Source organism: Embiotoca jacksoni, unplaced genomic scaffold, assembly GCF_022577435.1.
Source record: "Embiotoca jacksoni isolate LCO1_2020_lvr unplaced genomic scaffold, fEmbJac1.0.p SCAF_21, whole genome shotgun sequence".
Lineage (NCBI taxonomy): Eukaryota > Metazoa > Chordata > Actinopteri > Embiotocidae > Embiotoca > Embiotoca jacksoni.
The window spans coordinates 4,340,695-4,484,157 of NW_027185352.1; the positions used below are offsets into that span (position 1 = coordinate 4,340,695).

A 143,463-nucleotide genomic window follows, 5' to 3' on the forward strand; every position below is an offset into this window, starting at 1 on the left:
AGTGGCGATGATAAAGCTTTGATAGCTCCATGTTTATGTCTTCTGACAGATGGCGTGTGCGTGTGTTTTAATTGTGACTCAGTCAGCCTGATCTGACCCTGAGATCTCACTCGGCGTGTTGTTCCATTCGTCAAATAAGAACCTCACGGTCGCCGTTTTTACTTCGTGTGCGTGAACTTGAATTTCAACGAGCTCGCTGCCGTTTCAGTCTCGCACGTGAATCTTTTTTTTTAAATTTTTTTATGAAGCTCGTTAGCCGTGCTTTCACCCTGACCATCAGCTCCATCATATGTTCTGTTTGGAGTGTAAAACAGTGTGTTGCAGATGAGGTGGTTTAGCAGAAGTTGTTTCCATCTGCGGGACCAGACAGTTATTGGAGGCATCTGTACGTTTGTAAATTGGTAAACTGAGGCCAACTGAGGACATCTGTCAACATTTTTTTCTTTTCTGCTGTAGAGTAAAATACAACATTTTTAATTCATATATTTGTATTTAATTTCTACTCAAAAAAAAAAAAAAAAAAAGGTAGCCATCTTTAAAAATACAGGATTACACAAGTTCACATTTGCTGGTGAAACTATCGTCACAAATTCCTCAAAATTTAAAACCCACACAAAATCCGGCGGCGTCATAACATTTTTGTGATGAAAGTTTTGAGTGTCGTGCAGAAATGAAGCCGACTACCGAGAACGGAGCGAGAGGAGAAACAGCAGACGCAACCACAAACACTTACAGTGCAATCATCATTATTTTAAAAACAGGAAAGCAGCGTTTATAACATTCTGCATGTGAAAGCTGTAAATGACACAAAAAAAAAAACAAAGAGAGAGAGACTGACATAAGACTACATTTAATGACTACACATCCACCGGTCGGAGTGGATTGTCTGTACACACTTTGGCGTGACGCAGCTCTCCTGAACGATTCCTGTACGAAGCACCGATGTTTCAGCTGGGATGTCTGGAAGCAGGATGGAGGGTCGTTCATGCAAATTCCAGGACAACCCGAGAACGTGTGTCCCGAGGCAGCAGCGCTCTCGTCCCAGCGAGGCACTCCTCTCCTAAACGTTGCCCGACTGTACAAGTGCTTTAAAAAAAAAAAAAAAACTAAACGAAAACAAGCATATAAGCGCAGTGTACTTTCCCTGGATACGTGAAGAAAATAAAAACTTTACAGTACTCTGATATTTCTCCAAAATCCAATTCTAGCAGGGACACTGGTCTTCAAGTACCTGAGAGTGTTGTCACACGTCGCCGTGTCCTTCAGTCATACCAGGATTTGATGTTTAACCATGAAACGCACATCTGTCTTCCAGATGAGTGAATTAGTACATCGGTAATGCATCTGGAAGAACCTGTTCCTTCAGATGCTGTCTGTAAACATTTAAGGCTTTAGTGATTTATTTGTCCCCTCAGTAATGTTTTTGAGCCACGGGAGGATTGTCCAGCTCGTCTTTGTAAACTGGTGATCAGCAGCCAACAGATTTCCTACGAGACCTTGATAATGTAACCAAATGTGAAGGGGCCAACTAAACACAATCACATCAACATTAGACGACGTCAAACACTTAGTGCTAAAAAAACACACAAAAAAACAACAAAAAAACCAGTTCATGTTCCATTACAGTCCCTGTAACCAACATATATTAGCTAAAATATAAATAGCAATGGGGCTATAATACATAAATGAAGGGGGATTAGGTAGCTTGATCATGAGTGGGAGGGGAGGGAGAATTAAGGCTGAAGTACAGGAGACAGCAGTGACCGACTCCCACCACAGGAGGGCACTGTTACATTGGCAATACTGCTCCACTCATTTACTCGACCTCACCCTGGGTGCGCTGTAATTGAACCACGAGGCACATCTGAACTGTTAACGTTGACAAACAGTAACGGACACTCACGTTTCACTCACGAGCAAAACGAGAGACGCTTTCAGAGCTCTGCTTTCCACAAGAATGATGGAAAATGAAGAGTTCATTTTGCTCAAATTTATATTTTTGGAGGAAACTCTTACTTTATCAAGTAAAAGGGAAAAAATAAAAAGAATAAAAAAAAAGAACCAAAGGTTTGAAACCATCTTTTTCTATTTTAAGATGAAGACCTGAGTGTTCAGTCGGCGCGGTGAACCCCGAGTGGCCGCCGGTTCTCTTCAGATGGTCGGAGGGTGGCCGATGTCCAGTCTCCTCTGCGCCGAGCCTCTCTTCCGAGCGGCTGGCGCGGCGCTGACTACATTTCCCAGAGTGCCCGGGGTCTGGAAGAAGGCCTTCGAAGACGACGCAGGAGTTTCGTTCAGAGTATCTGGAGTCTGAGGAGGAAGAGGAATGTAAGTGTGGAGCTTTAACGTCCACAAACGAGAAGCTGGAACGACTTCATGTGTCATTTTGCTTTCTTTTTTTTCTTCTCAGTCCACGAATCACAGAAAGGTAGAAGTGTCACCTCTGATTAATGCCTCATTACAACATGGCCGTTGACTCCTATTGCGGCATTAATTTGCCATCCAGCGCCAAGACAAGAACATTAATCCCGACTTAACGAGTTTCGGCTGAATCGTCTTGAACCTCAGCGTGGAGGTGACTAAATGAGGGGAAACCTTCTGGCGCTGCACTCTCGCATGTCAAGCTGCGCTGAGGCGTTTTGAAGGTGAATGATAGCACAGAGGTCATGTTTCATTATGAAGGTCAATTATGCTGAAGTCTTTATTTATTTAATTTCCTCCAGCAGACGTGTGTGTGTTCCTGTGTGTGTGTGTGTTCCTGTCTGTGTGTGTGTGTGTTCCCGTGTGTGTGTGTGTTCCTGTGTGTGTGATCCTGTCTGTGTGTGTGTGTGTGTGTGTTCCTGTGTGTGTGATCCTGTCTGTGTGTGTGTGTGTTCCCGTGTGTGTTCCCGTGTGTGTGTGTGTTCCTGTGTGTGTGTGTGTGTGTTCCCGTGTGTGTTCCTGTGTGTGTGTGTGTTCCTGTGTGTGTGTGATCCTGTGTGTGTGATCCTGTGTGTGTGTGTGTGTTCCTGTGTGTGTGTGTGTGTGTGTGTTCCCGTGTGTGTGTGTTCCTGTGTGTGTGTGTGTGTATGTATGTGTGTGTGTTCCCGTGTGTGTTCCTGTGTGTGTGTGTATGTGTGTGTTCCTGTGTGTGTTCCCGTGTGTGTGTTCCCGTGTGTGTGTTCCCGTGTGTGTGTGTGTGTGTGTGTGTGTGTGTGTGTGTGTTCCTACCAGTGATTCCGGTGTGTTGATGCTGACGGTTTGTGGCGGTCCCGAGGGAGAGCGTGGCGTGCCGGCCGCTGACCCGTAGCGCCGGCTCTGCTCTGGCGTGGACGGCGATGGAAGCGGCGACCCGCTGACGTCCGCCGCCGCCACGCTGTAGGGCGACGCCCCCACGCTGTAGGGCGACGCCCCCACCATGAAGTGGGCCGGCGACATCACAGCGGGCACGCTGAAGCTCACTTTACCGTGACTATCGGAGACCTGCTGTTGTGGAGCGCCGGCCACCAGCGGGTAGTGGGACAGGGCGGCGGAGGGGAGGAGGACGTAGGGCAGCGCCAGGGCGGGAACGCCGCTGGGAGGAAGAGGCAGACCGGCCGGAGGCTGTCCGGCCGAGAGGAGGAAGTTGAGGCTGTTTAGTCCTGGAGAAGAAAGAACAGGAGAGCTGGTGAGCGGCGCTGTGGATTGAAGTCTCGCTGGCTGTTGCATCGTATCAAGGAGTAAAAGTTCAAATACAAACATTTATTTCATGCAGTAATCTCCATTTCCAACATCTACAGTCCTCACTGGGGATGAGCATTTCAAGGAAAAAGTACTGTTCGAAATTCGCACGCAAGTATTAGAATACGAATGTAACATTACGTTTTGAAGGAGTTTGACTCGGCTGCAGTCTTCTTGGAGTGTTTCTGCTGTTCGAGCCGTGAAATCTAACCAGAGACGCTTTAAACCTTCACAGAGTTAAACCTGCTGAACTCTGAACTCTGGAAGCAACATGCTCTTCTCCTCCTTATGTTGTTTAATGGCGGCTGGCAGCTTTTACGCCGACTATCGCCACCTTCTGACAGGAGGAGCGTATTACAACCAGGTGCCGGTAAAAACCGGAAATAAGGAAGAACGATAGTTGCATATACTAATTGATTTGGTTTTTTTTTTATATGTCATGACGACTATTCAAAATTCATACCCCATCTCTAGTCCTGTCATGATTTTCAGTAAACTTGTTGCAGCAGACGTTCTTTGTAATAATGTTCTGATCACTTAAATCTGCAGAAACACAAAATGAATCTGTACTTTGTCGTTGGAGATTTACATCTGATAAACACACACATGTCGTGTTCTGGGTTTAAGAGGGTTGGACAGGAGACTACCTGCCCTGTTGGGTACATAGAGGTAGTGGGACGGCTGGGCCGGCTCACTGCTGCCGTTTCCACCGCGACTCTCGCTGAACTCCGACTCTCTGGAGAGGCCGGCCGGCCGACCGGGTGAAGTCCTGCCGTTTCCCGTCTGCGAGCCCTGTGCTGCTCCTCCGTGAGGTTCAGCTCTCAGCTGCAGAGGAAAAACAAAACGGGGAATGAATTGACCTGAAATTGCTGATGGAACTAGAAATAAATGGAAAGGAACTACTTTACTGCGACGCAATCAATTTATTGTGATCGATACGTCCCGAGACGGATCCCGATGTGTGCGAATGATTGGCAGCACTGTAACGCGCACAACGCAGGAGGATTATCTAATGAGTTATGTAATAGCGGAGTTACAAATTCCGGCGCTTGATCGAAGTCGGCACCCGAGTTGGGACGACGCCGATTTGTGTGAAACCGCCACGACACGATCGCCGCCCCCAACCGCCCCCCCCAGCTGCCCCCCGCCACTCCCCACCACTCCCCCCCCCCCCCACGCACTCCCCCCCACTCCTGCTTGCAGGGTTTTAGCTCCCTGCTGCTTCTCTGTTCCCCAATAATTTGCCACAAACTTTGATCGGCGCGCTCTGCTCAAGTTCCAGCTGTGGAACATCGCGGACGCACCCAGATCACGAGCTTCTCCGTGCTCCCCTCGGCGCTGTGCGTTGGTCCCGTGCAACCGGAGCCGTCCTGGAACTCAATGATCCGCCGTCGTACACGTTACTTTCTACTTGAAAATGTCTGATTCTGCATTATTTATCGCTCCAAAACCCGGATTACTGCGCAGATGAGCACTCTCTCCTACTAATCCGACTGAAGCTGATTTCGGCCGGTCGTCTTCCTGATGTGAAAGTGCAGTGCTTCTAGTCTACTTATTAAATCTACCTTCCGAACTGAATTTTACAGGATTACACAGCCTGATTAACTGCATGAGGTTTTCCAATTATCCTGTTCGGTGCATAATTCGACCAATTATCCTGATCACCGAGTGTTTCCTATTTAACCGCGTGCTGTTCAGACTTGATAACGGGATCTTTGATTGTGGATGAAAAACTACCGAGACAAAGAGACGCCGTGCTGCTGCACTCGGACAAATAATGAGGTCGTTCCCAGTCAATTTAAACTGGAACAAGAACCGTGATGAATAAAAACATTCAGACGTGTCATCATACCATCACACACCACCAGCTCACCTTGTTACATTCCTCTAACCCAGAATGTCCCTTCTTTTTCACCACCGTCCCCTCCTCCTCCTCCTCCTCCCGCCTCCTCCTCTTCCTCCCCTCCACAGACTCCGGCCGGGATGATGATGATCCCTGGCCGTCAGGCGTCCGGTCGGGCTCGTCGGGCGCCCTGAACAGCATGACCACAGAGGGCTGGGACAGGCTGGGCAGGTAGGCCAAGCAGTGGTGGGACGGGGAGGCGGTGAAGAGGTGCTCGGGGGGGCGGTGAGGTGCCAGAGGGGTGGGGTGGGTGGAGGATGGGAGCAGGGGACGGCTGTGGGTCTGCAGGGGCGCGTTGGGACGGGGGCTGAAGGGAGACAATAAATACAAGTTTTCAGTTTTGAGCTTTACCTCCGAGCTTGAATCCGATCGGTTCCTGCAGCTTTAGTTTTAGCCAAATCGCTTCAACAAACTTTTCCTTTTTAAGATGACGTGCATCAAACATTGCAGCGGTCCCTCGGACGGCAGGTTCCGTTCACACGTTTACCACAGAGACTAAATCAGGAACTCGGCGTACATTTCCCGCACACCCGTTTGTTTCCACATCTACAGTGAAAGTTGGGAAATGATTCTGATAATGGATCAGAGAGTTAAAATGACAGCAGCGTGTGTGCGAGACCCAATTTTCCGGACAGTCTGTGTATTCTTTGTTTGAGTGAACGTAAAGAATCAAACTTCCAGGAGAGATGCAGAAAAGGAGACCGACACTCAATTTGTAGATAAATACGGTTTTATGAATATTTCATGAGATGAAACGATCAAAGTTTTTCTTCCGCTACTCCTTTGTGGCCACATTGCTCTTCTTTTAGTGGTAAATCATGAGCAGCCATGTCTGGCCCCGACGTTGACGGCTCTCGTCGAGTGAATGAAGCTGTCGACCAAACCTAACGGCTGTCGGTTGGTACATGATCACGTTTTAATGGCCGCACTCCTCAGATCCGGCAACGCCCATCCTCATATAAACTCTGTGTTGTAGTCACAGTAAACCTGAAGCTGTGAGCCTGACGCAGACGGAGCAGCTACGAGGGGACGTCCGTCCCGACAGTCTCTCCAGCTGACGTGCAGATTTCAAACCGGCCTCCCGCTTCACGGCTCAAATATTCCTTTTCAACACGCACTTCCACGTCCTGTTGTCTTGCTCCCTCCCAAAACACTTAACAGCCGGAGCCTTGAGGCAGCTCTGGTTTGGCCACAACAGACCAACCACATAATGGGGAGAACCATGAAGTACTGTTGGCTCCATATATGGAGCCAACACACGCAGACCTTTCAACTCGACAATAGTTCACTTTTAAGGTCTAAAAGATGAAAAGTGTTTGGCTGTAAAATAGTTCAGAATGAGATGAAGAATAATCTTGACTTCCTTTTCAAACAGCTGCAGGACCCTTTAACCGTGTTACAGGCAGCTCGTGGATTCTCTTCATCAATAATACTGATAGTTTGTGGTGGCAAAGGTCAACAAAAAGAGCAACGGTGTGCTGGAAATCTGTAGCTGAAGACGAGATAAATCTGAAACAAGTGAAGGTGAAGCGAGAGAGCGAGAGAGAGAGAATTAACTCACTTAGCACTATTTCCAAACTGCAGGCGACACACTGCGCTGTTGGTTGTTGTCTTTCTGGAGTAATCCACAGGATAGTTTGTCAGACCTGCAGTGAGACGCAAAATCAGGAAACATTGAACTTCTTCTGGAAGTGACGTGTGAATTTGAAAATTGAGCGTCTCTCACCCGTCAGTTCCCGTCGTGGGCTGCTGGGGGCGGAGCTGACCTGCCGCTGGACGGCAGCAGACGTGGGTGTGATGTTGAACGAGGCGTGACGCGCCATCTTGGCCTTTCGGAGGTCCTGGCTCGTCGCTGCCTGCGCGGCGTCGGGCCGACCGACGGCCGCTACATTCAAAGTGCTTCCTGTAGTCGATGATAGACGGACAGACGGACGGAAAACAAGAACTCTGACGTTGAATGGACTCTTTTACACCCTAAAGAAGGACGATGCACCGGAAGTCTCAGAGAACTCGGCTGCGGAGTAACTGTAGTATCGCCGACGAAGCGCGTCTTTAATTCTCACCTGCATTTCCAGAGTTGCCGAAGTCGACGGGGCCGAGCCACTTGAAGGCCGGCTTCCTGCCTCTCTCCTCTCTCACGTGGACCTTCTTTATGAGGTCCAAGCTGGTCAGCACGTTGGCGATGTCGTAGAGACGCCGCACCTTCGCTGCAGACGCGGGGAGGGAACGTTAAACACAGGAAAGAGACGTACCGTCTTTAAACCGAACCGGCAGCTGCACCGCGTGGTGTCTTAGTTCTGCTGCGCGTCTTACTTTTGTACTTGCTGTGACTCGATGAGTCCTGACTCTCCTCGATGAGGATCTTCGCCGCTGCGTCCAGAGTCACAGTCTGAGTTTTGGACACCAGGAACAGCATGACGAACTTCTGGCTCATGATGCGCAGAGATTTGTCTTTCCTGTTGTTACCAGCTGCAAAAACACACAGAAGTAATGTTTATTGTACATAGATGTGGTGTAAATGAGCTCTCTTTGTAGTTAGGATTCAAACCCAGACTTAAAAGTTTCATAGTCGTTTTACTTCGATCTTAAATTTCAAACATTTCAGAGACGTGGAATGAAACCTGAAACATAAACATGTGTGGACTACATCACAGAAAGCATCCTGTGTGCTTCATCAGACATTTTCATTTGCATACTCAGGCTGCAGTGCAACAAACGTTTAGTCATTAACTGCAGTCACGTCTGAATGAAGTTTAAAGTGTGTTTAACAAATAGTAGAAACGCTTTCTGGCTGCTCAGCACTTTACTGACCTGACGTTTCAATCTGGAAGACTTTTGCCCTGGAGTTTATACATAAACACGTCAAATCTAAAAGACACTGAATTTCCTCTGGTGAGATCATTTGCAGCTGAAGAAAAGTAATCGTAACATATATCTCAACACTAAAACATATAAAAAGTTTCAAATCGTAGTAATGTAGCACTGAGACTTTAGTATTGTGGTGTTTCCTGCCCCGGACACACAATGCACATCAAAGCCTGTCACCAGGCGTCACCTTTGTAAACGACACCTCTTATTATTCTCTCCAGTCAACAAACACACTCCTTCGTTGGGTGATGAGAGAAAGAGTCACTATGGAAACGAGGCTTGAATCCCTTTCCCGTATGTTTGAGGCTCTGTTCACTTGTAGACAAAAACCTCGAGACTAAACCATCACTTAAATTTGTGATATATATTTATATATATATATATATATTTATATATAGTGCCACAAATTATATATATATCTCATGTCAAATAATTTGAGCGCCTTCGTCGCCACCATTAACACGGTCAGCGATGAAGGAAACCGTTTTTCGAGGTGCGTTACCGTTGCCGGCGTCTCCTTCCCCTCCGTCGTCCTCGCGGCCCGGTCCGGCCTCCCCGGCCAGCTCCATCTGGAGGTGGTAGCCCTGCTGCCGGCCCCTCCGCTGCAGGTCCTCCAGCGTGGCGTCCAGCCGCTGGCGACCGTACCAGGTGTAGCTGTTCTTGGCGATCCGGCCCACGATCGTGAGCGACTCCAGCACGTTGACGATGTCGTAGATACGCCGCCGCTCCACCCCTGACGGAGAGAGAGAGAGAGAGATGACGCAGACATTCCTCTAAAACACGCTCACGATCAGGGAATCCACCAAACGATCAGCGCTTTGATTCAAATAAATCTCGACAATAAAACTAGAGATGCTCTCAAGAAGCCCCTTTCTCATAAATACGGAGGAATATATTTGGACGAAATAAGGTCTCCGTAGCAACCACCCCTAAATCCAACATGATACTTCGTAACGCTCATGAAAGGAAGATCGGTGAGCCAAGACTAATTAGGCATCACTTTCCCCCGTCGAGCCTCTTTTGCTGCCACATCACTTCTTACCCAGACTGGCTGCCACTTCGTCCAGTGAGATCCAGATGGGGTTGTGAGGGGGGGGGTAGTCCGGGTAAAGGGCCAGGAACTTCTGGCACAGCAGACCCAGACTCTTCTGCTTCCTGCTCGGCTTCTTCTCTGCATCCTCCTCTTCGTCCACAGCTTCAGACTGGACAGGCAGATAAATGCACGTCAAACATTCAGCCTGATGTTTTACGGCTAATTTTGCTGCTCACGGGGGATTTGGGCGTTCACCATCGACCCGTATTATAAACACACCTCTGGATTACTCAACGCTGCATGAAAACATCTGAAACTTCTATTCTGTAACATTTAATCAAGTATATATATATATATATATATATATTTTAGAGCATAAAACCGTAAACTTCCCAAAAAGATACGGTTTGATAAAGTTAGAAAAGTTTTCACTTGACAGATTGAACACACAAGATCCGACTCCAGCTGATATTTGATATCCTCCAAAAACGAAGCGATTGTATTTATGCTTTTAAAAGCTATCTTGAAAATGCAGCCGCTAATGTGAGTGTTTACTCCCTGGACTTTTAAGATTGCGTTCATCCTCCGAGAGCATTCACCCAATTACACCGAGAAACAACAACAGCAATCCAACGAGTTTTCTCTCCAGTGGACTAAAGAAAAATAAAACCTCCTGTCGGTCTGAACGCCACCTTTTTCATCTCTCTGTCCCGGATGTCTGGGCTCGCCGCGCTGATCAGCATCTTCAGGTTGGCCGTGGGCGTCCAGGGCTCGGTCAGCGCCGTGCGTTTGATGGGGGTGACGTGGGCCGGGTCGGGGGTGGCACCGTTTCTGTTGATCAGCAGAGCCGGGACAGTGGACTCTCCAGACTTCAGCGGGGTGGATCTCCTCCTCTCTGTGCAAATATTTTCCTGCGTACAGACAGTTATCATGCGGTCGTATCGGGGGGAGGCTGGACATCACTAACGTTTGAATAAGCTCTTTAAGCATTTACTTTTTTTTTTTTTTTAATCATACTGTGTGTGTGGGGGGGGGGGGGGGGGGGTGGGGGGCACATTTCAAGCACTCAAAACTGTCATTGTAATCATCTTGGAAATATTCCCTTTACATATGAACCCAGGTTTTCACCAGTTCACTAAGTCAAACAGCTGGAGACCAGAGGCAGGCGGATCAGTGGCGTGAAGTATTTAAATGAGCCTCGCGTGCCTTCAGTCTCCAGATGTGACCACATCACTGAACATCTCTCCCTCTCATCGGCCTGATCCCGCAGCTCTCCTTCAGCTGCCCCACCTGACATGCAGCTCCTCCATCCTGAGCCTACCTTTTGTTCACTTCGGCCCCCGTCCTCCTCCTCTTCCTCCTCCACAGTCAAACTTTTCCTTGGACTGGTGAGGTCTGTCAGCGCGAGGCATTCAAGCTCCATCTGTGAAAGCCGCAGTCCAAACATAAAGAGCATCAGATCCTGAACATGGGACCCGACTCGTGTCTTTGAGGGGCCGACCGGTGGATCTGAAGATCTTCCTCCAGCTCTCTGAACTGAAGATCTTCCTACAGCTCTCTGAACTGAAGATCTTCCTACAGCTCTCTGAACTGAAGATCTTCCTCCAGCTCTCTGAACTGAAGATCTTCCTACAGCTCTCTGAACTGAAGATCTTCCTACAGCTCTCTGATCTGAAGATCTTCCTCCAGCTCTCTGAACTGAAGATCTTCCTCCAGCTCTCTGATCTGAAGATCTTCCTCCAGCTCTCTGAACTGAAGATCTTCCTCCAGCTCTCTGATCTGAAGATCTTCCTCCAGCTCTCTGAACTGAAGATCTTCCTCCAGCTCTCTGAACCTCCAGCTCTCTGAACTGAAGATCTTCCTCCAGCTCTCTGAACTGAAGATCTTCCTCCAGCTCTCTGATCTGAAGATCTTCCTCCAGCTCTCTGAACTGAAGATCTTCCTCCAGCTCTCTGATCTGAAGATCTTCCTCCAGCTCTCTGAACTGAAGATCTTCCTCCAGCTCTCTGATCTGAAGATCTTCCTCCAGCTCTCTGATCTGAAGATCTTCCTCCAGCTCTCTGAACTGAAGATCTTCCTCCAGCTCTCTGAACTGAAGATCTTCCTCCAGCTCTCTGATCTGAAGATCTTCCTCCAGCTCTCTGATCTGAAGATCTTCCTCCAGCTCTCTGAACTGAAGATCTTCCTCCAGCTCTCTGATCTGAAGATCTTCCTCCAGCTCTCTGATCTGAAGATCTTCCTCCAGCTCTCTGAACTGAAGATCAGCGGTCAGCTGGATTTGGCGCAAAGAAACAGGAGCTAACTAGCTGTTAGCAGGCTAACTGCGCTGCTGCACCTCAACTCTCAGATTCACAATATAGTTTACGATACCGTGACGTCACCTGCTGAACCCCCGTCTGACGTCATGACTCCAGACGTCATGGTATTAATACATGGCGGTCATAGATTACGCAAATTAGTTGTACTTTGTAACTCAAGATGTCCCCTAAACTTCTGACTCGGTAAAGGACCAGTTCGCCTGAATTACGACATTGAGTCGCGGCCGAGTCCGTAAAAAGGAATAAATATGTAACTGTGGCGGATTTAGAGTCAATAAGGCTCATTTAGCTTTAATTAGCTGCTCGGCTAAAGTTACGAGCACAGCTGATCAGCATATGACGATCTAACAGAAAGCAGGAAACCACCGGAGGGAAAGCTCGTTCTTCACCTTCAGTTCTCCACCTTCGGTTCTTCACCTTCGGTTCTCCACCTTCGGTTCTCCACCTTCGGTTCTTCACCTTCGGTTCTCCACCTTCGGTTCTCCACCTTCGGTTCTTCACCTTCGGTTCTTCACCTTCGGTTCTCCACCTTCAGTTCTCCACCTTCAGTTCTTCACCTTCAGTTCTCCACCTTCAGTTCTCCACCTTTCTCGCGTTTCACAGACGCGTCAGCGCGAAACTTTGTTCAGACCAACATAGCAGCTTCTTTCCGTCTCCAAACAAAAGAAGCGGGCCGTCCTCCTCCGCCTGCAGCTCCGGTGCTCTCGAAACTCCTGCCCGGCTAGCGGACACCCTGAATTGTCCCTCGGAGACTCCAGCATCACCCGCTCAAGCTTGTTTTCTGGCGCTCTCCGGCAGCTGGCTCGCTCCAGCCAATCAGCGCCTTGGTGACTCGTTGCGTCACGCAGCTCCAGCCAGTCAGAGTTATTGTACTCCGGCACGCGCCTCAGCTTCGACCAATGGACAGACGGACGCCCACGCCTCCAGGAGCAGTGTTGGCGGGGCAACCGGCGCGCTCCGTCCATGCTCGAGGAGGGTGTGAAAGGAACGAGGTCTCACTCTGCACATATTTACGAGGACAGGACTAGAAATCGCGGCGGGGAAAGTTGTGATTGTGAAAATTGAGACAAATGCAATAATTCCTGGCATTTGATTTGCTAAAATGTTTTTAAATAACATAAATGAGAAAAACCTATTTACAGTATAAGCACACTACAACGTTATATTTGGCAGCGATTGAGCTTAATACAAAATGTTCACTCAACACACTTTACCCAAGTCCAGTAATGTGTAACATCAGTTCCTTGTACACGCTTTTGCTTTTGGGGTTAATTTGCAAGCTAGGGATACTTACTAATATTTTACAAATCAATAACTTTGTACATATTTATTGATTAATTTAAATCACGTGTTAACTGCAGGTAGGCAGGCCAGTGCTCCTTTCTGACAAGGAAAAACGACTGCAGGCGTCGAGTCCCCCGAAAAGCAAACAATTGAGAGTTCATCTTTTGCAACAGTCTTTTAAATGAGTGATTGGTCGTCTTCATAGACGATCTTTGACTATCAGCTGAGGAGTTTGGTCCCCTGCTTTTTCTCCCGCAGAGACACCAAGCGTCTGTGAGAAAAGCCTTGCGCCTGGAAACCCGCTATGAATACCTTTAACCTCATCACCCAGGCTTTTGTCTGTAATTAGCTCCGCGGCTGAAGCAGACAGATGGAGGCCAGAAAGAGAAGGTGGGGAAATAACGAGTGGCGCTAACAGTACCTGGGCCGCAGCGCGAAAAGAGAGGGCTCACTTTTTAGCAGACAGGGTCCCGCCCTGGATGCAAACTGCATGAAGACTGGCCTCGAGTGCTTGCGTAATAGTCCTCAATACACGAAATGTGCCGCCAAAGCACTATTAACATCTGAGCCGGTGCAGCAGGGTGGAAACACGGATTTGAGATGTCGTAAATCGTATAAATGATGTAGGCTAAATCTATTACAACTGAAAATGAACATATAGAAATGAACATTTCATGTTATAACAATGCTTTGCAACCACTGGAAATACGACCCCCCCCCCCCCCCGGCCCATCCTCCACACACACACACACACACACACACACACACACACACACACATGTACACACACCTCATCCCAAGAACGATATAGGCTGAGATGTGTTCTTTTTTTTGTTTGTTTTTTTGTCTCATTAGTTGAATTGTTAAAGGGAACTCCCTGTGTACAGTTTGTTTTATGCCTGGAGCATTTTGTATTTTGTATTTTGTATTTTGTATAGCTAAAACATAAAAAAAAGAAGTATAACATCAGTAATATAAAAAAAAGTATAACCAGTAACATAACATCAGTCAGAGGGACCAAACCAGGACGTTTACTTTAATACTTTCACTATATTTAGCTGCTAATAGCTAACTGTTCAGCTGTGCTGGGAGGTAACTTTCCTGTAACTAGTTTGTAGTTAAATTACAACATTTAAATACAAAAAGAATTAATTTAAAGTTACAAATCCAAATTTTGGTAATTACAAAGGAGTTTCATCACAATATATTATTTTTGGTAAAAAACAAACGTCTTTGTAGAATATAACACTTATTCTGTTGCTTTGCATCTTTTCACTGCACAGGAACGATTCTGTTCACATCAAGACGGGCTCCATTCATTTGGCAGGAGGAGCTCAGATTTTCAGTCTCGCCTTTAATCGGTTGTCTTGTTCAAATTCACAACGCCTCTTATCTGCCAATCAAACCATTGTGCATTTCTCCAAGCAACCACATAAAGCGGTTGGCCATGCTGTCAGATAAGATGAAGAGACGTGTAAAAAGAGTCATTCAAGGTGATTCAGGCCAGAGTGAAAAAAGTGTAAACAGTACCAGCTTTGTTGATTGTTCTGTCATCACTCGGCATGGAGACGACCTGAATGTAGACTTGGTTTGAGGTTCTGGGAACATGTTTCCTTCCTTGCAGTCAGTTGCTATCTACACACTAGTGATTTGTTTTGGTGGTTGTGCTGTAATAGTCAAACATTTTTAATTTTAATTCAAGTTAAATTCAAAAACTTTGAATAACAGTTTGGCAGTAATCAGTGTTGGGAGCTTTACAGTGTTTCAATTGAAGTAGTTCAGCTTGTAAAGTTCAGCTTCATTGCCTAGTTTCATTCATTGCCAGTATCAAATGTAATAAGTTACTTTATAAATATTGACATTATTCATTACATTTTAGCATGGTATCCATCTGTAAGCTCATACATTTCAAGTTACCTTCCAAACACTGCTGTTTAGATCACGCACCAAGTTTCCCAATATCACTTCCTGCTGCACAGACAACAGTGTGTTCCATAAAATAAAATTCACTGATTTCACGTTGCAAAAAGCTGAAACAAAACCAAACAATACATCAGCAAAAGATAAGAGGTGCACTACAATAAAACTGGACATATATTATAGGCCAACTAAATATCATGCATCAACTACATACCAATACAAAAAAATTGAACAAAAGAAGAAAAAGAAATGACAAATTGTCTATTCAACCAAAAATGTCACAACCGCCGCAGTACCGCTGCGGATCCCCTAGGGGTCACGGACCCCCTGTTGAAGACCTCTGCTCTCATGCATTGATCCTCCTCAGGGGATTCAGACATGAGAAACATCATAATCGGTGGAGGGAGACGGATTGGGAAGTCGTTATAGACTCAAACAGTCATGCTGTGATTGTAGGAGGTGTAAAAAGACAGTTTGGTGGCAGCTGGACGAAAGAATAAGGAGGAGTGTCTGTTTTAAACATTGCAAGGTGAGTTTTCCAGTATTATAGTATAACTGTAGCTTACTGCATTGTAGATAAAAACACTTTTAAAAGATCTGAATATATATATTTTTAATAAAACAAACTTTGTGCTCAATACAGAGAAGAAACATTAAACTGATAAGTCAAATAAAAGTTGCTCTCTGTCATTTTAAATACTGACTTCTGCATTAAATCATCTTCTTGAGGAAACGATCAACTGTTTTGATGAAAATTTGTCACTGTGACACCATTGTTTGATTAAGACCATTTTATCTTCAAATGCAACAATTCACGTCTTTTGTTCTGTATTCATTTTGCACTGTTGATGTTTAGCTTGATTTCAGGGCAACACATTCAGGCATGTTCTGTCAGGGTTGCTGATGCAAGGCATTATGGGAAATGTTGAGAACCTCTAACTTAAACATTCAAGGCATAACCTATTCAGAGTATACACAAAGGAACCAGCAATACACTGATCATCAGACTGGGAGTGCAGAGCAGTTCAGGAGAGGATAGAGATTTCCTTTCATGCGAAGAAGTTGTTCTGTTTATGATGACACTTTAAAGTAGGAAACTCCTGTGGGCATACATGCCAACATTTAGGTTTTTCAAAATACAGGAAGTTTGTTCTTGGCAGGGGGTAGTGGAGGGTATCGTACAGTATTTGTATTTTTCTTAGTGTCAGATGTTGTCAACCATTTACATCTGGTTGCTTCTCGCCAACTGTGCTCACGTGGCATTTTAATACAATTGAATTCCGAATAAACTGCTGTCATTGACCTATTTTTTGAGCGCAAAGAGATCAAACCAAAAAGTCATGGAGCAAATATAAAAATGCAGTGAAAAGGACGAGTTGTAACTTTTAGTTATCTCTTTGAGGTGCAGCAGGTTGAGAGCTCCTCTGTCATCATTAACATTCTCCCAACTTATTGTGCCCTCTGTTTATCACCACCCAGATGGTGTTCAACCTTTATGAGGGGTTTTGTAAAAACAGACCAAGTGTCTGCAGGTCTGCTGAGGACCAGGATGTAGCAGCATCTGTCATCCGTATGGTAATAGAAGTAACCGACATGGGACAGATGGTGTTGTAATAGTAAAGCTGCCTTATAGAATTCTGCATGATGGTCCCTGCAAAAAGGGCTGTAAATATTATGTGAATGTACCATATATTTTATATGACCAAAATATGCTTCAACAAAAGGAATATGTAGATAGAAATAATCTCAAGTTGTTTTTTAATATCATATCAAATATTTATTGGAGCGACATAGGAGCAGGGGACCACTTCGTTGTCACTCATGGAAAACAAAGTTGACCTGACCCATCAAATGTCATTTCATGTCAGCCACATTGGCTAAAAGCCCAGCAGCCTCTCGACGAAGTAAATCAATTATAGCCGGGAGAGGAGATGCGTGAGTGCAACGCTAATTGCACCCTTCTGTATTTTGGGCTTCTGGCCGAGTCCTTATCCAGATCCACTTATCCAATGAGTGCAGAGGTAAAACAAACTTTAATTTGTAGATCGCAAACATGATAAGGAAAAAAGGACAGAAAAGCAATTAGATGTTATAGTAACCTGACCAATTTGCTGCTCCTCAAAAATAAAGGAGAAAATAGGAAATAGAAGCAAAATAAAGGAGGGAGATGAGGAGCTGAAACCAAACAAGATGGGACTTGATTGAGGATTACTACTGTAGGCTCCTCTGAAATGTTGCCACCTAAATAAAAGATCATTTATGTTATTAAAGATGAGAAAAGTGTGAAATCTAAATAGAAAGGTGGAATTATTGTGGACTTAAAGAGAAGACACAGACAAAGATCTTTATATTTTACAATCTAGAAAGTAACTTAAGTGACATTTGTGGCTCATCAAAAACATAAAATGAATTTTGATGATCCGGCCCTCGTGTGAACTAATCAGATTGAGGAGAACAGAAACAAACATGGTTAGCAAAGTATAAAATAGGCACCAAAATGTGTGCGACCTTTTCCTGTCAAAATATCTTTATAGTATAAACCACTATAAAGATGACTAAAGATGGCGCCGCGCTAGCGGCAGCCTGTTGCGGCAGCTCCCCTCCCCTTGTTATTAGTATTATTAGTATTTTTTAAGCCTTTCTCCTCTCTTCGGAGTTGTTGTTTTTTTCTTTCTCTCGTGTTAAGTTAATGGTCCGTAATGGACTGTAATTTTTCCACGTTTCTAGATGGGGCCATTGTTATTGTTTACTCGCGTGATCAGCTGATCGCGCTGAGCAGCCCTCTACTGCTGCTGCCCGGAGCGAGGCCTGAGATCCCCGTTGAACTTCGGAGAAGACGGCGGGGTTGCAGAGCCGGAGCTAAGCTAAAGGCGGAAAGGAGGAAATACAAACCAGCGGTACCGGTGATCTTAATGGGGAACGTAAGGTCGTTGGCTAACAAGACGGACGAGCTCGGCGCGCTGGTAAAGACCCAGAGAGAGTACCGGGAGTGCAGCATCATGTGTTTCACCGAGACGTGGCTGCACTCACATCTCCCGGACCACAGCGCGGCCGTACCCGGCTTCAGGACTGTTCGGGCGGACAGAGACGTTGTTCGGAGCGGCAAGAAGAAAGGTGGAGGGATTGAAGTCTATGTGAACGAGAGGTGGTGCAATCCCGACCACGTGTGTGTGAAGGAACGTTTCTGCAGCCCGGACATTGAACTTCTAGCCGTGGGGATGCGTCCTTATTATTTGCCGAGGGAGTTCTCGTCCACCATTGTTATCGCTGTGTACGTTCCTCCATCAGCTGACGTAGAGGCAGCAGTGGACACCATCCACTCCACTGTGGCTAAACTACAGACTAAGCATCCCGGTGCATTTTTGGCAGTTACTGGAGACTTTAACCAGTCTGGATAAAGTACTGCCAACTTTGCACCAGTATGTGAACTGCCCCACATGGAACAATAAAACTCTGGACTTACTGTATGCTAATGCCATGGTGCATACAGTGCTACTGCCCTTCCCCCCCTTGGTAGATCAGACCACAACCTGGTCCTGCTGACTCCAAAGTATGTTCCCCTGGTGCAGAGGCAGCCTGTGACCACCAGGACTGTGAGGAGGTGGACACAGGAGGCTAAAGATGCCCTGCAGGACTGCTTTGGGTCCACGGACTGGAATGTGCTGTGTGGACCACATGGGGAGGACATCAACAGCAGGACGGACTGTATCACAGAATACATCAAATTCTGTGAACACACCACCGTACCATCCCGGACTGTAACATGCTTCCCCAACAACAAGCCGTGGATCACCAGTGACCTGAAAGTTCTTCTTCATAAGAAGAAAGCAGCCTTCAGGTCTGGGGACAGGGAGGAGCTCAGGAGAGTGCAGCGCCACCTGAAGGAGAAGCTCAAGGAGTGCAAGGACTCCTACAGGAGGAAGCTGGAGGCCAAACTCCAGCAGAACAACGTGAGGGAGGTGTGGACCGGTTTGAAGGAGATTACTGGGTTCAAGGGGCGAGAGAGAGACAACCAGGGGGAACCTGGAGAGGAACAACCAGGGGGAACCAAGAGAGGAACAACCAGGGGGAACCAAGAGAGGAACAACCAGGGTGCTCCCTGGAGAGGTCAAATGAACTAAACTGTTTCTTCAACAGGTTTAGTTCACCACCCTCATCTGTCTCCTCCACACCTCACACCTCCAAAACACCTCTGCTGCCTCCCCCCTCCCCCCTCTGCGCCCCCTGGTGAACTGCATAGAGCCCTCAATCTCAAAGGGCTCTTCCTCCATCGACACCTTGACCCCCCCCCCCCCCCTCTCTGTGACTACTGGCCAGGTTAGGAGACAGCTGGAGAGAATCCACCAGCGCAAGGCTGCAGGACCTGACGGCATCAGCCCCGTGGTCCTGAAGACCTGCGCCGTCCAGCTGGCTGAGGTCCTACAACACCTCTTCAACCTGAGCCTGAAGCAGGAGGAAGTCCCGGTGCTGTGGAAGATGTCCTGCCTGGTTCCAGTCCCCAAGAAGACGACTCCATCCGGCCTCAACGACTACCGACCGGTTGCCCTCACATCTCATGTGATGAAGGTGCTGGAGAGGCTGGTCTTGGCCCACCTCAGGCCGCTGGTGAAATCTTCTCTGGACCCTCTGCAATTTGCGTACCAGCCTCGTGTGGGAGTGGACGACGCCATCATCTACCTGCTGCAACGAGCTCAGTCTCACCTGGATGGAAACGGTGAATCTGTGAGAATCACCTTCTTTGATTTCTCCAGTGCATTCAACACCATCCAACCACTGCTGCTGAGTGAGAAGCTGTGGGTGGACGCGTCCACCGTCTCCTGGATCACTGACTACCTGACAGGCAGACCACAGTTTGTCCGTCTGGGCAGTGTGCTGTCTGATACGGTGGTCAGTGGTATTGGAGCTCCTCAGGGAACTGTTCTGTCCCCCTTTCTGTTCACCTTGTACACAACTGACTTCCAGTACAACTCAGAGTCCTGCCATCTGCAGAAGTTCTCTGATGACTCTGCAGTGGTAGTGGTATAAGGGATGGACGGGAGGACGAGTACAGGGCAGTAGTGGAGGACTTTGTGGAGTGGGCGGGAAGAAATCACCTGCTCCTGAACGTGGCCAAGACCAGAGAGATGGTGGTCGACTTCAGGAGGAAGACGACGGCTCCACAACCGCTGAGAGTTCTGGGAGAGGAGGTGGACATGGTTGAGGAGTACAAGTACCTGGGTGTGTCCATCGGCAACAGAATGAACTGGAAGACCAACATCAATGCTGTCTACAAGAAGGTGATGAGTCGACTCTTTTTCTTGAGGAAACTTCGATCCTTCAATGTGTGCAGCGAGATGTTGGAGATGTTCTACCAGTCTGTTGTGGCCAGTGCATTGTACTTCGCTGTGGTCTGCTGGGGGAGCAGCATTGGAGCCGGTGACACCAACAGACTTAACAAACTGGTTAAGAAGGCCGGCTCCATCATCGGCTACAAACTAGATAGTCTGGAAAAGGTGGTGGAGAGGAGGACGCTGAACAAACTATTGTCCATCTTGGATAATCCTGTCCACCCTCTCAACCACCTGCTGCAGGGACAGCGGAGCACTTTCTCTAAAAGATTCCTCCAGCTCCGCTGTCACAAGGACAGATACAGGAGATCATTCCTGCCCACTGCCATAAGACTTTACGATAACTCACCTCTGGCAAAATCCATCACAGTACAATAACACTGTTGACTGTGTTTCTTGGTTGCTTGTATATTATATATATAGATATATACTGTACTGTATGTATATATATATATATACATGTATATATATATATATACATATATATATTTTGACTGTGTTTATTGGTTTGTTGTATATAATATATATAGATATACAATGTACTGTATATATACTGTATATACTGTGCATTTTATATTTTATATTTATATTTTTTACTGCTATTTACTGCGATTTTATTTTATTGCTTTTTCTATTATATTATTCTATTCTATTATTTTATTCTATTGTTTCTATTATTGCTTCTGTATGTATGCTGCTGTGGCGAAAAAATTTCCCCTCGGGGATTAATAAAGTATATACCTACCTACCTACCTACCTATAACACTCGCAAAAATGGTAAAACTGTAAATGAACCCATGAGATTAAAATATCATGTCATGTTATTTAATATAGAATTGTAATTCTAATGCTTAAAACCTTTCACCCCCAATTAAACATTTTTATTATCCAAAATCTTTCCAGTTTCCGACATAGTTTTGTTTTTAAAGTCAACCGACTATCTTGTAACTGGCATAGGGAGTGGGATCAATAAATGGGGCGGTGCATCGTGAGTGACAGCATATCAAAGAACTAGGAATTTCTGAAAACACTTTCTATATATACCAGAAGTCTCCAACAGTAGGTCACAATCTACCCGGTAGATCGAAGGAGCTCTCGGAGCCAAAGGTTGGAGACCCCTGGTATATACTGTATCTAAGTGATTAGCAGGAACAAAACAAAAGCCAGGGAGCTTTGCAAGCTCTTTTTGACCACAGTTATGGTGAAGGAGCGATCAATCATTCTGATGAAAAATAAAAAAAAAAATATAAACATTGTTGGGAATAACTGCATTGTGAAATAAATCCAGACCTTATAAATTACAAACTGCTGGTATTAAAGGGGTCTGAACACTTATTGTGAAAATTTACAGTATGAAATATTTCATGAGCTGTACGTGTTTATTTCACACATTTGTGGTAATCTATTTGGCTTATTCATTATTTATTCATATGATTATTTATTTCATGCTGTCTGTTTAATTAAGAACTTCAGAGTTCAGTAAAAAGAAAGCAAAAGGCATAAAAATAGGATACACGAAAGACAAAGAAAAGTCTGTGAGGCACGACGTGAATAAGTTACAGCTGATGATGAATAAAGAAACTCTCTGGACAACCTCTTGTATTGATATATTTATTATAGATCTGGTACCAAAGGAACTAAATCCTTAATGATTCCCCGACTCAGCACGAGTCTATTATACCACAGCTGCAATGAATACAAGTTTATGAAGAAGGCTGTTTGTCTCTTTTTAACTCTTCTGTTTTTGTCTTTGAATCATACATTTGAGATCCCACAGTGACCCTTAATCTTCTTGAACATGCAGTCGTTACATCAAAAGTTGCAATGTTCTTTTTGAGTTATACACAGGTGATTTAAATGATTTACAGTTAGCCTACGTGTTACGTCTAATTTCTATAACATGCACCATTTTCATCATTACAGTAAACAAAATATAAAATACATGTAATGTCTTACAAATATTGATTAATAACCAAAAGCACAGAAGTATAACCCAGTTGTTTGTTGTTTGTATTATTTATAGATATATTTCCAAGATTTGTTGACTACAGAAATTAAGAAAAAAAAATCTGTCTATTAAAGATCTTGATAAATAAAATACTTTGGTTATTGCATGGAATTTAATGTAATTACTTAAGCATATATGTTATTTTCTGCAGTTGGGCAACATTTCCCAGGTGCCTCAGGTGTTTGTAGGTTGGATGTCATTCAGGAAGTCTTCTCCATAGTCAATCATCTTTTTCAGTGCGTTCAGTATCAGTGAATCAGTGTCGTCATCTGTCTCGATTTCTGAGTGGTAGTTCTTCATCAGAAAGATGCAGTTCAGCGGAATACCCAGCAGAACACTCACAGCTTCCATCTAAGTTTAAACAATATAACATTAAAGAAAAACTAAAATTGGATTCTAGTTCTAAAATAGTATTGTACAAATCTAAATTAATTATATGAACACACTTTTACAGATACCAAATGAGGTTTTTGTCTATTAAATTAAGATGTAAAGCTGAATTACAGTCGAACTGATGCTACTTTGATGAGCAAATTCTCCACAAGCTCATAAAATCACTTAAAAACATACCTGTTCCTTCAGGTACTTGCTCTTGTACACATTTCTTATATCTTTTTTGACCTCTGGACAGGCCTCATCAATTTTAGTAAGAACAGCAACTTGGGGAATCCCTGCCAAAACAGAACAGAAACTAGTCAGATAATATTAATACTTTTCTGGTAATTAAAATTTGAAATGGTGACACAACGATTGCTCTTAAAACATCTATATTTGCTTTCACCCATGTCACTGGCTGCTGCTCCAACATCCTTTATCTTCTTCAAAGACTCATCCTTCAATATGTCGACTGTGTTGGCAGGAACAACACAAACCAGAATGTGAACTTTGTCATCCAGAGTGGGGGATTTCTCATAGTGGGAATCACTCTCAGACAAGGGAGACCTGCCATTGAACTGGAAAAAAGTCAAACTGGTTAAATGATGGTTCACGTATGTTGTATGTATGTATTAAAACGGAGAAATATTTATTGTTTTATGAAAAATATATAAATTTACAACACTGAAAACATTTGGGAACTGAGGAGACCAGTTTCTGGAGTTTAGAAAGTGAACTGTTGTCCCATTATTGCCTGATGTAGGATTTCCTCTGCTCAACAGTTCGGTGTCTCCTTTGTCATATTTTTCATGACATGATGTGCCAACTAGAGAGCCATGCTGTTGTAATACGTGCAGAATGTGGTTTTTGCTTTGTTTTGCTGTAATAAGCAAGTTCCTCCCTATTAGAGACGTTGTCTGAATGACAACTTATGCTGCTCTAAAACCTGTAAATGTTGTTCAGCATTAATGGTTCCTTCCCTGATATGCAAGCTAACCATGCCATGTCCACTAATGCATCCCTGTACCGTCACAGATGCTGGCTTTTGAACTGAGCAATTTCCCCTCGGGGATTAATAAAGTGTATAAAATCAAAAATCAAAAAATCAAATTAAATAACCAGCTGGATGGTCCCTCTCCTCTTTAACCTGGAGGATGCAACGTCAATAATTTACGAAAAGAATCACAAATATTAATTTGTCAGACCGCAGGACAGTTTTCCACTTAGTCCATCTTAAATGAGCTGAAGCCCAGAGAAAGTAGCGGCACTTCTAGATCACGTTTATATCTGGTTTCTTCTTTGCATGGTAGTTTTAATCTGCATTTGTGGATGCAGAGATTTGTCCAATGTACGTACATGGTGCCATCAAATTAAAAAAGAAAATATATTTTTCATAAAACGATACATTTTCTCCATTTCAACATTTAATGTTATCTTCGGTCTATTTTCAATTAAATATTGGTTTGTGATTTACAAATCATTGCCATCTGTTTTTATTTACATTTTACGAAGCGTCCCAAATTTTGGGGAAATGGGGTTGAAGTCAACAGCTGAACAAGGACATAAGTCTTAGTCAACTAAGTTTTGATTTGTTGTTTCGGCTATGTTCAGACTTGCAGCCCACATCTGATTTTTTTTTTTTTTTTTCTTTTTAATATATCCTGATTTTATCCAGAATTATTTTTGAAAGCTGAAAAGCAAAAAAACACATGAAATGCGATTTTTGCAATCTGGATCCAAACCACATTTGGAGATGGTTTGAAATGCGTTTCTAATCAGATTTCTGGCTCAGATCGGCTTTCTTGAGTCACTCACAACTCGACACACAGTGACGAGTTGATTTGTGGGGAGACAAGAGGGAGCAGAATCTATTCCTGTGTTCCAATATCCATGCTACCATACTATTTAGTATGTTCAAGTTAAATTCATATAATTTATTTAAGCAACATCAAGTTGGGCTTGAACTAATCACTATTAATTGAAGAGGATAATTGTTTGTCAGGTACAGCCCTACACTGCACACTGTATATGCTTAATAATGTGAGGTGTTAACGAATGCAGTGATCCTACCTTGTAGCCTTCTTTCACGTGTCCCTTCATGGCCAGTTTGATGTCCTCCACACAAACTCCTCTATTTGTGTCCTTCTCAAGACCCATGGTGTCAGTGAAGACAAAAGGGTAAAAGTTTTCTGGTCCTCTTCTCTGGATTTGATAACTTCTGTACTGTAAATTTAAAAAGTAGTGCCTGTTACAAAGGGCCACATATTACACATTCTACTAACATCCTGAAACTCACTAGTTTACTCACGTTTTATCACTGCTATTGTAATTACAATGTATTACTACTAAAAAAAGGTTTTTGAAAACACCTGGAAAAAGTTATGAAAAGTTTTGTATTTTTATGAAAGCTTTTAACAGTGTCATCACATTAAAAATGTTGCATTGTTCTAAATTTATAAATACAGTCAAAATGATTCATACTTTTTTGGTGAACCTGTTAGCAGTGTTAGTTTCTGCCAAAGCTCGAGTTGCAATTTTCTCCCGTAAAGTACCGTCAACAGAGTTGAAGAAGCTGGACTTGCCAGCACCTGGTGGTCCATGAAGCAGAATTCTCAGATGTTTGACCTCTTTATGAGGCTGATAATCTCTCACAAGCTGAAGGTCTTTCTCTCTGTCACTGTTCATAAAGAAAAATTTGGTTTTAGTGTGAACTTACAGCCTTTAAATATATGATGCAAATTCTGTACATATTATAGATACTTTAGCTTACACAACAGACAAACACACACAAAACACAACAAAAAGTAGTCTCAAAATGACAGTTTGGCACCACACCCTTAAAACTCACCCCCATGGTACTTTCCTCCATGGTTCCTTTAAAGCTGGAAAGCCAAACGCAAATGTTGGCATCATGTAAAAGTCACATTTAAAGTAAACAAAGTGTTATCTGTTATTTTACCTCCAGATTTAAACAATTTTCAGTAATATTTTATGTATCTTACTAGGAGGAGGAGGAGGGTCATCTTTGGATTCGGAACCTTTCACGAATTCCATCACAGCTGAAGTGAAATTTTTAAGCAACATGTAAACAGCAAACACCTTTTCATACAGTATGAATCATATTGAGCAAAAACAAATATCAACAGAATCTTTAATACTTCATATTAAATGTAACATAACACTTATTTGAAAATTTTAATTAACATCATTCCAGATGTTCCATTAAAAGCATGACGTAGACAGACTATATCACTCTAAACCAAGGTGACTGTAGTCTGAAGAATTTACTTTCATTTTGTTTACTGTCTCATCCAATAGATATAATTTTGAGAAATATTAAACATTATTTTTAGAAAAAAGAACAAAATAAGGAAACATTTTAAATAATAATTGAAAATCGAGGCCGAACAGGAAGTACTGTATGAAAAATGTCTTGAATCCTGAAAATTCATAACATTTCACTTCCTGATGGTAAATTATTCATAAATCACTTTTATTATAATTCATGAGGAAAATTCTTACCTCAGCGGTTGTGTGTGTAGAAAGAAGAGATGGTTTTACTTCAGGTAATGGTTCTGAAATTGAAAAATTATGCTTTTTAGATTCCACCAAGTTTGTTATGAACACTTTGACAAATATGATTGGTATGACAGGAGCATGTAACCATCATGAGTTGGTATTCCTAAAGTAGTAAAGTGCAAACTCCAGGTTAACGTACCTAAGAGTGTCCCGTAATGCTGGAAAGCTGTTGGTCTGTTTGCTGCCGTTTCCACTGATGTACACTGTGTGCGATCACACTTATATAAACATTTTCACTTTGGTTTATGATTACTTTTGGTCATGTGACCAGTCTAGTTCTGGTATGCGGTAACTCAGGGTGTGGTTGAGTGCATCACACTTTTAATCACAGCTTTTTACTTTGTACACTTCATATATATTTATTCATAAAAAAAGATTCATGCTGAAAATGTCTTCATGTCTTAATTGTTGGGTTATGTGAATAATATATCTGCGACGTATTACTTTTGCTGAGCTGTAACACTGAGTACCTGTTTCTAAAGGTTCAGCTTGCATGATTGTAAAGGGAAAGTACGACTATCTCGAAGCACGATTCTGTCACGATTCAGAGCCGACAAACCGGTAACTGAACCTACATGCTGCACAGGTTTTTACAACCTTTTCAGTAAAATAGTTCAGTATGAGATGAAGAATAATCTTTACTTCCTTTTCAAACAGCTGCAGGAACCTTTAACCGTGTTACAGGCAGCTCGTGGATTCTCTTTATCAATAATACTGATAGTTTGTGGTGGCAAAGGTCAACAAAAAGAGCAACGGTGTGCTGGAAATCTGTAGCTGAAGACGAGATAAATCTGAAACAAGTGAAGGTGAAGCTGATAAGAGAGAGAGAGAGAGAGAGAGAGAGAGAGAGAGAAAGAAAGAGAGAGAGAGAGAGAGAGAGAGAGAGAGAGAGAGAGAGAGAGAGAGGAAGAAAGAAAGAAAGAAAGAAAGAAAGAAAGAAAGAAAGAAAGAGAATTAACTCACTCAGCACTATTTCCAAACTGCAGGCGACACACTGCGCTGTTGGTTGTTGTCTTTCTGGAGTAATCCACAGGATAGTTTGTCAGACCTGCAGTGAGACGCAAAATCAGGAAACATTGAACTTCTTCTGGAAGTGACGTGTGAATTTGAAAATTGAGCGTCTCTCACCCGTCAGTTCCCGTCGTGGGCTGCTGGGGGCGGAGCTGACCTGCCGCTGGACGGCAGCAGACGTGGGTGTGATGTTGAACGAGGCGTGACGCGCCATCTTGGCCTTTCGGAGGTCCTGGCTCGTCGCTGCCTGCGCGGCGTCGGGCCGACCGACGGCCGCTACATTCAAAGTGCTTCCTGTAGTCGATGATAGACGGACAGACGGACGGAAAACAAGAACTCTGACGTTGAATGGACTCTTTTACACCCTAAAGAAGGACGATGCACCGGAAGTCTCAGAGAACTCGGCTGCGGAGTAACTGTAGTATCGCCGACGAAGCGCGTCTTTAATTCTCACCTGCATTTCCAGAGTTGCCGAAGTCGACGGGGCCGAGCCACTTGAAGGCCGGCTTCCTGCCTCTCTCCTCTCTCACGTGGACCTTCTTTATGAGGTCCAAGCTGGTCAGCACGTTGGCGATGTCATAGAGACGCCGCACCTTCGCTGCAGACGCAGGGAGGGAACGTTAAACACAGGAAAGAGACGTACCGTCTTTAAACCGAACCGGCAGCTGCACCGCGTGGTGTCTTAGTTCTGCTGCGCGTCTTACTTTTGTACTTGCTGTGACTCGATGAGTCCTGACTCTCCTCGATGAGGATCTTCGCCGCTGCGTCCAGAGTCACAGTCTGAGTTTTGGACACCAGGAACAGCATGACGAACTTCTGGCTCATGATGCGCAGAGATTTGTCTTTCCTGTTGTTACCAGCTGCAAAAACACACAGAAGTAATGTTTATTGTACATAGATGTGGTGTAAATGAGCTCTCTTTGTAGTTAGGATTCAAACCCAGACTTAAAAGTTTCATAGTAGTTTTACCTTGATCTTAAATTTCAAACATTTCAGAGATGTGGAATGAAACCTGAAACATAAATGTGGTGGCGGGGTGTGGTTAGCTCAGCTGCAGGGGGTGGAGAGTGAGAGGAGTGGCTCAGGGAACGGTGCTGGGAAGGGATAATGAGCACAGCTGAGCCGAATACAAACTGATGAGCACAGCTGAGCTGGATGTGGACTGATGAGCTCTCCCCTATAAAGGGAGCAGGGAGAAGGAGGCTGAGGAGGAAGCGGTTGCATGAGGATGTTGGTGTATGGGCCGGGCAAATAAAAGCATTTTACACCTGAACGTACGACTGAGCATGTCATCTGTGTCCAGGAGAGACCCCGGTAGCGCCAATCTTGCTACAGTGGCACCCAGCGTGGGGGCATGGACACAGGTGAACAGCAGAGCAGAATGCCGACGCAGCCGATCGTCGTGTTAGGGCAGATGCTGGGCGGGATCGCAGCGATGCAGCGCGATCAGGCGGAGGTGAACCGCCAGCTCCTGGGCGCGTTGCAGGCCCAAGCCGAGCGACAGACCCGCACCTGGGAACAGCAAGTGGCCCGGCCAGCGGCAGCCCCACCGGCGCCAGGACTGGCGTCCTTCACAGGGGTGGCCATGCACAAGATGACGCCGGCGGATGACATACAGGACTTTATGGACATGTTCGAGTTGATGGCGGAGGCGTGTGCCTGGCCGGCGGTGGAGTGGGTGGTGCGACTCCTGCCTCTCCTGACAGGGGAGACGCAGACAGCGGCTCTGGGGCTGCCTCCCGGGTCCAGACGACGGTACACAGACGTGAAAAGAGTCATTATGGACCGGTTGGGCCTGTCCCCGGAGGACCACAGGAGGAGCTTCTGGGAGGCTAGGCTGGGGCCCGGGGACCGGCCATTCGCCTTCGCTCAGTGACTGAGGGACTCGGCGACCAGATGGCTGCAGCCGGAGAGCGCCGGAGGAGCGCCGGCAATGGTGGACAAGATCGTGGGGGAGCAGTTCACGGAGGGATTGCCGGCCAGGACAGCGGCATGGGTCTGCTGCCACTTTCATCCCAGTGGGCAGGGGGATGGCGGTCGGCCGCAAGCTGCAGCCCGACCGATTCCTGCGCAGCAGAGGAGGATCCAACAACCGGGCCTGGCTTGGGCCCTGCCAGCTCCGCAGGCACTAACAACCCCCAGGTTCACCGATCCCACGTGTCCGGCCGGCCCCGGCACCCTTCCCAACCTGCAGGGGATTCCTCAACCACCAGGGCAAGAGTGTTGAAGGTGTGGGCAGCCCGGACACTGCCGGAGGGAGTGTCCATTAATGGAGGCGGGACAGACGGTTCGGGTTGCCGGCCCTCCAACACCCTCCCCCGGTCCAGGAGCAATGTATCGCGTTCCGGTAAGGATCCAGGGGGTACACATCAGGCGACAGTGGATTCGGGCTGTATGCAGTCGCTGATCCACCAGAGCCTGGTTCGGCCCAGGGCATTGATGGAGGCATCGTGGGTAATAATTAAGTGTGTGCATGGGGATGTTCACGATTATCTGGTGGTGGCTGTAGAAATTAGATATGGGGGAAAAAAAACATAAAGTGAAGGCTGCGGTTAGCTCCCGCCTTACGCACCCCCTAATCTTGGGGACAGATTGGCCCGGGTTTCATAAATTAATGGGGCAGTGTACGGGGGTGCGTTCATGACTGGCAGGGACATGCGGGATGTGTGCTGTGCTCAGCGGTGACGCGAGGTTGTCCGACGCTGCAGAGAGGGAGGGGGAACCAGCGGAGACTCCTGTGGAAACTCCACTGGTTCCCGAATTACACTCCATGGAGGATTTTCCACTTGAGCAGTCTCGGGACGATACTCTACGCTTTGCCTTTGACCAAGTGATAAGAATTGATGGTCAGCTGGTGCGCCCTGACGCAGCACCGTCATACCCGCACTTCTCATTGATTAGGGACAGACTGTATAGAGTGAGTCGTGACACTCAAACAGGTCAAGAAAACACCCAGTTGTTGGTGCCGAAAAGCCGTCGGGAAATGATTTTCCAGGCGGCTCACTCTAACCCGATGGCTAGCCACATGGGATATGAGAAAACTCTGGACCGTATAATGGCCCGGTTTTAATGGCCGGGCATCAGGGGGGATGTGTGCCGTTGGTGTGCATCTTGCCCGGCGTGTCAGCTGGTGAACCAGCCGGCCATTCCGAGGGCGCCTTTACGTCCTCTACCCTTGATGGAGGTCCCATTTGATCGTATTGGCATGGACCTCATCGGGCCATTTCACCGGAGTGCACACGGATATCACTTTGTGTTAATTCTGGTGGATTACGCAACACGATATCCCGAGGCAGTGCCATTGCGCAGCATTTCGGCAAAGAGTGTTGCGCAGGCTCTGTTTCAGGTCATCTCCCGAGTGGGAATCCCGAAAGAGATTCTGACTGACCAGGGCACCCAGTTCATGTCACGAACACTGAGAGAACTTCATGGATTACTGGGGGTTAAGTCTATTCGGACCAGTGTTTATCACCCACAGACTGACGGGCTTGTGGAGCGTCTGAATAAGACTTTAAAATCCATGATTCGTAAATTTATACACGACGATGAACATAATTGGGATAAATGGCTTGATCCTCTGTTGTTTGCAGTGCGGGAGGTCCCCCAGGCCTCGACGGGATTTTCTCCCTTTGAACTGCTGTTTGGCAGGAAACCACGAGGGGTGCTCGACCTGCTTAAGGAAAACTGGGAGGAGGGTCTGAGCTCCAGCAAAAGTGAAATTCAATACGTCCTGGACCTGAGAGCAAAACTCCATATACTGGGTCGGATGTCACGTGAGAATTTGCTCCAGGCCCAGGAGCGTCAACAACGGCTGTACAACAGAGGGGCCAAGCTGAGGCAATTCACACTGGGAGAAAAGGTACTTGTATTGCTTCCTTCTTCCAGCTCGAAACTCCTCGCCAAGTGGCAAGGGCCCTTTGTGGTCACATGGCGAGTAGGGGACGTTGACTATGAGGTGGTGCGGTCTGACAGGGGCAGAGATACACAGCTCTACCACCTCAACCTCTTAAAAGCATGGAGAGAGGCGGAGTCTGTTTCTCTGGTGTCTGCGGTATCTGAGAGAGGAGCTGGGGCCAGAGGTTCCAAAGTCCACCAATCCTGCCTCGCTCCCTTTCAACGCCCATCTCTCTGGGACTCAGAGAACAGACCTTGCCAAGTTGCAGAAGCAGTTTGCTGATGTGTTCTCCCTCCTGCCAGGACGCACGAACCTCATAGTGCACAACATTGAGACGTCTCAGGCGTGACGGTGCAGTCGCGACCCTACAGGCTACCTGAACACAAGAGAAAAATTGTTCAGAGAGAATTGGCGGCTATGCTGGAGATGGGAGTAATAGAAGAGTCCAACAGTGCCTGGTGCAGCCCCATTGTTCTTGTTGTCAAGAAGGATGGATCTATTCGATTCTGTGTGGACTATCGCAGGGTGAATGATGTGTCACGATTTGATGCGTACCCGATGCCCCGGGTCGACGAACTCCTGGACCGACTGGGCACTGCGCGTTTCTTCACGACACTGGATTTAACCAAGGGCTACTGGCAGATTCCTCGCTCGCCAGAGTCCAAGGAAAAAACGGCCTTCTCCACTCAGTTTGGATTATACCAATTCACCACACTTCCTGTGGGCATACATGCCAACATTTAGGTTTTTCAAAATACAGGAAGTTTGTTCTTGGCAGGGGGTAGTGGAGGGTGTGACGGGTATCGTACAGTATTTGTATTTTTCTTAGTGTCAGATGTTGTCAACCATTTACATCTGGTTGCTTCTCGTCTACTGTGCTCACGTGGCATTTTAATACAATTGAATTCCGAATAAACTGCTGTCATTGACCTATTTTTTGAGCGCAAAGAGATCAAACCAAAAAGTCATGGAGCAAATATAAAAATGCAGTGAAAAGGACGACTTGTAACTTTTAGGGATCTCTTTGAGGTGCAGCAGGTTGAGAGCTCCTCTGTCATCATTAACATTCTCCCAACTTATTGTGCCCTCTGTTTATCACCACCCAGATGGTGTTCAACCTTTATGAGGGGTTTTGTAAAAACAGATCAAGTGTCTGCAGGTCTGCTGAGGACCAGGATGTAGAAGCATCTGTCATCCGTATGGTAATAGAAGTAACCGACATGGGACAGATGGTGTTGTAATAGTAAAGCTGCCTTATAGAATTCTGCATGATGGTCCCTGCAAAAAGGGCTGTAAATATTATGTGAATGTACCATATATTTTATAGGACCAAAATATGCTTCAACAAAAGGAATATGTAGATAGAAATAATCTCAAGTTGTTTTTTAATATCATATCAAATATTTATTGGAGCGACATAGGAGCAGGGGACCACTTCGTTGTCACTCATGGAAAACAAAGTTGACCTGACCCATCAAATGTCATTTCATGTCAGCCATATTGGCTAAAAGCCCAGCAGCCTCTCGACGAAGTATATCAATTATAGCCGGGAGAGGAGGTGCGTAAGTGCAACACTAATTGCACCCTTCTGTATTTTGGGCTTCTGAACGAGTCCTTATCCAGATCCACTTATCCAATGAGTGCAGAGGTAAAATAAACTTTCATTTGTAGATCGCAAACATGATAAGGAAAAAAGGACAGAAAAGCAATTAGATGTTATAGTAACCCGACCAATTTGCTGCTCCTCCAAAAATAAAGGAGAAAATAGGAAATAGAAGCAAAATAAAGGAGGGAGATGAGGAGCTGCAACCAAACAAGATGGGACTTGATTGAGGATTACTACTGTAGGCTCCTCTGAAATGTTGCCACCTAAATAAAAGATCATTTATGTTATTAAAGATGAGAAAAGTGTGAAATCTTTGAGCGAAAAAAATATATCTTTTTTACGATCTAGAAAGTAACTTAAGTGACATTCGTGGCTCCTCAAAAACATAAAACAAATTTTGATGATCCAGCCCTCGTGTGAACTAATCAGATTGAGGAGAACAGAAACAAACATGTTTAGCAAAGTATAAAATAGGCACCAAAATGTGTGCGACCTTTTCCTGTAAAAATATCTTTATAGCATAAACCACTATAACACCAGCAAAAATGGTAAAACTGTAAATGAACCCATGAAATTAAAATATCATGTGTCATGTTATTTAATATAGAATTGTAATTCTAATGCTTAAAATCTTTCACCCCAATTAAACATTTTTATTATCCAAAATCTTTCCAGTTTCCGACATAGTTTTGTTTTTAAAGTCAACCGACTATCTTGTAACTGGCATAGGGAGTGGGATCAATAAATGGGGCGGTGCATCGTGAGTGACAACATATCAAAGAACTAGGAATTTCTGAAAACACTTTCTATATGTACCAGAAGTCTCCAACAGTAGGTCACGATCTACCCGGTAGATCGAAGGAGCTCTCAGAGCCAAAGGTTGGAGACCCCTGGTATATACTGTATCTAAGTGATTAGCAGGAACAAAACAAAAGCCAGGGAGCTTTGCAGGCTCTTTTTGACCACAGTTATGGTGAAGGAGCGATCAATCATTCTGATGAAAAATAACAAAAAATATAAACATTGTTGGGAATAACTGCATTGTGAAATAAATCCAGACCTTATAAATTACAAACTGCTGGTATTAAAGGGGTCTGAACACTTATTGTGAAAATTTACAGTATGAAATATTTCATGAGCTGTACGTGTTTATTTCACACATTTGTGGTAATCTATTTGGCTTATTCATTATTTATTCATATGATTATTTATTTCATGCTGTCTGTTTAATTAAGAACTTCAGAGTTCAGTAAATAGAAAGTAAAAGGCATAAAAATAGGATACACGAAAGACAAAGAAAAGTCTGTGAGGCACGACGTGAACAAGTTACAGCTGATGATGAATAAAGAAACACTCTCTGGACAACCTCTTATATTGATATATTTATTATAGATCTGGTACCAAAGGAACTAAATCCTTAATGATTCCCCGACTCAGCACGAGTCTGTTATACCACAGCTGCAATGAATACAAGTTTATGAAGAAGGCTGTTTGTCTCTTTTTAACTCTTCTGTTTTTGTCTTTGAATCATACATTTGAGATCCCACAGTGACCCTTAATCTTCTTGAACATGCAGTCGTTACATCAAAGGTTGCAATGTTCTTTTTGAGTTATACACAGGTGATTTAAGTGATTTACAGTTAGCCTACGTGTTATGTCTAATTTCTATAACATGCACCATTTTCATCGTTACAGTAAACAAAATATAAAATACATGTAATGTCTTACAAATATTGATTAATAACCAAAAGCACAGAAGTATAACCCAGTTGTTTGTTGTTTGTATTATATATAGATATATTTCTAAGATTTGTTGAATACAGACAACAAGAAAAAAAAAATCTGTCTATTAAAGATCTTGATGAATAAAATACTTTGGTTATTGCATGGAATTTACTATAATTACTTAAGCGTATATATTATTTGCCACAGTTGGGCAACATTTCCCAGGTGCCTCAGGTGTTTGTAGGTTGGATGTCATTCAGGAAGTCTTCTCCATAGTCAATCATCTTTTTCAGTGCGCTCAGTATCAGTGAATCAGTTTTGTCATCTGTTTCGATTTCTGAGTGGTAGTTCTTCACCAGAAAGATGCAGTTCAGCGGAATACCCAGCAGAACACTCACAGCTTCCATCTAAGTTTAAACAATATAACATTAAAGAAAAACTAAAATTGGATTCTAGTTCTAAAATAGTATTGTACAAATCTAAATTAATTATATGAACACACTTTTACAGATACCAAATGAGGTTTTTGTCTATTAAATTTAGATGTAAAGCTGAATTACAGTCGAACTGATGCTACTTTGATGAGCAAATTCTCCATAAGCTCATAAAATGACTTAAAAACATACCTGTTCCTTCAGGTACTTGCTCTTGTACACATTTATTATATCTTTTTTGACCTCTGGACAGGCCTCATCAATTTTAGTAAGAACAGCAACTTGGGGAATCCCTGCCAAAACAGAACAGAAACTAGTCAGATAATATTAATACTTTTCTGGGATTTAAAATTTGAAATGGTGACACCACGATTGCTCTTAAAACATCTGTATTTGCTTTCACCCATGTCACTGGCTGCTGCTCTGACATCCCTTATCTTCTTCACAGACTCATCAGCCAATATGTTGACTGTGGTGGCAGGAACAACACAAACCAGAATGTGAACTTTGTCATCCAGAGTGGGGGATTTCTTATTGTGGGAATCACTCTCAGACAAGGGAGAGCTGGCATTGAACTGGAAAAAAGTCAAATTGGTTAAATGATGGCTCACGTATGTGAACCGTTTCTCAAATGTTTTTCTGTCAGTAAAAATATTTTATGGAAATTGATCACATAGTGCACTTAGCATCATGATGGCCCCCAAACACAACCCTGTTTCAAATAAGTTGGAACGCTGTTTAAAATGTAAATAAAAACAGAATGCAATGATTCACAATTCATGTAAACACATATTTAAATGCATATAGACTGAAGAAAACATATCAAATATTAAAACTGAGAAATGTTATTGTTTTATGAAAAATAGATAAATTTACAACACAGAAAACATTTGGGAACTGAGGAGACCAGTTTCTGGAGTTTAGAAAGTGAACTGTTGTCCCATTATTGCCTGATGTAGGATTTCCTCTGCTCAACAGTTCGGTGTCTCCTTTGTCATATTTTTCATTACATGATGTGCCAACTAGAGAGCCATGCTGTTGTAATACGTGCAGAATGTGGTTTTTGCTTTGCTTTGCTGTCATAAACAAGTTCCTCCCTAAAAGAGACGTTGTCTGAACGGCAGCTTATGCTGCTCTAAAACCTGTAAATGTTGTTCAGCATTAATGGTTCTTTCCCTGATATGCAAGCTAACCAGGCCATGTCCACTAATGCATCCCTGTACCGTCACAGATGCTGGCTTTTGAACTGAGCACTGATAACCAGCTGGATGGTCCCTCTCCTCTTTAACCTGGGGGATGCAACGTCCATAATTTTCTAAAAGAATCACAAATATTAATTTGTCAGACCGCAGGACAGTTTTCCACTTAGTCCATCTTAAATGAGCTGAAGCCCAGAGAAAGTAGCGGCACTTCTCGATCACGTTTATATCTGGTTTCTGCTTTGCATGGTAGAGTTTTAATCTGCATTTGTGGATGCAGAGATTTGACCAATGTACGTACATGGTGCCATCAAATTCAAAAAGAACATATTTTTCGCAAAACAATAAAATTTCTCCATTTCAACATTCCATCCAAGATGGCAGCATGTCAGTCCATGTCACTGCCCAGTGTTGTCTGTTTTTACTAATGAGTCTTTTTATTTGTAACTTTTCATACTGAACTAAAGCAAAGTATACACATAGTGCCTTTGTACACTTTATTTCTTGAGGACTATGGGGTCATCTGTTTCCTGGCCCATCTAATCGGGATACACTGCTCCAATCCTCGGAAAATCTCTCTCTTTACCGGTCTGGAGGGCTTACTGCACCGTCACCTGCCTGGCGTCTCCACCTGGCCACGCCACCACATCTCCTCCTCACCTCTCACCGCTCCAACTCCTGCGCACACGCACGCACACACACACACACACACACACACACACACACACACACACACACACACACACGCACACACGCACACGTCCTCTCTGGACACAGACAATGTGCGTTGTTTGTGTGGGACTTGGGAGCAAGCGATCGTACCGGGGTGAGTACATCTAACAATGCGTATTGCCCGTCGGACATTGCTGATGGAGGCACTTGCTTCATGGCTGCAGTACAATCCGTGCAAACCTCGAAGCAGTCGGCACAGGACATGAACTTTTCAAGGAGTATGCTCAGAGACCTACCCCGCCTCCAAAGCCTTCTGGCTTTAAATAACTACTTTGCGTGCTGTGAGAGGACTAGTTCGGACTTCAGATATGAAATGTCAAAGGAACTGCCATGTAATGTTTCTAAACAGAGATGGTTGATTGTTTTATTCTTGCTTATATCTGGTAATGTGCAGCCTAACCCTGGTGGCCCTGAGCTGCAGTGTATTCAGACACCAGCTGATTTGATATCTTTGCCTGGTCTACATATTATTCATTTTAATATGCGCAGCTTGTTACCAAAAATGGATATGATTAGAATATGGGTCAAATCAATAGATGCCGACATCATTGTCATATCTGAAACTTGGCTGACAAAATCAGTTATTGATGATGACATGAACATGGATGGTTACAATGTTTATCGTGCTGACAGGGCAAAGAAAGGTGGCGGAGTTGCCTGTTATGTGAAATCAAAATTTCTTGTGAAGGTGCTTCTGTCTGAATCGATTTGCAAGCAATTGGAATTTCTGGCAGTGGATGTTGAAATTTCTAAGAGCCTTTGTATGACCGTTGTTGGGTGTTATAGGCCTCCATCTGCTTCAAACGAGGCATTACAGTCACTGATACACCTTTTATCCAGACTACATTATGGTGAAATTGTTTTAGCTGGAGATCTTAACTGGAACCGGCTTAAGCCTGTGTCTAATGATTTGAAATCTTTTTGTGATTCTGTCAATCTTACCCAGTTAATTAATTCAGCCACTGGTCCAAATCTTAAGTGCTCTGAGAAGTCCACATTAATTGACTTGATTTGAACTAATGTTCCTCATTAATTCTCAGCTGTTGCTGTTTTCTGCAATGACATAAGTGATCATTGTGTTGTTGCTGCTAACAGGAACACTAAGGTCCTTAAATTAAAACCATGTATCATTTACAAGAGGAATCTTAAACATGTTAATGAACAAGGGTTTTATCATGATTTGTTTAATTTTAATTGGAGGATTTGCATGTGTATTTAATCATAAATACACATGCCCTTTTCAGGAGATACAGAGTACAGGGATGTGATAACCTCTGGTTCTCCTCTGATCTAGCAGACAGTATTCATGAGTGAAACCTGGCTTGAGCTAAGGCAAGAACAGCAGGTTCTGCCACTGACTGGCTTGTGTTTAGGCAACTAAGAAACAAATGTTCCTCTTTTATTAAGAAAGCAAAATCTGAATATTATTTTTCTGTTACTGCTGAAAATGTAAATGATCCGAGAAGTTTTTGGAAAATATAAAATCCTGCTCTGTGAGCAAGAACTCACAAGCTTTACCTGCTTTTATTATGAAGGGTTTTGTTGCTGTTCATGACAAAACGGAGATGTTGAATTGTTTTAACAAACACTTCATATCTTCTGGCTCTCTGTTTGACTCCTGTTGTCTAAGATCTGTGAAACCCTGTACTGGTGTTCCAGTTTATACTGGTCAGCCTTTTCATTTTATCCCATTTTCTGTGCAGGAAGTTCATAAAGCCCTCTTGTGCAGGCAATTGATCTCTTGCAAAATGCTTTTAATGTTGTTCAAAATAGCCTTTTTCAACTGAATCTTGTTCTAACTGCAGATAAGACAAAACTTAAGTTGTTTTCAAACTCTCGGAGTAGGCCACGGAATATCCCTTCGGTGGTCACTCTTGAAGGAAGTGAAATAGAGGTTGTTGACTCTTATAAATATCTGGGTATTTTGATTGATGACTCCCTCACTTTTCAGCCACATGTGCAATATCTTGTGAAAAAGTTGAGGTTAAAACTGGGTTTTTATTTTCGAAATAAGCTGTGTTTGTCAATTAATGTAAAAAAGTGACTAGTTGCTGCTACTTTTTTTTGCCTGTGTTGGACTATGGTGATCTTCTATATATGCATGCCTCTGCTAACTGTCTTCGTATGGTGGACACAGCTTACCATGCTTCACTGCGGTTCATTACCAATTGTAAAGCTCTGACTCACCACTGTGAGTTATACTCTCGGGTAGGATGGCCTGCTTTGGCCACCCATAGGCTCTGTCACTGGTACACCTTCATTTATAAGGCAATCTTTGGTCTGCTCCCAAACTACCTGTGTGTCTTCATCATGCAGGAAAGTGCCAGACAATACTCCTTGTGTTCTCGGGACTTCTTTATGCCCGCTGTCCCAAATGCCAGAACGGAAATGGGAAAAAGAGATTTTTAATCTCAATGGGACTCTCCTGGTTAAATAAAGGTTAAATAAAAAATTTAAAAAAAATTTAAAAATGTGACATGTCTTTGGTATATTTTCAATTAAATATTGGTTTGTGATTTACAAATCATTGCCATCTGTTTTTATTTACATTTTACGAAGCGTCCCAAATTTTGGGGAAATGGGGTTGAAGTCAACAGCTGAACAAGGACATAAGTCTGAGTCAACTAAGTTTTGATTTGTTGTTTAGGCTATGTTCAGACTTGCAGCCCACGTTTTTTTTTTTTTTTAAATTTTTTATATATATCCTGAATTTATCCAGAATGATTTTTGAAAGCTGAACAGCAAAAAAACACATGAAATGCAATTTTTGCAATCTGGATCCAAACCACATTTGGAGATGGTTTGAAATGCATTTCCAATCAGATTTCTGGCTCAGATCGGCTTTCTTGCGTCACTCGCAACTCGACACAGTGACGAGTTGATTTGTGGGGAGACAGAGGGAGCAGAATCTATTCCTGTGTTCCAATATCCATGCTACCATACTATTTAGTATGTTCAAGTTCAATTAATACAATTAATTTAAGTAACATCAAGTTGGGCTTGAACTAATCATTATTAATTGAAGAGGATAATTGTTTGTCAGGTACAGCCCGACACTGCACACTGTATATTCTTAATAATGTCGGGTGTTAACGAATGCAGTGATCCTACCTTGTAGCCTTCTTTCACATGTCCCTTCATGGCCAGTTTGATGTCCTCCACACAAACTCCTCTATTTGTGTCCTTCTCAAGACCCATGGTGTCAGTGAAGACAAAAGGGTAAAAGTTTTCTGGTCCTCCTCTCTGGATTTGATAACTTCTGTACTGTAAATTTAAAAAGTAGTGCCTGTTACAAAGGGCCACATATTACACATACTACTAACATCCTGAAACTCATTAGTTTACTCACGTTTTATCACTACTATTGTAATTACAATGTACAACTACTAAAAAAAGGTTTTGAAAACACCTGGAAAAAGTTATATAATGTTTTGTATTTTCATGAAAGATTTTAACAGTGTGATCACGTTAAAAATGTTGCATTGTTCTAAATTTATAAATGCAGTTAAAATGATTCATACTTTTTTGGTGAAGCTGTTAGTAGAGTTAGCTTCTGCCAAAGCTCGAGTTGCAATTGTCCCCCGTAAAGTACTGTCAACAGAGTTGAAGAAGCTGGACTTGCCAGCACCTGGTGGTCCATGAAGCAGAATTCTCAGATGTTTGACCTCTTTATGAGGCTGATAATCTCTCACAAGCTGAAGGTCTTTCTCTCTGTCACTGTTCATAAAGAAAAAAATGGCTTTAATGTGAACTTACAGCCTATAAATATATGATGCAAATTCTGTACATATTATATATACTTAAGCTTACGCAACAGACAAACACACACAAAAACACAACAAAAAGTAGTCTCAAAATGACAGTTTGGCACCACACCCTTAAAACTCACCCCCATGGTACTTTCCTCCATGGTTCCTCTGAAGCTGGAAAGCCAAATGCACATGTTGGCATCATGTTAAAGTCACATTTAAAGTAAACAAAGTGTTATCTGTTATTATACCTCCAGGTTTAAACAATTTTCAGTAATATTTTATGTATCTTACTAGGAGGAGGAGGATCATCTTTGGGTTCGGAACCTTTCAGAAATCTCCAAATGTATGCCATCACAGCTGAAATGAAATTTTTAAGCAACATGTAAACAGCAAACACCTTTTTACACAGTATGAATCATATTGAGCCGAAACAAATATCACCAGAATATTTAATACTTAATATTTAAATGTAACATAACACTTATTTGAAAATTTTAATTAACATCATTTCCAACTTTCCATTAAAAGCATGACGTAAACAGACTGTATCACTCTAAACCAAGGTGACTGTCGTCTGAAGAAATTACTTTCATTTTGTTTAGTTTCTCCATCTAACGTAAGTTTTATATATATATATATATATATTTATATATCATTTTGAGAACTATTAAATATTAATTTGAGAAAAAAGAACGAAATAAGGAAGAATTGAAATAATGATTGAAAATCTAGGTAGAACCGGAAGTACTGAAAAATGTCTTGAATCCTGAAAATGCATAACAGTTTACTTCCTGATGGTAAATTATTCATAAACCACATTTATTATAATTCATGAGGAAAATTCTTACCTCAGCGGTTGTGCGTGCAGAAAGAAGAGATGGTTTTACTTCAGGTAATGGTTCTGAAATTGAAAAATTATGCTTTTTAGATTCCATCAAGTTCGTTATGAACACTTTGACAAATATGATTGGTATGACAGGAGCATGAAACCATCATGAGTTGGTATTCCTGAAGTAGTAAAGTGCAAACTCCAGGTTAGCGTACCTAAGAGTGTCCCGTCATGCTGGAAAGCTGTTGGTCTGTTTGCTGCTGTTTCCACTGATGTACACTGTGTGCCATCACACTTATATAAACATTTTCACTTTGGTTTCTGATTCCTTTTGGTCATGTGATTTCAAATAATTTCCTTCTCTGCTGACAGTCTAGTTCAGGTGTGCGGTAACTCAGAGTGTGGATGGGTGCATCACACCATTAAACACAGCTTTTCTCCATGTAGATGTAATGTACGTGAATTTTTATCAAATGGAAATAATACTAAAAATGTCTACATTTCATATTTATGTGTTAATTGTTGAGTAATGTGAGCATAGCCTGCATTATACAAATACAATACCTGTTTTTAAAGGTGCAGCTTGAATGATTGTAAAGTGAAACAAAAAACATCTACAAATTAAAATTTGTTTATGATTCAGAGCTGACAAACTGGTTACTCTACCAACATGTTTTGAAGGCAGAAATGTGTTTTTCTTCAAGTGACACATTTGAAATCATGTGAAAACATATTTAATTGAAAATATACCAAAGACAAACATATTAAATGTTGAAATTAAAAGATTTTATTGTCTTATGAAAAATATATGCTCATTTCGAATTTGTTGCCAGCAACACATTTAAAAAAAGTTGGGTCAACAAAATACTGGAAAAGTTGTGTAATGCTAAAACAACAAATCATAGAAAATCTCAACTAATTAGGCTAATTGACAACAGATCAGTAACATTATTGAGTATAAAAAAAGCATTTCAGAGAGGCAGAGTCTCTCAGCAGGGAAGATGGGGAGAGGTTCATCTCTCTGTGAAAGACTGCGTGGGAAAATAGTGCAAAAATTTAAGAATATTGTTGCTAGACCTAGAAGGAATTTGTGGATTTCATCATCTACGGTCCATATTGTCATAAAAAAAGAGAATCTGAACAAGTCTCTGCACACAAGGGAGAAGGAAGGAAACCAATATTGGATGACCGAGATTTTCGGGCCCTCAAGCCGCACTGCATTAAAAACAGACACAATTCTGTGGTGGAAATCATAGTCTGGGCTCAGAAACACTTCAGAAAACATCGTCTGTGAAGACAGTTCATCGCTGCATCCACAAATGCAGGTTAAAACTCTACCATGCAAAGAAAAAAAAAATCAGATATAAACATGATACAGAAGCTTCTCTAGGCCAACACTCATTTAAGATGTACCAAGGCAAAGTTGAAAACTGTCCTGTGGTCTGATGAATCAAAATTTGAAATTCATTTGTAAATCATGGACGTTGCATCCTCCGGACAAAAGAGGAGAGGGACCATCCAGCTACTTATCAGCGCACACTTCAAAAGGTAGCATCAGTGACGGTACAGGGATGCATTAGTGCACATGGCATGGGTAGCTTTCACATCTGGGAAGGAACCATTAATGTTGAACGATATATATAGAAGCTTTGTAGCCACATATGCTGCGATAAACCGCATTCTGCACATATTACAGCAGCATAGCTCCGTAGCAGAAGAGTCTGGGTCCTAAACTGTCTCATCTGCAGTCCAGACCTGTCACCCATTGAAAACTAAATTTGACAAAGGAGACCCTGAATTGTCGAGCAGCTGTAATCCTATATTAGGCAAGAATGGGACAACACTTTCAAAACTCCAACAATGGGTCTCCTCTGTCCCCAAATGTTTACAGTGTTGTGAAGAAGAGGTGATGCAAAACAGTGGTAAACATGTCCCTGTCCCAACTTTTTGGAGACCTGTTGCTGACATCAAATTTCAAATAAAGACATGTTTCTCATACAAAAATTACCTTTCAGATTCAACATTTGATACGTTTGTCTTTGGTTAATTGTCGATTAAATATGAGTTTCCATGATTTGAAATCTAGACAAACTGTTTTTATTGACATTTTACGTAGCTTTCAAACTCCTTTCGAAACTGATCTATACATTGTGTAAAAATACCTGCAAAAACATGAAGAGAGAACACAGAGCACTTTTCAGTCTAAAAGTGTCTTGTTCCAACCTTTGGGGCTGATTCTCAAAATCATAAAATAATGTTTCATAATCCAGCCCTCAAGTAAATGAATCAGACTGAGAAGAAAAGATACAAACATGTGGAGCAAAGTACAGAGTAGGTACCAAATATGCTGACACGCAACTTTTTTGTGCAAGTGTGCAAGTTGAACAATGTATGTGTGCAACCTTGTCCTGTAAAAATAGATTTACAGTACCAACCAATGTACATTAGACCAATTGCAAAATGCATAATTGCTATCGAGAGTTTCCGCAGTGGCAAGTATATATCTATCACTGCAACAGTTAGTTTAAAAATATGAATAGATGCAAATTATGTTGGTGACATTTGGGTTTACCAGTGTGACAATGATTACTTGTACTTAAGTGACTTTTAACAACAGTTTTATAATGCAAAATGCTTTGTTTGTTTGAATTTGTAAATGAAAACATGACATTAGAAACGTCATATTATTTTTAATTTATACAAAAATGTTAGGCTAATGAAAAAAAAACTTTTATCCCAATTCTTTATGAATGGTTTTAATTGCTAAAATGTTTTTTAAATACACTGATCTTCGTCTTTTTTCTAGTCAACTGACTATATTTTGTTTCTGGCATAGGAAGTGGGATCAATAAATGGGGCGGCACGTCGTGAGTGACAGCATATCAAAGATGGTTGAGACCCTTGTTGAGCAACAACCTTTAAATCCTGTTGACTACAAGAAATGATGGAAATAGGAACACTATGACTTTAAAATTCTTAAAACACATACTGTATATACTGTGTCTAAGAAAGTGAATGGCATGAATAAAACAAGCCAGGGAGCTTTGCAGGCTGCTTTTGACCCCAGTTATGGTGCAGTAGCGATCAGTAATATCAATATTGTATTATGGTAAAGATTAATGGTCACATTTTGTTGATTAACATTTCCAATCCTCAATCATGCCTGAGTGTCACACAGCTGTTTACTATGGTGATCACCATGGTGTGCAGATAAACAAGTAACAAATCTTAACAAGCTAATATTTAAATAGACACTTTAATGTCTTAAGTACGATGACAGTAATGCAGTTAAAATGTATGTCAAATATAAAACATATCCAAGGTGGGAAACTAAAAAGGGTGGAATTCAAGCATGGGGCTGACATTTGCTAGCTCCAGTCTCCCTGTGCATAAATGTATTTAAATGATTTAGTTTGTTTTTTGTTTTTTAACATTCATTCTTTAAAGAAAATGGATAACATTAGAATCTGTCCTTAAGGTTTGGCTGCATCCCCTCACTAACGTTATGGTCCAAAAAGGCTAATCAGAGTTTTATGGTGGTGTTGTGTCGGTAGGTTTTGTGCAAAACAACATGAATTAATCTTTTGCTTGCTCACTTGCTCGCTTAGTAGACGTATGTGCTGCGGAGTAACACAAATATGACTAACATCAGTGCATAAATTTGTCTCTTCCCCTTGTATTCTTTTTTAGCAGGCCTTCTTAATTTGCAAAATGAAAAGTAACACAAATTAAGCTGCGATTCAAAACTACCAGTGCACAAATATCGAAGTATAAGAAGCAATATTAAACAGACATTGTGCAAATGTATTGGTTTGTACATGTAAAAGCCTTTGCTGAAATCTCTCATGAGCCACTGAACACAATTGCTCTGCTTGCACTGGTGATAGTCTGGCACCCGATTGGCCGAGATAACCTAGACGTTAAAGTTAATCGACCAGAGGGAGGGCAGTTGTTGGGCGAACCAGGAAACATAATCCTGCCACTGGATAGCTTACCTGGTTTTAGCCAGTTAACTTAATTAAATTGGTACTTTTATTACAGCTTGGTAAAAAAAAAGGTTGAGTATTTGAGTCTCTGGAACGACGTGACTGTATGCAGAACTCAGTCCGTGTTTAGTGTCCGCTGTCTGCTGTTCAAACAAATCCTGTGGAATCCTTGTGTATTCTTCTTCTTGTTTCTCTTTACTGTCTGTGAGGAACTGTATTCACACACAATGTGCTTTAAAACTGTATAACTGTAGAATACATGTAATCTGTATTCTAGTTTACAGGATGCAACTATCTGTAATCATCGCAGAACAGTGCTGTATAAAAGGCTAACACTTGTATTACTTTTGACCCGTTGGATTTATTAGAGAAAAGATCAGCTAAATGGTACAAACATCCCACTGGCACTGATTAACAGTCATTTTGATGAAAAGTGGCATCAAATACAAAAGTCGTTGGGAAAAAACTGCATCAGGAAATTAAAGCAGACCTTGTAAATGTAAAACTGCAGGTAACATATTTGTCTGTGTTTATTTATATGATTATTTATTTCATGCTGTCTTATTTAATCACAAACTTTGGAGCTCAATAAATAGAAAGTAAAAGGCATAAAATAAAATCCAAGACAGACAAAGAAATGCCATACTTACCAGCATTTTCATGGTTTTAAACAACAGATAAGACAGTGAGGCACGACATGAACTGATATTGCTAATGATAAATAAAGAAACAACTGTCTGGTCAATCTTTTAGATGGATGTATTTATTACAAATCAGGAACCAAAGTCACCAACTTCTCACGTCAGAATGAGCCTGGACTCAGTTTAATGATTCCCAGACACACCATTAGTCAAATACACCAAATCTGCAATTTGAACAAGTTAACAAAGAGGTGGTATATTTGTCTCTTCTTAGCTCTTTGGTTTTCTGTATGAATCATAAATTGAAGACACCACAGTGAACTTTAATCTTCAATAATAGACAGTCTGAACCTTGACTCACATCAAAGGTTCCAATGGTCTTTTTAGGGCGCAGTTGGGCAAAATTTCTCAGGTGCCTCAGGTGTTTGTAGGTTGGATGTCATTCAGGAAGTCTTCTCCATAGTCAATCATCTTTTTCAGTGCGCTCAGTATCAGTGAATCAGTGTCGTCATCTGTCTCCGTTTCTGAGTGGTAGTTCTTCACCAGAAAGATGCAGTTCAGCGGAATACCCAGCAGCACACTCACATCTTCCATCTAAGTTTAAACAATATCACATTAAAGAAGAACTGAAATTGGATTTTTGTGCTAAAAAAGTGACAAACAATTCAAAATTACATAATTATATTATCACAACGCCAGTACAGATGCCAAGAGATTGTTGTGCTATTATACAGAGATGTAGAGCTGAATTACATTTAAAGCTACTTTGATGACCAAACTCAATTATGCTCATAATATGACTTAAAAACATACCTGCTTCTTCAGGTACTTGCTCTTGTACACATTTTTTATATCTTTTTTGACCTTTGGACAGGCCTCATCAATTTTAGTAAGAACAGCAACTTGGGGAATCCCTGCCAAAACAGAACAGAAACCAAGGCAGCCTGTTAATTTAGTTTTCTGTTGTTTGAAATTTGAAGTTGTGACACCATGATTACTTTTCAAACATTCACCTCTCTCACTGGCTGCTGCTCTGACATCCCTTATCTTCCTCAAAGACTCATCATCCAATATGTTCACGGTGTCGGAAGCAACAATACAAACCAGAACGTGAACTTTGTCATCCAGAGTGGGGGATTTCTCATAGTGGGGATCGCTCTCAGACAAGGGAGATCTGGCATTGAACTGGAAAAAAGTCAAATTGGTTAAATGATGGCTCACGTATGTGAACCGTTTCTGAAATGTTTTTCTATCAGTAAAAATATTTTATGGAAATTGATCACTTAGCATCAGGATGGCCCCCAAATACAACCCTGTTTCAAAAAAGTTGGAACGCTGTTTAAAATGTAAATAAAAACAGAATGTGATGATTCACAATTCATGTAAACACATATTTAAATGCATATAGACTGAAGAAAACATATCAAATGTTAAAACTGAGAAATGTTATTGTTTTATGAAAAATATATAAATTTACAACACAGAAAACATTTGGGAATTGAGGAGACCAGTTTCTGGAGTCTAGAAAGTGAACTATTGTCCCATTCTTGCCTGATGTAGGATTTCATCTGCTCAACAGTTCGGTGTCTCCTTTGTCATATTTTTCATTACATGATGTGCCAACTAGAGAGCCATGCTGTTGTAACACGTGCAGAATGTGGTTTTTGCTTTGTTTTGCTGTGATAAGCAAGTTCCTCCCTAATAGAGACGTTGTCTGAACGGCAACTTATGCTGCTCTAAAACCTATACATGTTGTTCAGCATTAATGGTTCCTTCCCTGATATGCAAGCTAACCATGCCGTGTCCACTAATGCATCCCTGTACCGTCACAGATGCTGTTTTTTGAACTGAGCACTGATAACCAGCTGGATGGTCCCTCTTCTCTTTAATCTGGAGGATGCAATGTCCATAATTTACGAAAATAATCACAACTTTTAATTTGTCAGACCGCAGGACAGTTTTCCACTTAGTCCATCTTAAATGAGCTGAAGCCAAGAGAAAGTAGCGGCACTTCTAGATCACGTTTATATCTGGTTTCTGCTTTGCAATGTAGAGTTTTAATCTGCATTTGTGGATGCAAAGATTTGTCCAATGTACGTACATGGTGCGATCAAATTCAAAAAGAACATATATTTTCCATAAAACAATACAATTTATCCATTTCGACATTTGATATGTTATCCTTGGTCTATTTTCAATTAAATATTGGTTTGTGATTTTCAAATCATTGTCATCTGTTTTTATTGACATTTTACAAAGTGTCCCAAATTTTGGGGAAATGGGGTTGAAGTCAACAGCTGAACAAGGACATTAGTCTTAGTCAACTAAGTTTTGATTTGTTGTTTAGGCTATGTTCAGACTTGCAGCCCACATCTGATTTCTTTTATGTCCTGATTTTATCCAGAATGATTTTTGAAAGTCTAAAAGGCAAAAAAAACAAAAAACACATGAACTGCGATTTTTGCAATCTGGATCCAAACCACATTTGGAGATGGTTTGAAATGTGTTTCCAATCGGATTTCTGGCTCAGATCGGCTTTCTTGAGTCACTCACAACTCGACACAGTGACGAGTTGATTTGTGGGGAGACAGAGGGAGCAGAATCTATTCCTGTGTTCCAATATCCATGCTACCATACTATTTAGTATGTTCAAGTTAAATTCATATAATTTATTTAAGTAACATCAAGTTGGGCTTGAACTAATCACTATTAATTGAAGAGGATAATTGTTTGTCAGGTACAGCCCTACACTGCACACTGTATATTCTTAATAATGTCAGGTGTTAACGAATGCAGTGATCCTACCTTGTAGCCTTCTTTCACGTGTCCCTTCATGGCCAGTTTGATGTCCTCCACACAAACTCCTCTATCTGTGTCCTTCTCAAGACCCATGGTGTCAGTGAAGACAAAAGGGTAAAAGTTTTCTGGTCCTCCTCTCTGGATTTGGTAACTTCTGTACTGTAAATTTAAAAAGTAGTGCCTGTTACAAAGGGCCACATATTACACATACTACTAACATCCTGAAACTCACTAGTTTACTCACGTTTTATCACTACTATTGTAATTACAATGTACAACTACCTAAAAAAAGGTTTTGAAAACACCTGGAAAAAGTTATGAAAAGTTTTGTATTTTCATGAAACGTCATCACGTGTCATCACATTAAAAAAAATGTTGCATTGTTCTAAATTCACAAATACAGTTAAAATTATTCATACTTTTTTGGTGAAGCTGTCAGCAGCGTTAGTTTCTGCCAAAGCTCGAGTTGCAATTGTCCCCCGTAAAGTACCGTCAACAGAGTTGATGAAGCTGGACTTGCCAGCACCTGGTGGTCCATGAAGCAGAATTCTCAGATGTTTGACCTCTTTATGAGGCTGATAATCTCTCACAAACTGAAGGTCTTTCTCTCTGTCACTGTTCATAAAGAAAAATTGGTTTTAGTGTGAACTTACAGCCTATAAATATATGATGCAAATTCTGTACATATTATATATACTTAAGCTTACGCAACAGACAAACACACAAAAAACACAACAAAAAGTAGTCTCAAAATGACAGTTTGGCACCACATCCTTAAAACTCACCCCCATGGTACTTTCCTCCATGGTTCCTCTGAAGCTGGAAAGCCAAATGCAAATGTTGGCATCATGTTAAAGTCACATTTAAAGTAAACAATGTGTTATCTGTTATTTTACCTCCAGGTTTAATCAATTTTCAGTAATATTTTACGTATCTTACTAGGAGGAGGAGGAGGAAGAGGGTCACCTTTGGATTCGGAACCTTTCAGAGTACTCCCAACGGATCCCATCACAGCTGAAATGAAATTTTTAAGCAACATGTAAACAGCAAACACCTTTTTACACAGTATGAATCATATTGAGCCGAAACAAATATCACCAGAATCTTTAATACTTAATATTTAAATGCAACATAACACTTATTTGAAAGTTTAAATTAACATCATTCCAGATGTTCCATTAAAAGCATGATGTAAACAGACTGTATCACTTTAAACCAAGGTGACTGTAGTCTGAAGAATTTACTTTCATTTTGTTTACTGTCTCCATCCAATAGATATAATTTTGAGAACAATTGAACATTATTTTGAGAAAAAAGAACAAAATAAGGAAACATTTTAAATAATAATTGAAAATCTAGGCAGAACAGGAAGTACTGTATGAAAAATGTCTTGAATCCTGAAAATTCATAACATTTCACTTCCTGATGGTAAATTATTCATAAACCACATTTATTATAATTCATGAGGAAAATTCTTACCTCAGCGGTTGTGCGTGTAGAAAGAAGAGATGGTTTTACTTCAGGTAATTGTTCGGAAATTGAAAAATTATGCTTTTTAGATTCCACCAAGTTTGTTATGAACACTTTGACAAATATGATTGGTATGACAGGAGCATGTAACCATCATGTGTTGGTATTCCTGAAGTGGTAAAGTGCAAACTCCAGGTTAGCGTACCTAAGAGTGTCCCGTAATGCTGGAAAGCTGTTGGTCTGTTTGCTGCCGTTTCCACTGATGTACACTGTGTGCCATCACACTTATATAAACATTTTCACTTTGGTTTATGATTACTTTTGGTCACGTGATTTCCAATAATTTCCTTCTCTGCTGGCAGTAGCTCAGGTACATGGTAACTCAGGGTGTGGTTGAGTGCATCACACTTTTAATCACAGCTTTTTACTTTGTACACTTCATATATATTTATTCATAAAAAAAGATTCACGCTGAAAATGTCTTCATGTCTTAATTGTTGGGTTATGTGAATAATATATCTGCGACATACGACGTTTGCTGAGCTGTAACACTGAGTACCTGTTTCTAAAGGTTCAGCTTGCATGATTGTAAAGGGAAAGCACGACTATCTCGAAGTACGATTCTGTCACGATTCAGAGCCGACAAACCGGTAACTGAACCTACATGCTGCACAGGTTTTTACAACCTTTGCTGTAAAATAGTTCAGTATGAGATGAAGAATAATCTTGACTTCCTTTTCAAACAGCTGCAGGAACCTTTAACCGTGTTACAGGCAGCTCGTGGATTCTCTTTATCAATAATACTGATAGTTTGTGGTGGCAAAGGTCAACAAAAAGAGCAACGGTGTGCTGGAAATCTGTAGCTGAAGACGAGATAAATCTGAAACAAGTGAAGGTGAAGCTGATAAGAGAGAGAGAGAGAGAGAGAGAGAGAGAGAGAGAGAAAGAAAGAGAGAGAGAGAGAGAGAGAGAGAGAGAGAGAGAGAGAGAGAGAGAGAGAGAGGAAGAAAGAAAGAAAGAAAGAAAGAAAGAAAGAAAGAAAGAAAGAGAATTAACTCACTCAGCACTATTTCCAAACTGCAGGCGACACACTGCGCTGTTGGTTGTTGTCTTTCTGGAGTAATCCACAGGATAGTTTGTCAGACCTGCAGTGAGACGCAAAATCAGGAAACATTGAACTTCTTCTGGAAGTGACGTGTGAATTTGAAAATTGAGCGTCTCTCACCCGTCAGTTCCCGTCGTGGGCTGCTGGGGGCGGAGCTGACCTGCCGCTGGACGGCAGCAGACGTGGGTGTGATGTTGAACGAGGCGTGACGCGCCATCTTGGCCTTTCGGAGGTCCTGGCTCGTCGCTGCCTGCGCGGCGTCGGGCCGACCGACGGCCGCTACATTCAAAGTGCTTCCTGTAGTCGATGATAGACGGACAGACGGACGGAAAACAAGAACTCTGACGTTGAATGGACTCTTTTACACCCTAAAGAAGGACGATGCACCGGAAGTCTCAGAGAACTCGGCTGCGGAGTAACTGTAGTATCGCCGACGAAGCGCGTCTTTAATTCTCACCTGCATTTCCAGAGTTGCCGAAGTCGACGGGGCCGAGCCACTTGAAGGCCGGCTTCCTGCCTCTCTCCTCTCTCACGTGGACCTTCTTTATGAGGTCCAAGCTGGTCAGCACGTTGGCGATGTCATAGAGACGCCGCACCTTCGCTGCAGACGCAGGGAGGGAACGTTAAACACAGGAAAGAGACGTACCGTCTTTAAACCGAACCGGCAGCTGCACCGCGTGGTGTCTTAGTTCTGCTGCGCGTCTTACTTTTGTACTTGCTGTGACTCGATGAGTCCTGACTCTCCTCGATGAGGATCTTCGCCGCTGCGTCCAGAGTCACAGTCTGAGTTTTGGACACCAGGAACAGCATGACGAACTTCTGGCTCATGATGCGCAGAGATTTGTCTTTCCTGTTGTTACCAGCTGCAAAAACACACAGAAGTAATGTTTATTGTACATAGATGTGGTGTAAATGAGCTCTCTTTGTAGTTAGGATTCAAACCCAGACTTAAAAGTTTCATAGTAGTTTTACCTTGATCTTAAATTTCAAACATTTCAGAGATGTGGAATGAAACCTGAAACATAAATGTGGTGGCGGGGTGTGGTTAGCTCAGCTGCAGGGGGTGGAGAGTGAGAGGAGTGGCTCAGGGAACGGTGCTGGGAAGGGATAATGAGCACAGCTGAGCCGAATACAAACTGATGAGCACAGCTGAGCTGGATGTGGACTGATGAGCTCTCCCCTATAAAGGGAGCAGGGAGAAGGAGGCTGAGGAGGAAGCGGTTGCATGAGGATGTTGGTGTATGGGCCGGGCAAATAAAAGCATTTTACACCTGAACGTACGACTGAGCATGTCATCTGTGTCCAGGAGAGACCCCGGTAGCGCCAATCTTGCTACAGTGGCACCCAGCGTGGGGGCATGGACACAGGTGAACAGCAGAGCAGAATGCCGACGCAGCCGATCGTCGTGTTAGGGCAGATGCTGGGCGGGATCGCAGCGATGCAGCGCGATCAGGCGGAGGTGAACCGCCAGCTCCTGGGCGCGTTGCAGGCCCAAGCCGAGCGACAGACCCGCACCTGGGAACAGCAAGTGGCCCGGCCAGCGGCAGCCCCACCGGCGCCAGGACTGGCGTCCTTCACAGGGGTGGCCATGCACAAGATGACGCCGGCGGATGACATACAGGACTTTATGGACATGTTCGAGTTGATGGCGGAGGCGTGTGCCTGGCCGGCGGTGGAGTGGGTGGTGCGACTCCTGCCTCTCCTGACAGGGGAGACGCAGACAGCGGCTCTGGGGCTGCCTCCCGGGTCCAGACGACGGTACACAGACGTGAAAAGAGTCATTATGGACCGGTTGGGCCTGTCCCCGGAGGACCACAGGAGGAGCTTCTGGGAGGCTAGGCTGGGGCCCGGGGACCGGCCATTCGCCTTCGCTCAGTGACTGAGGGACTCGGCGACCAGATGGCTGCAGCCGGAGAGCGCCGGAGGAGCGCCGGCAATGGTGGACAAGATCGTGGGGGAGCAGTTCACGGAGGGATTGCCGGCCAGGACAGCGGCATGGGTCTGCTGCCACTTTCATCCCAGTGGGCAGGGGGATGGCGGTCGGCCGCAAGCTGCAGCCCGACCGATTCCTGCGCAGCAGAGGAGGATCCAACAACCGGGCCTGGCTTGGGCCCTGCCAGCTCCGCAGGCACTAACAACCCCCAGGTTCACCGATCCCACGTGTCCGGCCGGCCCCGGCACCCTTCCCAACCTGCAGGGGATTCCTCAACCACCAGGGCAAGAGTGTTGAAGGTGTGGGCAGCCCGGACACTGCCGGAGGGAGTGTCCATTAATGGAGGCGGGACAGACGGTTCGGGTTGCCGGCCCTCCAACACCCTCCCCCGGTCCAGGAGCAATGTATCGCGTTCCGGTAAGGATCCAGGGGGTACACATCAGGCGACAGTGGATTCGGGCTGTATGCAGTCGCTGATCCACCAGAGCCTGGTTCGGCCCAGGGCATTGATGGAGGCATCGTGGGTAATAATTAAGTGTGTGCATGGGGATGTTCACGATTATCTGGTGGTGGCTGTAGAAATTAGATATGGGGGAAAAAAAACATAAAGTGAAGGCTGCGGTTAGCTCCCGCCTTACGCACCCCCTAATCTTGGGGACAGATTGGCCCGGGTTTCATAAATTAATGGGGCAGTGTACGGGGGTGCGTTCATGACTGGCAGGGACATGCGGGATGTGTGCTGTGCTCAGCGGTGACGCGAGGTTGTCCGACGCTGCAGAGAGGGAGGGGGAACCAGCGGAGACTCCTGTGGAAACTCCACTGGTTCCCGAATTACACTCCATGGAGGATTTTCCACTTGAGCAGTCTCGGGACGATACTCTACGCTTTGCCTTTGACCAAGTGATAAGAATTGATGGTCAGCTGGTGCGCCCTGACGCAGCACCGTCATACCCGCACTTCTCATTGATTAGGGACAGACTGTATAGAGTGAGTCGTGACACTCAAACAGGTCAAGAAAACACCCAGTTGTTGGTGCCGAAAAGCCGTCGGGAAATGATTTTCCAGGCGGCTCACTCTAACCCGATGGCTAGCCACATGGGATATGAGAAAACTCTGGACCGTATAATGGCCCGGTTTTAATGGCCGGGCATCAGGGGGGATGTGTGCCGTTGGTGTGCATCTTGCCCGGCGTGTCAGCTGGTGAACCAGCCGGCCATTCCGAGGGCGCCTTTACGTCCTCTACCCTTGATGGAGGTCCCATTTGATCGTATTGGCATGGACCTCATCGGGCCATTTCACCGGAGTGCACACGGATATCACTTTGTGTTAATTCTGGTGGATTACGCAACACGATATCCCGAGGCAGTGCCATTGCGCAGCATTTCGGCAAAGAGTGTTGCGCAGGCTCTGTTTCAGGTCATCTCCCGAGTGGGAATCCCGAAAGAGATTCTGACTGACCAGGGCACCCAGTTCATGTCACGAACACTGAGAGAACTTCATGGATTACTGGGGGTTAAGTCTATTCGGACCAGTGTTTATCACCCACAGACTGACGGGCTTGTGGAGCGTCTGAATAAGACTTTAAAATCCATGATTCGTAAATTTATACACGACGATGAACATAATTGGGATAAATGGCTTGATCCTCTGTTGTTTGCAGTGCGGGAGGTCCCCCAGGCCTCGACGGGATTTTCTCCCTTTGAACTGCTGTTTGGCAGGAAACCACGAGGGGTGCTCGACCTGCTTAAGGAAAACTGGGAGGAGGGTCTGAGCTCCAGCAAAAGTGAAATTCAATACGTCCTGGACCTGAGAGCAAAACTCCATATACTGGGTCGGATGTCACGTGAGAATTTGCTCCAGGCCCAGGAGCGTCAACAACGGCTGTACAACAGAGGGGCCAAGCTGAGGCAATTCACACTGGGAGAAAAGGTACTTGTATTGCTTCCTTCTTCCAGCTCGAAACTCCTCGCCAAGTGGCAAGGGCCCTTTGTGGTCACATGGCGAGTAGGGGACGTTGACTATGAGGTGGTGCGGTCTGACAGGGGCAGAGATACACAGCTCTACCACCTCAACCTCTTAAAAGCATGGAGAGAGGCGGAGTCTGTTTCTCTGGTGTCTGCGGTATCTGAGAGAGGAGCTGGGGCCAGAGGTTCCAAAGTCCACCAATCCTGCCTCGCTCCCTTTCAACGCCCATCTCTCTGGGACTCAGAGAACAGACCTTGCCAAGTTGCAGAAGCAGTTTGCTGATGTGTTCTCCCTCCTGCCAGGACGCACGAACCTCATAGTGCACAACATTGAGACGTCTCAGGCGTGACGGTGCAGTCGCGACCCTACAGGCTACCTGAACACAAGAGAAAAATTGTTCAGAGAGAATTGGCGGCTATGCTGGAGATGGGAGTAATAGAAGAGTCCAACAGTGCCTGGTGCAGCCCCATTGTTCTTGTTGTCAAGAAGGATGGATCTATTCGATTCTGTGTGGACTATCGCAGGGTGAATGATGTGTCACGATTTGATGCGTACCCGATGCCCCGGGTCGACGAACTCCTGGACCGACTGGGCACTGCGCGTTTCTTCACGACACTGGATTTAACCAAGGGCTACTGGCAGATTCCTCGCTCGCCAGAGTCCAAGGAAAAAACGGCCTTCTCCACTCAGTTTGGATTATACCAATTCACCACACTTCCTGTGGGCATACATGCCAACATTTAGGTTTTTCAAAATACAGGAAGTTTGTTCTTGGCAGGGGGTAGTGGAGGGTGTGACGGGTATCGTACAGTATTTGTATTTTTCTTAGTGTCAGATGTTGTCAACCATTTACATCTGGTTGCTTCTCGTCTACTGTGCTCACGTGGCATTTTAATACAATTGAATTCCGAATAAACTGCTGTCATTGACCTATTTTTTGAGCGCAAAGAGATCAAACCAAAAAGTCATGGAGCAAATATAAAAATGCAGTGAAAAGGACGACTTGTAACTTTTAGGGATCTCTTTGAGGTGCAGCAGGTTGAGAGCTCCTCTGTCATCATTAACATTCTCCCAACTTATTGTGCCCTCTGTTTATCACCACCCAGATGGTGTTCAACCTTTATGAGGGGTTTTGTAAAAACAGATCAAGTGTCTGCAGGTCTGCTGAGGACCAGGATGTAGAAGCATCTGTCATCCGTATGGTAATAGAAGTAACCGACATGGGACAGATGGTGTTGTAATAGTAAAGCTGCCTTATAGAATTCTGCATGATGGTCCCTGCAAAAAGGGCTGTAAATATTATGTGAATGTACCATATATTTTATAGGACCAAAATATGCTTCAACAAAAGGAATATGTAGATAGAAATAATCTCAAGTTGTTTTTTAATATCATATCAAATATTTATTGGAGCGACATAGGAGCAGGGGACCACTTCGTTGTCACTCATGGAAAACAAAGTTGACCTGACCCATCAAATGTCATTTCATGTCAGCCATATTGGCTAAAAGCCCAGCAGCCTCTCGACGAAGTATATCAATTATAGCCGGGAGAGGAGGTGCGTAAGTGCAACACTAATTGCACCCTTCTGTATTTTGGGCTTCTGAACGAGTCCTTATCCAGATCCACTTATCCAATGAGTGCAGAGGTAAAATAAACTTTCATTTGTAGATCGCAAACATGATAAGGAAAAAAGGACAGAAAAGCAATTAGATGTTATAGTAACCCGACCAATTTGCTGCTCCTCCAAAAATAAAGGAGAAAATAGGAAATAGAAGCAAAATAAAGGAGGGAGATGAGGAGCTGCAACCAAACAAGATGGGACTTGATTGAGGATTACTACTGTAGGCTCCTCTGAAATGTTGCCACCTAAATAAAAGATCATTTATGTTATTAAAGATGAGAAAAGTGTGAAATCTTTGAGCGAAAAAAATATATCTTTTTTACGATCTAGAAAGTAACTTAAGTGACATTCGTGGCTCCTCAAAAACATAAAACAAATTTTGATGATCCAGCCCTCGTGTGAACTAATCAGATTGAGGAGAACAGAAACAAACATGTTTAGCAAAGTATAAAATAGGCACCAAAATGTGTGCGACCTTTTCCTGTAAAAATATCTTTATAGCATAAACCACTATAACACCAGCAAAAATGGTAAAACTGTAAATGAACCCATGAAATTAAAATATCATGTGTCATGTTATTTAATATAGAATTGTAATTCTAATGCTTAAAATCTTTCACCCCAATTAAACATTTTTATTATCCAAAATCTTTCCAGTTTCCGACATAGTTTTGTTTTTAAAGTCAACCGACTATCTTGTAACTGGCATAGGGAGTGGGATCAATAAATGGGGCGGTGCATCGTGAGTGACAACATATCAAAGAACTAGGAATTTCTGAAAACACTTTCTATATGTACCAGAAGTCTCCAACAGTAGGTCACGATCTACCCGGTAGATCGAAGGAGCTCTCAGAGCCAAAGGTTGGAGACCCCTGGTATATACTGTATCTAAGTGATTAGCAGGAACAAAACAAAAGCCAGGGAGCTTTGCAGGCTCTTTTTGACCACAGTTATGGTGAAGGAGCGATCAATCATTCTGATGAAAAATAACAAAAAATATAAACATTGTTGGGAATAACTGCATTGTGAAATAAATCCAGACCTTATAAATTACAAACTGCTGGTATTAAAGGGGTCTGAACACTTATTGTGAAAATTTACAGTATGAAATATTTCATGAGCTGTACGTGTTTATTTCACACATTTGTGGTAATCTATTTGGCTTATTCATTATTTATTCATATGATTATTTATTTCATGCTGTCTGTTTAATTAAGAACTTCAGAGTTCAGTAAATAGAAAGTAAAAGGCATAAAAATAGGATACACGAAAGACAAAGAAAAGTCTGTGAGGCACGACGTGAACAAGTTACAGCTGATGATGAATAAAGAAACACTCTCTGGACAACCTCTTATATTGATATATTTATTATAGATCTGGTACCAAAGGAACTAAATCCTTAATGATTCCCCGACTCAGCACGAGTCTGTTATACCACAGCTGCAATGAATACAAGTTTATGAAGAAGGCTGTTTGTCTCTTTTTAACTCTTCTGTTTTTGTCTTTGAATCATACATTTGAGATCCCACAGTGACCCTTAATCTTCTTGAACATGCAGTCGTTACATCAAAGGTTGCAATGTTCTTTTTGAGTTATACACAGGTGATTTAAGTGATTTACAGTTAGCCTACGTGTTATGTCTAATTTCTATAACATGCACCATTTTCATCGTTACAGTAAACAAAATATAAAATACATGTAATGTCTTACAAATATTGATTAATAACCAAAAGCACAGAAGTATAACCCAGTTGTTTGTTGTTTGTATTATATATAGATATATTTCTAAGATTTGTTGAATACAGACAACAAGAAAAAAAAAATCTGTCTATTAAAGATCTTGATGAATAAAATACTTTGGTTATTGCATGGAATTTACTATAATTACTTAAGCGTATATATTATTTGCCACAGTTGGGCAACATTTCCCAGGTGCCTCAGGTGTTTGTAGGTTGGATGTCATTCAGGAAGTCTTCTCCATAGTCAATCATCTTTTTCAGTGCGCTCAGTATCAGTGAATCAGTTTTGTCATCTGTTTCGATTTCTGAGTGGTAGTTCTTCACCAGAAAGATGCAGTTCAGCGGAATACCCAGCAGAACACTCACAGCTTCCATCTAAGTTTAAACAATATAACATTAAAGAAAAACTAAAATTGGATTCTAGTTCTAAAATAGTATTGTACAAATCTAAATTAATTATATGAACACACTTTTACAGATACCAAATGAGGTTTTTGTCTATTAAATTTAGATGTAAAGCTGAATTACAGTCGAACTGATGCTACTTTGATGAGCAAATTCTCCATAAGCTCATAAAATGACTTAAAAACATACCTGTTCCTTCAGGTACTTGCTCTTGTACACATTTATTATATCTTTTTTGACCTCTGGACAGGCCTCATCAATTTTAGTAAGAACAGCAACTTGGGGAATCCCTGCCAAAACAGAACAGAAACTAGTCAGATAATATTAATACTTTTCTGGGATTTAAAATTTGAAATGGTGACACCACGATTGCTCTTAAAACATCTGTATTTGCTTTCACCCATGTCACTGGCTGCTGCTCTGACATCCCTTATCTTCTTCACAGACTCATCAGCCAATATGTTGACTGTGGTGGCAGGAACAACACAAACCAGAATGTGAACTTTGTCATCCAGAGTGGGGGATTTCTTATTGTGGGAATCACTCTCAGACAAGGGAGAGCTGGCATTGAACTGGAAAAAAGTCAAATTGGTTAAATGATGGCTCACGTATGTGAACCGTTTCTCAAATGTTTTTCTGTCAGTAAAAATATTTTATGGAAATTGATCACATAGTGCACTTAGCATCATGATGGCCCCCAAACACAACCCTGTTTCAAATAAGTTGGAACGCTGTTTAAAATGTAAATAAAAACAGAATGCAATGATTCACAATTCATGTAAACACATATTTAAATGCATATAGACTGAAGAAAACATATCAAATATTAAAACTGAGAAATGTTATTGTTTTATGAAAAATAGATAAATTTACAACACAGAAAACATTTGGGAACTGAGGAGACCAGTTTCTGGAGTTTAGAAAGTGAACTGTTGTCCCATTATTGCCTGATGTAGGATTTCCTCTGCTCAACAGTTCGGTGTCTCCTTTGTCATATTTTTCATTACATGATGTGCCAACTAGAGAGCCATGCTGTTGTAATACGTGCAGAATGTGGTTTTTGCTTTGCTTTGCTGTCATAAACAAGTTCCTCCCTAAAAGAGACGTTGTCTGAACGGCAGCTTATGCTGCTCTAAAACCTGTAAATGTTGTTCAGCATTAATGGTTCTTTCCCTGATATGCAAGCTAACCAGGCCATGTCCACTAATGCATCCCTGTACCGTCACAGATGCTGGCTTTTGAACTGAGCACTGATAACCAGCTGGATGGTCCCTCTCCTCTTTAACCTGGGGGATGCAACGTCCATAATTTTCTAAAAGAATCACAAATATTAATTTGTCAGACCGCAGGACAGTTTTCCACTTAGTCCATCTTAAATGAGCTGAAGCCCAGAGAAAGTAGCGGCACTTCTCGATCACGTTTATATCTGGTTTCTGCTTTGCATGGTAGAGTTTTAATCTGCATTTGTGGATGCAGAGATTTGACCAATGTACGTACATGGTGCCATCAAATTCAAAAAGAACATATTTTTCGCAAAACAATAAAATTTCTCCATTTCAACATTCCATCCAAGATGGCAGCATGTCAGTCCATGTCACTGCCCAGTGTTGTCTGTTTTTACTAATGAGTCTTTTTATTTGTAACTTTTCATACTGAACTAAAGCAAAGTATACACATAGTGCCTTTGTACACTTTATTTCTTGAGGACTATGGGGTCATCTGTTTCCTGGCCCATCTAATCGGGATACACTGCTCCAATCCTCGGAAAATCTCTCTCTTTACCGGTCTGGAGGGCTTACTGCACCGTCACCTGCCTGGCGTCTCCACCTGGCCACGCCACCACATCTCCTCCTCACCTCTCACCGCTCCAACTCCTGCGCACACGCACGCACACACACACACACACACACACACACACACACACACACACACACACACACACGCACACACGCACACGTCCTCTCTGGACACAGACAATGTGCGTTGTTTGTGTGGGACTTGGGAGCAAGCGATCGTACCGGGGTGAGTACATCTAACAATGCGTATTGCCCGTCGGACATTGCTGATGGAGGCACTTGCTTCATGGCTGCAGTACAATCCGTGCAAACCTCGAAGCAGTCGGCACAGGACATGAACTTTTCAAGGAGTATGCTCAGAGACCTACCCCGCCTCCAAAGCCTTCTGGCTTTAAATAACTACTTTGCGTGCTGTGAGAGGACTAGTTCGGACTTCAGATATGAAATGTCAAAGGAACTGCCATGTAATGTTTCTAAACAGAGATGGTTGATTGTTTTATTCTTGCTTATATCTGGTAATGTGCAGCCTAACCCTGGTGGCCCTGAGCTGCAGTGTATTCAGACACCAGCTGATTTGATATCTTTGCCTGGTCTACATATTATTCATTTTAATATGCGCAGCTTGTTACCAAAAATGGATATGATTAGAATATGGGTCAAATCAATAGATGCCGACATCATTGTCATATCTGAAACTTGGCTGACAAAATCAGTTATTGATGATGACATGAACATGGATGGTTACAATGTTTATCGTGCTGACAGGGCAAAGAAAGGTGGCGGAGTTGCCTGTTATGTGAAATCAAAATTTCTTGTGAAGGTGCTTCTGTCTGAATCGATTTGCAAGCAATTGGAATTTCTGGCAGTGGATGTTGAAATTTCTAAGAGCCTTTGTATGACCGTTGTTGGGTGTTATAGGCCTCCATCTGCTTCAAACGAGGCATTACAGTCACTGATACACCTTTTATCCAGACTACATTATGGTGAAATTGTTTTAGCTGGAGATCTTAACTGGAACCGGCTTAAGCCTGTGTCTAATGATTTGAAATCTTTTTGTGATTCTGTCAATCTTACCCAGTTAATTAATTCAGCCACTGGTCCAAATCTTAAGTGCTCTGAGAAGTCCACATTAATTGACTTGATTTGAACTAATGTTCCTCATTAATTCTCAGCTGTTGCTGTTTTCTGCAATGACATAAGTGATCATTGTGTTGTTGCTGCTAACAGGAACACTAAGGTCCTTAAATTAAAACCATGTATCATTTACAAGAGGAATCTTAAACATGTTAATGAACAAGGGTTTTATCATGATTTGTTTAATTTTAATTGGAGGATTTGCATGTGTATTTAATCATAAATACACATGCCCTTTTCAGGAGATACAGAGTACAGGGATGTGATAACCTCTGGTTCTCCTCTGATCTAGCAGACAGTATTCATGAGTGAAACCTGGCTTGAGCTAAGGCAAGAACAGCAGGTTCTGCCACTGACTGGCTTGTGTTTAGGCAACTAAGAAACAAATGTTCCTCTTTTATTAAGAAAGCAAAATCTGAATATTATTTTTCTGTTACTGCTGAAAATGTAAATGATCCGAGAAGTTTTTGGAAAATATAAAATCCTGCTCTGTGAGCAAGAACTCACAAGCTTTACCTGCTTTTATTATGAAGGGTTTTGTTGCTGTTCATGACAAAACGGAGATGTTGAATTGTTTTAACAAACACTTCATATCTTCTGGCTCTCTGTTTGACTCCTGTTGTCTAAGATCTGTGAAACCCTGTACTGGTGTTCCAGTTTATACTGGTCAGCCTTTTCATTTTATCCCATTTTCTGTGCAGGAAGTTCATAAAGCCCTCTTGTGCAGGCAATTGATCTCTTGCAAAATGCTTTTAATGTTGTTCAAAATAGCCTTTTTCAACTGAATCTTGTTCTAACTGCAGATAAGACAAAACTTAAGTTGTTTTCAAACTCTCGGAGTAGGCCACGGAATATCCCTTCGGTGGTCACTCTTGAAGGAAGTGAAATAGAGGTTGTTGACTCTTATAAATATCTGGGTATTTTGATTGATGACTCCCTCACTTTTCAGCCACATGTGCAATATCTTGTGAAAAAGTTGAGGTTAAAACTGGGTTTTTATTTTCGAAATAAGCTGTGTTTGTCAATTAATGTAAAAAAGTGACTAGTTGCTGCTACTTTTTTTTGCCTGTGTTGGACTATGGTGATCTTCTATATATGCATGCCTCTGCTAACTGTCTTCGTATGGTGGACACAGCTTACCATGCTTCACTGCGGTTCATTACCAATTGTAAAGCTCTGACTCACCACTGTGAGTTATACTCTCGGGTAGGATGGCCTGCTTTGGCCACCCATAGGCTCTGTCACTGGTACACCTTCATTTATAAGGCAATCTTTGGTCTGCTCCCAAACTACCTGTGTGTCTTCATCATGCAGGAAAGTGCCAGACAATACTCCTTGTGTTCTCGGGACTTCTTTATGCCCGCTGTCCCAAATGCCAGAACGGAAATGGGAAAAAGAGATTTTTAATCTCAATGGGACTCTCCTGGTTAAATAAAGGTTAAATAAAAAATTTAAAAAAAATTTAAAAATGTGACATGTCTTTGGTATATTTTCAATTAAATATTGGTTTGTGATTTACAAATCATTGCCATCTGTTTTTATTTACATTTTACGAAGCGTCCCAAATTTTGGGGAAATGGGGTTGAAGTCAACAGCTGAACAAGGACATAAGTCTGAGTCAACTAAGTTTTGATTTGTTGTTTAGGCTATGTTCAGACTTGCAGCCCACGTTTTTTTTTTTTTTTAAATTTTTTATATATATCCTGAATTTATCCAGAATGATTTTTGAAAGCTGAACAGCAAAAAAACACATGAAATGCAATTTTTGCAATCTGGATCCAAACCACATTTGGAGATGGTTTGAAATGCATTTCCAATCAGATTTCTGGCTCAGATCGGCTTTCTTGCGTCACTCGCAACTCGACACAGTGACGAGTTGATTTGTGGGGAGACAGAGGGAGCAGAATCTATTCCTGTGTTCCAATATCCATGCTACCATACTATTTAGTATGTTCAAGTTCAATTAATACAATTAATTTAAGTAACATCAAGTTGGGCTTGAACTAATCATTATTAATTGAAGAGGATAATTGTTTGTCAGGTACAGCCCGACACTGCACACTGTATATTCTTAATAATGTCGGGTGTTAACGAATGCAGTGATCCTACCTTGTAGCCTTCTTTCACATGTCCCTTCATGGCCAGTTTGATGTCCTCCACACAAACTCCTCTATTTGTGTCCTTCTCAAGACCCATGGTGTCAGTGAAGACAAAAGGGTAAAAGTTTTCTGGTCCTCCTCTCTGGATTTGATAACTTCTGTACTGTAAATTTAAAAAGTAGTGCCTGTTACAAAGGGCCACATATTACACATACTACTAACATCCTGAAACTCATTAGTTTACTCACGTTTTATCACTACTATTGTAATTACAATGTACAACTACTAAAAAAAGGTTTTGAAAACACCTGGAAAAAGTTATATAATGTTTTGTATTTTCATGAAAGATTTTAACAGTGTGATCACGTTAAAAATGTTGCATTGTTCTAAATTTATAAATGCAGTTAAAATGATTCATACTTTTTTGGTGAAGCTGTTAGTAGAGTTAGCTTCTGCCAAAGCTCGAGTTGCAATTGTCCCCCGTAAAGTACTGTCAACAGAGTTGAAGAAGCTGGACTTGCCAGCACCTGGTGGTCCATGAAGCAGAATTCTCAGATGTTTGACCTCTTTATGAGGCTGATAATCTCTCACAAGCTGAAGGTCTTTCTCTCTGTCACTGTTCATAAAGAAAAAAATGGCTTTAATGTGAACTTACAGCCTATAAATATATGATGCAAATTCTGTACATATTATATATACTTAAGCTTACGCAACAGACAAACACACACAAAAACACAACAAAAAGTAGTCTCAAAATGACAGTTTGGCACCACACCCTTAAAACTCACCCCCATGGTACTTTCCTCCATGGTTCCTCTGAAGCTGGAAAGCCAAATGCACATGTTGGCATCATGTTAAAGTCACATTTAAAGTAAACAAAGTGTTATCTGTTATTATACCTCCAGGTTTAAACAATTTTCAGTAATATTTTATGTATCTTACTAGGAGGAGGAGGATCATCTTTGGGTTCGGAACCTTTCAGAAATCTCCAAATGTATGCCATCACAGCTGAAATGAAATTTTTAAGCAACATGTAAACAGCAAACACCTTTTTACACAGTATGAATCATATTGAGCCGAAACAAATATCACCAGAATATTTAATACTTAATATTTAAATGTAACATAACACTTATTTGAAAATTTTAATTAACATCATTTCCAACTTTCCATTAAAAGCATGACGTAAACAGACTGTATCACTCTAAACCAAGGTGACTGTCGTCTGAAGAAATTACTTTCATTTTGTTTAGTTTCTCCATCTAACGTAAGTTTTATATATATATATATATATATTTATATATCATTTTGAGAACTATTAAATATTAATTTGAGAAAAAAGAACGAAATAAGGAAGAATTGAAATAATGATTGAAAATCTAGGTAGAACCGGAAGTACTGAAAAATGTCTTGAATCCTGAAAATGCATAACAGTTTACTTCCTGATGGTAAATTATTCATAAACCACATTTATTATAATTCATGAGGAAAATTCTTACCTCAGCGGTTGTGCGTGCAGAAAGAAGAGATGGTTTTACTTCAGGTAATGGTTCTGAAATTGAAAAATTATGCTTTTTAGATTCCATCAAGTTCGTTATGAACACTTTGACAAATATGATTGGTATGACAGGAGCATGAAACCATCATGAGTTGGTATTCCTGAAGTAGTAAAGTGCAAACTCCAGGTTAGCGTACCTAAGAGTGTCCCGTCATGCTGGAAAGCTGTTGGTCTGTTTGCTGCTGTTTCCACTGATGTACACTGTGTGCCATCACACTTATATAAACATTTTCACTTTGGTTTCTGATTCCTTTTGGTCATGTGATTTCAAATAATTTCCTTCTCTGCTGACAGTCTAGTTCAGGTGTGCGGTAACTCAGAGTGTGGATGGGTGCATCACACCATTAAACACAGCTTTTCTCCATGTAGATGTAATGTACGTGAATTTTTATCAAATGGAAATAATACTAAAAATGTCTACATTTCATATTTATGTGTTAATTGTTGAGTAATGTGAGCATAGCCTGCATTATACAAATACAATACCTGTTTTTAAAGGTGCAGCTTGAATGATTGTAAAGTGAAACAAAAAACATCTACAAATTAAAATTTGTTTATGATTCAGAGCTGACAAACTGGTTACTCTACCAACATGTTTTGAAGGCAGAAATGTGTTTTTCTTCAAGTGACACATTTGAAATCATGTGAAAACATATTTAATTGAAAATATACCAAAGACAAACATATTAAATGTTGAAATTAAAAGATTTTATTGTCTTATGAAAAATATATGCTCATTTCGAATTTGTTGCCAGCAACACATTTAAAAAAAGTTGGGTCAACAAAATACTGGAAAAGTTGTGTAATGCTAAAACAACAAATCATAGAAAATCTCAACTAATTAGGCTAATTGACAACAGATCAGTAACATTATTGAGTATAAAAAAAGCATTTCAGAGAGGCAGAGTCTCTCAGCAGGGAAGATGGGGAGAGGTTCATCTCTCTGTGAAAGACTGCGTGGGAAAATAGTGCAAAAATTTAAGAATATTGTTGCTAGACCTAGAAGGAATTTGTGGATTTCATCATCTACGGTCCATATTGTCATAAAAAAAGAGAATCTGAACAAGTCTCTGCACACAAGGGAGAAGGAAGGAAACCAATATTGGATGACCGAGATTTTCGGGCCCTCAAGCCGCACTGCATTAAAAACAGACACAATTCTGTGGTGGAAATCATAGTCTGGGCTCAGAAACACTTCAGAAAACATCGTCTGTGAAGACAGTTCATCGCTGCATCCACAAATGCAGGTTAAAACTCTACCATGCAAAGAAAAAAAAAATCAGATATAAACATGATACAGAAGCTTCTCTAGGCCAACACTCATTTAAGATGTACCAAGGCAAAGTTGAAAACTGTCCTGTGGTCTGATGAATCAAAATTTGAAATTCATTTGTAAATCATGGACGTTGCATCCTCCGGACAAAAGAGGAGAGGGACCATCCAGCTACTTATCAGCGCACACTTCAAAAGGTAGCATCAGTGACGGTACAGGGATGCATTAGTGCACATGGCATGGGTAGCTTTCACATCTGGGAAGGAACCATTAATGTTGAACGATATATATAGAAGCTTTGTAGCCACATATGCTGCGATAAACCGCATTCTGCACATATTACAGCAGCATAGCTCCGTAGCAGAAGAGTCTGGGTCCTAAACTGTCTCATCTGCAGTCCAGACCTGTCACCCATTGAAAACTAAATTTGACAAAGGAGACCCTGAATTGTCGAGCAGCTGTAATCCTATATTAGGCAAGAATGGGACAACACTTTCAAAACTCCAACAATGGGTCTCCTCTGTCCCCAAATGTTTACAGTGTTGTGAAGAAGAGGTGATGCAAAACAGTGGTAAACATGTCCCTGTCCCAACTTTTTGGAGACCTGTTGCTGACATCAAATTTCAAATAAAGACATGTTTCTCATACAAAAATTACCTTTCAGATTCAACATTTGATACGTTTGTCTTTGGTTAATTGTCGATTAAATATGAGTTTCCATGATTTGAAATCTAGACAAACTGTTTTTATTGACATTTTACGTAGCTTTCAAACTCCTTTCGAAACTGATCTATACATTGTGTAAAAATACCTGCAAAAACATGAAGAGAGAACACAGAGCACTTTTCAGTCTAAAAGTGTCTTGTTCCAACCTTTGGGGCTGATTCTCAAAATCATAAAATAATGTTTCATAATCCAGCCCTCAAGTAAATGAATCAGACTGAGAAGAAAAGATACAAACATGTGGAGCAAAGTACAGAGTAGGTACCAAATATGCTGACACGCAACTTTTTTGTGCAAGTGTGCAAGTTGAACAATGTATGTGTGCAACCTTGTCCTGTAAAAATAGATTTACAGTACCAACCAATGTACATTAGACCAATTGCAAAATGCATAATTGCTATCGAGAGTTTCCGCAGTGGCAAGTATATATCTATCACTGCAACAGTTAGTTTAAAAATATGAATAGATGCAAATTATGTTGGTGACATTTGGGTTTACCAGTGTGACAATGATTACTTGTACTTAAGTGACTTTTAACAACAGTTTTATAATGCAAAATGCTTTGTTTGTTTGAATTTGTAAATGAAAACATGACATTAGAAACGTCATATTATTTTTAATTTATACAAAAATGTTAGGCTAATGAAAAAAAAACTTTTATCCCAATTCTTTATGAATGGTTTTAATTGCTAAAATGTTTTTTAAATACACTGATCTTCGTCTTTTTTCTAGTCAACTGACTATATTTTGTTTCTGGCATAGGAAGTGGGATCAATAAATGGGGCGGCACGTCGTGAGTGACAGCATATCAAAGATGGTTGAGACCCTTGTTGAGCAACAACCTTTAAATCCTGTTGACTACAAGAAATGATGGAAATAGGAACACTATGACTTTAAAATTCTTAAAACACATACTGTATATACTGTGTCTAAGAAAGTGAATGGCATGAATAAAACAAGCCAGGGAGCTTTGCAGGCTGCTTTTGACCCCAGTTATGGTGCAGTAGCGATCAGTAATATCAATATTGTATTATGGTAAAGATTAATGGTCACATTTTGTTGATTAACATTTCCAATCCTCAATCATGCCTGAGTGTCACACAGCTGTTTACTATGGTGATCACCATGGTGTGCAGATAAACAAGTAACAAATCTTAACAAGCTAATATTTAAATAGACACTTTAATGTCTTAAGTACGATGACAGTAATGCAGTTAAAATGTATGTCAAATATAAAACATATCCAAGGTGGGAAACTAAAAAGGGTGGAATTCAAGCATGGGGCTGACATTTGCTAGCTCCAGTCTCCCTGTGCATAAATGTATTTAAATGATTTAGTTTGTTTTTTGTTTTTTAACATTCATTCTTTAAAGAAAATGGATAACATTAGAATCTGTCCTTAAGGTTTGGCTGCATCCCCTCACTAACGTTATGGTCCAAAAAGGCTAATCAGAGTTTTATGGTGGTGTTGTGTCGGTAGGTTTTGTGCAAAACAACATGAATTAATCTTTTGCTTGCTCACTTGCTCGCTTAGTAGACGTATGTGCTGCGGAGTAACACAAATATGACTAACATCAGTGCATAAATTTGTCTCTTCCCCTTGTATTCTTTTTTAGCAGGCCTTCTTAATTTGCAAAATGAAAAGTAACACAAATTAAGCTGCGATTCAAAACTACCAGTGCACAAATATCGAAGTATAAGAAGCAATATTAAACAGACATTGTGCAAATGTATTGGTTTGTACATGTAAAAGCCTTTGCTGAAATCTCTCATGAGCCACTGAACACAATTGCTCTGCTTGCACTGGTGATAGTCTGGCACCCGATTGGCCGAGATAACCTAGACGTTAAAGTTAATCGACCAGAGGGAGGGCAGTTGTTGGGCGAACCAGGAAACATAATCCTGCCACTGGATAGCTTACCTGGTTTTAGCCAGTTAACTTAATTAAATTGGTACTTTTATTACAGCTTGGTAAAAAAAAAGGTTGAGTATTTGAGTCTCTGGAACGACGTGACTGTATGCAGAACTCAGTCCGTGTTTAGTGTCCGCTGTCTGCTGTTCAAACAAATCCTGTGGAATCCTTGTGTATTCTTCTTCTTGTTTCTCTTTACTGTCTGTGAGGAACTGTATTCACACACAATGTGCTTTAAAACTGTATAACTGTAGAATACATGTAATCTGTATTCTAGTTTACAGGATGCAACTATCTGTAATCATCGCAGAACAGTGCTGTATAAAAGGCTAACACTTGTATTACTTTTGACCCGTTGGATTTATTAGAGAAAAGATCAGCTAAATGGTACAAACATCCCACTGGCACTGATTAACAGTCATTTTGATGAAAAGTGGCATCAAATACAAAAGTCGTTGGGAAAAAACTGCATCAGGAAATTAAAGCAGACCTTGTAAATGTAAAACTGCAGGTAACATATTTGTCTGTGTTTATTTATATGATTATTTATTTCATGCTGTCTTATTTAATCACAAACTTTGGAGCTCAATAAATAGAAAGTAAAAGGCATAAAATAAAATCCAAGACAGACAAAGAAATGCCATACTTACCAGCATTTTCATGGTTTTAAACAACAGATAAGACAGTGAGGCACGACATGAACTGATATTGCTAATGATAAATAAAGAAACAACTGTCTGGTCAATCTTTTAGATGGATGTATTTATTACAAATCAGGAACCAAAGTCACCAACTTCTCACGTCAGAATGAGCCTGGACTCAGTTTAATGATTCCCAGACACACCATTAGTCAAATACACCAAATCTGCAATTTGAACAAGTTAACAAAGAGGTGGTATATTTGTCTCTTCTTAGCTCTTTGGTTTTCTGTATGAATCATAAATTGAAGACACCACAGTGAACTTTAATCTTCAATAATAGACAGTCTGAACCTTGACTCACATCAAAGGTTCCAATGGTCTTTTTAGGGCGCAGTTGGGCAAAATTTCTCAGGTGCCTCAGGTGTTTGTAGGTTGGATGTCATTCAGGAAGTCTTCTCCATAGTCAATCATCTTTTTCAGTGCGCTCAGTATCAGTGAATCAGTGTCGTCATCTGTCTCCGTTTCTGAGTGGTAGTTCTTCACCAGAAAGATGCAGTTCAGCGGAATACCCAGCAGCACACTCACATCTTCCATCTAAGTTTAAACAATATCACATTAAAGAAGAACTGAAATTGGATTTTTGTGCTAAAAAAGTGACAAACAATTCAAAATTACATAATTATATTATCACAACGCCAGTACAGATGCCAAGAGATTGTTGTGCTATTATACAGAGATGTAGAGCTGAATTACATTTAAAGCTACTTTGATGACCAAACTCAATTATGCTCATAATATGACTTAAAAACATACCTGCTTCTTCAGGTACTTGCTCTTGTACACATTTTTTATATCTTTTTTGACCTTTGGACAGGCCTCATCAATTTTAGTAAGAACAGCAACTTGGGGAATCCCTGCCAAAACAGAACAGAAACCAAGGCAGCCTGTTAATTTAGTTTTCTGTTGTTTGAAATTTGAAGTTGTGACACCATGATTACTTTTCAAACATTCACCTCTCTCACTGGCTGCTGCTCTGACATCCCTTATCTTCCTCAAAGACTCATCATCCAATATGTTCACGGTGTCGGAAGCAACAATACAAACCAGAACGTGAACTTTGTCATCCAGAGTGGGGGATTTCTCATAGTGGGGATCGCTCTCAGACAAGGGAGAGCTGGCATTGAACTGGAAAAAAGTAAAATTGGCTAAATGATGGTTCACGTTTGTGAGAAGTTTCTGAAATGGTTTTCTGTCAATACAAATATTTTATGGAAATTGATCACATAGTGCACTTAGCATCAGGATGGCCCCCAAATACAACCCTGTTTCAAATAAGTTGGAACGCTGTTTAAAATGTAAATAAAAACAGAATGCAATGATTCACAATTCATGTAAACACATATTTAAATGCATATAGACCGAAGAAAACATATCAAATGTTAAAATGGAGAAATATTTATTGTTTTATGAAAAATAGATAAATTTTCAACACTGAAAACATTTGGGAACTGAGGAGACCAGTTTCTGGAGTTTAGAAAGTGAACTCTTGTCCCATTCTTCCCTGATGTAGGATTTCATCTGGTCAACAGTTCGGTGTCTCCTTTGTCATATTTTTCATTCCATGATGTGCCAACTAGAGAGTCATGCTGTTGTAATACGTGCAGAATGTGGTTTTTGCTTTGTTTTGCTGTAATAAGCAAGTTCCTCCCTAATAGAGACGTTGTCTGAATGGCAACTTATGCTGCTCTAAAACCTGTAAATGTTGTTCAGCATTAATGGCTGATATGCAAGCTAACCATGCCATGTCCACTAATGCATCCCTGTACCATCACATATGCTGGCTTTTGAACTGAGCACTGATAACTAGCTGGATGGTCCCTCTCCTCTTTAACCTGGAGGATACAATGTCCATAATTTACGAAAAGAATCACAAATATTAATTTGTCAGACCACAGGACAGTTTTCCACTTTGTCCATCTTAAATGAACTGAAGCCCAGAGAAAGTAGCGGCACTTCTAAATCACGTTCATGTATGATTTATTCTTTTCATGGTGGAGTTTTAATCTACATTTGTGGATGCTGCGATGAACTGTATTCACAGACAATAATTTCTGAAGTGTTTCTGAGGCCAGACGATGATTTTCACTCTGAAATGCTCTTTTTATACTCAACCATGTTACTGATCTGTTGCCAATTAACCTAATTAGTTGAGATTTTCCACCATTTTTTTTTTTTTTTTTTTTGATTTAGTAACTTTTCCAGTCTTTTGTTGCCCCTGTCCCAACCTTTTGGATAGGTGTTGCTGGTATCAAATTCAAAAAGAGCACATATTTTTCTTAAAATAATACAATTTCTTTATCTTTGGTCTATTTTCAATTAAATATGGGTTTGTGATTTGCAAATCATTGCCATCTGTTTTTATTTACATTTTACGAAGCGTCCCAAAATGTTTTGGAAACGAGATTGTAGTCAACAGCTTTAAACAACTCAATCAACTAAGTTTTGATTTGTTGTTTAGGCTATGTTCAGACTTGCATCCCACATCTGATTTTTTTTTTTATATATCCTGAATTCATCTAGAATGATTTTTGAAAGCTGAAAAGCAAAAAAACACATGAACTGCGATTTTTGCAATCTGGATCCAAACCACATTTGGAGATGGTTTGAAATGCGTTTCTAATCAGATTTCTGGCTCAGATCGGCTTTCTTGAGCCACTCGCAACTCGACACAGTGACGAGTTGATTTGTGGGGAGACAAGAGGGAGCAGAATCTATTCCTGTGGTCCAATATCCATGCTACCATACTATTTAGTATGTTCAAGTTAAATTCATATAATTTATTTAAGCAACATCAAGTTGGGCTCGAACTAATCACTATTAATTGAAGAGGATAATTATTTGTCAGGTACAGCCCTACACTGCACACTGTATATGCTTAATAATGTCGGGTGTTAACGAATGCAGTGATCCTACCGTGTAGCCTTCTTTCACGTGTCCCTTCATGGCCAGTATGATGTCCTCCACACAAACTCCTCTATTTGTGTCCTTCTCCAGACCCATGGTGTCAGTGAAGACAAAAGGGTAAAAGTTTTCTGGTCCTCCTCTCTGGATTTGATAACGTCTGTACTGTAAATTTAAAAAGTAGTGCCTGTTACAAAGGGCCACATATTACACATACTACTAACATCCTGAAACTCACTAGTTTACTCACGTTTTATCACTACTATTGTAATTACAATGTACAACTAAAAAAAAAAGGTTTTGAAAACACCTGGAAAAAGTTATGAAAAGTTTTGTATTTTCATGAAACGTCATCACGTGTCATCACGTTAAAAAAATGTTGCATTGTTCTAAATTCATAAATACAGTTAAAATTATTCATACTTTTTTGGTGAAGCTGTTAGCAGCGTTAGTTTCTGCCAAAGCTCGAGTTGCAATTGTCCCCCGTAAAGTACTGTCAACAGAGTTGATGAAGCTGGACTTGCCAGCACCTTGTGGTCCATGAAGCAGAATTCTCAGATGTTTGACCTCTTTATGAGGCTGATAATCTGTCACAAACTGAAGGTCTTTCTCTCTGTCACTGTTCATAAAGAAAAATTTGTTTTAGTGTGAACTTACAGCCTATAAATATATGATGCAAATTCTGTACATATTATATATACTTAAGCTTACGCAACAGACAAACACACACACAAAACACAACAAAAAGTAGTCTCAAAATGACAGTTTGGCACCACACCCTTAAAACTCACCCCCATGGTACTTCCCTCCATGGTTCCTCTAAAGCTGGAAAGCCAAATGCAAATGTTGGCATCATGTTAAAGTCACATTTAAAGTAAACAATGTGTTATCTGTTATTTTACCTCCAGGTTTAAACAAGTTTTTGTAATATTTTACGTATCTTACTAGGAGGAGGAGGAGGGTCATCTTTGGGTTTGGAACTGAACAGAAATCTCCAAAGGAATGCCATCACAGCTGAAATGAAATTTTTAAGCAACATGTAAACAGTAAACACCTTTTTACACAGTATGAATCATATTCGGCCAAAACAAATATCACCAGAATCTTTAATACTTAATATCTAAATATAACATAAAACTTATTTGAAAGTTTAAATTAAAATAATTTCCGACGTGCCATTAAAAGCATGACGTAAACAGACTGTATGACTCTAAACCAAGGTGACTGTAGTCTGAAGAATTTACTTTCAGTTCGTTTACTGTTTCATACAATAGATATAATTTTGAGAACTATTAAATATTATTTTGAGAAAAAACAAAGTAAGGAAGAATTTTAAATAATAATTGAATATCTAGGCAGAACAGGAAGTACTGTATGAAAAATGTCTTGAATCCTGAAAATACAAAACATTTTACTTCCTGATGGTAAATTATTCACAAACCACATTTATTATAATTCATGAGGAAAATTCTTACCTCAGCGGTTGTGTGTGTAGAAAGAAGAGATGGTTTTACTTCAGGTAATGATTCTGAAATTGAAAAATTATGCTTTTTAGATTCCACCAAGTTCGTTATGAACACTTTGACAAATATGATTGGTATGACAGGAGCATGTAACCATCATGAGTTGGTATTCCTGAAGTAGTAAAGTACAAACTCCAGGTTAGCGTACCTAAGAGTGTCCCGTAATGCTGGAAAGCTGTTGGTCTGTTTGCTGCCGTTTCCACTGATGTACACTGTTTGCCATCACACGTATGTAAACATTTTCACTTTGGTTTCGGATTACTTTTGATCATGTGATTTTCAATAATTTCCTTCTCTACCGGCTCAGGTACACAGTAACTCAGGGTGTGGTTGAGTGCATCACACTTTTAATCACAGCTTTTTACTTTGTAAACTTAAGATATATTTATTCATAAAAACAATTCATGCTGAAAATGTCTTCATGTCTTAATTGTTGCAGCTTGCATGATTGTAAAGGGAAAGTACGACTATCTCGAAGTACGAGTCTGTCACGATTCAGAGCTGACAGACCGGTAACTGAACCCACATGCTGCACAGGTTTTTCAGGTTGCACACAGTCCTCTTGAGGCAATTTTGTCTGCAGATTCAGGAGATGTTTTATTAGAAATTACAATTTCACTGCTTTCCTTTTGTATTCTTTAACTCAATGTTCATCTACTTTTCAGTGATTAGATTCAACTCACATCTCAGCTTCCTTTAATAACGTCTTCCACTGTTTTGGTGCTTCTGCCATTTCAAATGTTTAAACTGCAGTTTTAAAGCAAAAATGTTTTTGCATAATTTAGCTTTTTGTGGTTTTAATGAGAATTTAAGGAGAAAATAGGAAATAAAATCAAAATAAAGGAGGGAGATGAGGAGCTGCAAACAAACAAGATGGGACTTGATTGAGGATTACTACTGTAGGCTCCTCTGAAATGTTGCCGCCTAAATAAAAGATCATTTATGTTATTAAAGATGAGAAAAGCGTGAAATCTAAATAGAAAGGTAGAATTATTGTGGACTTAAAGAGAAGACACCGACAAAGATCTTTATATTTTACAATTTAGAAAGTAACTTAAGTGACATTTGTGGCTCCTCAAAAACATAAAATGAATTTTGATGATCCGGCCCTCGTGTGAACTAATCAGATTGAGGAGAACAGAAACAAACATGGTTAGCAAAGTATAAAATAGGCACCAAAATGTGTGTGCGACCTTTTCCTGCCAAAATATCTTCACAGTATAAACCACTATAACATTCGCAAAAATGGTAAAACTGTAAATGAATACAGTTTGTACTATATATAAATATATATATATATATGCGCCTCTTATTATTCTGCCCAGTCAACAAACACACTCCCTCGTTGGGTGATGAGAGAAAAAGTCACTATGGAAACGAGGCTTGAATCCCTTTCCCGTATGTTTGAGACTCTGTTCACTTGTAGACAAAAACCTCGAGACTAAACCATCACTTAAATTTGTGATATATATATTTATATATTTATATATAGTGCCACAAATTATATATATATCTCATGTCAAATAATTTGAGCGCCTTCATCGCCACCATTAACACGGTCAGCGATGAAGGAAACCGTTTTTCGAGGTGCGTTACCGTTGCCGGCGTCTCCTTCCCCTCCGTCGTCCTCGCGGCCCGGTCCGGCCTCCCCGGCCAGCTCCATCTGGAGGTGGTAGCCCTGCTGCCGGCCCCTCCGCTGCAGGTCCTCCAGCGTGGCGTCCAGCCGCTGGCGACCGTACCAGGTGTAGCTGTTCTTGGCGATCCGGCCCACGATCGTGAGCGACTCCAGCACGTTGACGATGTCGTAGATACGCCGCCGCTCCACCCCTGACGGAGAGAGAGAGAGAGAGATGACGCAGACATTCCTCTAAAACACGCTCACGATCAGGGAATCCACCAAACGATCAGCGCTTTGATTCAAATAAATCTCGACAATAAAACTAGAGATGCTCTCAAGAAGCCCCTTTCTCATAAATACGGAGGAATATATTTGGACGAAATAAGGTCTCCGTAGCAACCACCCCTAAATCCAACATGATACTTCGTAACGCTCATGAAAGGAAGATCGGTGAGCCAAGACTAATTAGGCATCACTTTCCCCCGTCGAGCCTCTTTTGCTGCCACATCACTTCTTACCCAGACTGGCTGCCACTTCGTCCAGTGAGATCCAGATGGGGTTGTGAGGGGGGGGGGTAGTCCGGGTAAAGGGCCAGGAACTTCTGGCACAGCAGACCCAGACTCTTCTGCTTCCTGCTCGGCTTCTTCTCTGCATCCTCCTCTTCGTCCACAGCTTCAGACTGGACAGGCAGATAAATGCACGTCAAACATTCAGCCTGATGTTTTACGGCTAATTTTGCTGCTCACGGGGGATTTGGGCGTTCACCATCGACCCGTATTATAAACACACCTCTGGATTACTCAACGCTGCATGAAAACATCTGAAACTTCTATTCTGTAACATTTAATCAAGTATATATATATATATATATATATATATATATATATATATATATATATATATTTTAGAGCATAAAACCGTAAACTTCCCAAAAAGATACGGTTTGATAAAGTTAGAAAAGTTTTCACTTGACAGATTGAACACACAAGATCCGACTCCAGCTGATATTTGATATCCTCCAAAAACGAAGCGATTGTATTTATGCTTTTAAAAGCTATCTTGAAAATGCAGCCGCTAATGTGAGTGTTTACTCCCTGGACTTTTAAGATTGCGTTCATCCTCCGAGAGCATTCACCCAATTGCACCGAGAAACAACAACAGCAATCCAACGAGTTTTCTCTCCAGTGGACTAAAGAAAAATAAAACCTCCTGTCGGTCTGAACGCCACCTTTTTCATCTCTCTGTCCCGGATGTCTGGGCTCGCCGCGCTGATCAGCATCTTCAGGTTGGCCGTGGGCGTCCAGGGCTCGGTCAGCGCCGTGCGTTTGATGGGGGTGACGTGGGCCGGGTCGGGGGTGGCACCGTTTCTGTTGATCAGCAGAGCCGGGACGGTGGACTCTCCAGACTTCAGCGGGGTGGATCTCCTCCTCTCTGTGCAAATATTTTCCTGCGTACAGACAGTTATCATGCGGTCGTATCGGGGGGAGGCTGGACATCACTAACGTTTGAATAAGCTCTTTAAGCATTTACATTTAAAAAAAAAAAATCATACTGTGTGTGTGTGTGTGTGTGTGGGGGGGGGGGGGCACATTTCAAGCACTCAAAACTGTCATTGTAATCATCTTGGAAATATTCCCTTTACATATGAACCCAGGTTTTCACCAGTTCACTAAGTCAAACAGCTGGAGACCAGAGGCAGGCGGATCAGTGGCGTGAAGTATTTAAATGAGCCTCGCGTGCCTTCAGTCTCCAGATGTGACCACATCACTGAACATCTCTCCCTCTCATCGGCCTGATCCCGCAGCTCTCCTTCAGCTGCCCCACCTGACATGCAGCTCCTCCATCCTGAGCCTACCTTTTGTTCACTTCGGCCCCCGTCCTCCTCCTCTTCCTCCTCCACAGTCAAACTTTTCCTTGGACTGGTGAGGTCTTTCAGCGCGAGGCATTCACGCTCCATCTGTGAAAGCCGCAGTCCAAACATAAAGAGCATCAGATCCTGAACATGGGACCCGACTCGTGTCTTTGAGGGGCCGACCGGTGGATCTGAAGATCTTCCTCCAGCTCTCTGAACTGAAGATCTTCCTACAGCTCTCTGAACTGAAGATCTTCCTCCAGCTCTCTGATCTGAAGATCTTCCTCCAGCTCCCTGATCTGAAGATCTTCCTCCAGCTCTCTGAACTGAAGATCTTCCTCCAGCTCCCTGATCTGAAGATCTTCCTCCAGCTCTCTGAACCTCCAGCTCTCTGATCTGAAGATCTTCCTCCAGCTCTCTGAACTGAAGATCTTCCTCCAGCTCTCTGATCTGAAGATCTTCCTCCAGCTCTCTGAACTGAAGATCTTCCTCCAGCTCTCTGAACTGAAGATCAGCGGTCAGCTGGATTTGGCGCAAAGAAACAGGAGCTAACTAGCTGTTAGCAGGCTAACTGCGCTGCTGCACCTCAACTCTCAGATTCACAATATAGTTTACGATACCGTGACGTCACCTGCTGAACCCCCGTCTGACGTCATGACTCCAGACGTCATGGTATTAATACATGGCGGTCATAGATTACGCAAATTAGTTGTACTTTGTAACTCAAGATGTCCCCTAAACTTCTGACTCGGTAAAGGACCAGTTCGCCTGAATTACGACATTGAGTCGCGGCCGAGTCCGTAAAAAGGAATAAATATGTAACTGTGGCGGATTTAGAGTCAATAAGGCTCATTTAGCTTTAATTAGCTGCTCGGCTAAAGTTACGAGCACAGCTGATCAGCATATGACGATCTAACAGAAAGCAGGAAACCACCGGAGGGAAAGCTCGTTCTTCACCTTCAGTTCTCCACCTTCGGTTCTTCACCTTCAGTTCTCCACCTTCGGTTCTCCACCTTCGGTTCTTCACCTTCGGTTCTTCACCTTCAGTTCTCCACCTTCGGTTCTCCACCTTCGGTTCTCCACCTTCGGTTCTTCACCTTCGGTTCTTCACCTTCGGTTCTCCACCTTCGGTTCTCCACCTTCGGTTCTTCACCTTCAGTTCTCCACCTTCAGTTCTCCACCTTCAGTTCTTCACCTTCAGTTCTCCACCTTCAGTTCTTCACCTTCAGTTCTCCACCTTCAGTTCTCCACCTTTCTCGCGTTTCACAGACGCGTCAGCGCGAAACTTTGTTCAGACCAACATAGCAGCTTCTTTCCGTCTCCAAACAAAAGAAGCGGGCCGTCCTCCTCCGCCTGCAGCTCCGGTGCTCTCGAAACTCCTGCCCGGCTAGCGGACACCCTGAATTGTCCCTCGGAGACTCCAGCATCACCCGCTCAAGCTTGTTTTCTGGCGCTCTCCGGCAGCTGGCTCGCTCCAGCCAATCAGCGCCTTGGTGACTCGTTGCGTCACGCAGCTCCAGCCAGTCAGAGTTATTGTACTCCGGCACGCGCCTCAGCTTCGACCAATGGACAGACGGACGCCCACGCCTCCAGGAGCAGTGTTGGCGGGGCAACCGGCGCGCTCCGTCCATGCTCGAGGAGGGTGTGAAAGGAACGAGGTCTCACTCTGCACATATTTACGAGGACAGGACTAGAAATCGCGGCGGGGAAAGTTGTGATTGTGAAAATTGAGACAAATGCAATAATTCCTGGCATTTGATTTGCTAAAATGTTTTTAAATAACATAAATGAGAAAAACCTATTTACAGTATAAGCACACTACAACGTTATATTTGGCAGCGATTGAGCTTAATACAAAATGTTCACTCAACACACTTTACCCAAGTCCAGTAATGTGTAATATCAGTTCCTTGTACACGCTTTTGCTTTTGGGGTTAATTTGCAAGCTAGGGATACTTACTAATATTTTACAAATCAATAACTTTGTACATATTTATTGATTAATTTAAATCACGTGTTAACTGCAGGTAGGCAGGTCAGTGCTCCTTTCTGACAAGGAAAAACGACTGCAGGCGTCGAGTCCCCCGAAAAGCAAACAATTGAGAGTTCATCTTTTGCAACAGTCTTTTAAATGAGTGATTGGTCGTCTTCATAGACGATCTTTGACTATCAGCTGAGGAGTTTGGTCCCCTGCTTTTTCTCCCGCAGAGACACCAAGCGTCTGTGAGAAAAGCCTTGCGCCTGGAAACCCGCTATGAATACCTTTAACCTCATCACCCAGGCTTTTGTCTGTAATTAGCTCCGCGGCTGAAGCAGACAGATGGAGGCCAGAAAGAGAAGGTGGGGAAATAACGAGTGGCGCTAACAGTACCTGGGCCGCAGCGCGAAAAGAGAGGGCTCACTTTTTAGCAGACAGGGTCCCGCCCTGGATGCAAACTGCATGAAGACTGGCCTCGAGTGCTTGCGTAATAGTCCTCAATACACGAAATGTGCCGCCAAAGCACTATTAACATCTGAGCCGGTGCAGCAGGGTGGAAACACGGATTTGAGATGTCGTAAATCGTATAAATGATGTAGGCTAAATCTATTACAACTGAAAATGAACATATAGAAATGAACATTTCATGTTATAACAATGCTTTGCAACCACTGGAAATACGACCCCCCCCCCCGGCCCATCCTCCACACACACACACACACACACACACACACACACACACACACACACACACATGTACACACACCTCATCCCAAGAATGATATAGGCTGAGATGATTGATAGCTAAAACATAAAAAAAAAGAAGTATAACATCAGTAATATAAAAAAAAGTATAACCAGTAACATAACATCAGTCAGAGGGACCAAACCAGGACGTTTACTTTAATACTTTCACTATATTTAGCTGCTAATAGCTACTTGTGTACTTTTACTTAAGCAGACTTTTCCATGCAGAACTTTTACTTGTAATGGAGTATTTTTACATGCTTTAATGGTACTTTTATTCTAGTAAAGAATCTGGATACTTCTTCTACGGCTGAATACTAAAACCCTATGATACACATACAGCTGTATGTTGCCATTAAACTGCTACCGTATGGGGATCCCTGTTTGTCAAACCAATTGAGTATCTTGTGCCAGTTATGTTACAGTCAGGGTGGATTTAGAAAAAAAAAATATTACTTTGTGAAGTTGAAACTAAAGTCATCTAATTTTCATGCTTAAGTTCAAGCTGTGACAAAGACATGATTTCACCGAGCAGAAGGCTGATTTGACACACTGGGATTCCCGATTAGTGCCTAATTGATGATAAATAACACGTCAGAAGTGGCCTGCATCCAGCCGTGGACCCTGGCTCAGGCTAACTCACAGCCCAAACACATCTGGCTGTTGCAGAAGAAGCTGTGACTCCTCAAAGGTCAACCAAGTGTGCCATATTTGACCAGAGGAAAGACGGTTTAAACAAGTTCTGGCAGTGTCATTGATGCCTTTTTGACTGGATCATTTATTGTTGTCAGTCAGTGCAAATGTGTTATTTTCAGTGTCCTCTGAATAGAATTTGTCGGTGTAATTAATAACAATCAATCAGGTGTAACTGGCATTTTTTAGACATGTTTAATTCAAGGTGGCAGCTCGTTCTGTAACACATGAGCTTTGTGGTGGAAAGGGTCATACAGCTGGAGTCCATGTTTGCTGAAGCCTTGCTGTTTTATCAAAAAATACTTTTCTTCTTTGGTTTCCTGCATTTCAGTTCACAAACTCTTAATGAACTCTTAATTACCCACTTACGTTACATTCTTTGTTTGGGTCTGAGAACTGTGTCCCGTACGAGCCACATGAAGAGGTCTCGGCTAAAAACCGAAAGAGAAGTGGTCACTGGATGAAGCGTTAACCGCCTTGTTTTGTTCAGTGATAGGCTTTGCATGGAGCCTCGTTTGAAGGGTATTCTGTTTTACATTTCAAGCAATATTGCACTTAAATGTTTTCGGCATGGTAAAGCTATTATTGCTCTACAACAAGAGCCCTGTGATCCTTCACAGCTCAGTTTGATGATGTTTGGAGAAGACCATCAGAATATTCTTTGATGGGTTCATGTGCTCCTCTTTGCCAGCAAGCAGCAGCCTGCTGAAGTTGGAGAGAAAGTCAAAACATTACATCGGTTCAAAAGATCCCGAACTGTTCAGCTGTGCTGGGAGGTAACTTTCCTGTAACTAGTTTGTAGTTAAATTACAACATTTAAATACAAAAAGAATTAATTTAAAGTTACAAATCCAAATTTTGGTAATTACAAAGGAGTTTCATCACAATATATTATTTTTGGTAAAAAACAAACGTCTTTGTAGAATATAACACTTATTCTGTTGCTTTGCATCTTTTCACTGCACAGGAACGATTCTGTTCACATCAAGACGGGCTCCATTCATTTGGCAGGAGGAGCTCAGATTTTCAGTCTCGCCTTTAATCGGTTGTCTTGTTCAAATTCACAACGCCTCTTATCTGCCAATCAAACCATTGTGCATTTCTCCAAGCAACCACATAAAGCGGTTGGCCATGCTGTCAGATAAGATGAAGAGACGTGTAAAAAGAGTCATTCAAGGTGATTCAGGCCAGAGTGAAAAAAGTGTAAACAGTACCAGCTTTGTTGATTGTTCTGTCATCACTCGGCATGGAGACAACCTGAATGTAGACTTGGTTTGAGGTTCTGGGAACATGTTTCCTTCCTTGCAGTCAGTTGCGATCTACACACTAGTGATTTGTTTTGGTGGTTGTGCTGTAATAATCAAACATTTTTAATTTTAATTCAAGTTAAATTCAAAAACTTTGAATAACAGTTTGGCAGTAATCAGTGTTGGGAGCTTTACAGTGTTTCAATTGAAGTAGTTCAGCTTGTAAAGTTCAGCTTCATTGCCTAGTTTCATTCATTGCCAGTATCAAATGTAATAAGTTACTTTATAAATATTGACATTATTCATTACATTTTAGCATGGTATCCATCTGTAAGCTCATACATTTCAAGTTACCTTCCAAACACTGCTGTTTAGATCACGCACCAAATTTCCCAATATCACTTCCTGCTGCAGAGACAACAGTGTGTTCCATAAAATAAAATTCACTGATTTCACGTTGCAAAAAGCTGAAACAAAACCAAACAATACATCAGCAAAAGATAAGAGGTGCACTACAATAAAACTGGACATATATTATAGGCCAACTAAATATCATGCATCAACTACATACCAATACAAAAAATTGAACAAAAGAAGAAAAAGAAATGACAAATTGTCACAACCCCCTGCAGTACCGCCGCGGATCCCCTAGGGGTCACGGACCCCCTGTTGAAGACCTCTGCTCTAATGCATTGATCCTCCTAAGGCATATATGTCAAGCTCAAGGCCCGCGGGCCACATCCGGCCCAGCGTGCAATTATATCCGGCCCGCGAGATCATTTTATATAGATCTATTATTATGGCCCGGCGATATGAAGCGCTGATAATACACGAACTACAGATCCCATAATGCAGTGCTTCAGTTGCCTTTACAGACGCTGGGATACCCGGGAACTTTCCCACGTCAATCAAGTCAGCTTCTGTTGCGCTCCAACTGGCTACAACCCTGTTGAAAAGTTATTGCGATGCCCCTCACAATGGAGAAGAGAAAAGTTGATTCTGAAAACAGAGCTTTTCAAAACCGATGGGAGGCTGAGTACATGTTTACTGACACTGCCGGTAAACCTGTGGAGCTAATGTGGCTGTAATGAAGGAATTTAATCTACGACGGCACTACGAGACAAAACATCAGGAGCTGCAAAACCTGAATGCAGAGGAGAAGATACAGAGATTAGAAGAGTTAAAGAAGACTCTGAGATTTCAGCAGACATTTTTCACCAGAGCAAAATCCCAAAGTGAAGCTGCTGTGAAAGCAAGTTTTATTGTGGCAGAGGAGATAGCCAAATCAGCCCGTCCATTTACTGAGGGAGAGTTTCTGAAGGGATGCATGATGAAGGTGTGCGATGTCTTGTGTCCAGAACAAAAGCAGATGTTTGCAAATGTAAGCCTGAGTAGAAATACGGTTGCTGATCGGATTTGTGAGATGGCCACTGATTTAAAAACACAGTTGAGTGAGAGAAGCAAAGACTTTACTGCATTTTCTCTTGCTGTTGATGAAAGTACCGAAAGGGACGTGACCGCATAATCACTGACATGTACGATGCGGTGAAGACATTTAAAGTGAAGCTGCTCTTATGGGAGACACAAATGCACCAGTCCAACTTGCCTCACTTCCCCTGTTGCCAAGTAATGTTGAACCAAGTCGGCGCAACGGTGTTCCCAAATACGCACTTTGCTGACAAACTGAGCGCACTACGCACTGAATTCGCACGGCGCTTTGGTGACTTTGAAGCACGAAAAAAGAATTTCGAGCTGCTTCGCAACCCGTTTGCCGTCGACGTGGAAACTGCTCCTGTACAGATTCAGATGGAGCTGATTGAGCTGCAGTGTAATGAGACACTAAAGGCAAAGTACGACACCGCAGGGCCCGCACAGTTTATTCGCTCCATTCCTGAAACAATGCCCCAGCTCCGTCTGCATGCTGCTCAAACCTTGTGCATGTTTGGTAGCACATATCTGTGTGAGAAGCTGTTCTCAGTGATGAAGATGAACAAAACAGCACACAGGAGTCGTTTCACCGACGAACACCTGCAGTCCATCCTGAGGATTTCCACAACACAGGAACTCACACCAAACCTAAACCATCTTATTGCCAAAAAAAGATGCCAAACATCCTGCTCTGACAAAATGGCATGAGAGCAAAGAAAAATGTTTTGATTTATTTTACTTAAAAGCACTATTTTTATTTATTTTTTTTCAGGTTTTTTGCAGCATGTTCATATTTCTAACTTGTAAAATTTTGACAGGATATATTTTTATGGAGAGCAAAATACTTTATTTTATTTAAAGTTTAAGTTTATTTATTCTGAAATAATATTCCTGTCTGTTTTATTCATATTTATGTTCAAACATGTAGTTTCAGTGTGTTCAATAAATGTTTACCCTGTTCGGCCCGCCACCTGAAGTTTGCTTCGAGTTTTGGCCCCTTGTGCAATTGAGTTTGACACCCCTGTTCTACGGGGTCTTACCGCCCTGAGTGAGGAACTTGCTGTAAATGCTGGGATTGATGATCATTTTTCCAGGATGATGGAATCTTGGTTTGGTAAATGGACAGACCTGTTCCTCGCCTGTTTCACTAGTGTTTCAATTATAGCAGCCATACTTATTATTTGTGGTTGTTGTTGTATTCCCTGTATCCGAGGGTTGATCCAAAGGCTAATCAATGTAGCATTGACTGAACAGGACATCCTTTATATGAAATTCTACAACTAACCAAACATACGAGACCACTAACACGACACCGATTCCACCTACGACTGAACCACCCCCTTATGACAACGTATTTGTTCTTCTTTTTTTTCATGTACATGTTATACTTTGTATAAAAAGGAGGGATATGATGGAAAGAAAAAGATTGTCTCTTCTTGTTTGCATGTGGTTCCGGAAAGTTTCTTTTGTTTCTCTCTTATTTGCAAGTGATTCTTTTTGTTTTACTTTCCACATCTAATTGACGACTCCCTTTGTGTCCTTATCTTGTGACCAACAACCAACTCAGTATTACCATACGAAAGCAGATACAAAGGGAATGGGGGTGACTGTCAATTGTTTGTCAACTGTATAAAGCTGCCCTACAGAGGAGTGACATGGAGCACTGCTGCACACCTCTCTTTGAGTGTACATGTATTTGCTCATTCTTGTAAGAATAAATGTCCGATATTTTGATTTTGAACCAAGCCTCTGAGTAATTTTTCTAACACCCGTAATGCTAGAAAGCTGGTGGTCTGTTTGGTGCCGTTCCCAATGATGCACATGTTGGCATCATGTAAAAGTCACATTTAAAGTAAACAATGTGTTATCTGTTATTTTACCTCCAGGTTTAAACAATTTTCAGTAATATTTTACGTATCTTACCAGGAGGAGGAGGAGGAGGATCATCTTTGGGTTCGGAACCTTTCAGAGATCTCCAACTGGATGCCATCACAGCTGAAGTGAAATATTTAAGCAACATGTAAACAGTAAACACCTTTTCATACAGTATGAATCATATTGATCCAAAACAAATATCGCCAGAATCTTTAATACTTCATATTAAATGTAACATAACACTTATTTGAAAGTTTAAATTAACATCATTTCCGACGTTCCATTAAAAGCATGACGTAAACATACTGTATCACTTTAAACCAAGGTGACTGTAGTCTGAAGAATTTACTTTCATTTTGTTTACTGTTTCATACAATAGATATAATTTTGAGAACTATTAAATATTATTTTGAGAAAAAAGAATTTTAGATTCCACCAAGTTCGTTATGAACACTTTGACAAATATGATTGGTATGACAGGAGCATGTAACCATCATGAGTTGGTATTCCTGAAGTAGTAAAGTACAAACTCCAGGTTAGCGTACCTAAGAGTGTCCCATAATGCTGGAAAGCTGTTGGTCTGTTTGCTGCCGTTTCCACTGACGTACACTGTGTGCCATCACACTTATACAAACATTTTCACTTTGGTTTCAGATGACTTTTGGTCATGTGATTTTCAATCATTTCCTTCTCTGCTGGCAGTAGCTGAGGTATGCAATAACTCAGGTTGTGGTTGAAGTACGACTATCTCGAAGCACGATTGAGACTCCAGCCCTCGTGTGAACTAATCAGATTGAGGAGAACAGAAACAAACATGTTTAGCAAAGTATAAAATAGACACCAAAATGTGTGTGCGACCTGTTCCTGTAAAAATATCTTTATAGTATAAACCACTATAACTCTTGCAAAAATGGTAAAACTGTAAATGAACCAATGAAATTAAAATATCATGTGTCATGTTATTTAATATAGAATTGTAATTCTAATGCTTAAAATCTTTCACCCCAATTAAACATTTTTATTATCCAAAACCTTTCCAGTTTCCGAAATAGTTTTGTTTTTAAAGTCAACCGACTATCTTGTAACTGGCATAGGGAGTGGGATCAATAAATGGGGCGGTGCATCGTGAGTGACAGCATATCAAAGAACTAGGAATTTCTGAAAACACGTTCTATATGTACCAGAAGTCTCCAACAGTAGGTCACGATCTACCCGGTAGATCGAAGGAGCTCTCAGAGCCAAAGGTTGGAGACCCCTGGTATATACTGTATCTAAGTGATTAGCAGGAACAAAACAAAAGCCAGGGAGCTTTGCAGGCTCTTTTTGACCACAGTTATGGTGAAGGAGCGATCAATCATTCTGATGAAAAATAACAAAAAATATAAACATTGTTGGGAATAACTGCATTGTGAAATAAATCCAGACCTTATAAATTACAAACTGCTGGTATTAAAGGGGTCTGAACACTTATGGTGAAAATTTGCAGCATGAAATATTTCATGAGCTGTACGTGTTTATTTCACACATTTGTGGTAATCTATTTGGCTTATTCATTATTTATTCATATGATTATTTATTTCATGCTGTCTGTTTAATTAAGAACTTCAGAGTTCAGTAAATAGAAAGTAAAAGGCATAAAAATAGGATACACGAAAGACAAAGAAAAGTCTGTGAGGCACGACGTGTTCAAGTTACAGCTGATGATGAATAAAGAAACTCTCTGGACAACCTCTTGTATTGATATATTTATTATAGATCTGGTACCAAAGGAACTAAATCCTGAACGATTCCCCGACTCAGCACGAGTCTGTTACACCACAGCTGCAATGAATACAAGTTTATGAAGAAGGCTGTTTGTCTCTTTTTAACTCTTCTGTTTTTGTCTTTGAATCATACATTTGAGATCCCACAGTGACCCTTAATCTTCTTGAACATGCAGTCGTTACATCAAAGGTTGCAATGTTCTTTTTGAGTTCTACACAGGTGATTTAAATGATTTACAGTTAGCCTACGTATTACGTCTAATTTCTATAACATGAACCATTTTCATCATTACAGTAAACAAATTATAAAATACATGTAATGTCTTACAAATATTGATTAATAACCAAAAGCACAGAAGTATAACCCAGTTGTTTGTTGTTTGTATTATATATAGATATATTTCTAAGATTTGTTGAATACAGACAATAAGAAAAAAATCTGTCTATTAAAGGTCTTGATGAAGAAAATACTTTGGTTATGGCATGGAATTTAATGTAATTACTTAGGGAAATGCTTTCAACAGTTGGGCAAATATTCCCAGTGGTTTGTTTGTTGGTTCATTCAGGAAGTCGTCTCCATAGTCAATCATCTTTTTCAGTGCGCTCAGTATCAGTGAATCAGTGTCGTCATCTGTCTCGATTTCTGAGTGGTAGTTCTTCACCAGAAAGATGCAGTTCAGCGGAATACCCAGCAGCACACTCACAACTTCCACCTAAGTTTAAACAATATAACATTAAAGAAAAACTAAAATTGGATTCTAGTTCTAAAATAGTATTGTACAAATCTAAATTAATTATATTATTAACACACTTTTACAGATACCAAATGAGGTTTTTGTCTATTAAATTAAGATGTAAAGCTGAATTACAGTCGAACTGATGCTACTTTGATGAGCAAATTCTCCACAAGCTCATAAAATGACTTAAAAACATACCTGTTCCTTCAGGTACTTGCTCTTGTACACATTTCTTATATCTTTTTTGACCTCTGGACAGGCCTCATCAATTTTAGTAAGAACAGCAACTTGGGGAATCCCTGCCAAAACAGAACAGAAACTAATCAGATAATATTAATACTTTTCTGGTAATTAAAATTTGAAATGGTGACACAACGATTGCTCTTAAAACATCTATATTTGCTTTCACCCATGTCACTGGCTGCTGCTCCAACATCCTTTATCTTCTTCAAAGACTCATCCTTCAATATGTCGACTGTGTTGGCAGGAACAACACAAACCAGAATGTGAACTTTGTCATCCAGAGTGGGGGATTTCTCATAGTGGGAATCACTCTCAGACAAGGGAGACCTGCCATTGAACTGGAAAAAAGTCAAACTGGTTAAATGATGGTTCACGTATGTTGTATGTATGTATTAAAACGGAGAAATATTTATTGTTTTATGAAAAATATATAAATTTACAACACTGAAAACATTTGGGAACTGAGGAGACCAGTTTCTGGAGTTTAGAAAGTGAACTGTTGTCCCATTATTGCCTGATGTAGGATTTCCTCTGCTCAACAGTTCGGTGTCTCCTTTGTCATATTTTTCATGACATGATGTGCCAACTAGAGAGCCATGCTGTTGTAATACGTGCAGAATGTGGTTTTTGCTTTGTTTTGCTGTAATAAGCAAGTTCCTCCCTATTAGAGACGTTGTCTGAATGACAACTTATGCTGCTCTAAAACCTGTAAATGTTGTTCAGCATTAATGGTTCCTTCCCTGATATGCAAGCTAACCATGCCATGTCCACTAATGCATCCCTGTACCGTCACAGATGCTGGCTTTTGAACTGAGCAATTTCCCCTCGGGGATTAATAAAGTGTATAAAATCAAAAATCAAAAAATCAAATTAAATAACCAGCTGGATGGTCCCTCTCCTCTTTAACCTGGAGGATGCAACGTCAATAATTTACGAAAAGAATCACAAATATTAATTTGTCAGACCGCAGGACAGTTTTCCACTTAGTCCATCTTAAATGAGCTGAAGCCCAGAGAAAGTAGCGGCACTTCTAGATCACGTTTATATCTGGTTTCTTCTTTGCATGGTAGTTTTAATCTGCATTTGTGGATGCAGAGATTTGTCCAATGTACGTACATGGTGCCATCAAATTAAAAAAGAAAATATATTTTTCATAAAACGATACATTTTCTCCATTTCAACATTTAATGTTATCTTCGGTCTATTTTCAATTAAATATTGGTTTGTGATTTACAAATCATTGCCATCTGTTTTTATTTACATTTTACGAAGCGTCCCAAATTTTGGGGAAATGGGGTTGAAGTCAACAGCTGAACAAGGACATAAGTCTTAGTCAACTAAGTTTTGATTTGTTGTTTCGGCTATGTTCAGACTTGCAGCCCACATCTGATTTTTTTTTTTTTTTTTCTTTTTAATATATCCTGATTTTATCCAGAATTATTTTTGAAAGCTGAAAAGCAAAAAAACACATGAAATGCGATTTTTGCAATCTGGATCCAAACCACATTTGGAGATGGTTTGAAATGCGTTTCTAATCAGATTTCTGGCTCAGATCGGCTTTCTTGAGTCACTCACAACTCGACACACAGTGACGAGTTGATTTGTGGGGAGACAAGAGGGAGCAGAATCTATTCCTGTGTTCCAATATCCATGCTACCATACTATTTAGTATGTTCAAGTTAAATTCATATAATTTATTTAAGCAACATCAAGTTGGGCTTGAACTAATCACTATTAATTGAAGAGGATAATTGTTTGTCAGGTACAGCCCTACACTGCACACTGTATATGCTTAATAATGTGAGGTGTTAACGAATGCAGTGATCCTACCTTGTAGCCTTCTTTCACGTGTCCCTTCATGGCCAGTTTGATGTCCTCCACACAAACTCCTCTATTTGTGTCCTTCTCAAGACCCATGGTGTCAGTGAAGACAAAAGGGTAAAAGTTTTCTGGTCCTCTTCTCTGGATTTGATAACTTCTGTACTGTAAATTTAAAAAGTAGTGCCTGTTACAAAGGGCCACATATTACACATTCTACTAACATCCTGAAACTCACTAGTTTACTCACGTTTTATCACTGCTATTGTAATTACAATGTATTACTACTAAAAAAAGGTTTTTGAAAACACCTGGAAAAAGTTATGAAAAGTTTTGTATTTTTATGAAAGCTTTTAACAGTGTCATCACATTAAAAATGTTGCATTGTTCTAAATTTATAAATACAGTCAAAATGATTCATACTTTTTTGGTGAACCTGTTAGCAGTGTTAGTTTCTGCCAAAGCTCGAGTTGCAATTTTCTCCCGTAAAGTACCGTCAACAGAGTTGAAGAAGCTGGACTTGCCAGCACCTGGTGGTCCATGAAGCAGAATTCTCAGATGTTTGACCTCTTTATGAGGCTGATAATCTCTCACAAGCTGAAGGTCTTTCTCTCTGTCACTGTTCATAAAGAAAAATTTGGTTTTAGTGTGAACTTACAGCCTTTAAATATATGATGCAAATTCTGTACATATTATAGATACTTTAGCTTACACAACAGACAAACACACACAAAACACAACAAAAAGTAGTCTCAAAATGACAGTTTGGCACCACACCCTTAAAACTCACCCCCATGGTACTTTCCTCCATGGTTCCTTTAAAGCTGGAAAGCCAAACGCAAATGTTGGCATCATGTAAAAGTCACATTTAAAGTAAACAAAGTGTTATCTGTTATTTTACCTCCAGATTTAAACAATTTTCAGTAATATTTTATGTATCTTACTAGGAGGAGGAGGAGGGTCATCTTTGGATTCGGAACCTTTCACGAATTCCATCACAGCTGAAGTGAAATTTTTAAGCAACATGTAAACAGCAAACACCTTTTCATACAGTATGAATCATATTGAGCAAAAACAAATATCAACAGAATCTTTAATACTTCATATTAAATGTAACATAACACTTATTTGAAAATTTTAATTAACATCATTCCAGATGTTCCATTAAAAGCATGACGTAGACAGACTATATCACTCTAAACCAAGGTGACTGTAGTCTGAAGAATTTACTTTCATTTTGTTTACTGTCTCATCCAATAGATATAATTTTGAGAAATATTAAACATTATTTTTAGAAAAAAGAACAAAATAAGGAAACATTTTAAATAATAATTGAAAATCGAGGCCGAACAGGAAGTACTGTATGAAAAATGTCTTGAATCCTGAAAATTCATAACATTTCACTTCCTGATGGTAAATTATTCATAAATCACTTTTATTATAATTCATGAGGAAAATTCTTACCTCAGCGGTTGTGTGTGTAGAAAGAAGAGATGGTTTTACTTCAGGTAATGGTTCTGAAATTGAAAAATTATGCTTTTTAGATTCCACCAAGTTTGTTATGAACACTTTGACAAATATGATTGGTATGACAGGAGCATGTAACCATCATGAGTTGGTATTCCTAAAGTAGTAAAGTGCAAACTCCAGGTTAACGTACCTAAGAGTGTCCCGTAATGCTGGAAAGCTGTTGGTCTGTTTGCTGCCGTTTCCACTGATGTACACTGTGTGCGATCACACTTATATAAACATTTTCACTTTGGTTTATGATTACTTTTGGTCATGTGACCAGTCTAGTTCTGGTATGCGGTAACTCAGGGTGTGGTTGAGTGCATCACACTTTTAATCACAGCTTTTTACTTTGTACACTTCATATATATTTATTCATAAAAAAAGATTCATGCTGAAAATGTCTTCATGTCTTAATTGTTGGGTTATGTGAATAATATATCTGCGACGTATTACTTTTGCTGAGCTGTAACACTGAGTACCTGTTTCTAAAGGTTCAGCTTGCATGATTGTAAAGGGAAAGTACGACTATCTCGAAGCACGATTCTGTCACGATTCAGAGCCGACAAACCGGTAACTGAACCTACATGCTGCACAGGTTTTTACAACCTTTTCAGTAAAATAGTTCAGTATGAGATGAAGAATAATCTTTACTTCCTTTTCAAACAGCTGCAGGAACCTTTAACCGTGTTACAGGCAGCTCGTGGATTCTCTTTATCAATAATACTGATAGTTTGTGGTGGCAAAGGTCAACAAAAAGAGCAACGGTGTGCTGGAAATCTGTAGCTGAAGACGAGATAAATCTGAAACAAGTGAAGGTGAAGCTGATAAGAGAGAGAGAGAGAGAGAGAGAGAGAGAGAGAGAAAGAAGAGAGAGAGAGAGAGAGAGAGAGAGAGAGAGAGAGAGAGAGAGAGAGAGGAAGAAAGAAAGAAAGAAAGAAAGAAAGAAAGAAAGAAAGAAAGAGAATTAACTCACTCAGCACTATTTCCAAACTGCAGGCGACACACTGCGCTGTTGGTTGTTGTCTTTCTGGAGTAATCCACAGGATAGTTTGTCAGACCTGCAGTGAGACGCAAAATCAGGAAACATTGAACTTCTTCTGGAAGTGACGTGTGAATTTGAAAATTGAGCGTCTCTCACCCGTCAGTTCCCGTCGTGGGCTGCTGGGGGCGGAGCTGACCTGCCGCTGGACGGCAGCAGACGTGGGTGTGATGTTGAACGAGGCGTGACGCGCCATCTTGGCCTTTCGGAGGTCCTGGCTCGTCGCTGCCTGCGCGGCGTCGGGCCGACCGACGGCCGCTACATTCAAAGTGCTTCCTGTAGTCGATGATAGACGGACAGACGGACGGAAAACAAGAACTCTGACGTTGAATGGACTCTTTTACACCCTAAAGAAGGACGATGCACCGGAAGTCTCAGAGAACTCGGCTGCGGAGTAACTGTAGTATCGCCGACGAAGCGCGTCTTTAATTCTCACCTGCATTTCCAGAGTTGCCGAAGTCGACGGGGCCGAGCCACTTGAAGGCCGGCTTCCTGCCTCTCTCCTCTCTCACGTGGACCTTCTTTATGAGGTCCAAGCTGGTCAGCACGTTGGCGATGTCGTAGAGACGCCGCACCTTCGCTGCAGACGCGGGGAGGGAACGTTAAACACAGGAAAGAGACGTACCGTCTTTAAACCGAACCGGCAGCTGCACCGCGTGGTGTCTTAGTTCTGCTGCGCGTCTTACTTTTGTACTTGCTGTGACTCGATGAGTCCTGACTCTCCTCGATGAGGATCTTCGCCGCTGCGTCCAGAGTCACAGTCTGAGTTTTGGACACCAGGAACAGCATGACGAACTTCTGGCTCATGATGCGCAGAGATTTGTCTTTCCTGTTGTTACCAGCTGCAAAAACACACAGAAGTAATGTTTATTGTACATAGATGTGGTGTAAATGAGCTCTCTTTGTAGTTAGGATTCAAACCCAGACTTAAAAGTTTCATAGTCATTTTACTTCGATCTTAAATTTCAAACATTTCAGAGATGTGGAATGAAACCTGAAACATAAATGTGGTGGCGGGGTGTGGTTAGCTCAGCTGCAGGGGGTGGAGAGTGAGAGGAGTGGCTCAGGGAACGGTGCTGGGAAGGGATAATGAGCACAGCTGAGCCGAATACAAACTGATGAGCACAGCTGAGCTGGATGTGGACTGATGAGCTCTCCCCTATAAAGGGAGCAGGGAGAAGGAGGCTGAGGAGGAAGCGGTTGCATGAGGACGTTGGTGTATGGGCCGGGCAAATAAAAGCATTTTACACCTGAACGTACGACTGAGCATGTCATCTGTGTCCAGGAGAGACCCCGGTAACTCCAATCTTGCTACAGTGGCACCCAGCGTGGGGGCATGGACACAGGTGAACAGCAGAGCAGAATGCCGACGCAGCCGATCGTCGTGTTAGGGCAGATGCTGGGCGGGATCGCGGCGATGCAGCGCGATCAGGCGGAGGTGAACCACCAGCTCCTGGGCGCGTTGCAGGCCCAAGCCGAGCGACAGACCCGCACCTGGGAACAGCAAGCGGCCCGGCCAGCAGCAGCCCCACCGGCGCCAGGACTGGCGTCCTTCACAGGGGTGGCCATGCACAAGATGACGCCGGCGGATGACATACAGGACTTTATGGACATGTTCGAGTCGATGGCGGAGGCGTGTGCCTGGCCGGCGGCGGAGTGGGCGGTGCGACTCCTGCCTCTCCTGACAGGGGAGGCGCAGACAGCGGCTCTGGGGCTACCTCCCGGGTCCAGACGACAGTACACAGATGTGAAAAGAGTCATAATGGACCGGTTGGGCCTGTCCCCGGAGGACCACAGGAGGAGCTTCCGGGAGGCTAGGCTGGGGCCCGGGGACCGGCCATTCGCGACTGAGGGACTCGGCGACCAGATGGCTGCAGCCGGAGAGCGCTGGAGGAGCGCCGGCAATGGTGGACAAGATCGTGGGGGAGCAGTTCACGGAGGGATTGCCGGCCAGGACAGCGGCATGGGTCCGCTGCCACTGTCCGGCGACGCTAGAGGCCGCCATCACCCTTGCTGAGGACCACCTCGCGGTTCATCCCAGTGGGCAGGGGGATGGCGGTTGGCCGCTAGCTGCAGCCCGACCGATTCCTGCGCCGCGGAGGAGGATCCAACAACCGGGGCTGGCTCGGGCCCTGCCAGCTCTGCGGGCACTAACAACCCCCAGGTTCACCGATCCCACGTGTCCGGCCGGCCCCGGCACCCTTCCCAACCTGCAGGGGATTCCTCAACCGCCAGGGCAGGAGTGTTGGAGGTGTGGGCAGCCTGGACACTGCCGGAGGGAGTGTCCATTAATGGAGGCGGGACAGACGGTTCGGGTTACCGGCCCTCCAACACCCTCCCCCGGTCCAGGAGCGATGTATCGCGGTCCGGTAAGGATCCAGGGGGGTGCACATCAGGCGACAGTGGATTCGGGCTGTATGCAGTCGCTGATCCACCAGAGCCTGGTTCGGCCTGGTTCATTGATGGAGGCATCGTGGGTAATAATTAAGTGTGTGCATGGGGATGTTCACCATTATCCGGTGGTGGCTGTAGAAATTAGATATGGGGGAAAAAAACAGAAAGTGAAGGCTGCAGTTAGCTCCCGCCTTACGCACCCCCTAATCTTGGGGACAGATTGGCCCGGGTTTCATAAATTAATGGGGCAGTGTACGGGGGTGCGTTCACGACTGGCAGGGACATGCGGGATGTGTGCTGTGCTCAGCGGTGACGCGAGGTAGTCCGATGCTGCAGAGAGGGAGGGGGAACCAGCGGAGACTCCTGTGGAAACTCCACTGGTTCCCGAATTACACTCCATGGAGGATTTTCCACTTGAGCAGTCTCGGGACGATACTCTACGCTTTGCCTTTGACCAAGTGATAAGAATTGATGGTCAGCTGGTGCGCCCTGACGCAGCACCGTCATACCCGCACTTCTCAATGATTAGGGACAGACTGTATAGAGTGAGTCGTGACACTCAAACAGGTCAAGAAAACACCCAGTTGTTGGTGCCGAAAAGCCGTCGAGAAATGATTTTCCAGGTGGCTCACTCTAACCCGATGGCTAGCCACATGGGATATGAGAAAACTCTGGACCGTATAATGGCCCGGTTTTAATGGCCGGGCATCAGGGGGGATGTGTGCCGTTGGTGTGCATCTTGCCCGGCGTGTCAGCTGGTGAACCAGCCGGCCATTCCGAGGGCGCCTTTACGTCCTCTACCCTTGATGGAGGTCCCATTTGATCGTATTGGCATGGACCTCATCGGGCCATTTCACCGGAGTGCACACGGATATCACTTTGTGTTAATTCTGGTGGATTACGCAACACGATATCCCGAGGCAGTGCCATTGCGCAGCATTTCGGCAAAGAGTGTTGCGCAGGCTCTGTTTCAGGTCATCTCCCGAGTGGGAATCCCGAAAGAGATTCTGACTGACCAGGGCACCCAGTTCATGTCACGAACACTGAGAGAACTTCATGGATTACTGGGGGTTAAGTCTATTCGGACCAGTGTTTATCACCCACAGACTGACGGGCTTGTGGAGCGTCTGAATAAGACTTTAAAATCCATGATTCGTAAATTTATACACGACGATGAACATAATTGGGATAAATGGCTTGATCCTCTGTTGTTTGCAGTGCGGGAGGTCCCCCAGGCCTCGACGGGATTTTCTCCCTTTGAACTGCTGTTTGGCAGGAAACCACGAGGGGTGCTCGACCTGCTTAAGGAAAACTGGGAGGAGGGTCTGAGCTCCAGCAAAAGTGAAATTCAATACGTCCTGGACCTGCGAGCAAAACTCCATATACTGGGTCGGATGTCACGTGAGAATTTGCTCCAGGCCCAGGAGCGTCAACAACGGCTGTACAACAGAGGGGCCAAGCTGAGGCAATTCACACTGGGAGAAAAGGTACTTGTATTGCTTCCTTCTTCCAGCTCGAAACTCCTCGCCAGGTGGCAAGGGCCCTTTGTGGTCACATGGCGAGTAGGGGACGTTGACTATGAGGTGGTGCGGTCTGACAGGGGCAGAGATACACAGCTCTACCACCTCAACCTCTTAAAAGCATGGAGAGAGGCGGAGTCTGTTTCTCTGGTGTCTGCGGTATCTGAGAGAGGAGCTGGGGCCAGAGGTTCCAAAGTCCACCAATCCTGCCTCGCTCCCTTTCAACGCCCATCTCTCTGGGACTCAGAGAACAGACCTTGCCAAGTTGCAGAAGCAGTTTGCTGATGTGTTCTCCCTCCTGCCAGGACGCACGAACCTCATAGTGCACAACATTGAGACGTCTCAGGCGTGACGGTGCAGTCGCGACCCGACAGGCTACCTGAACACAAGAGAAAAATTGTTCAGAGAGAATTGGCGGCTATGCTGGAGATGGGAGTAATAGAAGAGTCCAACAGTGCCTGGTGCAGCCCCATTGTTCTTGTTGTCAAGAAGGATGGATCTATTCGATTCTGTGTGGACTATCGCAGGGTGAATGATGTGTCACGATTTGATGCGTACCCGATGCCCCGGGTCGACGAACTCCTGGACCGACTGGGCACTACGCGTTTCTTCACGACACTGGATTTAACCAAGGGCTACTGGCAGATTCCTCGCTCGCCAGAGTCCAAGGAAAAAACGGCCTTCTCCACTCAGTTTGGATTATACCAATTCACCACACTTCCTGTGGGCATACATGCCAACATTTAGGTTTTTCAAAATACAGGAAGTTTGTTCTTGGCAGGGGGTAGTGGAGGGTGTGACGGGTATCGTACAGTATTTGTATTTTTCTTAGTGTCAGATGTTGTCAACCATTTACATCTGGTTGCTTCTCGTCTACTGTGCTCACGTGGCATTTTAATACAATTGAATTCCGAATAAACTGCTGTCATTGACCTATTTTTTGAGCGCAAAGAGATCAAACCAAAAAGTCATGGAGCAAATATAAAAATGCAGTGAAAAGGACGACTTGTAACTTTTAGGGATCTCTTTGAGGTGCAGCAGGTTGAGAGCTCCTCTGTCATCATTAACATTCTCCCAACTTATTGTGCCCTCTGTTTATCACCACCCAGATGGTGTTCAACCTTTATGAGGGGTTTTGTAAAAACAGATCAAGTGTCTGCAGGTCTGCTGAGGACCAGGATGTAGAAGCATCTGTCATCCGTATGGTAATAGAAGTAACCGACATGGGACAGATGGTGTTGTAATAGTAAAGCTGCCTTATAGAATTCTGCATGATGGTCCCTGCAAAAAGGGCTGTAAATATTATGTGAATGTACCATATATTTTATATGACCAAAATATGCTTCAACAAAAGGAATATGTAGATAGAAATAATCTCAAGTTGTTTTTTAATATCATATCAAATATTTATTGGAGCGACATAGGAGCAGGGGACCACTTCGTTGTCACTCATGGAAAACAAAGTTGACCTGACCCATCAAATGTCATTTCATGTCAGCCATATTGGCTAAAAGCCCAGCAGCCTCTCGACGAAGTATATCAATTATAGCCGGGAGAGGAGGTGCGTAAGTGCAACACTAATTGCACCCTTCTGTATTTTGGGCTTCTGAACGAGTCCTTATCCAGATCCACTTATCCAATGAGTGCAGAGGTAAAATAAACTTTCATTTGTAGATCGCAAACATGATAAGGAAAAAAGGACAGAAAAGCAATTAGATGTTATAGTAACCCGACCAATTTGCTGCTCCTCCAAAAATAAAGGAGAAAATAGGAAATAGAAGCAAAATAAAGGAGGGAGATGAGGAGCTGCAACCAAACAAGATGGGACTTGATTGAGGATTACTACTGTAGGCTCCTCTGAAATGTTGCCACCTAAATAAAAGATCATTTATGTTATTAAAGATGAGAAAAGTGTGAAATCTTTGAGCGAAAAAAATATATCTTTTTTACGATCTAGAAAGTAACTTAAGTGACATTCGTGGCTCCTCAAAAACATAAAACAAATTTTGATGATCCAGCCCTCGTGTGAACTAATCAGATTGAGGAGAACAGAAACAAACATGTTTAGCAAAGTATAAAATAGGCACCAAAATGTGTGCGACCTTTTCCTGTAAAAATATCTTTATAGCATAAACCACTATAACACTAGCAAAAATGGTAAAACTGTAAATGAACCCATGAAATTAAAATATCATGTGTCATGTTATTTAATATAGAATTGTAATTCTAATGCTTAAAACCTTTCACCCCAATTAAACATTTTTATTATCCAAAATCTTTCCAGTTTCCGACATAGTTTTGTTTTTAAAGTCAACCGACTATCTTGTAACTGGCATAGGGAGTGGGATCAATAAATGGGGCGGTGCATCGTGAGTGACAACATATCAAAGAACTAGGAATTTCTGAAAACACTTTCTATATGTACCAGAAGTCTCCAACAGTAGGTCACGATCTACCCGGTAGATCGAAGGATCTCTCGGAGCCAAAGGTTGGAGACCCCTGGTATATACTGTATCTAAGTGATTAGCAGGAACAAAACAAAAGCCAGGGAGCTTTGCAGGCTCTTTTTGACCACAGTTATGGTGAAGGAGCGATCAATCATTCTGATGAAAAATAACAAAAAATATAAACATTGTTGGGAATAACTGCATTGTGAAATAAATCCAGACCTTATAAATTACAAACTGCTGGTATTAAAGGGGTCTGAACACTTATTGTGAAAATTTACAGTATGAAATATTTCATTACCTGTACGTGTTTATTTCACACATTTGTGGTAATCTATTTGGCTTATTCATTATTTATTCATATGATTATTTATTTCATGCTGTCTGTTTAATTAAGAACTTCAGAGTTCAGTAAATAGAAAGTAAAAGGCATAAAAATAGGATACACGAAAGACAAAGAAAAGTCTGTGAGGCACGACGTGAACAAGTTACAGCTGATGATGAATAAAGAAACACTCTCTGGACAACCTCTTATATTGATATATTTATTATAGATCTGGTACCAAAGGAACTAAATCCTTAATGATTCCCCGACTCAGCACGAGTCTGTTATACCACAGCTGCAATGAATACAAGTTTATGAAGAAGGCTGTTTGTCTCTTTTTAACTCTTCTGTTTTTGTCTTTGAATCATACATTTGAGATCCCACAGTGACCCTTAATCTTCTTGAACATGCAGTCGTTACATCAAAGGTTGCAATGTTCTTTTTGAGTTATACACAGGTGATTGAAGTGATTTACTTCCTACGTGTTACGTCTAATTTCTATAACATGCACCATTTTCATCATTACAGTAAACAAAATATAAAATACATGTAATGTCTTACAAATATTGATTAATAACCAAAAGCACAGAAGTATAACCCAGTTGTTTGTTGTTTGTATTATATATAGATATATTTCTAAGATTTGTTGAATACAGACAACAAGAAAAAAAAAAATCTGTCTATTAAAGATCTTGATGAATAAAATACTTTGGTTATTGCATGGAATTTACTATAATTACTTAAGCGTATATATTATTTGCCACAGTTGGGCAACATTTCCCAGGTGCCTCAGGTGTTTGTAGGTTGGATGTCATTCAGGAAGTCTTCTCCATAGTCAATCATCTTTTTCAGTGCGCTCAGTATCAGTGAATCAGTTTTGTCATCTGTCTCGATTTCTGAGTGGTAGTTCTTCACCAGAAAGATGCAGTTCAGCGGAATACCCAGCAGAACACTCACAGCTTCCATCTAAGTTTAAACAATATAACATTAAAGAAAAACTAAAATTGGATTCTAGTTCTAAAATAGTATTGTACAAATCTAAATTAATTATATGAACACACTTTTACAGATACCAAATGAGGTTTTTGTCTATTAAATTTAGATGTAAAGCTGAATTACAGTCGAACTGATGCTACTTTGATGAGCAAATTCTCCATAAGCTCATAAAATGACTTAAAAACATACCTGTTCCTTCAGGTACTTGCTCTTGTACACATTTATTATATCTTTTTTGACCTCTGGACAGGCCTCATCAATTTTAGTAAGAACAGCAACTTGGGGAATCCCTGCCAAAACAGAACAGAAACTAGTCAGATAATATTAATACTTTTCTGGGATTTAAAATTTGAAATGGTGACACAACAATTGCTCTTAAAACATCTGTATTTGCTTTCACCCATGTCACTGGCTGCTGCTCTGACATCCCTTATCTTCTTCACAGACTCATCAGCCAATATGTTGACTGTGGTGGCAGGAACAACACAAACCAGAATGTGAACTTTGTCATCCAGAGTGGGGGATTTCTTATTGTGGGAATCACTCTCAGACAAGGGAGAGCTGGCATTGAACTGGAAAAAAGTCAAATTGGTTAAATGATGGCTCACGTATGTGAACCGTTTCTCAAATGTTTTTCTGTCAGTAAAAATATTTTATGGAAATTGATCACATAGTGCACTTAGCATCATGATGGCCCCCAAACACAACCCTGTTTCAAATAAGTTGGAACGCTGTTTAAAATGTAAATAAAAACAGAATGCAATGATTCACAATTCATGTAAACACATATTTAAATGCATATAGACTGAAGAAAACATATCAAATTTTAAAACTGAGAAATGTTATTGTTTTATGAAAAATAGATAAATTTACAACACAGAAAACATTTGGGAACTGAGGAGACCAGTTTCTGGAGTTTAGAAAGTGAACTGTTGTCCCATTCTTGCCTGATGTAGGATTTCATCTGCTCAACAGTTCGGTGTCTCTTTTGTCATATTTTTCATTACATGATGTGCCAACTAGAGAGCCATGCTGTTGTAATACGTGCAGAATGTGGTTTTTGCTTTGCTTTGCTGTCATAAACAAGTTCCTCCCTAAAAGAGACGTTGTCTGAACGGCAGCTTATGCTGCTCTAAAACCTGTAAATGTTGTTCAGCATTAATGGTTCTTTCCCTGATATGCAAGCTAACCATGCCATGTCCACTAATGCATCCCTGTACCGTCACAGATGCTGGCTTTTGAACTGAGCACTGATAACCAGCTGGATGGTCCCTCTCCTCTTTAACCTGGGGGATGCAACGTCCATAATTTTCTAAAAGAATCACAAATATTAATTTGTCAGACCGCAGGACAGTTTTCCACTTAGTCCATCTTAAATGAGCTGAAGCCCAGAGAAAGTAGCGGCACTTCTCGATCACGTTTATATCTGGTTTCTGCTTTGCATGGTAGAGTTTTAATCTGCATTTGTGGATGCAGAGATTTGTCCAATGTACGTACATGGTGCCATCAAATTCAAAAAGAACATATTTTTCGCAAAACAATAAAATTTCTCCATTTCAACATTCCATCCAAGATGGCAGCATGTCAGTCCATGTCACTGCCCAGTGTTGTCTGTTTTTACTAATGAGTCTTTTTATTTGTAACTTTTCATACTGAACTAAAGCAAAGTATACACATAGTGCCTTTGTACACTTTATTTCTTGAGGACTATGGGGTCATCTGTTTCCTGGCCCATCTAATCGGGATACACTGCTCCAATCCTCGGAAAATCTCTCTCTTTACCGGTCTGGAGGGCTTACTGCACCGTCACCTGCCTGGCGTCTCCACCTGGCCACGCCACCACATCTCCTCCTCACCTCTCACCGCTCCAACTCCTGCGCACACGCACGCACACACACACACACACACACACACACACACACACACACACACACACACACACACGCACACACGCACACGTCCTCTCTGGACACAGACAATGTGCGTTGTTTGTGTGGGACTTGGGAGCAAGCGATCGTACCGGGGTGAGTACATCTAACAATGCGTATTGCCCGTCGGACATTGCTGATGGAGGCACTTGCTTCATGGCTGCAGTACAATCCGTGCAAACCTCGAAGCAGTCGGCACAGGACATGAACTTTTCAAGGAGTATGCTCAGAGACCTACCCCGCCTCCAAAGCCTTCTGGCTTTAAATAACTACTTTGCGTGCTGTGAGAGGACTAGTTCGGACTTCAGATATGAAATGTCAAAGGAACTGCCATGTAATGTTTCTAAACAGAGATGGTTGATTGTTTTATTCTTGCTTATATCTGGTAATGTGCAGCCTAACCCTGGTGGCCCTGAGCTGCAGTGTATTCAGACACCAGCTGATTTGATATCTTTGCCTGGTCTACATATTATTCATTTTAATATGCGCAGCTTGTTACCAAAAATGGATATGATTAGAATATGGGTCAAATCAATAGATGCCGACATCATTGTCATATCTGAAACTTGGCTGACAAAATCAGTTATTGATGATGACATGAACATGGATGGTTACAATGTTTATCGTGCTGACAGGGCAAAGAAAGGTGGCGGAGTTGCCTGTTATGTGAAATCAAAATTTCTTGTGAAGGTGCTTCTGTCTGAATCGATTTGCAAGCAATTGGAATTTCTGGCAGTGGATGTTGAAATTTCTAAGAGCCTTTGTATGACCGTTGTTGGGTGTTATAGGCCTCCATCTGCTTCAAACGAGGCATTACAGTCACTGATACACCTTTTATCCAGACTACATTATGGTGAAATTGTTTTAGCTGGAGATCTTAACTGGAACCGGCTTAAGCCTGTGTCTAATGATTTGAAATCTTTTTGTGATTCTGTCAATCTTACCCAGTTAATTAATTCAGCCACTGGTCCAAATCTTAAGTGCTCTGAGAAGTCCACATTAATTGACTTGATTTGAACTAATGTTCCTCATTAATTCTCAGCTGTTGCTGTTTTCTGCAATGACATAAGTGATCATTGTGTTGTTGCTGCTAACAGGAACACTAAGGTCCTTAAATTAAAACCATGTATCATTTACAAGAGGAATCTTAAACATGTTAATGAACAAGGGTTTTATCATGATTTGTTTAATTTTAATTGGAGGATTTGCATGTGTATTTAATCATAAATACACATGCCCTTTTCAGGAGATACAGAGTACAGGGATGTGATAACCTCTGGTTCTCCTCTGATCTAGCAGACAGTATTCATGAGTGAAACCTGGCTTGAGCTAAGGCAAGAACAGCAGGTTCTGCCACTGACTGGCTTGTGTTTAGGCAACTAAGAAACAAATGTTCCTCTTTTATTAAGAAAGCAAAATCTGAATATTATTTTTCTGTTACTGCTGAAAATGTAAATGATCCGAGAAGTTTTTGGAAAATATAAAATCCTGCTCTGTGAGCAAGAACTCACAAGCTTTACCTGCTTTTATTATGAAGGGTTTTGTTGCTGTTCATGACAAAACGGAGATGTTGAATTGTTTTAACAAACACTTCATATCTTCTGGCTTTCTGTTTGACTCTTGTTGTCTAAGATCTGTGAAACCCTGTACTGGTGTTCCAGTTTATACTGGTCAGCCTTTTAATTTCATCCCATTTTCTGTGCAGGAAGTTCATAAAGCCCTAAAAAGCTTAGATCATAGGAAACCTTCAGGGCCCACGCAAGCACAGGGAGAACATGCAAACTCCGCACAGAAAGGCCCAGGACCGGATTTGAACCCGGAACCTTTTTGCTGTGAGGCGACAATGCTAACCACTGCACCCCCTGAATATTATAACCGTCTGCAAAGGTGTGCCACAAGGCTCTGTATTAGGTCCACTTTTATTTACTGTTCATATAAATAAGCTGGGCCAAAATGTGTTGGACGCTAACTTTCACTTCTATGCTGATGACTCTGTGATATATTGCTGTGTGTCAACTCTTGTGCAGGCAATTGATCTCTTGCAAAATGCTTTTAATGTTGTTAAAAATAGCCTTTTTCAACTGAAACTTGTTCTAACTGCAGATAAGACAAAACTTATGTTATTTTCAAACTCTCGGAGTAGGCCACAGAATATCCCTACGGTGGTCACTCTTGAAGGAAGTGAAATAGAGGTTGTTGACTTCTTTATGCCCGCTGTCCCAAATGCCAGAACGGAAATGGGAAAAAGGGCTTTTGTGTACTCTGTACCCTCATCATGGAATATGTTGCAGAATGATTTAAAACTCAAAGAACTGATACCACTTACTGCTTTCAAATCTAAAATGAAAGAAATAGAGGCAGGTTCCCAAAAATGTCAATGTTTTTAAATTAACCAGGTTACGTAACTGACTCTTAACTTTTAGTTTCTTTAATTTGTCTCATTCTGTGTTCTTCTGTCTGTAACTATGTGTTTCTTATGTTGCTGCCTGTCTTGGCCAGGTCTCCCTTGAAAAGAGATTTTTAATCTCAATGGGACTCTCCTGGTTAAATAAAGGTTAAATAAAAAAAAATGTGACATGTTGTCTTTGGTATATTTTCAATTAAATATGGGTTTGTGATTTGCAAATCATTGCCATTTGTTTTTATTTACATTTTACGAAGCGTCCCAAATTTTGGGGAAATGGGGTTGAAGTCAACAGCTGAACAAGGACATAAGTCTTAGTCAACTAAGTTTTGATTTGTTGTTTAGGCTATGTTCAGACTTGCAGCCCACATCTGTTTTTTTAAAACATTTTGTATATATATCCTGAATTTATCCAGAATGATTTTTGAAAGCTGAACAGCAAAAAAACACATGAAATGCGATTTTTGCAATCTGGATCCAAACCACATTTGGAGATGGTTTGAAATGCGTTTCCAATCAGATTTCTGGCTCAGATCGGCTTTCTTGCGTCACTCGCAACTCGACACACAGTGACGAGTTGATTTGTGGGGAGACAGAGGGAGCAGAATCTATTCCTGTGTTCCAATATCCATGCTACCATACTATTTAGTATGTTCAAGTTCAATTAATACAATTAATTTAAGTAACATCAAGTTGGGCTTGAACTAATCATTATTAATTGAAGAGGATAATTGTTTGTCAGGTACAGCCCGACACTGCACACTGTATATTCTTAATAATGTCGGGTGTTAACGAATGCAGTGATCCTACCTTGTAGCCTTCTTTCACATGTCCCTTCATGGCCAGTTTGATGTCCTCCACACAAACTCCTCTATTTGTGTCCTTCTCAAGACCCATGGTGTCAGTGAAGACAAAAGGGTAAAAGTTTTCTGGTCCTCCTCTCTGGATTTGATAACTTCTGTACTGTAAATTTAAAAAGTAGTGCCTGTTACAAAGGGCCACATATTACACATACTACTAACATCCTGAAACTCATTAGTTTACTCACGTTTTATCACTACTATTGTAATTACAATGTACAACTACTAAAAAAAGGTTTTGAAAACACCTGGAAAAAGTTATATAATGTTTTGTATTTTCATGAAAGATTTTAACAGTGTGATCACGTTAAAAATGTTGCATTGTTCTAAATTTATAAATGCAGTTAAAATGATTCATACTTTTTTGGTGAAGCTGTTAGTAGAGTTAGCTTCTGCCAAAGCTCGAGTTGCAATTGTCCCCCGTAAAGTACTGTCAACAGAGTTGATGAAGCTGGACTTGCCAGCACCTGGTGGTCCATGAAGCAGAATTCTCAGATGTTTGACCTCTTTATGAGGCTGATAATCTCTCACAAACTGAAGGTCTTTCTCTCTGTCACTGTTCATAAAGAAAAAAATGGCTTTAATGTGAACTTACAGCCTATAAATATATGATGCAAATTCTGTACATATTATATATACTTAAGCTTACGCAACAGACAAACACACACAAAAACACAACAAAAAGTAGTCTCAAAATGACAGTTTGGCACCACACCCTTAAAACTCACCCCCATGGTACTTTCCTCCATGGTTCCTCTGAAGCTGGAAAGCCAAATGCACATGTTGGCATCATGTTAAAGTCACATTTAAAGTAAACAAAGTGTTATCTGTTATTATACCTCCAGGTTTAAACAATTTTCAGTAATATTTTATGTATCTTACTAGGAGGAGGAGGATCATCTTTGGGTTCGGAACCTTTCAGAAATCTCCAAATGTATGCCATCACAGCTGAAATGAAATTTTTAAGCAACATGTAAACAGCAAACACCTTTTTACACAGTATGAATCATATTGAGCCGAAACAAATATCACCAGAATATTTAATACTTAATATTTAAATGTAACATAACACTTATTTGAAAATTTTAATTAACATCATTTCCAACTTTCCATTAAAAGCATGACGTAAACAGACTGTATCACTCTAAACCAAGGTGACTGTCGTCTGAAGAAATTACTTTCATTTTGTTTAGTTTCTCCATCTAACGTAAGTTTTATATATATATATATATTTATATATCATTTTGAGAACTATTAAATATTAATTTGAGAAAAAAGAACGAAATAAGGAAGAATTGAAATAATGATTGAAAATCTAGGTAGAACCGGAAGTACTGAAAAATGTCTTGAATCCTGAAAATGCATAACAGTTTACTTCCTGATGGTAAATTATTCATAAACCACATTTATTATAATTCATGAGGAAAATTCTTACCTCAGCGGTTGTGCGTGCAGAAAGAAGAGATGGTTTTACTTCAGGTAATGGTTCTGAAATTGAAAAATTATGCTTTTTAGATTCCATCAAGTTCGTTATGAACACTTTGACAAATATGATTGGTATGACAGGAGCATGAAACCATCATGAGTTGGTATTCCTGAAGTAGTAAAGTGCAAACTCCAGGTTAGCGTACCTAAGAGTGTCCCGTCATGCTGGAAAGCTGTTGGTCTGTTTGCTGCCGTTTCCACTGATGTACACTGTGTGCCATCACACTTATATAAACATTTTCACTTTGGTTTCTGATTCCTTTTGGTCATGTGATTTCAAATAATTTCCTTCTCTGCTGACAGTCTAGTTCAGGTATGCGGTAACTCAGAGTGTGGATGGGTGCATCACACCATTAAACACAGCTTTTCTCCATGTAGATGTAATGTACGTGAATTTTTATCAAATGGAAATAATACTAAAAATGTCTACATTTCATATTTATGTGTTAATTGTTGAGTAATGTGAGCATAGCCTGCATTATACAAATACAATACCTGTTTTTAAAGGTGCAGCTTGAATGATTGTAAAGTGAAACAAAAAACATCTACAAATTAAAATTTGTTTATGATTCAGAGCTGACAAACTGGTTACTCTACCAACATGTTTTGAAGGCAGAAATGTGTTTTTCTTCAAGTGACACATTTGAAATCATGTGAAAACATATTTAATTGAAAATATACCAAAGACAAACATATTAAATGTTGAAATTAAAAGATTTTATTGTCTTATGAAAAATATATGCTCATTTCGAATTTGTTGCCAGCAACACATTTAAAAAAAGTTGGGTCAACAAAATACTGGAAAAGTTGTGTAATGCTAAAACAACAAATCATAGAAAATCTCAACTAATTAGGCTAATTGACAACAGATCAGTAACATTATTGAGTATAAAAAAAGCATTTCAGAGAGGCAGAGTCTCTCAGCAGGGAAGATGGGGAGAGGTTCATCTCTCTGTGAAAGACTGCGTGGGAAAATAGTGCAAAAATTTAAGAATATTGTTGCTAGACCTAGAAGGAATTTGTGGATTTCATCATCTACGGTCCATATTGTCATAAAAAAAGAGAATCTGAACAAGTCTCTGCACACAAGGGAGAAGGAAGGAAACCAATATTGGATGACCGAGATTTTCGGGCCCTCAAGCCGCACTGCATTAAAAACAGACACAATTCTGTGGTGGAAATCATAGTCTGGGCTCAGAAACACTTCAGAAAACATCGTCTGTGAAGACAGTTCATCGCTGCATCCACAAATGCAGGTTAAAACTCTACCATGCAAAGAAAAAAAAAATCAGATATAAACATGATACAGAAGCTTCTCTAGGCCAACACTCATTTAAGATGTACCAAGGCAAAGTTGAAAACTGTCCTGTGGTCTGATGAATCAAAATTTGAAATTCATTTGTAAATCATGGACGTTGCATCCTCCGGACAAAAGAGGAGAGGGACCATCCAGCTACTTATCAGCGCACACTTCAAAAGGTAGCATCAGTGACGGTACAGGGATGCATTAGTGCACATGGCATGGGTAGCTTTCACATCTGGGAAGGAACCATTAATGTTGAACGATATATATAGAAGCTTTGTAGCCACATATGCTGCGATAAACCGCATTCTGCACATATTACAGCAGCATAGCTCCGTAGCAGAAGAGTCTGGGTCCTAAACTGTCTCATCTGCAGTCCAGACCTGTCACCCATTGAAAACTAAATTTGACAAAGGAGACCCTGAATTGTCGAGCAGCTGTAATCCTATATTAGGCAAGAATGGGACAACACTTTCAAAACTCCAACAATGGGTCTCCTCTGTCCCCAAATGTTTACAGTGTTGTGAAGAAGAGGTGATGCAAAACAGTGGTAAACATGTCCCTGTCCCAACTTTTTGGAGACCTGTTGCTGACATCAAATTTCAAATAAAGACATGTTTCTCATACAAAAATTACCTTTCAGATTCAACATTTGATACGTTTGTCTTTGGTTAATTGTCGATTAAATATGAGTTTCCATGATTTGAAATCTAGACAAACTGTTTTTATTGACATTTTACGTAGCTTTCAAACTCCTTTCGAAACTGATCTATACATTGTGTAAAAATACCTGCAAAAACATGAAGAGAGAACACAGAGCACTTTTCAGTCTAAAAGTGTCTTGTTCCAACCTTTGGGGCTGATTCTCAAAATCATAAAATAATGTTTCATAATCCAGCCCTCAAGTAAATGAATCAGACTGAGAAGAAAAGATACAAACATGTGGAGCAAAGTACAGAGTAGGTACCAAATATGCTGACACGCAACTTTTTTGTGCAAGTGTGCAAGTTGAACAATGTATGTGTGCAACCTTGTCCTGTAAAAATAGATTTACAGTACCAACCAATGTACATTAGACCAATTGCAAAATGCATAATTGCTATCGAGAGTTTCCGCAGTGGCAAGTATATATCTATCACTGCAACAGTTAGTTTAAAAATATGAATAGATGCAAATTATGTTGGTGACATTTGGGTTTACCAGTGTGACAATGATTACTTGTACTTAAGTGACTTTTAACAACAGTTTTATAATGCAAAATGCTTTGTTTGTTTGAATTTGTAAATGAAAACATGACATTAGAAACGTCATATTATTTTTAATTTATACAAAAATGTTAGGCTAATGAAAAAAAAACTTTTATCCCAATTCTTTATGAATGGTTTTAATTGCTAAAATGTTTTTTAAATACACTGATCTTCGTCTTTTTTCTAGTCAACTGACTATATTTTGTTTCTGGCATAGGAAGTGGGATCAATAAATGGGGCGGCACGTCGTGAGTGACAGCATATCAAAGATGGTTGAGACCCTTGTTGAGCAACAACCTTTAAATCCTGTTGACTACAAGAAATGATGGAAATAGGAACACTATGACTTTAAAATTCTTAAAACACATACTGTATATACTGTGTCTAAGAAAGTGAATGGCATGAATAAAACAAGCCAGGGAGCTTTGCAGGCTGCTTTTGACCCCAGTTATGGTGCAGTAGCGATCAGTAATATCAATATTGTATTATGGTAAAGATTAATGGTCACATTTTGTTGATTAACATTTCCAATCCTCAATCATGCCTGAGTGTCACACAGCTGTTTACTATGGTGATCACCATGGTGTGCAGATAAACAAGTAACAAATCTTAACAAGCTAATATTTAAATAGACACTTTAATGTCTTAAGTACGATGACAGTAATGCAGTTAAAATGTATGTCAAATATAAAACATATCCAAGGTGGGAAACTAAAAAGGGTGGAATTCAAGCATGGGGCTGACATTTGCTAGCTCCAGTCTCCCTGTGCATAAATGTATTTAAATGATTTAGTTTGTTTTTTGTTTTTTAACATTCATTCTTTAAAGAAAATGGATAACATTAGAATCTGTCCTTAAGGTTTGGCTGCATCCCCTCACTAACGTTATGGTCCAAAAAGGCTAATCAGAGTTTTATGGTGGTGTTGTGTCGGTAGGTTTTGTGCAAAACAACATGAATTAATCTTTTGCTTGCTCACTTGCTCGCTTAGTAGACGTATGTGCTGCGGAGTAACACAAATATGACTAACATCAGTGCATAAATTTGTCTCTTCCCCTTGTATTCTTTTTTAGCAGGCCTTCTTAATTTGCAAAATGAAAAGTAACACAAATTAAGCTGCGATTCAAAACTACCAGTGCACAAATATCGAAGTATAAGAAGCAATATTAAACAGACATTGTGCAAATGTATTGGTTTGTACATGTAAAAGCCTTTGCTGAAATCTCTCATGAGCCACTGAACACAATTGCTCTGCTTGCACTGGTGATAGTCTGGCACCCGATTGGCCGAGATAACCTAGACGTTAAAGTTAATCGACCAGAGAGGGGGCAGTTGTTGGGCGAACCAGGAAACATAATCCTGCCACTGGATAGCTTACCTGGTTTTAGCCAGTTAACTTAATTAAATTGGTACTTTTATTACAGCTTGGTAAAAAAAAAGGTTGAGTCTTTGAGTCTCTGGAACGACGTGACTGTATGCAGAACTCAGTCCGTGTTTAGTGTCCGCTGTCTGCTGTTCAAACAAATCCTGTGGAATCCTTGTGTATTCTTCTTCTTGTTTCTCTTTACTGTCTGTGAGGAACTGTATTCACACACAATGTGCTTTAAAACTGTATAACTGTAGAATACATGTAATCTGTATTCTAGTTTACAGGATGCAACTATCTGTAATCATCGCAGAACAGTGCTGTATAAAAGGCTAACACTTGTATTACTTTTGAACCGTTGGATTTATTAGAGAAAAGATCAGCTAAATGGTACAAACATCCCACTGGCACTGATTAACAGTCATTTTGATGAAAAGTGGCATCAAATACAAAAGTCGTTGGGAAAAAACTGCATCAGGAAATTAAAGCAGACCTTGTAAATGTAAAACTGCAGGTAACATATTTGTCTGTGTTTATTTATATGATTATTTATTTCATGCTGTCTTATTTAATCACAAACTTTGGAGCTCAATAAATAGAAAGTAAAAGGCATAAAATAAAATCCAAGACAGACAAAGAAATGCCATACTTACCAGCATTTTCATGGTTTTAAACAACAGATAAGACAGTGAGGCACGACATGAACTGATATTGCTAATGATAAATAAAGAAACAACTGTCTGGTCAATCTTTTAGATGGATGTATTTATTACAAATCAGGAACCAAAGTCACCAACTTCTCACGTCAGAATGAGCCTGGACTCAGTTTAATGATTCCCAGACACACCATTAGTCAAATACACCAAATCTGCAATTTGAACAAGTTAACAAAGAGGTGGTATATTTGTCTCTTCTTAGCTCTTTGGTTTTCTGTATGAATCATAAATTGAAGACACCACAGTGAACTTTAATCTTCAATAATAGACAGTCTGAACCTTGACTCACATCAAAGGTTCCAATGGTCTTTTTAGGGCGCAGTTGGGCAAAATTTCTCAGGTGCCTCAGGTGTTTGTAGGTTGGATGTCATTCAGGAAGTCTTCTCCATAGTCAATCATCTTTTTCAGTGCGCTCAGTATCAGTGAATCAGTGTCGTCATCTGTCTCCGTTTCTGAGTGGTAGTTCTTCACCAGAAAGATGCAGTTCAGCGGAATACCCAGCAGCACACTCACATCTTCCATCTAAGTTTAAACAATATCACATTAAAGAAGAACTGAAATTGGATTTTTGTGCTAAAAAAGTGACAAACAATTCAAAATTACATAATTATATTATCACAACGCCAGTACAGATGCCAAGAGATTGTTGTGCTATTATACAGAGATGTAGAGCTGAATTACATTTAAAGCTACTTTGATGACCAAACTCAATTATGCTCATAATATGACTTAAAAACATACCTGCTTCTTCAGGTACTTGCTCTTGTACACATTTTTTATATCTTTTTTGACCTTTGGACAGGCCTCATCAATTTTAGTAAGAACAGCAACTTGGGGAATCCCTGCCAAAACAGAACAGAAACCAAGGCAGCCTGTTAATTTAGTTTTCTGTTGTTTGAAATTTGAAGTTGTGACACCATGATTACTTTTCAAACATTCACCTCTCTCACTGGCTGCTGCTCTGACATCCCTTATCTTCCTCAAAGACTCATCATCCAATATGTTCACGGTGTCGGAAGCAACAATACAAACCAGAACGTGAACTTTGTCATCCAGAGTGGGGGATTTCTCATAGTGGGGATCGCTCTCAGACAAGGGAGAGCTGGCATTGAACTGGAAAAAAGTAAAATTGGCTAAATGATGGTTCACGTTTGTGAGAAGTTTCTGAAATGGTTTTCTGTCAATACAAATATTTTATGGAAATTGATCACATAGTGCACTTAGCATCAGGATGGCCCCCAAATACAACCCTGTTTCAAATAAGTTGGAACGCTGTTTAAAATGTAAATAAAAACAGAATGCAATGATTCACAATTCATGTAAACACATATTTAAATGCATATAGACCGAAGAAAACATATCAAATGTTAAAATGGAGAAATATTTATTGTTTTATGAAAAATAGATAAATTTTCAACACTGAAAACATTTGGGAACTGAGGAGACCAGTTTCTGGAGTTTAGAAAGTGAACTCTTGTCCCATTCTTCCCTGATGTAGGATTTCATCTGGTCAACAGTTCGGTGTCTCCTTTGTCATATTTTTCATTCCATGATGTGCCAACTAGAGAGTCATGCTGTTGTAATACGTGCAGAATGTGGTTTTTGCTTTGTTTTGCTGTAATAAGCAAGTTCCTCCCTAATAGAGACGTTGTCTGAATGGCAACTTATGCTGCTCTAAAACCTGTAAATGTTGTTCAGCATTAATGGCTGATATGCAAGCTAACCATGCCATGTCCACTAATGCATCCCTGTACCATCACATATGCTGGCTTTTGAACTGAGCACTGATAACTAGCTGGATGGTCCCTCTCCTCTTTAACCTGGAGGATACAATGTCCATAATTTACGAAAAGAATCACAAATATTAATTTGTCAGACCACAGGACAGTTTTCCACTTTGTCCATCTTAAATGAACTGAAGCCCAGAGAAAGTAGCGGCACTTCTAAATCACGTTCATGTATGATTTATTCTTTTCATGGTGGAGTTTTAATCTACATTTGTGGATGCTGCGATGAACTGTATTCACAGACAATAATTTCTGAAGTGTTTCTGAGGCCAGACGATGATTTTCACTCTGAAATGCTCTTTTTATACTCAACCATGTTACTGATCTGTTGCCAATTAACCTAATTAGTTGAGATTTTCCACCATTTTTTTTTTTTTTTTTTGATTTAGTAACTTTTCCAGTCTTTTGTTGCCCCTGTCCCAACCTTTTGGATAGGTGTTGCTGGTATCAAATTCAAAAAGAGCACATATTTTTCTTAAAATAATACAATTTCTTTATCTTTGGTCTATTTTCAATTAAATATGGGTTTGTGATTTGCAAATCATTGCCATCTGTTTTTATTTACATTTTACGAAGCGTCCCAAAATGTTTTGGAAACGAGATTGTAGTCAACAGCTTTAAACAACTCAATCAACTAAGTTTTGATTTGTTGTTTAGGCTATGTTCAGACTTGCATCCCACATCTGATTTTTTTTTTATATATCCTGAATTCATCTAGAATGATTTTTGAAAGCTGAAAAGCAAAAAAACACATGAACTGCGATTTTTGCAATCTGGATCCAAACCACATTTGGAGATGGTTTGAAATGCGTTTCTAATCAGATTTCTGGCTCAGATGGGCTTTCTTGAGTCACTCGCAACTCGACACAGTGACGAGTTGATTTGTAGGGAGACAAGAGGGAGCAGAATCTATTCCTGTGGTCCAATATCCATGCTACCATACTATTTAGTATGTTCAAGTTAAATTCATATAATTTATTTAAGCAACATCAAGTTGGGCTTGAACTAATCACTATTAATTGAAGAGGATAATTATTTGTCAGGTACAGCCCTACACTGTACACTGTATATGCTTAAAAATGTCGGGTGTTAACGAATGCAGTGATCCTACCGTGTAGCCTTCTTTCACGTGTCCCTTCATGGCCAGTTTGATGTCCTCCACACAAACTCCTTTATTTGTGTCCTTCTCAAGACCCATGGTGTCAGTGAAGACAAAAGGGTAAAAGTTTTCTGGTCCTCCTCTCTGGATTTGATAACGTCTGTACTGTAAATTTAAAAAGTAGTGCCTGTTACAAAGGGCCACATATTACACATACTACTAACATCCTGAAACTCACTAGTTTACTCACGTTTTATCACTACTATTGTAATTACAATGTATAACTACTAAAAAAAAGGTTTTGAAAACACCTGGAAAAAGTTATGAAAAGTTTTGTATTTTCATGAAAGATTTTAACAGTGTGATCACGTTAAAAATGTTGCATTGTTCTAAATGTATAAATAGTCATCATTTATTCATACATTTTTGGTGAAGCTGTCAGCAGCGTTAGTTTCTGCCAAAGCTCGAGTTGCAATTTTCCCCCGTAAAGTACCGTCAACAGAGTTGAAGAAGCTGGACTTGCCAGCACCTGGTGGTCCATGAAGCAGAATTCTCAGATGTTTGACCTCTTTATGAGGCTGATAATCTCTCACAAACTGAAGGTCTTTCTCTCTGTCACTGTTCATAAAGAAAAATTTGGTTTTAGTTTGAACTTACAGCCTATAAATATATGATGCAAATTCTGTACATATTATATATACTTAAGCTTACGCAACAGACAAACACACACAAAAAAACACAACAAAAAGTAGTCTCAAAATGACAGTTTGGCACCACACCCTTAAAACTCACCCCCATGGTACTTCCCTCCATGGTTCCTCTGAAGCTGGGAAGCCAAATGCACATGTTGGCATCATGTAAAAGTCACATTTAAAGTAAACAATGTGTTATATGTTATTTTACCTCCAGGTTTAAACAATTTTCAGTAATATTTTACATATCTTATGAGGAGGTAGTCACCTTTGGATTTGGAACCTTTCAGAGTACTCCAAATGTATGCCATCACAGCTGAAATTACATTTTTAAGCAACATGTAAACAGCAAACACCTTTTTACACAGTATGAATCATATTGAGCCGAAACAAATATCACCAGAATCTTTAATACTTAATATTTAAATGTAACATAACACTTATTTGAAAATTTTAATTAACATCATTTCCGACGTTCCATTAAAAGCATGACGTAAACAGACTGTATCACTCTAAACCAAGGTGACTGTAGTCTGAAGAAATTAGTTTCATTTTGTTTACTGTCTCCATCTAAAGTAAGCTTTATATATAATTTTGAGAACTATTAAATATTAGTTTGAGAAAAAAGAACGAAATAAGGAAGAATTGAAATAATAATTGAAAATCTAGGCAGAACAGGAAGTACTGTATGAAAAATGTCTTGAATCCTGAAAATTCATAACATTTCACTTCCTGATGGTAAATTATTCATAAATCACTTTTATTATAATTCATGAGAAAAATTCTTACCTCAGCGGTTGTGCGTGTAGAAAGAAGAGATGGTTTTACTTCAGGTAATGGTTCTGAAATTGAAAAATTATGCTTTTTAGATTACACCAAGTTCATTATGAATACTTTGACAAATATGATTGGTATGACAGGAGCATGTAACCATCATGAGTTGGTATTCCTAAAGTAGTAAAGTACAAACTCCAGGTTAGCGTACCTAAGAGTGTCCCGTAATGCTGGAAAGCTGTTGGTCTGTTTGCTGCCATTTCCACTGATGTACACTGTGTGCCATCACACTTATATAAACATTTTCACTTTGGTTTCGGATTCCTTTTGATTACGTGATTTTCAATCATTTCCCTCTCTGCTGACACTCTAGTTTCAGTATGAAGGAACTCAGGATGTGGACTTTTAATCACAGCTTTTCACTTTGTGGATGGAATGTACATTCATTTTCATGAAAGGTAATTAATACTAAAAATGATCTTATTTCATTTTTATATCTTAATTGCTGAGTAATGCAAGCATGGCCTGCATTATACAAATACAATACCTGTTTCTAACGGCGGTTACATTGACGTGCATGCATGAAAATCGGTGGACATGTGTATCTGCTGTTCAAACAAATCCTGTGGAATCCTTGTGTATTCTTCTTCTTGTTTCTCTTTACTGTCTGTGAGGAACTGTATTCACACACAATGTGCTTTAAAACTGTATAACTGTAGAATACATGTAATCTGTATTCTAGTTTACAGGATGCAACCATCTGTAATCAACGCAGAACAGTGCTGTATAAAAGGCTAACACTTGTATTACTTTTGACCCGTTGGATTTATTAGAGAAAACAATGACATATCAGATAAAACTCCACTTTGCAGAACAAGTTTTTAGCCTTTTTGGTGACTCTAAATTTCTGTTATTGATTAGTCAGACTGGCTGTGGCAATCGTAATTCGAAGGTCAATCCAGTCTGATATCACCCAAGACTTTTTAACACTTGTCCCTGGAGGACAATTGACTGATATCAAAAGATCAGCTAAATGGTACAAACATCCCACTGGCACTGATTAACAGTCATTTGGATGAAAAATGGCATCAAATACAAAAGTCGCTGGGAAAAAACTGCATCAGGAAATTAAAGCAGACCTTATCAATTTAAAACTGCAATAAACTAACTTTGTACAAAAATAGCTCTGCTGACAGTCTAGTTTCAGTATGAAGGAACTCAGGATGTGGACTTTTAATCACAGCTTTTCACCATGTGGATGTAGCGTACATTAATTTTCATAAAATTTAATTAATGCTAAAAATGATCTTATTTCATATTTATATCTTAATTGTTGAGTAATGTGAGCATGGCCTGCATTATACAAATACAATACCTGTTTCTAACGGTGCAACTTGCATGATTGTAAAGTGAAAGTAATACTATCTCAAAGCACGATTTTTTTAATGATTCGTATAGATCCTCTTTCTTCTTCAGGTTTCACTTCTGTTCTGACATGTTTTATTAGAAATTACAATTTCACTGCTTTCCTTTGTATTCTTTAACTCAGTGTTCATCTACTTTTCAGTGATTAGACTCAACTCACATCTCAGCTTCCTTTAATAACGTCTTCCACTGTTTTGGTGCTTCTGCCATTTCAAATGTTTAAACTGCAGTTTTAAAGCAAAAACGTTTTTGCATAATTTAGCTTTTTGTGGTTTTAATGAGAATTTGTCCAGGCATCATTGCAGTCGTTTCTGACAAAGAGAGAGACCCTGTTACAATTTAATATACATTTCGTATCAACAGCTACCTCACATTCCTCTGGTACCTTTAGTACCATGCACTTGTGAATGTGAAGAACCAGAGTCTGCAATGTAAAACTCCCTTGGAAAGTTTGTCATTCTGCTTTTGGCACATCTATGAACTCAGTGGTATCTGGAGCTTGCGGAGTTGGGTCAAACTGTTGCTGCAGAGGTATGAAGTAGAAGGTGTTCCCTTGTTTCTGTAACTCTGTACATTAAGCTCCTGGTTTAACCCTCTGAGTTAGGTGGAATCCTAATCTTCTTTTACCCTGACCACATGAAGACGCATACTAGTTATAATTTCCTTTGTACTTGTTTGAATGAGTTTGATAACTTTAATAGGTTTTCAAAAACATATTAACTTCCTGAATAAGACTTAGTTGGTTAAAACCAAGGGAAAACTCTGCATGTTGATTGAAGCATTTTAAACCTTTTCATCTCTTGCTTACTGACGAACTGTCCAAGGTGTACCCTGCCTTCACCCAATGTGAGCTGGGATAGGCTCCAGCCCCCCCGTGATCCTGTTCAGGATTAAAAAAAAAAAGCGGGTATAGATAATGGATGGATGGATGGATCTCCTGCTTTACATCAGGAAGTGATCCATGGTCCTGTTGTGTCCGTCCTTGCTCTTCTTCCTCCCTTAGAACGTAACTCTGGTTCTGTAAGTACATTCATTTAGCGCTGTACAGCTGCAGCCATCATCAAAATACAGTCATCGTTTTGGCAAATGCAGATGTTCACAAAGACAATACATGTAGTGGTCAACCTTGGCAAAAAGAAAGGACTCAAATGAATCTACTTTACAGGTTGTGATCTGACATTTCATTTGTACAACACACTTAATTGTGTGAGCTGCAACATTTCCAACAGTGTCTTCAATTGTTAAATCCATCGAGCTCACAACGAGACCCGTGATAAGGTTCAAAGCTTTGGCAAATTCCCCAACTAATGTTTTGTCTTCGATATATTTAGCAACATTACTGATGTTACCAAACATATTTAGGATATTAACTGGCAAACATTTCTTGATTACCTCATCACGTTCCATCCGGGCATAAACAACTATGTCACATTCATTGGTGTATGGAGGGAGGGAAAATGTTAACTCAATAAACGCTATTAGAAAGTAATAAGTACATTTACTCAAATTCTGTATTTAAGTACAATTTTGACGCACTTGTACTTTACTTGAGTATTTCCATCTGATGCTAGTTATACTTCCATTCCACTACATTTCAGACTGAAATATTGTACGATCCATTACATCTATTTGACAACTTTTGAAGAAAGAAAATAAAACATTCTGGTAGAATGGCTGAGGACTTACTTAACAAATCCAGCACTAAACAATAGTAACGACTATAACAATTATAGTATATGGTAGGAGACGTTTTTCCGCCTTCATTAAACCATTAAAGCAGAACTGTGTAACAGACAGTATTTATTACATTGAGTTTTTTTAAACCTTCAGAGGGCAATAAAAATGGATTGGAAACCAATGTAAATTTAAATAACGCAGCTTATTTTTCTCGTGCATAAAATGTCTAAAAATGATTGGTATTTCTTTTACAATGCCCCACATCCCAAACGGACATATTTAAATTGTTTTATTTTCAAGAGAGGTAAGAACACCAACACATTCAGAAGCTGTAACTCTTAATTTTTTGCCTTAAAATTGCTTAAAAATGATTAAAACATTTTTTATTTTCAGTCAATCTTACTCAATTAACTTTACCAGCTCTAATGTGTCTGTAGCTCAGTAGCTGTGTTCAGTACTCAACTCTGATTGGTCAGTGAAGAGTCCTAAGATACCACTTTGTGAAATGCTCCACATCTATTCATCCTTTGCTTTTATTTTTTGCACCAATAAGCTAAATTTCTCAGAAAAGATTTATGGCAACTGTGTTCAGAAGTCACGAGTTTTAGTTGACTTTATTATTCCTATCAGGGTAACAAGGTATAATCATTATAATGCAACCGAAACAAAACAGTGTCCCACATAAGGCATTCATTTTAAGATCTCCATAGCACGAGTGGATCTTTTCATCATAGCAAAATATTGCTTCTGTCCTCGACCACAGAGGTCAGGCCGGAGTCAGGACACAGTGCTGCACACTTGCTGAGGCTGTGGGTCAAAAAACACTCAAGGAAGTTGGATAGTCGTCACAACAAGAGACTAAATCTGGCAAAAACTAAAATACAGCAGCTCTCCAAACAAATGATCTGACCCTTAGTGGTCATTTTCTTTCCCTTACCATACATTTCCTCTGACAATGTTTCTTTTTTTTTGTTTGTATTATTTGAATAGAAAGTATATTCATCCCATCCTAATATATATTAGAAGATTATAGATGTCGGTCTGTTAAAAGCAGTTCTTTTCTCTCTCTTTCCCTCTAATGCATTTTTTCAAAGTGGACAGGAAATCCATAGCTGTAAGAAGGGTATGATGGTGTTTTCATCCCTCTCTATTTAGATTACATGAAAATGAACATTTGGTGTAGTCACCGTGAGTTATTGTTTTACTTTGAATCCTCTCTTCTTCACTTTACTAACTGGTGGAACTGATTCAGTTGTCAGGTCTCTCACTCTCTGTTTTATAAATTACATGTTGACAACCAAGTTTTACTTTTAGTCTTTCTCTGTTATTGTCACCTGCAGTGCAACAGTGTTTGCCGCAGAGACTCTATGAAAAATACAGGCGGGCCAAATCTCATTTCATTTATAAAAGTGCTGCAGTAGCACCACATCTAAAAATCATGTATTTTTGGCAAATGAGACAAATACCCCAGCCGTCCCTTTCTTTTATTAGAGAAATAAATGGGTTGTGGCCACTGAATAAGTGAACTGGGGGAGGGTGCAAACTGTGTGGGTGCTGACGGACTTGAGTGCGACCTGTCTGAGATGAAGAAGAGAGTATACTATGACTGCTCCATGACTTCGAACATAAATGAGATGATGATTATAGTTCCAAACTGTAAATGATTGCTGTCAAAGCATATTCTTCTTATTGGAAAAACGAGACAACATGTTGATGCTGACCTTGCAATGTAGACTACTTTTGGTGGGAAACTGGTGAAAATGACACTGATTTATATTTTCAATCGGTAATAACTAGAGTGATAGCTCTATGTCGGCTCTGTTCCTACGGAACTGATGAAGTATTTGGATTCCGAAAGTAGCAGACCTGGATTATAAAAATAATCAACCCAATATCACGGCAAAACGTGAAATAGACACACCCGTCCACTACAATAAAATTTTAGATAGCCACGCTTTGGGTTGTCTGGGTGTGAAAGTTACACATTTGGTTAGTCACAGACTGCCATGCAGGACAATGAGATTCATATCCAGGTTGTGACAATGTCTTTCTTGAGTTGTTTTTTTGTTTCCTAACCCCAACCATGTTTTCTTTTCACAAACCCCAACCATTTGCTTCTTTAGTAACCCCAAATACTTTTTTTTTTTTTGCAAAAAGTTCCATTTTTCCTTAAATCACATTGTTCAAAGCATGCAGTAGGTTTAATTTTTGTCCTCTGCAATAAAACAAGAAACTTGCACGCATAGACAGCGCCAGGCGTAGCCATCTCATGTTTTGCTGTAGTGGATGGGCGTTTCTATTTCACGCTTTGCCGTGATACAGCGTTGATCCATTACATGTAAAAATGTCAGCAAGATACACTTAAAGAATCATAAGTAAAAGTAAGCTACTTATATTTTATTCTTTTCTTTCTTAATTCACTCTCTTTGATATTTGATATATTTATTTTTTAGATAAATCTGGTTAAAGGAAAAATAAATAATAATAAAAACAACTTCTGTACAGTCCCTACATGACCTAAAAAAAAACAACACTATTTACAATTCAAACATGAACATTTCGATGGGAACTGACAACCTAACCCTCAACAAAAGGAGGAAAACAACCTTTATCTATGTCCTCTGTGGTCCTGGTGATGATAAAACAGCACCGGGTAATTTACTCTCTTTTCAATCCACATTCTATTAATTCAACCATAAATGGAGCTTCTACGCAAAATCAACAAGATCATTTCATCAGATAGACTCTGTTCTCCATATAATACTGTTGCTGTGCACATAAGGGGCACCCAGCAAACAATTATCCAAGTAAATAATTTACTGACTTTACATTTATCAGGATAAATAATTGCAAACAGATTAAAGGTGCCTGACATGATTTGCCAAACAAATGCTGTGATTAACATGAGACCATCCGAGTTTACGATGACTAAATCCCATTACAACTTTATTTTTAGAGTTCTGTAGGACTGGCCATTCTAATTGCTTTACTGTGTCTGGAGGCAGAGCATGTCGATGACCACTCTGTTGCATAAAATCTTGTTAGTATTCATACCCGGGGCCTTTTGGGATGGATGTTGCATCCCAAAATCTGAGGCATAAATTCATCCAAACATAACCACAATACAAATCAGTAGAGGCAGTCATTTCCACATCCATTTTTCATGAGGAGGCCAGAGACTGCTTTACAGAGAGATGATACATTGCACAATATGAATCATTAGATAAATAGCATGGATAGAAAATAAACCTGTTTATATCTGAGACGTGTTCTCTATCAAATGCTTCCCACAGTTTGAATGGTAATGATACCGTTTTATACACCCATCCGCAGAGTGATGGGATCTGATTCCACCTGGAAAGCAGGACGCAAATAATATCAGAGGAAAACAATCTGTTTCAATTTGTCGTAGCGGCGGCCAGCCATCTGCTTGTTAGCGTTCACACGTATGATGTATGGTTCGTGGAGGGAGTTGGAGGCCTGCATGGGGCTGAGCTCAGTGAATTCTGCATAAGTCTGCAGGGAAATGGATCATCATTTCTCAATGCATTTCCTCAACACCAGGGTCACCATGGTGCTGCTGCAATCTGCTCTAGCTTCACCTCCATCATTTAATATTATCTACGTTTCTCAGTAATTTGTATTGCAAACATGTTTTTATCAAACTTAAAAAGGTCCTGGTTGCTTGCGTTCGTAGGTGTTGGTGTGTTGGAGTGATTAACACTCAAACACCGGGGGAGAAATACGGTATGGCTGCAAACAACCATCATCATTACACCCGCCAATTGTTTTCTTTTATTGATCATCATAAAAAATGCTCCTCAGTACTCCCTGGGGCCAAATATATAAACCTAAACCACAGTACAAACCCTGAAAGAAGTCTGGCTTAGTGTTTAAAAAAAAATATATGTATATATTATCAATATTATTATCAATAGTGCAATTTGGCAATAGTGCAAAGTGGCATCTTTGCTTAAAAAGCACAACTCGAGAAATAATAAAAGTTATGAATTTTGGGGGTTAGAAAAATGAAAAAATGGCCGCACTTATATAGTGCCTTTTTATATTCAGACACACACACACACACACACACACACACACACACACACACACACACCAATGAAGGCCAAGCTGACATGTAAGATGCTTGCCTGCCATTAGGGGCGACTTGGGGTTCAGTGTCTTGCCCAATGACACTTGTGACATGTGGACAGGAGAAACTGGGGCTTACCAGGTTGGAGGGCACACTGTGTGCTGTAAGTGATACTTGCAAGGTTTGCTTCTCTCACTCTGCTTGTGTGCTGAACCAACTGCCTGTCTTCATATAATTAAGATTAATGAGACCTGAGCTCAGGCAGCTATAGTGTGACTTATGTGAGGTCATCAAACTTCATGTACCACTAGGAATGCTTAAGGTGCAAGATAGGGTGCTGTATTAATCCCACAAGAAGAGCGTAGTAATTTGCCCAGGGTTAAGGTTTTGTGGATTAAACCATTCCCTCAGTCACTCATTCACTACCTGTTATGTAGGCGGTATATTCCAATCCTGACACTTACTAATCATCATGACTGGCAGGTGCAGTGTTACATGGCTGTATGTTTTGCATCCATAAAATGCACAGGCACAGTGGTGAAGTAGGACGAATAGATAATTAGATGGTAGTGTGTCACAGCTGACTTCAATCATGGCCAATCAAATCAGCTTGTCAGTTTCTCAAAGAAGCAGACCGGCACCACTATCCAAACTTTACGCAGGAGGAAACTGACATACTTGTCTGGGAGGCTCAGGCTCATAATCACCTAATTTATGGCACAACCAGTCAGCTTCCACAGGCTGATAATGTTAAATTGGCTGAAGCCAAAGGTGTCCTTCCTTCTTCTTCTCCTTTAGTTTTCTCACTGAGTTTCAGTCAGGTGTAACACAGCGCTGACAGCAGGTGATGGGCGAACAATCCCTGGAAGATAATTGTAAAATCGCAGGGGCACGCAAAAGGATCTGAATCGATCGATTGCAAACCCAACAATACTACGTCCCGCCCACCAATAGCTGTAACCTGACTGCACCACAAGCCTGTAAATCAAACAGATGCGCCTTCAAAAACATGGTTTCTGAAGCTTATTTTCTAATTAATGACAACATTATTTTCAGATGGACCTCCAGAAAACTAATAAGAAGGAGTGACTTTTGCTAACAACACAGAGATAACTCATGGAGACATTTTATTGACTAGAATTTTATGAGACTTGTTGAATGGTAATCAATGGAGCCGGAGGCATTTTGGAGGCAATCTCTAGTGGGACCCGGTGATAGTGCAGCTTAAGGTACTTCAGACACAGAAGCTACATCCACTTTTATATACAGTCTATGGTTTCAACACATATGGTGGTCAATGCCGATTGGTTAAAGGCTGCTTTAATTGTCTAGCAATTAACTCGAGGTCTATGCCCATTAGGATGCAACGACTGAAAATGATATATTCACACAGTGAATTTGGTCGGGTAACACCAAGCTAGTTGTGTCCACCACAGAACAGAAATATTCATCCAGAGTCCTTCACCTCTGGCAAAAGTGTGAAGAAGTGCTTTGATCTCGTGTTGTTACTGTGTGAGCATGAGTACATGTATAGCACATGAGCTGCTCACTGCCACTACAATGGAAGGTAAAGTTAATTGAAAAATGCCAAACCCTGACTGAAAATGGTCATTAATAACTGGTGTAGCTGAGTGGATCTCTCTTTCATGGTGGCATGGCCTCACCTGTGACAGGCAGCAGGCTGCTGACTCTGCTGTGCCTCTGAACTGAGCCAGATTTCATTAAAAACAGCTGAAATGTACTCGTAGTTTCTGCTTGTGATCGATGTTAACTGAAGAAGAGATTTAACCGCCGCTGATGTCGTGCAGCCGCAGAGTTGGAACTTCTCAGCAAATCATCAAAAGGTTTCCCAGTTGATTAAATAGATGAAAAGCCACTCCCTTAGAATTTAGAGTATTGAAGTGCACTTTGAATAAAATTATGTATATGTATTGAAAATTTAGTCACATACTGCTTCTAACATGGAAGCACCATCAGCGCTTTCAGATTAGCACCCCAAAATTTGTAGCAACACAAAGGACCAAAGTGCTAATTGCTTTAGCTTGGGGTCTTATAACATTGTAGTATATAGATCAGATTGTGGTGCATTGCTAATTTGGGTATTTAACAGGTAGATTTCAGCTTTTGTGAGCTGTTTTTTTTGTTTGTTTGTTATTTATTTATTTACTGTTGGGTAGTTAAGGCTGTTTTCCAAATGGTGTGCTTCCCCTACTACACTCACATATAGTACTATTCCATGTTAGAACTCTTGACTTGTGTAGTACTTGAATTTCGACAGAGTAGTGTTGTCTCAAATCGCAAACTGCTATTAAATGACCCGGAAATGATTCCATGCCTCTGGTAACCTAATAGGGGCTTGGTGGCCCTGGTACCTGAAGAGGAGCTTCGTGACTCTGGTACCCTAAGAGGAGCTTTGTGCCCCTGGTTCTCCAACAGGAGCCTCATGCCCCTGGTACCGTAACAGGAGCTTATTGCCACCGGTCCCCTAAGTGGAGTTTTGTGCCCCTGGTACCGTAACAGGAGCTTTGTGCCTCTGGTACCCTTTAAAAAGCTTTTTTCAAAATCGTCAGTATCCAGTCATCTGAGCTTTTCTTTCCATGTCACCAGTTCATTAAGAGTATTTTGTATTTTGATGGAGGCATTCATTTTAGTTTCACCTGTTCTGTAGTCAGAGGTGTGAGATGTGCAGAAGTTTGCTTCTTTGATAATCAGCCCGTCTTTTAACATTAAGGTCATAAAAATGACAGGCAGAGAGGTTGTTGGTGTGTGTGTGTGTGTGTGTGTGTGTGTGTGTGTGTGTGTGTGTGTGTGTGTGTGTGTCTCTCCAGCTGTATTGATCGCAACAATGAGCACAGGCACGGAAAAACGTGTGGGAGAGGAATGGTGCTTCGAATTTTAATGTAGAAGCAGGGGAGACAGTGGTGTGTGTGTGTGTGTGTGTGTGTGTGTGTCGTGGGGTGGGGTGGAAGGAAGAAAATGAGAAAAAACAAACCAGTTGTTTAAGAGGGAAACATGGTGAGAAAGAGGAAGAGAGAAAATGTAGTGCACGTCTTGGTTTGTTTCACTGTTTTTTGGTTTGCTGCCCAGCTCCTGATAGCTCCTTCCACCCACCAGAGGTCCTCAGTCCCTTGGTGTATTCAGATTACTAAAAATCCCAGCACAGCACCTCCCTCCCTCCTTCCTTGTGATCAAATGCCTGACTGCCTCACCTACCTCACCTGTTCTCAGTTTCCTAATCTGCCCCACCTGCAGTCACTCTGTAATCACCCAACCGGTGTTGCTGCGCCCCGTCGGTCATTTACTTTAGGTTTAACTCTCGGTTTTCAGTACGACGAAGCTGGTTATCTTCTTATTGGGATACCTGGAAACTTATGCTGCAGATGTTTGAGATAATATGTACAAAAGTATCACGTATTGACCAATCAATTCTCTCAATATCATCCGTGAAGCTCAGTGTGCAGAATGAGACAGTCCTCTGTGGAGGGAAGAGTGTTCAGAGGCTAACAGAGGCGATTTTTTTTTTTGAGATATAGATTCTATTTCATAGTGATTTTTATTGCTATCATCCTACAACAGGGACTTACTGAATGCTTGAAGCCTTGTACTTGTAAGTATATGACTGTAAGCCAATTTACTGATTTAAACTGCTTTTATATTTATATCTTTTTTGTTCTTTTTGGTCCGTTCTGAAAGGAAAAGACTAAATGTGTCATAGACATCATTAAAAAAAAAAAATACTAACAATACATTAATTAAATGAAATACATACGTAATTAGAGTCTGATCTTCCCGTGCGCTAGTGACGGGAAGGAGATATTCACACAGGGCACTTTTTTTGCCAGCACATCCCTCCCTCATAGCATCGGTGCTTTCAGCCTGGAATAATGTGTTTAACTTACTAATATCCATCCAAAATGACCATGTTTGTGATTGGTCAGATGCTGCAAACACCTCCTCTTTTATGTGAACACACTGTATTGAGAAACCCTGAGTTGAGATAGTGAGTTGTTTACCAGCTACCCATGACCGTTTAGCGTGATGTTGTTCACTAGTTTAGCCAGATAACAGAAAGATATCCTGCATCTGTTGAACCTGCTTTGTAGTACCTACTTAGAATAGCTGCCTCCAGCTTACTACCAGCCAGCTGCCAGCCTATTTCCAGTTACTCTGAGTCCCCACTCCTCCTTCTGGGCGTATCTACTCTCCACTGGAAACTCTGCCATTTATTCAATTGCGATACGTTACCATAAGGTGGTGCTTCCTTCACAAAAACACATTCACACATAAACCCTTGTAATGGCACACAGAACTGACCTCAAAGCTAAGAACAGATCCAAAACCGGCTGAACCTGACAAACATCGAGTAGACTAATGATTTAAATAATTTCATTATAAAGATAGATCAAACGTCTGCAGAGATCAAACGTCTGCTTATCTTGACTCATTTCTTCCCTGATTTTCAAACTCCTTTCACAAAAGAATGTTGCGATGTCCCAATCGCTTTAATGTACTGAATGTAAAAATATTAACAGCGGAACATTCCCTGATGATACTGGTTGCTTATACGTGTAGACTGTTCACAACGGTGCTGATTATTACAGGGAGTTTGCATATGTTTGACCTGTCATTAAGCCCGCAACATTACAAGCCTCAGATCGGTTGGCTTTGTTTGAACTTGGCGTTATCCTGTTCTTGTGTTTTCTGTCCTGGGATTTTGTTCATCCACTTGTGTTTTTTGCTGTCGTGCCTTTCTTTAGTAACTAAAGTAGTAGTTCCTCTCGAGAATCGTGACAGTACAAAGAGCTCATTCAAAACAAATCATCTTTGAGGGAAGTATCAAAGACTCTTTCTTGTTCAGACTGCCAGCCCAAATATATTTTTTTTGTCATATCAAGATTGTATTCAAATTGATTTTAGAACTTCTGGACAGAAAGAATATACATAAAATCAGATCCAAAACACATTTAGAGGCGGTTTGAAATGCAATTTCAATTCCAATTCCAAGCAGATGTAGATGTTTTCTTTAAAATACAGAGATTTATGTGCTGATGATGGGCTTCACCAACATTGTGCCTGCTCGTTTTGTTGGCTCGTCAGTTATATGTAAAATCAGTTTTAATTGTTCTTAGAATTAAAACAGGTAAAATTTCCATCCATGTAACACATCAGTGAGTGTATGTGGCAAGTTAAAGATGAATGTAGTTCGTAAAGGAGCCGTAGCAATAAGGTATGTACACACTGCAGTGTACAGAACACTGTGTGTGGGCATGGTTACCTACTTAGCGTCGTTAGATCTCTGTCAGTGTGATGGATGACCTTTGAAATCAGAGGGAGAGTAGAGCAATCACTCTTGACGCTCTTGTGCAGAGCCTGTAGTGCAAATGCAGGTATATACTGGTCCCCAAGGCTTTACACAGCCTCAAGTCACTTAGGCACCTCCATCAGCGGCTGTCCCCGAGGACAGCGGCGTATTTTGGGGACAAGCGTTGCTGGAGACCTTAGACCATCATTCTTGGGCTGGGCCGAGGTATGATATAGTATGGAGAGAGGAAATTCAGAGTTCAGTTGATAGGGATGTTTGGACGCTCATACGTCCGCTCTGAAGCTCCACAGAACACTTGGTGATAACTTATGATCTCATTAAAATGCAGGATTACTTGGAGGATTTATGAGTTTACAACTGATGGCTCATACCCGCTCAGCAGTCTATAAAAAGTGAGGCCGTTTGCTAATGAAGAGGATGTAGCTCCGCCTCGCGCTACTTAGGACCAAGGTAGAGAGACAAAAGGAAAACAAAGCATTAAGTGACATGGACAAAGAAGACGGAAGGAAGAAAGAGGTGCTGAGTTAGTCAGTGATGCCCTCTTATGTCACGGCCAAGGAAGCCAGCAAGGTCATCCATTTCATTGTCCTTTAAGTTGAGGAACTTGGACATGACGGCCATGTGCTTTCTCTATTTAGTGGAAGATGTTTATGGGTGTTTTGCTCCTCATCTGAAGTGCCTGAGGGGCATCATGTATACTTCTTTTTCTCTCGATTTATAAAGGATCGTTACACGAGTTGCAATATTTGCAAGCTCTACACATTGCTCCTCACTTGGTTCTTCATTGAGTTTTGTTTGCCTCTCCTTTCTTTGTATGCTCAGTCACTGGGGAATTTTTTTTTCACATCTTTAGTCAAGGTAAGAAGTTGTCGAGCATTCCATTTTTCCTCACTTGGTCCTGTGGGCATGGGATGGCACACCCACTCCAATTGGTATCACAGGTCTATTTAAACACCTGCTTTGTGTCCGCTATTTCCTTGAGGTTGTGGCCTGGCTTTAACGCCAAGGAAAGTATACAAAATGTATGTGTTTGTTTCCTCATTCAAGCCAGCCGCATTCTTAACTGCTTCTGTAAAATTAGAATTTGAGAGAAATAAAGTATTCTGCCTCCATCTTCATCTTGTTTTTTCTTTCCTTGGGGAACAAGTCACCCTGCCTCTTGCATATTTTGTCTGATATATTCATGCTTTGTGACATCATGACCATGCCTATTGAAGAAGTATTCCTTTATTTTCAGTATGGTTTTGTCTTTACAGACAACATCTGTTACCTTATCTTTGTCCATGTCAAGCACCAGTATCTGAAATCATGCATTCACACTATCTGGAACTTTCTGAGCATTTACACAAAGGCCCTGGATTCTAGTTTTTCTTTGGCTTTAAACGTTTGACTTTGTTATGTAGGTGACATATCTGCATGTTCCTCCACAGCAATGTCTTCGAGGGACACCTTACAGTTTACACATTGCATGCAATCAAGGGTTTTTATGGGTCCACATTACCTTTCCTTCCTTAAGCACATAATTATTATGAGCACAGTTCCCTCAATTTCTCAATAAACTGAAATGTTTGTTTTCCCTCTTTAGACCTTGTTGGAAACGTAATTGCTCTGGCCACTTATGGTCGAACTTTGTATTTTGATTCCAAATGGTGTGCCATTTTGCTGAAAGGCTTGGAACAAAACACAGTAGAACTTTTTGTTGTGTAGATCGGCACATCAGAACTATCAGGTGATTCTCCGGTGTCATTTGCAACCAGGGAAGTGAAATGTGTCATTCCTTCTTGATGGTTGGACTTCTCCTTCCTTCGTTAGCTGAGGTTGTTTTGTGTACCGTTCTCTTACCCTTGTTGTTTGGCATCTTCTGCTGAACTGTCAGCTTCTGCTTAACCCCCACTTTCTGCTTCTTCATCAGATTAAGGAACACATTTATCCTCGCTGTCCTCAGAACTTGATTCAGATTCTTCTGTTGTGTATCCAAGCGTTTTTCTGTAAAGCAAGAAAAAAAGCCAAGAGTTGTATTTTTCATGTCTTGTTGTTGACTGTTTCAAATCACAAGCATTTAAAGATCAGATCACAGTGTACATACTTTGCAAATCACAAGGATAAATTAATTGACAATCAACCAACTGGGTTATTGGTCTGCAGGTTGGAAATGTAATTGCAATCTGTGTTTGTTTATGGTGTTAGTTGGGTTTTCTGGGTGGTTGGTATTGTGATGTAGCTGGTTGAATTCAGTGACTATGTAATACAAAAGCAATCCACAAACTTCTTTTTATTCTAATTTAAAATAAAATGTCATCAGTCAGAACTGAGTACCACAATGATCCATTAGTCTTTCTGAGCAGGACCAACTTAAACCCTTACTGATTGACCAAGGAATGTCAGCAACCATATAAAAAGCCAAGAGAGTGGCACTCTCTCACCACCAGCATCAACTTTAGTTCTGCGCATCAGTTAGCCGTTCTGTTAGTTATGACTTGAGTTGGGAGTCACTGGCTGTATGTAACGTAATAGGTATTAGCCCCGGTGTATATAGTTGTCTTTGACTTTTTCTGCATTTCCCAGCATGCCTTCTTCCCTCTTAGCTTTTGAGAATAAAGCAACCAAATTAAATGGGTATAAGTGCTCACTAGAAAGGATATTTAGTTTGAATAGTTTTGGAATATTTCAATGAATACATGAGGATAATCTATATAAAATAGGCTGTGAATCAAAAACATTAGTCTACAAAGTGGTATATACTGAATCAATCAATAATATTCCAGACTGTCGGACTGTCAAACAGACATCAGAGATGTGAAATGCTCTTTGCACTTAAAAACCTGCAGCAAAAACATCTGCAAGTCACAACTGCTGTGACACAAGTTGAACTAGCAAGAGTAAAACCATGGTTAGTCTAGACTGTAAAGTTAACCTGGCAACTTTCCAACATAACTGTTTTTCTTTCAGTTTTCTCTTGCAGGTAGATAAAAAAGTAAGTATTTACTCTTTTCCCTTTCTTTTTTTTTTCTTTAGAAAAGGTAAAACCAAGTATGCCAACTTACATGACACAAACTTAAATGATCAAACTCAAAATACACTGGAAAAATCAAATATCTTATTCAACATTTGTAACCATTCTATTTGTAATTCATTCTTGTTCCTTATCATAAAACTGGTTATTTCAGACATGAACATATATTAGCAATGAACAACGTGCATAAACAGAAAAATGTGTGTGTCTTACGGAGTTTGCCAAACTACGCACAATTTGACTGTACCTTTGCCGGCCACGTGCTGCCCGACGCTAGGCTCTCTGGGAACGGAGTTTAGCAAGCTGCTTGGCAGGGTATACATTAACTGGCTTGCAATCAGGATAAGGCTTTCAAAACACTCGACATTTAGTCAACATGTTAACAAAACACGGACAAAGCATTTGCGCAAAAATATTTCGACGTTTTAGAACATAAATAAAAAAATCTACCTGAAAAGGAGAGATATCAACAAAGATGCACGGACCTGATGCTTCCTCTCTGGCAGCTTCATTGGGAATGAGGCATCGTGGTCAGAGCTCCCCCTTCCAGATTCTGCAGGCATGACTAATCAATCACCCGCATAAACTCTAAAAAGGCTGTTCTCAAAGTGACCCTCGATGCGCTGTTTGTACCTGCGCTCGGCCTCTCCGATGCCCCTTTTCAGCTCCCGTTGTAGGCCAGCGTGTCACCTGACCTGCAGGCAGCGTCTCCTGCCCCAAGCAGTGACCGCGCGTTTCTGTCCAGCCAGGGTTTTTGATTTGGAAACACGTTGATGGTTTTGGTGGTCATTATGGTCTCAGTGCAGAAGTGTAGGTAGGCCAGGAGAGCCGAGGTGTACTCCTCCAGGTCAGCTCCTTGTGCAAACACTTCCCACTCTGTGCTTCCAAAAGAGTCCTGTAGTAGTGAAGCAGCTTCATCGCTCCACACCTGAAGCAAAAAGTCGATCGTGGATACATTTGTAGTTATAACTTATCAATAAGTGAATTCCTCTTCATCCTTGTGGCTGTTTTTAATAACTGTGTATATTTATCCCTTGCACTTACATGCATATTAATGATTAGCCTCGTGATAAAACGTTGGCGCCACCGTCTGTGACAGCTGGAGGAGGGATGTGATTTATTTCTCCTCAATAGTTTCAATCTCTGGTTTGTTTTTGGGTTAAGAACATTGTTGCATTTCTTTCCATCTCTAACAGTAAAAAAATGTGTTATGATATTTAACAATGTACTCCTTTTACTTAGGCATATGTTATTCTATTTCTATACATGACATGACAGCTGAGGTAATTGATATTTACACGTAGGTTTGTGAGCAGTTTTTTTTAACGTTGTTCAGCTGCAGTTAACAATCCTGTATAACCTGTGTTTTAGGGTTTAAAAAGTGCCATATGTGCTTCATAAAAATCACCTAAAAATTAATTTTATGACATACAGACAATCTACATAGAGGCAATGATTCCATGACACAGTGAAGTAATGACTTGCATTTGATTTATGTCAGTTTAAAGGCTCTGGTTTATCAGTAATCAAGATGAAAAAAATAATCATGATTATGTCATGATTCAGCAATGATGCACAAAACTTTGTGATTAAAAAAACAACAACTGTAGGTTATTACCATGAGGCTAATGGAACTTGTCTTTAACAATGTACACAGGTAACGTCTACTAACTGCAGTTTCTGTTGCATTCATAAAACACAATAAAGAAAGTATTCAAACTAATTTGTTGTGGCTTTTTGATTATTATCCGACTGGGTTCATATATTAATAAACTGAAGTCAGAATTTTTTTTTAATGTTAATACTGAGGATTGTTTTGGTTAGAAGTTCCACATTTATTTTGGTAACTCACTTGAAACTCTTTTGCTTTTAATCTCTGTGAACTCACTGATTTTTTAAAAGGGAAAGCAATGTTGGATTTTGCTGTTGATCAGTTTTAGAGCAAATGAAAGTCTGCATGTTGGCAGAAAAGAATGACTATAATAAGTATAGGAGTTGAACTTGAGGTAAGTAATTCATCATACTGTTATATAATTAAGGTGAAAAAAGGTCTGTTCCATTAACTTTTTTTCATTTTTAGCAGGCCAACTCATTCCTCAAGGTCCTGTGTCTGCAGTTGGTTTTCATAATAAATAATATACTGTGTATAGGGCACTCCCATATTAAGGCCACACTATCAGGGATTTGAGATGCAACACCACCACCTCATGTCCAGCAAAGTGGCTGCACTCCTGTTTCAATCTCTGGTTTGTTTTTGGGGTGAGAACATTGTTGCATGTTGCATTTCTTTCCATCTCTAACTGTTAAATATCATCACACATTTTTGACTATGTACTCCTCTTACTTAGGCATATGTTATTCTATGTCTATACATGACATGACAGCTGAAGTAATTGATATTTACACGTAGGTTTGTGAGCAGGTTTCCCGGTGCGGCCGTAATTTCTCTGTGGACAGGAATTTTGGTCAGAAAACTAATAAGATCATATTGCTGCCATGTGTGTAATACATTAAATACGGGAAGTTTTGATCGTTTTAATAATTTTGCTAATCCTAAACTCCTCTATAAATGCTTATATAACCAGGCTCCTCAGGTGCTCAGTGACCCTGTGGTTCCACTGATAACTTTGGGCTCAGTAACACGTGGAGCATCCAAAGATGTTTGTCCAAATCCTCATGTGAACATGTTGAATTCTAATGAAACAGACTTACCAACTCGGAGGAATACATGAATGTGCACATTTTCTTGAGTCCAAAGTATTTTGCCCATGCAGGCATTAATTACCCGTTCCTCCAATGTAACTGACTGGTCTCGAACCAAACTTGGAGCGTTGAATATGTACCCCAGCTTGTCCCTGAAAACAAATACACTGCAGGCAAAGCCATGGTTTTCTTTTGAAGGCAAACGCCTCACAAAGCAGCCTCCCACACTTTGAACTTCCATTTACTGTCAGTGTGTTTTGATATTTAATTATCCTCAAATGACTCAAATGACTACGTAAATAGACTGGTGGGGGTGAACAAACATCTGATCTCAAGCAGATTAAACATGGTCCCTGACCTAATCAATATTTATCAGCAGGGATGGGGTAGAAATATTGCAATACCAGAAACCACAGAACTCCCATCTACTCTTTGTTCACCCTTTTAGTGGGTATAACAACTATTATGAGATATTAGCAAGAGTATCAAAAATGTTTTTGTTGTATTTGAGGATTAACTGTTAATAATGCTGTGGAGGGTTTTCCCAGAGATCCATCTGTCTGTCTCCATCCCAATAATGTTCACACCTTTCCTAACCAACACATTACACATTTTCAGTCACACCGAAGGTTGTTTTTGGCATGTTGTCTTTGTCTATCATAACATGCACTTTGTGTACATAATCAAAATCTCCTCCCATTTTCATCCAACTGCCTGAACAACAAGTTCAATCTCATGGGTCAGACGAGTGGATTCAAACTAATTTGTTGTGGCTTTTTGATTATCATCCTATTGGGTTCATATATTAATAAACTGAAGTCAGAATTTTTTTTTAATGTTAATACTGAGGATTGTTTTGGTTAGAAGTTCCACATTTATTTTGGTAACTCACTTGAAACTCTTTTGCTTTTAATCTCTGTGAACTCACTGATTTTTTTTTAAAAGGGAAAGCAATGTTGGATTTTGCTGTTGATCAGTTTTAGAGCGAATGAAAGTCTGCATGTTGGCAGAAAAGAATGACTATAATAAGTTGAACTTGAGGTAAGTAATTCATCATACTGTTATGTAATTATGTAATTAAGGTGAAAAAAAGGTCTGTTCCATTAACTTTTTTTCATTTTTAGCAGGCCAACTCATTCCTCAAGGTCCTGTGTCTGCAGTTGGTTTTCATAATAAATAATATACTGTGTATAGGGCACTCCCATATTAAGGCCACACTATCAGGGATTTGGGATGCAACACCACCACCTCATGTCCAGCAAAGTGGCTGCACTCCTGTTTCAATCTCTGGTTTGTTTTTGGGTTGAGAACATTGTTGCATGTTGCATTTCTTTCCATCTCTAACTGTTAAATATCATCACACATTTTTGACTATGTACTCCTATTACTTAGGCATATGTTATTCTATGTCTATACATGACATGACAGCTGAAGTAATTGATATTTACACGTAGGTTTGTGAGCAGGTTTCCCGGTGCGGCCGTAATTTCTCTGTGGACAGGAATTTTGGTCAGAAAACTAATAAGATCATATTGCTGCCATGTTTGTAATACATTAAATACGAGAGATCTGAAAATAGCTGTGCACCGACGCTCCCCATCCAACCTGATGGAGCTTGAGAGGTCCTGCAAAGAAGAATGGGAGAAACTGCCCAAAAATAGGTGCCAAGCTTATAGTATCATACTCAAAAAGACTGGAGGCTGTAATTTCTGCCAAAGGTGCTTCAACAAAGTATTGAGCAAAGGCTGTGTATACTTATGTACGTGTTATATTTTCATTCTTTATTTTTAATAGATTTGCAAAAATTTTAAACAAACTATTTTCACTTTGTCATTATGGGGTATTGCGTGTAGAATTTTGAGGAAAAAAATGAATTTAATCCATTTTGGAATAAGGCTGTAATATAACAAAATGTGTAAAAAGTGAAGCGCTGTGAATACTTTCCAGATGCACTGTAAGTCCTGAATCCAGACTTAAAACATCTTTCTAAACTACAGAAACAGCAGGAGAACAGCCTGATGAGTCCACTCCATTCTAGTAAGTGAACCCCTAAAAACACATTTTATGACAGAGACAATGCTCATTAATGCTGATGTTGTGCTAAAGTAAACACAATTGATCAGGTTGGCAGTTTCACAGACTCTCATATCCATGTCATCTCTACAGAACTGGTATCTCCAGCAGTCTTCCACAAGGCGATAATTGGGTCCAGATCCCAATGTCCACGCCCATCAAGCACCTGAGCTATGACCTGGGCCGCATGTGGACTGTGAGCAACAGTGGTGTTATCATGCTTTGTACTCCCGAATCTGTTGCAGTATGTTACTACTTTGAGGTATAATGGAGCATGTCATTAACAATTTGAACAGGCAACGTCTACCTGCTGTAGTTTCTGTTGCATTCATAAAAGACAATAAAGAAAGTATTCAAACTAATTTGTTGTGGCTTTTGGATTATTATCCTACTGGGTTCATATATTCATAAAATAAGTCAGAAATTGAAACGTACCACGATAGACTGGTGCTTAAAAGGTTTGTGAACCCTTTAGAATTTTCTATATTTCTGTCCTACAGTCATGCATGACTGATCACAGGAAACGTTTAGTTAAAGTTATTGCTGCTGATTTTCCTTAACAACTAAATAAACAAATATAATATGTTTGCCCTATTTTGCTGAATTGAATTATCTACTTTCATGAAAGGACCTATGTTTTTGTAATTTAATTGACTGTATTATTGGAAGTTGGTCATAAACAACTTCCTGTATTTGTGTGGTTTGTAACCTTTCCAACCCATCATGGTGACACTATAACTGATCATGTTTATCATGTTCTCTAAATGATTCCTTATTTGCTGCTTCTTGAACAGGAGAGAAGCACAACGTCGACATTTACCACGACTGAATATTCGAGCCATTGAAATATATACCAAAGGTTGTTAAAGGCTCGCAGTCGTAATCTGAAGTAGTTTCTAAGACACAAGGGGAGGTTCACCTCTTTCAGCTGTTACAATGAGGTGCAGGTACCCTAAATGGACCTCAAAGACTCAAAGAATTCAAAGGTTGCAAAGGATTATTGTTGGTAAAAGGCAATAATGATGATATTGAGAGCTTGTGGATTATTTCATTGGCAATATGCTAATTTTGAGAATGTTGTCGATTTTGTAGATGGTCAACTGACACTTGAAGCAGGTGCAGTGCACTTCATACGGAGAGGAGAAAGCATGTTGTGCTGTGCTGTCTCTATATATATAAACTGATCTCTTGCGCACAAACTAATTAAAACGGGCGTAAAAATTAATTAAAACGTGGGAACTAAATGCTATTTTGTTGGCACGACTTAATAATTTGTGGCCTCGATTTAGTAATTTGTGGCCGCAATTTAGTAATTTGTGCCCATAATTTCTTTTTTTTTCTCTCTATGGCCACTCCGGTTCTCCGTACAATTCTGAAGTACAACTGCACGTTTACCGCACAAAACATCTTATAGAATCAAATGCACTCCACAAGTACTCTGACTTTCAAAAATGTTACTTTAATCTTTAAATGTAATTTTGTTTTGGAAATATAGTTTTCATTTTATTCTCAACATTTCAACTATTTTTCTCGAGCAAAATCTATTTTTAAATCCTCCTTTTATTTGTATTCCTTATTGAGGCCCTATTACTCCATCGTAAATTTTCACATGTGGGATATAGTCAAACAAATACTAGCCCACCTTGTCTCTCATGACAACACACAGTTGTCACAATGAACAGTGGCTCAGTGGCAACTGAGGCCACCATTCATTACCACTCAGACACTACATGCAGTTTGGGATCTATATCCATATTTCTCTGTAAAGATGAAAACATGAGGAGGACGGGGGTTGCATTACTGGGAGATGATACATTACGGAATATGAATCCTCTGATAAATAGTTTGGATGGAAAATAAACCTATTTATTTCTATGAGAAGTGTTCTCTAATGCCTCCCTCGGTTCGAATGGGAATGAACCGATTCATATTCTCATCTGCAGCCTGGTGTGATTTGATTCTACCAACAACACACAAAGAAAACAATTTGATGCAATTGGGCATCGAGGCGGCCAGCCATCTGCTTGTTAGGGTTCATGCGTGTGATGTATGGGTGGTGGAGAGAGTGGAAAGCCTGCAGGGGCCAGGCTCAGTGAATCCAGCATAACGCTGCAGTGAAATGGATCATCAGACGAGGGCCCCGTTTCTCACTGCATTTCCTCGACAGGGTCACCGTGCTGAATCCCAAACACCAGCAGCTGCTGCAATGTGATGTAGCAACACTTGCATGGTTGTTGTTAATGTGAAGAGGAGAGTGATGATTTTTCTTAATTGCACTGTTTTGTTACAAACATAAGCAAAGTGAACTCTTTGTTTTTGTCATTACATAAGCTTGTAGCTGCATTTCAGGCAGATTTTCTTGACTTCTTAGGTTGTGGAGAAATCAAAAAACATCTCTCTCCTTTAAAGTCCTTCAAATAAGTTGCAAACATGTCTGAAGTCAATTTTAAAGTTGCAATATGTCGGCTAAGATTGAAGTCCTGTCTTGTAATACCACTTTGTACATTAGGGGACCTATTGGCAGAAATGAAATACACTATTTAGAATTACGGTAGTATAAATCACCTGAAACTAAGAATTATTGTGTTTTAATTACGTTAGGAAGAGCGCTTTATATCGCCATAGGGAGAGGCACCATAGAGCACATCATGTGGCATCATCGCCATGTTTCTACAGTAGCCTAGAAGGGACAAACTGACACAGTCCGTCCCTTAAGTTTTGCTTTCTGTCTTCAGTTTCTTCACATCTGTTTCAGGTTTTATTTTGATACTCACCGTGCTGTCTTGTTTCAGGTGTCCTCGTGTCTTCCTGCTGTTGTGATTGTCTTCCACCTGTGTTCAATTATCTCCCCACCCTCATTTGTATAAAGTCTGCGTCTCTCTTACCTCCCGTGCAAGGTCATTGTAGTTCCCATGCTCTTCATCCCGCCATCATTCCTCGTGAACCGTGAGTCTCTTCTTCAACTTCAACTTCTTTAATGTCTTTTACTGGCCCAAGTTCATTTCCTGCCTTTTTGTCTCACCCTGAACACAATCTTACATGCTTGGAAGGGGAGCGGGAGGCAAGGAGTATTCAGCAACCTCACCACAACTATTACCAAAGCATGTTAGCCATCTTTGCATTTACTATTCCATTCTTTCTAACAAACAAGACAAAATATTCATGTTGGACTGGATGCTACAGAGACTCATTATTGCCTCATGGGTCTGTATTACAAGACAAGTGGGGCTGGAGCTAGCTGGTTAGCATACTAGCTTCAGTCAATATCGGCAATACATGAATATCTTTGACATAACACTGAAACAGTCATTTCTTCCCTTTCTGTTAATAATTTTAATGAATTTTTGCATGTTTAAAACAAAAGAATCTTCCATTTTGTACCTTTTTAAAGATTGAATTAGGGTTGGCTTGGTTGAGATAGGTGGAAGTGAGTGATTGTGCAGGAGAAATTATGACACTTATGAGATTTCATGTGCACCATAGAGAAGAAATATTTATCCAGAGTCCTTCACCAGTGGGAAAAAATGTCTTCATGTTATGTTGCAGCTCCAGTAGAAGCATGTGTAAGTGCATGAGTGTACATGATCACTGCAGCAATGAGAGGTATCCTGTTGAGGTTCAAGGAAAATCAGCATCATGACTTGTGAATCAAATTTTAAAAAGGTTTTACTAACTGGTGAAGCTGAGTTGATACTCCCCTTCATGTGAGTCACCAGGGTGCTACATCTGAGGCAGACTGCATTAAACACAGCCCAGCTTTAATCGATCGGAGTTTCTGCTTTGTTACTGATGTAATCTGAAGCAGAGATTTAACCACAGCTGATGATGGTGCAACTACAGAGATGGAACTAAGCCAACAAAAAAGTCTCAGGTTAATTAAACAGATCAGAAGATACTCCCTTAGCTTTTAATGTCCCACTTTTTTATGTCTCATTGTCTGAGGTCCTTGTTTATTGTTGAAGAATTAAGGACAAATGCCCCCAAGTCTTCTGCTCTTTCACACCGCATGCTGTCAGACTTGTTGACTGTTAGTGTCACTGCAGTATGACACCAGCCTGATTCTGATATGACTTGACATCAATTTTGACAATGAAGTCATTACAGCTCAATATACAAGTCATGCTGTCATGAAGGTCGAGATAGCGACTTGCCTGATCGAACTTCAGTTTGGACAAACATGTTTTAGGGAGATCGATACTAAACTACAATCAAGTTATATATTTGACCTTGTTTGCTTCTACTATGCTTGTTATACATTTTTAATCCAACACTTTTAAGGTCTCGAGTTTAGAAAAGCTGTTTTTATTTGTGTGGCACATTTCCAATGGACCCAAATGGGAGTCTATTGGAGTTTTTTCGGAGCCAGTCCCTTGTGGCCATCAGTGGTATTGCACTTTAAGGCACTTCCGCATTGGCTTCACTTTTCACAACCGGATGCTACCATCATTTTTTGAGATTCAAACAAAGTGTTGAGCCACTTATTAAAATGTTGTCTTTCAATTGTGTGTTGAGAACAACAACTCCCTGCAGGGCCACCGTCATCCACTTTCTATTGTTCTGTTTGCAGTTTTGTTCATTATAGTATATTGTTTCTTTTAAGAAAAAGTCAGTGAAGAGGGAAATTAAATGAACAAGCTTGCTAACAGTCAGCTAACAACCGTGCTAAAGGTCAACTGGTAAACTCTTTAGCTTAGCTTAGTCGCGAATGGGACAACAACTTCTCACATTTTCTCCAAAAGAGTTCTTATTGTCATGAGAGAAAACCGCTGATCTTTTATGAGCCAGTTTTAAAAAGGAATAGTGTAACAAAGTAGAAATCTACAATAGGTTCTTGAGACTCTGCTACTCTCCGTCCCCTTAAAGGTCCGTGCTGTCTGAATGGCTTATTAGTGGTTAGTGGTGGGAATTTGCCTTTCAAAGCTCACCAAAGCTAAATTCTACATGGAATAGCTTTGTTAATTCCTCTTCCTCCAGTGGATCTTATTTCATATTTCGTAATGTTTTTCAATATTGATAAGACTACGGGAAGTCAAAGGCCAAAAATATTTAACAGCTTTCTATTCCGTAGTAATAGTGAACATTTTTGAGAATTTTTCTGAGACAAAGAAGTATACTTTCAGAAAGAGATTATTGTCATTAAAAACAACTGTTGTCATCACACTATTGTTAATCGGTCTCTCCACGGTACAGTTTGTGGTATTTTCATGGGTGCCATGTAAAGGCACATTTTATCATGGTGAAAAGAACACATTGGGTAACAAGGTTTGACTTTATTCTGTCCAGAGCACTGCAGGTTTTCTGTCGGTGAGGATGAAGCTGTTTGGAAAATTAGATGATTAGAAAATGTAGCTGACACCAATCAGTCATGATAATATCATAAAGAGTATTTAATAGCTTCTGGCAGGTGTCACACATGACATTCAGTCTTAACCTGAGGGCACAAAAGCAAAACTGGAGCAGGAAGTTTGACAGGCTGTAGGGTGTGTACAGTATGTGTGTGTGTGTGTGTGTGTGTGTGTGTGTGTGTGTGTGTACAGTACATGTGTGTGGGGAGTGAAAGTGAAAGAAGACATAAAGTTTCTTATTGTAAATCGTGGAACAAACACCAAGAGAAGAAGGTGAGATGAGAGGTTGTGGTAAAAAGTGGTGTGTTGGTGGAGAGGTGGTGGTGGTACAGGAAGAAGATAAGGGAAAGGAACTTGAGAATTAAATGATATGCAGGCTCAGGGGAAGCAGGAAAAAGAAGGATGGAGTGAGGAGAGGAAGAAAAGACTTTGGTATATTCACCACAACAAAACTTTTACTTTGAACAATCAAGATAAGAAATCCTCTTTAACAGTTGGACCTTGGTGTTTACATTAGAAAGCCAATATTGTATCTTCAATCCATTTTGGATTCAAGTTAGCCCACAGTCTATTTTGCCATGTTGGGTTTTCAAGCATGAGAAAATAGTGGGCTGCTTCACACCCATCTCCTCTCACTGGTTTGCATTGCTGCTCACCAGTTTAGAAAAAGACAAATGAAATTCACATTTTATCCCTCTCTGTGTTGCTCCTTTTACCAAAATGATCATTTGTTTGTGGTTTGAGCAAACCATTCCCGAAATACCAGGACAAACTGGACTCATATACTAGTGAATCTGGAGATAAATGGGGGAGATGACAGACTACTCAAACCTGCAGGATTGATCCATGTCAACATCAGATAAAACTCTTTGCTGTTAATGGCAGAGTTTTATCCATCCTTGGAACACAAATGTGATGGATAGCAGACCTTCACAGCTCACAATAACTTGTTTTGGCAGAGTGAAAATGTAATACACAGTGTATATATTTTGGTATGGTGTCATATAACTTGGCAGTATTCTTGGATCAACTGTATATGCACTGTTCTACCAGTGATGGCCTTTTTCCAAGCTCCTGACGAGGGTCCTGAGAGTGAATGATGAGTGTGGTTAGCAGTTGGCAGTCAGATAAGGTTGTAC

At 40.8% G+C, this 143,463-nt stretch overlaps 8 protein-coding genes and 3 long non-coding RNA genes across 13 annotated transcripts; all 11 read right to left on the bottom strand.

Annotated features, from left to right (window-relative positions):
• Positions 1-2,123: 2,123 nt before the first annotated feature.
• LOC138202689 (transcription factor E2F7-like) lies at positions 2,124-10,923 on the bottom strand. The gene is made up of 12 exons (XM_069156947.1): positions 10,822-10,923; positions 10,193-10,411; positions 9,510-9,669; positions 8,970-9,200; positions 7,913-8,068; positions 7,663-7,806; positions 7,326-7,502; positions 7,161-7,245; positions 5,570-5,906; positions 4,344-4,521; positions 3,208-3,617; positions 2,124-2,307 (listed from the first exon to the last, which is right to left on the bottom strand). The coding sequence occupies exons 1-12, from the start codon at positions 10,921-10,923 to the stop codon at positions 2,152-2,154; spliced, it is 2,355 nt and encodes a 784-aa protein (XP_069013048.1). The 3' UTR covers positions 2,124-2,151.
• A 10,932-nt stretch (positions 10,924-21,855) lies between these two features.
• LOC138202478 (interferon-induced protein 44-like) lies at positions 21,856-41,785 on the bottom strand. 2 transcript variants are annotated; one of them, XM_069156496.1, is made up of 9 exons: positions 41,710-41,785; positions 41,514-41,566; positions 40,957-41,022; positions 25,581-25,614; positions 25,214-25,409; positions 24,803-24,955; positions 23,139-23,310; positions 22,928-23,028; positions 21,856-22,708 (listed from the first exon to the last, which is right to left on the bottom strand). In XM_069156496.1, exons 3-9 carry the CDS (start codon positions 41,015-41,017, stop codon positions 22,532-22,534), a joined length of 894 nt encoding a protein of 297 aa, XP_069012597.1. In that variant the 5' UTR covers positions 41,018-41,022; positions 41,514-41,566; positions 41,710-41,785; the 3' UTR covers positions 21,856-22,531. The 2 variants fall into 2 exon arrangements, with proteins under 2 accessions (XP_069012597.1, XP_069012596.1); XM_069156495.1 differs by lacking the exons at positions 21,856-22,708; positions 22,928-23,028; positions 23,139-23,310; ... (1 more) ...; positions 25,214-25,409; positions 25,581-25,614 and adding exons at positions 34,193-34,955; positions 35,175-35,275; positions 35,386-35,557; ... (1 more) ...; positions 40,435-40,630; positions 40,803-40,836.
• LOC138202680 (uncharacterized) lies at positions 25,750-26,522 on the bottom strand. Its single transcript, XR_011178663.1, has 3 exons — positions 26,451-26,522; positions 26,255-26,307; positions 25,750-25,791 (listed from the first exon to the last, which is right to left on the bottom strand). It is a non-coding gene; the product is annotated as an uncharacterized lncRNA (long non-coding RNA).
• Positions 27,275-27,858, bottom strand: LOC138202388 (uncharacterized). Its single transcript, XR_011178643.1, has 3 exons — positions 27,777-27,858; positions 27,440-27,616; positions 27,275-27,359 (listed from the first exon to the last, which is right to left on the bottom strand). It is a non-coding gene; the product is annotated as an uncharacterized lncRNA (long non-coding RNA).
• A 4,442-nt stretch (positions 41,786-46,227) lies between the features above and the next one.
• LOC138202713 (interferon-induced protein 44-like) lies at positions 46,228-49,767 on the bottom strand. Its single transcript, XM_069156972.1, has 6 exons — positions 49,706-49,767; positions 49,340-49,535; positions 48,927-49,079; positions 47,135-47,306; positions 46,935-47,035; positions 46,228-46,715 (listed from the first exon to the last, which is right to left on the bottom strand). The coding sequence occupies exons 1-6, from the start codon at positions 49,765-49,767 to the stop codon at positions 46,539-46,541; spliced, it is 861 nt and encodes a 286-aa protein (XP_069013073.1). The 3' UTR covers positions 46,228-46,538.
• A 115-nt stretch (positions 49,768-49,882) lies between these two features.
• On the bottom strand, positions 49,883-79,288 carry LOC138202714 (transcription factor E2F7-like). The gene is given in 13 exon segments (XM_069156973.1): positions 49,883-49,934; positions 51,451-51,535; positions 51,616-51,792; positions 51,953-52,096; positions 52,203-52,358; positions 57,234-57,262; positions 72,108-72,134; positions 76,440-76,608; positions 76,918-76,957; positions 76,959-77,140; positions 77,606-77,846; positions 78,255-78,356; positions 79,237-79,288. Coding segments are annotated over 12 exon segments (1,404 nt in total). The 5' UTR covers positions 79,237-79,288.
• On the bottom strand, positions 58,369-65,961 carry LOC138202479 (interferon-induced protein 44-like). Its single transcript, XM_069156497.1, has 9 exons — positions 65,886-65,961; positions 65,690-65,742; positions 65,133-65,198; positions 64,979-65,012; positions 64,611-64,806; positions 64,201-64,353; positions 59,562-59,733; positions 59,351-59,451; positions 58,369-59,131 (listed from the first exon to the last, which is right to left on the bottom strand). The coding sequence occupies exons 3-9, from the start codon at positions 65,191-65,193 to the stop codon at positions 58,955-58,957; spliced, it is 894 nt and encodes a 297-aa protein (XP_069012598.1). The 5' UTR covers positions 65,194-65,198; positions 65,690-65,742; positions 65,886-65,961; the 3' UTR covers positions 58,369-58,954.
• Positions 79,289-87,981: 8,693 nt separating the features above from the next.
• LOC138202480 (interferon-induced protein 44-like) lies at positions 87,982-107,883 on the bottom strand. Of its 2 annotated transcripts, none has more exons than XM_069156499.1 (9): positions 107,837-107,883; positions 107,641-107,693; positions 107,088-107,153; positions 91,571-91,604; positions 91,204-91,399; positions 90,793-90,945; positions 89,129-89,300; positions 88,918-89,018; positions 87,982-88,695 (listed from the first exon to the last, which is right to left on the bottom strand). In XM_069156499.1, the coding sequence occupies exons 3-9, from the start codon at positions 107,146-107,148 to the stop codon at positions 88,486-88,488; spliced, it is 927 nt and encodes a 308-aa protein (XP_069012600.1). In that variant the 5' UTR covers positions 107,149-107,153; positions 107,641-107,693; positions 107,837-107,883; the 3' UTR covers positions 87,982-88,485. The 2 variants fall into 2 exon arrangements, with proteins under 2 accessions (XP_069012600.1, XP_069012601.1); XM_069156500.1 differs by lacking the exons at positions 87,982-88,695; positions 88,918-89,018; positions 89,129-89,300; ... (1 more) ...; positions 91,204-91,399; positions 91,571-91,604 and adding exons at positions 100,224-100,983; positions 101,203-101,303; positions 101,414-101,585; ... (1 more) ...; positions 106,566-106,761; positions 106,934-106,967.
• Positions 91,740-92,512, bottom strand: LOC138202679 (uncharacterized). Its single transcript, XR_011178662.1, has 3 exons — positions 92,441-92,512; positions 92,245-92,297; positions 91,740-91,781 (listed from the first exon to the last, which is right to left on the bottom strand). It is a non-coding gene; the product is annotated as an uncharacterized lncRNA (long non-coding RNA).
• LOC138202678 (transcription factor E2F7-like) lies at positions 93,262-94,161 on the bottom strand. Its single transcript, XM_069156935.1, has 4 exons — positions 94,018-94,161; positions 93,768-93,911; positions 93,431-93,607; positions 93,262-93,350 (listed from the first exon to the last, which is right to left on the bottom strand). Exons 1-4 carry the CDS (start codon positions 94,136-94,138, stop codon positions 93,262-93,264), a joined length of 531 nt encoding a protein of 176 aa, XP_069013036.1. The 5' UTR covers positions 94,139-94,161.
• Positions 107,884-112,354: 4,471 nt separating the features above from the next.
• Positions 112,355-116,956, bottom strand: LOC138202481 (interferon-induced protein 44-like). The gene is made up of 9 exons (XM_069156501.1): positions 116,884-116,956; positions 116,688-116,740; positions 116,167-116,214; positions 115,999-116,032; positions 115,629-115,824; positions 115,219-115,371; positions 113,262-113,433; positions 113,062-113,162; positions 112,355-112,842 (listed from the first exon to the last, which is right to left on the bottom strand). Exons 3-9 carry the CDS (start codon positions 116,207-116,209, stop codon positions 112,666-112,668), a joined length of 876 nt encoding a protein of 291 aa, XP_069012602.1. The 5' UTR covers positions 116,210-116,214; positions 116,688-116,740; positions 116,884-116,956; the 3' UTR covers positions 112,355-112,665.
• Between the last annotated feature and the right edge of the window lie 26,507 nt (positions 116,957-143,463).

Bases quoted from the DNA above. Each gene is read 5' to 3' on its own strand.
- LOC138202689 (XM_069156947.1), bottom strand. From the start codon at position 10,923: ATGGAGCTTGAATGCCTCGCGCTGACAGACCTCACCAGTCCAAGGAAA. The intron at 10,412-10,821 runs GTAGGCTCAGGA...GTCTGTACGCAG, and splicing joins GGGGCCGAAGTGAACAAAAG to GAAAATATTTGCACAGAGAG. The intron at 7,807-7,912 runs GTAAGACGCGCA...CCGCGTCTGCAG, and splicing joins GAGTCACAGCAAGTACAAAA to CGAAGGTGCGGCGTCTCTAC.
- LOC138202478 (XM_069156496.1), bottom strand. From the start codon at position 41,017: ATGGCATACATTTGGAGATTTCTGAAAGGTTCCGAACCCAAAGATGAT. The intron at 25,615-40,956 runs GTAAGATACATA...TTGGCTTTCCAG, and splicing joins AGATGATCCTCCTCCTCCTA to CTTTAAAGGAACCATGGAGG. The intron at 25,410-25,580 runs GTGAGTTTTAAG...CTTTATGAACAG, and splicing joins TGGAGGAAAGTACCATGGGG to TGACAGAGAGAAAGACCTTC.
- LOC138202713 (XM_069156972.1), bottom strand. From the start codon at position 49,767: ATGCCAACATTTGCATTTGGCTTTCCAGCTTCAGAGGAACCATGGAGG. The intron at 49,080-49,339 runs GTATGAATAATT...TTAAATTTACAG, and splicing joins CTGACAGCTTCACCAAAAAA to TACAGAAGTTACCAAATCCA. The intron at 47,036-47,134 runs GTGAATGTTTGA...CTGTTTTGGCAG, and splicing joins AGCAGCAGCCAGTGAGAGAG to GGATTCCCCAAGTTGCTGTT.
- LOC138202479 (XM_069156497.1), bottom strand. From the start codon at position 65,193: ATGGCATACATTTGGAGATTTCTGAAAGGTTCCGAACCCAAAGATGAT. The intron at 65,013-65,132 runs GTAAGATACATA...TTGGCTTTCCAG, and splicing joins AGATGATCCTCCTCCTCCTA to CTTCAGAGGAACCATGGAGG. The intron at 59,452-59,561 runs GTGAAAGCAAAT...CTGTTTTGGCAG, and splicing joins AGCAGCAGCCAGTGACATGG to GGATTCCCCAAGTTGCTGTT.
- LOC138202678 (XM_069156935.1), bottom strand. From the start codon at position 94,138: ATGAGCCAGAAGTTCGTCATGCTGTTCCTGGTGTCCAAAACTCAGACT. The intron at 93,912-94,017 runs GTAAGACGCGCA...CCGCGTCTGCAG, and splicing joins GAGTCACAGCAAGTACAAAA to CGAAGGTGCGGCGTCTCTAC. The intron at 93,608-93,767 runs GTGAGAATTAAA...CATCGACTACAG, and splicing joins CGGCAACTCTGGAAATGCAG to GAAGCACTTTGAATGTAGCG.
- LOC138202480 (XM_069156499.1), bottom strand. From the start codon at position 107,148: ATGGCATACATTTGGAGATTTCTGAAAGGTTCCGAACCCAAAGATGAT. The intron at 91,400-91,570 runs GTGAGTTTTAAG...CTTTATGAACAG, and splicing joins TGGAGGAAAGTACCATGGGG to TGACAGAGAGAAAGACCTTC. The intron at 89,301-90,792 runs GTAGGATCACTG...ACTTTTTTCCAG, and splicing joins ACGTGAAAGAAGGCTACAAG to TTCAATGGCAGGTCTCCCTT.
- LOC138202481 (XM_069156501.1), bottom strand. From the start codon at position 116,209: ATGGCATACATTTGGAGTACTCTGAAAGGTTCCAAATCCAAAG. The intron at 115,372-115,628 runs GTATGAATAAAT...TTAAATTTACAG, and splicing joins CTGACAGCTTCACCAAAAAT to TACAGACGTTATCAAATCCA. The intron at 112,843-113,061 runs GTATGTTTTTAA...GTTTAAACTTAG, and splicing joins GCAAGTACCTGAAGAAGCAG to ATGGAAGATGTGAGTGTGCT.